The sequence below is a fragment of the Gadus morhua genome, chromosome 22 (genome assembly GCF_902167405.1).
Source record: "Gadus morhua chromosome 22, gadMor3.0, whole genome shotgun sequence".
Classification (NCBI taxonomy): domain Eukaryota; kingdom Metazoa; phylum Chordata; class Actinopteri; order Gadiformes; family Gadidae; genus Gadus; species Gadus morhua.
Window position 1 is genome coordinate 15,815,534 of NC_044069.1, and position 126,743 is coordinate 15,942,276.

Here is a 126,743-nt window from a genome sequence, read left to right on the forward strand (position 1 = left end):
TGTTTACGACTGGTAAGTCTTGCAGCTGTTTACGATTATATTGTTACTGTAGTGTCCCGTTTCACGTATGCAGACCCTACTCCTGTTGAGACGACTCGAGGAAAGCTGCGTTTAGCTAATTTCGGTTATCACATGTTCTCGCCTTTTAAGACTATCGATGTAAATATAACTTTATTTGAGTGGTGTACTTTTTTCAGTTTTTTCCTCAAGTGTACGTATTCAGGTTGCAGCAATCTGTGAAGTGAACTTGATATATGCCGATATGCATGACAATTTATAGAGGCAGGATCATGCGACTGTATTATCTCAATAACCGGTCAATTGCCACCTTTGACTCTGAGCCAACCCGAGCGGCCACGTGCAGTGGACCGGGATAGCCTGGAGATGAACACAAAAAGACGCTCGCCAGAAAAACACATTTGGAGATGTAGAATGAACGCAGTAGGTCTTTGAATCAATTATCTACCATCTCGCGTTCATTTGTTCATATAACAGAAGTAATTGCCCTCTTTTAAGGTATATGGGCCACACAATATGCTCCTGGGCGACAGAGCAATACATCACTGCCACGATTTGTTTCAGTCCCCCAACAAGAAGCCCAATTAAAAACACCGTTTGGGGTTCGCGTTGGGGGACCGCACCTCCCTCAAGGAGCGAGTTGACAGACACGCGCCCCGGCCCCCTCCTCGCGTTTATTTTGTATCTTCTTCACTCATCCCTTTTCTTTTGTTGAGTGACTGTCAACACTCGTCTACGTGCGACACACACACAGGTTGTGTGTGGTTCAGGGCAAACGCCTCCGTTTCACAGAAAAACATGAGAGACAGAGAGAGGGCTCGAACGGTGACAGAGCTCAGATGGATTATCCTCGTACTGTAAATCCGTGCTTGGTTGCGCTGTCAAAAAGTCTCAACGAGGGCGAGTCAAGCAGCAAGGGATCCTCTAATGAGAAGCATCCACTTACCGTCCATCACCCCGCTCTTATCTGCCTTTTCTTCTCTCACTTTATTTGTGTTTTTTTTCCCTTTTCTTCGTCCCCTATTTTTTTCAAATGCTGCATGCTGCTGCCGTCCCATTTTAGCATCACACTTGTAGGCCTATATTTGAAAGCGTGTGAAGTCAAGCGTTTGATATTAAGCTAAATCCAAAAAGGAAACATTACTGTTGACGCAATCTTACCTCCCCTGAAATCCGGGCTTATCTTCGACTTGTGTGCATCCAGACAGAAGGTTATTGTGGCTGCCTTTTAGGAGAAACCTTTGATGATGACATTATATATTATGCATTACACTTTGGATGACATTGGACAGGGGTTGCACAAATCTAATAGGGGCCATTTGAATAACATTGAAATCGAAATGGTCAACATGTGGAGCAATAAAGGCTAACATTTTGCATCATGTTGTAAAAGAACAACATGATGTCCATTGATATAATATGACAGGGGTTGATGGTTCAGGGGTACGGTTGTAGGTCACTGCGCTGGAGTCCACACCCGCTTTAAGAGGGATCACAGAAGGGGTCGACCCATCCTTCAAGCGCCTCGGGCCGGGCCAACTCTGTGGGGAAATAGCCGTGTGTGTGTGTGTGTGTGTGTGTGTGTGTGTGTGTGTGTGTGTGTGTGTGTGTGTGTGTGTGTGTGTGTGTGTGTGTGTGTGTGTGTGTTGGTCCGCGCGGCTCATAGCAACAGCAGGAACGGCAGCGGGTTGTGTAGCGTGTTCCGCGAGGGAGGCTCACCAGTGAGCCAACAGATGGAGGGAGAGCAGCACCGAGGGAGGGAGAGCGAGGAGCACAGAGGGGCGAAGAGGCAGGATGGACGGACGGACGGACGGAAGCAGCCGGCTGCGGCGGGCAGGGAGACAGGGGAGGACTTCCAAGAGAGGGGGGAGGGAGGGGGGGAGGAAGAGGGGGAGAGTCCCGTGGGAGGAAGGAGCAGTTTGAGGAGTGGATGGACAAGGAGATCAGGGATGAAGGAAGAGGAAGTGGAGAGTGAGAGAGGGCGAAATGGAGGGTGAAATGGAGACGCAAGCGTCGGTGGGAGATTGGGAGAGGGGAGGAGTGGCGGAGGAGGAGGGAGATGCATTATGGTACAAGCAACAAGAAAGGAGGGCAAGAGAGCAAGGAGAAAGCTAACGTTTCGCAAAGAAGAAAAAAAAAAAAGACAGGAAGCAAAAGATATTCCCCATTTCCCAAAAGCTCCCTCTATGACGTCTCCAGTGAGGATTTGTTTTGGGATATGTGTTTTGAGTTGTGGGGAACATCAGACTCGTATAGAGGGGAGGCTTTTCAGTTCATGGCAGGAAACAGAAACACACAGAGATACCATGACAGGGAGGTTGGGCCACAAAGGATTAAACGTACGAAGAGGAAGGCAATAGATTTAAAAAAGTGGTAATAAGAGTGTATATCAAGGGAAAGTTAGCCATCTCTTCGTCGTCTAATGGTACTCATCTCCTCCACCCCTTGGTCATTCTCACTAATGACGGGTTCCGGGGAAAACGACACATCATAATGGTGGTTCTGTTGCAGAAATGCGGACGTGCAATGTACAACAAACGCATTACACTAAAGATGCTGTTTCTTTCATACCTGCGCCTACCCTTTCTCACTTTCTCACTTACACACACACACACACACACTCACAGTCACACTCACACACAGCGCGATGTGTGCTTGAGTCACGAACATTGACACATGCACCCGTGCGCGACCCGAGGCGTTCTTAATGTAGTCTGCTAGGCTCGTTAGTCGAGGTAATGTCCGTGCACTCTGCCCGGCAGGGGGGGGGGGGCACCTGGGCATTCTCCACGCCCGCTGAACGGATACAGAGATACAGATATTAGCCCTATCGCTTGTGCACGGACACACACACTATCACACACACACACACGCGTACATTCGTGGCCGTACGTAAACCCCCCTTCCTCAGCGTGCGTGGGTCCTAACAAGCCGTGACTGACGAAGATGGGCTGTGGAACCATGGGGAAGGGTTGAGCAGAACAACGCTGTCACATCACATTAGAGTGTGGTGCCTAATGGCCACACCCTGAGTCTGACAGGATGCAGAGAGAGAGAGAGAGAGAGAGAGATAGAGAGAGATAGAAAGAAAGAGAGAGGGGTAAGTAGAACTGGAAGGGGGAAACAAACTAGCCATCATGCCACATGCTACTCTATTCCAATGTTTGCTGGAGCAGGATGCTCCTGATCGCAGTTTCCTATTCTCTCCTCTTCTTCCTCCTTCAAACATGTATGCCTGCATCTTTAAACACTACAAAAAAGACCAAGACAGTCAATGGGGAACAGTGGAAGACCCTGAACACGGAGCTCCTGCTCCATGTTTGCTTCCTTTCCGCTCACTTTATCTTGGCTATGGGTCTCTTGTTGCTCGCCCTCCCCCTCCCGTACTTTCCTCACTCTGTCTCCTCTCCTCCTCCTCCTCCCTTCTCCTCCCCCTTATCTCTTCTCCTCTACTCTTGTATCCTCCCTTCTCCTCCTCATCTGTTTCTCCCCTTATCCCTTTTTTTTTTTCTGCTGTTCTCCTCTTCTCCTCTCCCTCCCTGCTCCCCTCTTCTCTCATGTGATCCCTTCCCTCTTGTCTCCTCCCTCCTCTCATGTTCTCTCTTTCTCTCCTATATTGCCTCATATAGTCTCCGCTTTTCCTACTCCCCTCCCCTCCTCTTTCCTCTCCTTCCACTATTCTTCCTTACTCCTCTACCTCCCTGCTCCTCCCCTCCTCTCCTTTCTCCACCTCTCCTCCTCCCTCTCCTCAGCCACCTCCCTACTCATCGCCCCTGTTGTCTCCTCCCTTCCCTTCCCTCCTCTCCCTCCTCCCCTTCTCCCCCTTCCTCTCCTCCTCTGGTCTCATCTCCTCTCCCTGCTCCTGTAGTCTCCCTGTCTAGCGTCTTGTTCTGCTTGACAGGGCAGGATATCACTCTCATTTCTGCTTTAATTCAGTCTGATCAAACATGTCGCTCCCAATCAGCGCTATTTGATTAGGAGGTGCCCTGTATTCTAGCCCGGCACGCAGGTAATGGTTGACACATTCATATTCACTCTTATTAGTGTGTGTGTGTGTGTGTGTGTGTGTGTGTGTGTGTGTGTGTGTGTGTGTGTGTGTGTGTGTGTGTGTGTGTGTGTGTGTGTGTGTGTGTGTGTGTGTGTGTGTGTGTGGAGGGAGGTGGGGGAAGCAGATGAGGTGAAGCCCCATCTCGCTCCCATGTCCACCATGAGATTTCAAGTGGTTTGTGTGTGTGTGTGTATGTGTGCGCCTCCCTATCACACTGTCTATTGGAAGTGCTAATGTGTTTCATATATTTATTAACTCTATCAACCACCATAATTCTCACTCACACCTTGGAAGACTTCCTTTTTTCCCCTTGTTTCTCTATTTCTCTTTCTTCCTTCTCCTCCTCTCTTTGTCTGTCTGTCTCTCCCTCCCCACTCTACCTTTATGTCTCCCTCCCTCTCTCTGTGTCTCTCTCTCCCTCCCCCCCCCCCCCTCTCTCTATGTCTTCCTCAATATCTCTCTCTCTCCCCCCTCTCTCTATGTCTTCCTCAATGTGTCTCTCTCTCTCCCCCCTCTCTCTATATCTTCCTCCATGTCTCTCTCTCTCCCCCCTCTCTCTATGTCCTCCTCAATGTCTCTCTCTCTCCTTCTCTCCCAAGGAGAGATGGGCTGCCGGCTGCCCAAGCTGCGTAAGGCAGAGGAGAGGCAGAGCCCCGGAAAGATCTACTCCACGCTCCGCCGGCCTCAGGTGGAGACCAAGGTGGGCGTGGCCTACACCTACCACTTCCTGGACTTCCTGCTGGGGAAAGAAGGTACATGAGTGAAGGCAAAACGCTCCTCTAGATCCAGATATAGCTGCATTTACTGCTCTGTGTTATTTTGTTGTGCCTGTGACCCCATTTTCTGGGCTTTGAACCCCTTTTGCAACCCCAATTTCCTTCATTTGTGTTCATCTGCTCCCCCCCCCCCCCATCCTACACACCTCCCACACACAGCACACACACACTGTTTGAACCCAATCAACATCTGCCCATGAAGCCAATGTCCCGGAGAACGTGTGCGCATTGCACCACTCTTGTCGATTAGTTGTAAGTTGCTTGTGGCTACGAATCATTACACAGTCTGTTCGTATATACGGGACCTTTATGAGACCTCTCCAGCATTCTAAATTATTATTGCTTTTGTTCGTGGCAGACGCAGCGTTGCAGAAAGCACGCTGTAGGAAGCACGCTGCAGAAAGCACGGCCCTCCGACTTGTCACTGGCAACTGCTGAGTAGCGGGGATTTGAAGCTTAAATGGCCCAAGAAACTCCTCCTTAATGGGAACGTACACATGGCTTTTAATCTGCCTTCTGACGCCGTGACAAAGCCTTTTATCCAGTGCATCTGTTAGATTGACGGTAAATCAACAAGGGACATATTTGCAGCACTTGTTCCCGTTCTGCGGCAGACTGAAAAGCCGAGTCTATTAAAGGACATGGGGTTGGGGAATGGGAGAGGAGAGGAGGGGAGCATCCTTGCCTTGTATGATACGGCGGTGGCGGTGACGGCTCCCGGGTTTAAACTGCCTGCTGAACTGTCGAGGTCAGCAACTCTGGGAGAGCAGGGCTGTTTCTCACTGCCGCTATCTGGGGGGAAAGAGGGGGGCTTATAAACCGGAGGTGAAGCCTTGCGTGGCGCCTCTGATGCAGGGGGTTCAAAGCGTGTGATAATTCTCAGGTGTGGTTCTACTGTAGCCTGCGTGCCCTAGCCCCCTCAGCCCCCCTCCTTTCTGCGACTTAACAATGACAATATACCAGAGCTGCCTGTTTTTATATGGTGTTTGGGGATTTATGTGTGTGCGCGGGTGATTGCGACTGTTTATATCTGAGCGCGTGTTTATCTGTGTTAGTGTATGTATACGTGTGATCGAGTATTTGTGTGCATGTTTGTGTGTGTTTGTCTTTGAGCGAGCCTGTGTGCGTGTGTGTGTGTGTGTTTGTGTGTGCGTGTGTGTGTGTGTGTGTGTGTGTGTGTGTGTGTGTGTGTGTGTGTGTGTGTGTGTGGATGGTTTGTGTGTGTGTGTGTATGTGTGTGTGTGTGTGTGTGTGGGTGTTTGGGTGTGTGTTTGAGCGAGGGCATGTGTTTGAGTGTTTGAGAGTGTGTATATGCGTGTGTGGTTGTGAGGGCTGTGCTGTGTGTGTTTTATGTGTGTGGATAAGTGAGCCTGTGTGTGTGTGTGTGTGTGTGTGTGTGTGTGTGTGTGTGTGTGTGTGTGTGTGTGTGTGTGTGTGTGTGTGTGTGTGTGTGTGTGTGTGTGTGTGTGTGTGTGTGTGTGTGCGTGTGTGGGTGTGTGTTTGATGAATGAGTAGGTGCGTAGCTCACAGCTTCTTGAGGCGCTTGATGAGAATCCTCCAGAGACGTGTGGATTCTAAAAATAATTTATCATCCTATTTTCCTATCGAGTGGATGATAAAACAGAACCAAATCCATCCGTCTTTCAGCCTGTCTATCATTCTGTCTGCCTGCCTGCCTGTCTGTCAGCCTCTCTGCGTGTCTGTCCGCCGGTCTGTCCCGCTCACTCTGTGTGTGGTTAGCAGGTGCTAACCGTTTGCTCGAGTTCCGTCTCCTCCGTCTCATCACACGACACTGTAGCAGACAGGACACCTATTGTTTCCGCCAAATGGCAGCTCTCTCCGTTTGGTTCTCTGGGGCCACCAGCCAACCCGGTTATGTTTGGCAGCGCTCAGAGTGTGGACTTGGCAGGACCACAGCCCGATCTGGGGAATTGAACATGATAATGGCAAAGAGGGAGCGCTGATGCTGTGATGGGCGTGCACACACACACACACACACATGCACAAACTTACGCCCACTTACACACAATTACAAAAACATACACTTGCATGTTGAAACATGCAAGCCGAATTTGGTTTACATTCAGGGTTTTGTTTAAAGGTATTAGTAAGGTTTTAGTCTTTGTTTAAAGATTAGAGTTGTATTTTAGGTTACGGGTAGGGGTTGTGTTAGGGTTAAGGTTAGGTTTTATGCTTTGGTTTTAGGGTTAGGTTTAAGGGCTTGGTTTTAGTTTTAGGGTTTGGTTTGAGGGTTAGCTTTTAGGGCTTGGTTTTGGTTTTAGGGTTCGGTTTTAGGGTTAGGTTTAAGGGCTTGGTTGGGTTTTAGGGTTTGGTTTTAGGGACAGAGATCAGGTCCCAGGACAACATTCCCAGTGCGGATCCCATAGTCCCAGGTGGTTTCCAAGGGGCCCCATACCATTTACTCAATAAATTTTATTGATGGTAACTGAAAAATATTACTGAATATTTCAGTATAAAGAGTAACACACTCTTTACTCAGATTAGAGCGTTCCACTACGGGCACACCAAACAACAGACGGTCGGGTGGGAACGAAGGGGGGCGAGAAGGATTTCAGGGCAAGTTGCAGATTGCAGATCAGATGATGGGAGGAGATGATGACGGGTCGGTCAATTGGCAGCAGAGAGAGCTCTGTGGGAGAAGAGCGATTTTTTTTTTAAAAAAATTATTTGCTTTGGACAAATACCTATTCAGCTTAATTTTGTTGGGAACATTTCACTGATTTCATGACATCGGTGAGGACTGGCCTATTGTCCCTGCTAAAAACCATGCCTTCATTACAAATAAATACACACCTACACACATGCTCACGCAAACACAAACAGGTAAGAGCCCACACACATACACACAAATAAAGGCAATTGTATGTCTATGACAAATCTAGTCCTTCATCGAGACTTTGTTTCTCTTCAGCGTGCGCTCAATTTGTCTAAAACACACACCGACACACACCGACAACACACAAAAACTCACAGCAGCACGTGGAAGCGTATATACTTCTCCGTCACCGAGGCTGGTGTTATCTCGAGACAGGCAGGCCGGTTATTTATATGGAAAACTCACACACACCTCTCAAGCTTCTTAAGACTGCAATACACTCTATTTTCAGATAAATACAGTCACTGTGTGGGTGTGTGGATGTGTGTGCGTGTGTGTTTTTGTGTGTGATTTTCAGCGCTTCTCTTTTTTTTACTTTTTCCCATTCTCTTTCTCTCTCTGTTGGTAATGGAGACTGGCCCGGAGAAGTGAAGGATTCCTGCAGGATAGCTCGCAGAGATTGGGAGAGCTCATTCCTGGCAGTAGTGTGTGTATGTGTTTTTTGTGTGTTTCATACGACTCTCTCGAACTTTGTCCGTACATAGCATTGTTTCGTCTCCCTGCTTCTCCTGATCCCTCCCAGACAGTCATGATAAAATAGTTCTGCCTAACCAAACCAACCCCCCCCCCCCCTCTGAACAGCTTGTCTGTTAACCACAGTAACTACCTAAGGGGGGTGGGGGGGGGGGGGGGCTGTTGTGATGGGCCAGTGATGAATCGTCTCTGACTCAGCCGCTGAACTGCTATGGAAAAACAACCCTGTTTTTTTTGGTTTTGGTCTTTAAGAGCTCCGCCAAAGCCCCCCAGCCCCTCAAGCCCCCCAGTCCCCCTCACTCCCCCCATAAGTTATTTCCTGGTGGCTCAGATATGCTGTCTCCAATCGGGTCACGGTGACCCGCTCGTTAGCTGGGGGAGCGCGGGGGTGGTGGGTGCGGTGGTTTGTGGCGGGGTGTGTGTTTGTGTGGGTGGGTTGGTGTGTGTGGATGGAGGGGGGCCCGGGAAGTGTTTAAACGCTGCAGTGTTCTTCGGCCTTCAGGCGCCGTCCAGCCGGTGATTAATCCAAATGTTTGGAGTGCATTCGGCCCGTTGTGTCTGTTGTTCACATATTTTAACGTGAGCAAGTCTATCCGTTGCGACTTTGTCCAACGTTATATTGTATCTGAGATTATTCAGAACTCCACCATTTGCAAAGCACCAGCTTGCTTTGCAAATCATCTTGACCTATGAGTTAAAATGGGAATCAGAAAAAGCCCTTCACTGTGACATTTCTGTCTGTCCCTCCCTGCGTGTGTCACGATGAACCAGTTGGACTAAAGGGAACATGGATAAAGTTCACAAAAAACACCAGAGAATATCCACAGAAAGAGAGAAGTCGGTTTTTTAGTAAGTAAACTGTAAACCAACAATGACACGGATGTCGAGAACGAGTAGATTGCTGCAGCGTTTTTGTGGCGAGTTCTGAGGAGAGATATGATGTGTGTGTGTGTGTGTGTACGTGTGTCAGTGCATCTGTGTGTGTGTGTGTGTGTGTGTGTGTGTGTGTGTGTGTGTGTGTGTGTGTGTGTGTGTGTGTGTGTGTGTGTGTGTGTGTGTGACGGAGGGGGGGCAGCAGTAGCGGCAAACTGAGAGAGAGTGTGGCGTCAAAGGTGTGAGGTGGGCGCGAGAAGGAAGGAGGAAGTTGGGGAACGAGGGAGATGTGTGTGTGAGAGGGCATGTGGGTGTGTGCGCATGTGGATGTATGCGTGTGTGCCTGTGGCTATGTATGTGTGTGTGTGTGTGTGTGTGTGTGTGTGTGTGTGTGTGTGTGTGTGTGTGTGTGTGTGTGTGTGTGTGTGTGTGTGTGTATATCAGAGTTCATGTGTGTGTGTGTGGGTATGTGTGTCTGAGAGTGCATGTGTTTGTGCCTGTGGCTATGTGTGTTTGTGTGTCTGTGGGTATGTTTGTGTGTGTGTGTGTGTGCGTGTGCGCGTGCGTGCGTGCATGCGTGTGTGTGAGTGAAGGTGTGACTGAGGCTGGTCTCAGGAGCAGACGGCGAGGAGCTGAACCCCACTGATGACTTACTGCCTCCCCGCTGAGACCCGGACCCACTCAGCTCATTAAAACGTACATACACCCCTGGTGCTCTGCATTAGTGTGCGTGTTTGTGTGTGTGTGAATGTGTGTGTGTCGGGGCTTTTTACTTAGCAAGCATGTCTCCTTTTATATGTGTGCAGCTCTGTATAAATGTGTGTGTGTGTGTGTGTGTGTGTGTGTGTGTGTGTGTGTGTGTGTGTGTGTGTGTGTGTGTGTGTGTGTGTGTGTGTGTGTGTGTGTGTGTGTGTGTGTGTGTGTGTGTGTGCGTGCATGCATTGCATGTTAGTTTGAACTATGCGTTTTCCTGTGGAGTAGCTACGTGTGTTTAAGTGTCTGTACTTATTATGTGTGCGTGTGTGTGTGTCAAGGGAAATGAGTGAGTGAGTGTGTTGAGGGTGGGCGTTGAAGGGGTGAAGGGGTGGTGTTGTGTGTGTGTATATGGTGTGTGTGGGGGTTGTTTGTCATATAAATTAATCGGTGTGTTTGTGTGTGTACATGTCTGTGTCTGTACATGAATGTGAGTGACTCAGTCTATGGATGTTTTTTTTTTGCATGGATGCATCTGGGTGTGTGTGTGTGTGTGTGTGTGTGTGTGTGTGTGTGTGTGTGTGTGTGTGTGTGTGTGTGTGTGTGTGTGTGTGTGTGTGTGTGTGTGTGTGTGTGTGTGTGTGTGTGTGTATGTGTGTTGGTGTTATTAATGGAAAAAGAACACCATTACACAAATATGGCGCGCTGCTGAAGATTCAGAATCTATTTGTCACCCTGTGTGATGAATCCGCACCATTCCAGTCTGGGTGATGCTCTTAAAGCAGTGAGCAAGCAAACTGAAAATCCATTAGGTTCCTCAGACCGGCGACACTCCAGAAGAATTTCTCCAGCACACGCTCCAGTAGCTTCCGTTGTAAGGGGGTTGGAAATGATAAACAGTTGTAGTAGGACCAAGAGTCTTTATTTTTTTCTCGAAGATCTAATAGTCTTTATGGCATTATGGGTAGCGTACGGTCTGAGAGAAACAACGAGAGAGTGAGAGAGTGAGAGAGGGAGAGAGAGAGAGAGAGAGAGAGAGAGAGAGAGAGAGAGAGAGAGAGAGAGAGAGAGAGAGAGAGAGAGAGAGAGAGAGAGAGAGAGAGAGAGAGAGAGAGAGAGAGAGAGAGCAGACACATGCCAGGCTCTGCAAACACAGTTTCGCACTAGCACCCCCTATGCCTCCTCACTTCCTCAATCTGCTAGAAAATAAAGTGTCTACTCTTTCTGCATCGCCGCCAAGTGTTTCATAAACACATTTCCTTTTTTTGTTCCACGTACAAGAATCTCCGGGGAACAGTATAGAGCAGTTAGAAATTAATTCTTTTTTTTATTCCCCTCAATCATGGATGTCCCGGGGCCCTTTTTATGACTGCGTTATTTTGTTGTTATATTGCATCAGAAGAAAAACATGAAAATCGTGTGACGAAGCCTTTGACATCAACCTCCAAGCCATGCTTTATAATCCTGGCTGTTCTCTAAAGCCAAGGATACAAAATGAACAGAATCCCTCACAGAGCTAACACTTGTAACCGTAACGGGGGGAGTTCACAGCCACCTGAAGTTCACTTTCAGCCCTCCTGCCAGGAACCCTTAGGCCTGGCATTAATGTTGTGAGAGGCTGACTGGCTACTGTCATGGCCGCCGGGTACATTCCCCCACAGTGGGGGAGCTTTGGACTCTGCCAAGTTGATTATTTTATGGCTTTAGAAGGGGATCTCTTCTGCAAACCTCTGCAAGCCATTAGAAGGCTATTTAAATATACGTGAACCTCCAGCCAGTGCCGGGATAAGCCTGCAGGGATGCTGTGTCTTCAAATCCCCACATGCATCACCTAGCAGGATTAGAGCAAATACTCTTCTCTCTCTTATCATCCGGTTCTGTCTTCTAGTATTCTTTCTGTTCCCTTCTCCCGTCTCTCTCGCTTGCTCTCTCTCTCTGTGTTTCCTTTTCTCCTTTATCCATCTCTTTATTTATCCTCTGACTTCTCTCTCTTTTTCTCTCGGTCTCTCTTTCTCCTTCTCTGGCTTCACTCTCTCTTTATCTCTCTCTTCCTTCTCTGCATTTTCCCCCTTCTCTTTCTCCTCTCTCTCTCTCACTGTCTCGCTCTCGCTCTTGCTCTCTCTCTCTCTCTCTCTTTCTCTCGCTCTTGCGCTCTCTCTCTCTCTCTCTCTCTCTCTCTCTCTCTCTCTCTCTCTCTCTCTCTCTCTCTTCTGCCATGTCTCTCTGTTGTTGTCATACTGCAAACACAAACAAAAGGGGGGGGGGATGTACAAATAAACATGAGTACAAACTGTACACACATACCAGTCGGATAGTCACGATTAAACATGCGTGTTGTATACCCAAAACCCATTGACACATCAAAGGCAAGCAACACACTCACACACTCACACACACACACACACACACACACACACACACACACACACACACACACACACACACACACACAGACACACAGACACACAGACACTCACACACACACACACACACAAATTACAGCTTTGTGGTTTGAATTAATGGGGCTATTCAGCAGCTCTGGAAATGAAGAAAGCCTCTGACAATTCAAACGCTGATCACTCTGATCCAGGGTCAAAAGGTTGGCGGCTTAAAACGTGCCCCGCACACACATCATGTGACCCTCTCCGCCGCCTCGGAAGGAAACGGCAAAGTGGGGAGCAGACAGCTGAACAGGCGCTCATCTGGACGTTACTCAGCAGGGCGAGAGTGCTGCCATGTCTATGTCTCGCTCTCTCTCCATCTAAGTCTCTGCCACAAACAAATGAACCCACCCCCCTATCACACACACACACACACACACACACACACACACACACACACACACACACACACACACACACACACACATATATACACTCCACCCCCCCCCCCCCCCACAAACACACACACACACAAACAAACACACACACACACACACACACACACACACACACACACACACACACACACACACACACACACACACACACAGACACACGCTCTTTATACCAAACACGCCAGCCTCCCACCAGCGTCCTGTCTGTGTGGTGAGGCTCCGCCCAGCCCCTCTGCCCTGCAGCCCTTCCCAGGCCGGCCAGCGGAACAACGGCTGCATTTAAAAGTCGGCAGACAGTAAATTAAGTTGCTGTTCCGTTCTACCCCCCTACCCCCACCACCGCCTGCCAGACCCCTAGCCTCAAGCTACCATGTATTGCCCTCCACCCAACCCCATACCCCCCCCCCCCCCCCCCCCCCCAATCATATCTGTACGTGCACTTTGGCTGAATTAGCTTTAATGCCTTCGCCATGTCTTGTTGGGAGTATGAGGGCTAATCACGCCAAGCTAATGATGGCTAATGGCTGTTTATACTCCTGTTTTCTCCCAACGTCTCCAGCTGGTATTATCATGGCTAGACTCTCCTCCCTCAGACAACATATTGGTTTGTGTGTGTTTGTGTCTCTGTGTGTGTGTGTGTGTGTGTGTGTGTGTGTGTGTGTGTGTGTGTGTGTGTGTGTGTGTGTGTGTGTGTGTGTGTGTGTGTGTGTGTGTGTGTGTGTGTGCGTGCGTGCGTGCGTGCGTGTGTGTGTGTGTTGGTGTGTGTGGGTGCACATTCACGGTTTAAAGTAGTTATTATGAAAATAGGAGTTATGGGAGGAATTTCTGTTTGCCATTGTTTGACTGGAGTGTGTGTGTGTCTATTCCTGCATTAGGTTTGTGGATGTTTGTGAGTGTGTGCCGGGGGGGGGGAGGGGGGGGGGGGGGAAGAAGCGTGATCTCGATCTCTGGAACAAATTGAAAATGAGATGGAGAACTCATCACTCTATTTTACTGTGTATGTGTGTGTTTGTTTGTGTTTCTGTCGATGTGTGCGTCTATGTGTGTTTGTTTGTGTTTCTGTCGATGTGTGTGTCTATGTGTGTTGGTTTGTGTGCCGCCATGTGCGAGACAGAGACTAGTTAATTTATGCAGGTTATTTTCTCCTCTCCAGACCCATGCAAATGAGATTGAATGGAAAAGGATGACAACCATTCAGCCACCAACAGACAGCCTCATCTCCCTCTCTCTCTCTCTCTCTCTCTCTCTCTCTCTCTCTCTCTCTCCCTCTCTCTCTCTCTCTCTCTCTCTCTCTCTCTCTCTCTCTCTCTCCCCCCCTCTCTCTCTCTCTCTCTCTCTCTCTCCCCCTCTCTCTCCTCTTCCATCCCTTTTTCCTCTTTTCATTTCCCCGTCTGCTTCTCTTTTTTTCATTTGACCAATTGTTCTCTTCATCTTTTTTCTCTCTCCCTCCCTGTCTCTCTCACCTAGCGCCTCACACAATAACATAATCACACACACACACACACACACACACACACACACACACACACACACACACACACATGCCTGCACGTGTCTATCCAGCCATCCCCAGTGTGCCGCCACATTGACCACAATGCATCTGCTCCCCCCCCCCCCGCCCTCACACACACACACACACACACACACACACACACACACACACACACACACACACACACACACACACACACACACACACACAGCGCCCCGGCTGGAAGCTGCCGTGGCGGTTTGCGTCCACACGATAAGCTCAGATAACCGCGTCTCAGGGCAGAGACGGCCCTCTCCCGGAGCCTGTGTTGTGCCGCGTTGTGTTTTGTGCTCACAGCAGATACCGGGCCTCAGTGTTAGCGATAGCCGCTAATACCCGACCGACACACTCCAAAACTGCACAATGCTACAATGGAAACTGCATTGTCTTCGCGGAGCCTTTTGTCTTTGTGCATTACGTGCGTGTTTTTTATTTGTGTTTTTGTTTTGTGGATGCGGTGGTGGCGAGGCGACGGCGGTGGATTTGCTCGGTGTGGTAGTTTGTGTAATTATGTAAAACACATTTGATAAAAATGAGAGTTTTTGTCCAAGTAAATGCAGGGAGGCCCACGCCTGTGTGCGATCGCGTTGTATTGTGTGAATATATGTGTGGCGCGTATAATTAAAAGTGAATTGTGTGAAAGTGCATGATAAAGGGGATATGCAATATTATCTACTCATGTGATGAGTGTGTTTGTCACAAAATCCAAGTTTGCATTTGATTTCACATTGGCACGTGTTTATGTGTGTGCATGTGTGTGTGTGTGTGTGTGTGTGTGTGTGTGTGTTAGTGTAAGGCTGAATGGGGGGGCTGCGTGCGCGCCTGTTGGTCCCCGAGCGTTTCAAAGTGGGACGGGGTGACAGTGAGGCGGCACGTTAGTCATTGTTTTGGTGTAATTAGTTTCAGATTTAGCGTGAAGATGCCATGTGTTGCGGCTGACTGGCAATTACCACGCGGAAACACGCTCTCCCCCTTTCAGCCCTTTGTCTAGTCCTCAATCCTTCCCCGACTCTGACACGCTATCAACCATTCATGTCCAAATATCCCCATCCATGTGTCTCTCAATGCCTGCTCTCTCTTTCTCTCTCCATCCCTCTCTCTTCCCTTTCCATTCCCAATGGGGATGGACTCCTCTCCACCCCCCCCCCCCCTATCTCTCTCTCTCTTTTATTTATATTCCCCAATGGGCATGGACTCCTCTCCACCCCGTCACTCTCTCTGCTATCTCTCTCTCTCCTTCCCTGGGCCTTCCTATTTTTAACCTTTCTGCTGCTCATTTCCTCCTCCTCTTCCTCCCTAATTTTCTTCCATACATCCCTCATTACCTTCAATTCCATGTGCTCTTTCTCTCCTCCTCCCTCTCCCTCCCTCCCCCCCTCTCCCTCCCCTCCCTCCCCCCCCTCCTCTCCCTCCCTCCCTCCTCCTACCTCTCCCTCCCTCCCCCCCTCTCCCTCATCTCCCTCCCCCCTCTTGTCCCCCCCCCCCCCCCCTCCAGAGGTGGCGGTCTCCTCGGTGCTGTGCCTCTCCTCGGTGCGGGAGCTCCCGGTCCAGGTGCGGGAGCTTTACGCCCAGGGCTTCGTCCTGGTGGCCCTGCACCCCTTCGTCCACCCCTGCGGCCCCCGCCACGCCCGCATCCAGCGCCAGCTCCACCGCGCCGTGTTGCTACGGGAGACGCCCCAGAGGTAAACCTTACCCTCCCTCCCTCCCTCCCCCCACCATCCCCCCCCGAGAGGTAAACCATCCCTTCCACCCCCTCCCCCCGAAGGCACGACCCCCAACCAAAAGTGAAAATACAGTGGACGCAGCAGGGATCGAACCCAGGAACATTTGGTTGGGTGTGGACCAGCCCCTACACTGTGCTGCATCTTATAGGTTTGTGTCGGTACCTGGGAGACGCAGGCATCTGGTTCTGCGTGGGCGACTCTGCACTCAGACTATATCTCGCCACGGTTTCTGGGACATCTGGCGATCTCGACACTGTGAACAGAATGATCATATGTCGCACAAATGGGATCTCATTTACCACTCTCCTGTAACCTCATGCTAGTCTCTCTTCGGTCGGCTCCGTGTTGTGTTCGTTGTCACTTCATCGTCGGCGTCAATGAACCGGAAACTTGTGGCAGGAAAGGGAAATCGACGTGGACCAATCACAGTAGGCCTGTTGGCTGCTTCTTTCTCCCCGTAGTTATATAAAGTGGATCGCGTTATGTTCTACAGCGGTAACTCGGGGACCGACCGTGTTCGAAACAGAACTTTAATTTAGTTCTGGCGAACCTAGCAGTGCTTGCTTCTTGCATCACATCTCAGGCACAGCAGAAATAATAACGCATGCATAATCCATTCAAATCCATTGTACAATTTCATTGTAGGTGTAGAAAGGAAAGGAGAAGGCGAGAAGGGACGGGCTTTATTTAAGCCCGCCGTGGTCGTGATTCTGCTGCGTGCGGCAGGGGAGGAAGATGTGAAGCGTGATTCAACACGTTAAGTCCTCGTCCTGCGATGACATCTCCGCCACGTTTGCCTCCTCTTTCTTTGCCGTGTTGAATTTTAATATCGGCGTCTGTATTTATTATCACCCTTCAACTCGCAGGGAACTGCTCAGTTTCACGTCGTATACATTATGACACACAACCAAATGCACCAACAAATGCGCAGACGCACGCCCACACGCGCACACAGAAGCGCAAGCACACACACACACGCAAGCACACAAATGCAAGCACACACACACACGCAAGCAAGCACACACACACACGTAAGCACCCACACACACGTGCACACAGCAGCACACACACTGCATGTGCTGTGTGGGAGGATCCAAAGATGCACATGAACACCCCAAGAGTTCTCGAGGCTGAAGTAGTTGTCAAAGTTGTATTCTCTGTACACTGTCTTTCGCATCGACGCCATTGTGGAAGTAAAAAATAAAAAAAAATAAACAATTCATCATGAATCGCTCCTCCGTTGCTCCCGTTCAAAAAAAACGGCGCTGGCATCGGGAGCACAGACGGGCGCTGAGCTGCTGCTTTTGATACCAGCGGTGCCCTGCTGCTTCCCGGCACCTGTCGCCGTGGAGACGACTGATTGCATCATCAGCCCTCGCCAGAGGGGCGACGTTAGGCTGAAAAAGCGAGAGGAGAGGATGGGAGAGGGGAGGGGAGGGGAACAGAGGGGAGGAGAGGATGTGAGAGGGGAGAGGAGATGGGAAGAGAAAAGGGGAGGAGAGGAGAGGATGAGGGGGGGGCAGAGGAGAAGATGAGAGGATGAGGGGGGGGCAGAGGAGAAGAGGAGAGGATGAGGGGGGTGTAGAGGATGAGGGGGGAGAAGAGGAGAAGATGAGAGGAGAGGAGAGGATGAGGGGGGAGGAGAGGATGAGGGGGGAGGAGAGGATGAGGGGGGAGGAGAGGATGAGGGGGGAGGAGAGGATGAGGGGGGAGGAGAGGATGAGGGGGGAGGAGAGGAGCGCCCCATCCCTCTCTTTCATGTCTCCTCTTCAGACGTGGCCGCCCCATTCTGTTATCCCTCCTCTTCCTCATCCCACCCTCTATGATCTCCCATCTTCGCAGTCCTCCATGAACAGGAACCCTGCGAACGGAGCAGTCTCTGTCCAGACTCCCCGGTACAGCCACCCCGCTGACGGAGGAAGGGGCTAACCGCTGTCTCCCACATGACCTCGCTCCCCGTCTGAATAGCTCCTTTAATCCCTTGTATGATTGTGTCCTACGGCGCCTTGGTCTATTGTGAGTGGAGTAGACTCTGAATATATTAAATTGGAATTCACATTGCACAATTTGGACACCTCCATCTCCGAACTACACTATAAACCAGGCGCGATTTTGGAATTGTAAGAATTACATATCTTTTGAATCATTCTCTATTAATATTTTGTGTCTATATATTTAATCTAATATTAGGGTTGTGCATTTCTGAGCACCACATGAGTATCATGTGCAAACGGCAGTAGAGTAATCGGCTCTAACTAACTACATGTGCACAACCAGTTTTCACTTGAGTTCTTGACCTTTCTTGTGTCCCTGCCCCCCCCCCCCCCCCCCCCCCCCCCCCCCCCCCCCCTCCCCCCCCGCCCCTCCTCCTCCTCCTCCTCCCATAGCTCAGAGAAGAGCCAGCTGAAGTGGGCGGGGCATCACCTGGAAACAGACGTGTGTGTGTCGGGTCAGCAGGCACCCGACCCAGAAGCGATCCAGAACTACGTGAAGAAGGTGAGATAATGTTAGAAACAAGAGCCAGCCACGCCAGTATGAGGACACCTCATACTCCACGATACAATCTCCCTGCAAGGTCTTAATATGAATGTGAAATTATCAGAATCGGTATTTGTGTTAAAAAAAAACAGAGCCAGCGTGTCATTGGCACGGACTAATGAATAGATGAATGGATGAAGGTGCAAACTTTTTTTTCTTCTCTTGAATCCGACTATTCAACGTGCCCACAATGGGAAATGAAAATGCGCTCTATTGAAGGAGATTTGCATCTGAACAGCCAAGCAGTACAAAGGGAAACGTGATTGGGTGAAAACGCAGAGTGCCAGGGAGTATAATGTGATAGGCTCCGGCAGCCGGGCATGAATAACCAATCAGATGGCAGATAGGAGCCGTGTGCTGCTCCGAGTGACGGGCAGCTGTGTGCCGTGGGTGTGCAGCAGGGAAGTCATTTTTTTTAACATTTGTCTATGAATAAAAATCGAGAGATCTAGCACACCCACTTCCAAACATCCCATTAGCACACAATTATTTATGATTACAACGATTTATGATGACTATATGCTCTGTAAGGTGACCTTGGGTGTCTTGAAAGGCGCCTCTAAATTAAATGTATTATTATTATTATTATTTACAAGATATCGTTAATCTATTCCCAATTTATCTTATTTGGTTTCGAGTGATTTTACGACGAAAATATAGTCCTGGGTTTACTACAAGTTCCAATATGTCAAACCGAATACATTTATAGTATTTATTAGGACATTAAATGGAGGTGCTTTCCTCTTTTTGACCATGAGTCGTTTGTGTCTTTTTACTTTTCTCAATGTGTATGCGTGTGTGGAAGGAGTAGATTGTCAATCGTGGTAGGTAATGGGAAAGAGATGGGTATCATTATTGTTCAATGGTTGTTTGCATGTTGATTTCTCTCTGTCGAGCCTGTCAGCCCAAATATCAACTGGCAATTAACTATGCAGGCTCTGCAGGAAGCGGGCCCACACACACGCACACACACGCACACACGCACACACACGCACGTTGCTAAGATAATGAGGTCCTTTTGTCATTTGAATATTTGATCTTCGCGGATGATTAGGTTGGCTGTTGTTTTGCAGAACAACTCCTCTGCATACATCTGTGTGTGTGTGTGTGTGTGTGTGCGTGTGCGTGTGCGTGTGTGTGTGTGTGTGTGTGTGTGTGTGTGTGTGTGTGTGTGTGTGTGTGTGTGTGTGTGTGTGTGTGTGCGTGTGTGTGTGTGTGAGTGGGAGCGTGCAAATGAAGTATTTCTAATAGCTCCAATGTAAATAAGATTGCAGAACCTTTTAGGTGTAGAGGAGAAATACATCACAAGCAAGACATGTTGGATATATATAGGATATGTGTACTGTTTATGTATGCATGGCGTCCAAATCCATGCTAGCTTATCTTAATGGACAGTATGGTGTAATGACTGGGGTCTTCAAATCCCAGGTAAAGGCACTGGGTGATCCCCAATGTCTGAAGCCTTACCTCCTGTATCTCAATGATCACTTTGAATAAAAGCATCTCCTGTATGACTGCCGGAGCCATTTGTATACGGCAGCGCACAGTGGTTTACTGTGCGCTGCCGTATTACCGTTCTGACGCACGCGGTGGCATGTGGAGGAGGGCGTTGTATTTATAGAGAACCCTGGCACAGGAAGCCAGCTGTTGCTTAGCTCGTAGCCCTTCATAACAGGTATGGTTTGGATGAATGTGAATGATCGTTTTGGAGATTTGAACGGACTGGTGAGCAAATAGATACCTATACATTTGAATCGCTAAACGCGCCGTTTCGCCCCCTCAGATCCAGGACGTCTCCGACCAGGGCGTGACGTTCGTGGGCTTCCTCCAGCAGCCCGGCGGGGGGCCCTGCTTCCTGGGGCCCTGGGACCCCGAGGACCTGTCCTCGCTGCACTCTAGCCCCTCCCCCATCCACCGCCACGCCTTCAGCTCCGGCAGCAGCCCCTCGGACCCCGCCCAGCCGTCCCGGGACGCCTCGGACCCCGAGCGCACGCCGTCGGACCAGGCCGGGACGAGCCCAGAGGACCCTGGGGGCCCGACGGGCGACCCGGACTACGACCCGTCCTGCCCCGTCCCGGGACAGAACTGTAGGCCCGCCCCGGAGGAGGAGCTCCGCGCGGCCGTCCCCCACGACCCCACCCACTCAACGACGATACCTCAAGACCCCCGCCGGGCGCACCCCGACAAGGAGGGCGCCGGGGGGCCGACACACATCTGCGGGGAGGTGCTGAGGGCCTCCAGGGGCCTCTGCCCGCTCGCCTCTGCCGAGTCCCCGGACCCTGGCCCTCCAGGGGACCACTACAGCCCCCCCGGGGCCGGGAGGAGGAGAGCGGAGGGCCGGCTAGCGGACCCCGCGGACACACACCCGGGCTCCCCTCTGCTGGAGCCCGGGGCCCCCGAGGAGAACGGTAACCTGGGTTACCGGGAGGGTCAGGACCACGAGCGCGTGGAGGCCAGCCTCAACAACAACAACCACGTGTGGAACACCAAGAGCTCGGAGGAGAAGGCTGCGGACCCGCTGCCCCCGGTGGGGGCCCACACGCTGGGACGTGAGTACAGGGCCCCGCCTGTGTTTGGTTCAGCCGCCGGTCTGTTCGGTAGCCGACTGCAACCCCCTGAATGGGTAGAGTGCTGGAGACTTCTGGGAAATTATTAAAATGCTAAATTAATTTATGAATGCCAATCCCAGTTTCTGCTCATTCAATTTCCAGCCATCCAGGGGAATTCCCACCTCTGGTTCTGGAGCCAGCCTTGACTCAAGGCCTTTGTAGTTAATTTTTGTGTGTGTGGGTCGGTGTTTCTGTTTGTGCGTTTGTGTGTGTGTTTGTGTGTGTGTGTGTTTATGTGTTTGTGTGTGTGTGTATGTCTCTGTGTGAATGTGTGTGTGTGCGTGTGTGTGTTTGTGAGTGTATGTCTGTGTCTGTGTGTGTGTCTCTGTGTCTCTGTGTGTGTGTGTGTGTGTGTGTCTGTGTCTGTGTCTCTGTGTGTGTGTGTGTGTGTGTGTGTGTGTGTGTGTGTGTGTGTGTGTGTGTGTGTGTGTGTGTGTGTGTGTGTGTGTGTGTGTGTGTGTGTGTGTGTGTGTGTGTGTGTTTGTGAGTGTCTATGTCTGTGTCTGTGTGTGTGTCTCTGTGTGTGTCTCCGTGTATGTGTGTGTGTGTGTGTGTGTGTGTGTGTGTGTGTGTGTGTGTGTGTGTGTGTGTGTGTGTGTGTCTCTCAGGGACCCAGCTCTTTGCGCTGTACAACCACACGGGGGAGCTGGAGAACTCGTCCAGGTTCTACTCCCTCAGGGTGCCACTCTGCATACAGAAGGAGGCGGGGCTAACCACCGAGGTCGACGCCCACTGGCTGGACCACATGACCCAGCACTTCACAAGCGGCGCTCGCCTCATCGACGGCTTCTTCCACCTCGCCGACGACAACGGTGCGCAGTCTGGTGGCATTTGGGGGATTTCCGATAGCAAAAGGGCAGAGCCACAGTGGGCTGTTTCTAGGGAACAACATATTCTGGACTCATAGCCAATCGAATGGCAGCCTCAGTATGTCGAGGTGACGCCATACAATTATTATTTGTTGAATGACATTTGCCTGGCAATGCAAGATTTTAGGCCAATGATATCCTCCTGGAGATTACCTGTGTAATTAGGAAGCTTTCTTGTCTAATAAACATATCTCAGACAGGGATCACATTACGTTTAGGGGATTTAGCAGACGCCTTTATCCAAAGCGTCCATTGTAGAACCAAGGGCCAAGCACTACCAATTGTTAGGTTAACCCATTCCCTGTCTAAAACCAAGATAGCTAGGCTAAGATGCTAGATAATGCTTAGTGCAAGGTCATACAACATACAATAATGGCGTAAGAGGGGGGTAGGGGGGGGGGGGGGGGGCTGTGCAGAGTCTAGGTCAACTCTGAACAAGTGCATCTTGAGTCTTTTGCGGAAGCCTGTGAGCGAGTCTGCGGTCCTGACGTCCACAAGGTGCTCGTTCCACTACTGCGGTGACAAGACATGGAAGAGTCGGGACTTTGATGATCGGCCTTTCCTTGTTCGGCCGGACGCGTGGCGGTACCAGGCGTCCGGCTGAGGCAGAGGAGCACGTTAGAAGATATGCGACAACCAGTTAAGAACAAAAGGGCAATTTTACGATAAGTCTGACACTTGCCCAGGCTGAAAGTATATTTTTCTACACTAGCGGACAATTTGCTGGGCGTTATGAGCTGTAAATCCAGGCTCACGGTGTCAAGTCCCTGTTGATACCCCATGGCATGATGCAGCCTAAGCCAGCAGGGGAAGGGGATCAATTGTCTGAGATTGGAATGGAATTGAACTTTTTCTCCTCCAAAACAAACGCATCCTGTCCATCTCACTCCAACCCCCTCCCCCTGTCCCCCTCCCTCTATCCCCAAGCCTCGCACCTTCACTCAAACACCATCACCGAACCGCTCTCTAACACACACACAAACTCTTATCACGCGCTCTGCCGCCACCTCCCTCACACACTCTATCACACACTCTCTCCCCGTCGCACGCTATCATTACCCCTCGTCCTCACACACTCCATCATCCACACACACACACACACACACACACTCACTCTTATCTCCCTCTCTCCAGACAGCGGGATATCGTCCGTGGACAGTGTGTTCATCTTCCAGAGCCCCGCCGAGGAAAGCACGGCCACCTCCTACGACGCCATCGTGGTGGAACAGTGGACGGTGGTGGATGTGCGTGGTCCCTCGGGAGACTTCAGTACACTTTGGTGTCCTTTAAAGCGCCCCTCTGTCATCAACCACTGAATGATTCATCTGTGCACAACACAAGAGTCACATAAGGGATTGGGGGAGGTAAGGGGTTAATCCTCTGTGCCCTGTCTCCTGCCCAGGGTGTCGTGGTGAGGACGGACTACATCCCCCTGCTCCAATCCCTGGCTCCCTACGGTTGGAGGCTGATGTGTGTGTTGCCAACACCTGTTGTCAGGACAAACAGGTGAAGACCTCTGACCCCCCCCCCCCCCCCCCCCCCCCCTCATCCCTTGCCGACAGTGCAGCACAAGCACATGGGCATTGATTCTGTTCCAGTCCCGGTATGTCTTTTCTGTGGATGTATGTTTACCACAAACACACAAGAGGTATCTCAGAGGACTGAGGGTGTGTTTTGTTCTACCAGTGCCTGTTTAGTGACGTCTTCCATTAGAAGTCTTTCTGACATCTTGGATGTGTTTATCAACTGTGGTGTTGGGGGGGGGGGGTTATTGACAGGGTAGGCTCACAAAGTGCGTGGAAAGCGAGAGATCTGACTAATCACCATCACAACACACGCTGCTCGGGCGGCTTTGAAACGCACCGCCCCCCGGCTGTGAGCAAACGCTTTGTTATTGACGAGAGAGGCTGCTCCTGTCTGCTAAACTTTTCCACGTCGCACACGACAACCTTTGAGTAGAAACGACGGCGGCGACGCCAGCTAGCAAACACCGCCGCTCCGCCGATCGCAACATGACAGCAGCCGGTATGAAATAACTAAGGTGCTGCCCTCATCATCTCCTTCTTCTTCTTCTCCTTCGTCGTCTTTCTCACAGCGACGGCAGTTTGTCAACCAAGCAGATCCTGTTCCTTCAGAGGCCCACGCTGCAGCGCAAGAGGAAAGACTTCAAGGTGGGTGCCCCGGCGGTCTCACCCGGTCCACTCAAACATCTGTCGCCGTCGGCGCCGCCTTTAGGCGAAGCGTCGCGCGGAAGGGGCCATTAAACATCAGTCACGTTGCTAAATGCGGGATGTACAGGAAAACGTACAAAAAAAAGTACTTTCTGCCTTTTTTGCTCCATATCTAATAATAGACAAAGAGTCCATGCCTGCGTGCCCTACCAGGGACCCAGGCATCAAGGAGGTTCTTCTGTCGTATGTCTAGTGAGTTGTGACGAGAGGAAAGAGGAGGAGGAGCCGGTTTGCCAGAGAGAGGAAGCGTGTCCAAACGGAGCCGTTGTCTTTTCAGATGCTGAACCTGCGAGGTCGCAGCAAGGCCAGGAAAAGCTACAGCAGCGAGACGCCCGAGAAGGAGCGGGAGAGCGCCTCCCCCGTCTCAGAGAGCGAGGTGGACGAGCTGCTGGGCAACACCAGAGAGGAGGAGGACGAGGAGGAGGAAGGAGGGTTAATGGTGGAGGAAGAGGAGCGGGAGGAGAAGAGGTGCCAGGGAGCAGGCACCTGGGGAGGTGAGGAGGCGATAATGAAGGAGGCGGAACTCCAAACAGATTCTTCGCCACCGCTGTCAGAGGGAGGAGGCGTTTCCGACGGCAACCAGGAAGAGGAGTGCGCCGAGGTGGATTGGGCCTCGACGGCCAAGCAGGAGAAGAGTGTGAGATGGACGGACGTGTGTCAGAGGGCGGACAGTGGGCTCGAGGAGGAGATGAAGGATAGGATCAAACCCCAACTGAGCGAGAGAGCGCTCTTCTCTGGGGTTTGCTGAAGTAAAACCAAGGGACCCGAGTGGGATTTTAAAATGGTTGAGCCCTTTCAAAAAAAGTATTAATTGGAGTTATGTTCGGTGGATTATATTATCTGTGGCCATTGCCAGTATGATGTTTCTGTAGTGCTGTGGCTAATGTCTTAAATCTGGCCCGCGTAGAGTGTTAGCACATGAGCCTTTATTTGAGGTTGTAGCCCATTAGCTCCCTGTATATGGTAATTACTGTTTCACCGCTTTGGGTCAATGTTGCTCATTTTAAATCCCACTCCTTTGAGGAGTATCTGGTTGCCACACACTAAAGTAAAGCAGGTTTCCTGCCCAAGCCTTAACTTTTCTGTTCTTCAAATCCCTGTCGTTTAACCTTATCTAGGACCGTACAAACATAAGGGAGTAATGATGTCACAGGAATCATATTTTTATATGTGAAGCATATTATTAAGAAAGGAAAAAACACTAAATCAGACGAAATGTGGAAACAGTGGATGTGAGTTTATTGGCGTCGGTGAAGTAATAAATTGATTTCCGGCTAAGGTTAGGTTGGCTGAGTGAACTAGATATAAACCGATTCTTTTTTTGTATCGCCTATTTCCCCGAGCACCTGTGTTATGTGTAAGTGGTGTGATGGTACCATCTTTAAATAGAGGCACAGGTGTCAAATAAATCATCCTTGACGGAAAAAAACCAACCCCTTTTCCTCCCGCCGTTCTGCCTCCATGTTAAAGATCTGGGTAGTGTATTCCGGCGTGCGATGATAATTTGCAGCGATAACTCAAAAATGAGTTCCATCAACATGACCCCCCCGCCGAGCGAGAGCGGAGAACGAGAACATCGCTCCCATCTCGCTGAGGGACGCTCGCTGATCCTGACCAATCAGAGCACTCCTAGAGCTTCCATTACGGTGCACCATGGGAGACTCTGGCGCCCACCTGAAATGAGAACCCATTTCTGTGTACAGGTGCGTGGGTGGGTAAAAGGGGGGGAATGTGTGATTGCGTTCAAACAAGCGTGATGGGAAGAAGAAGAAAAAAATAGGAGGGAATGGGCATTTAACGTGCACATGCGTTTCAGTATACGTGTGAGTGGGGTTGCAAAATGAGGATGGTCGCCAATCATTTTTAAAGTGAGAAATTCATTTTCTCACTCTAAAAATTGGCCTTCCGGCGTAATTGTCTAACAGAATACGTTACTGTCTGACTAAAGAAGACTCAAGCCGGCAGCTTTACCTCCCTGTTAAAATCTTTACTTGCACAAAATATAAATACTCCTCAGTCTTTTAAATCACTGTACCAAAACAGTACACAGGCATCATTATACAACATTATCGGTTTTTTTGATTGCATCAAAAAGAAAAAAACACATTTTGCATAATATCACATTTCTGAGGTATTTAAATAAAGGAGAGATTGAAGATATTTGTCTAACGTAACGGCAGACATGTTGCACAGTGTAAAAGGAAGGGGCCAGGCCGTTTCTAATCCACACTCGAGAGTCCTGTGGGCTCAAAGGCAGGTCCCCTGCTGCACTGCAGGTCAATAAGTGCATCAGTCTTCAGCCAAGCACTGCCTTGCTGGGGTGTTTGTGAGTCTGGTCAGCCTGCAACGCCGTCAACTGAATCCAGAAAAGAAGGCCAACTCCCTGGGTGTTCTCTCCATGTATCAGGGTGCAGCAGCTGCAGGCTTGCTTACTCTGTTCGGACTCTTCACATACAGGCAAGCATATGCTTATATATTTTCATGTATAAATGTTCTTACAGTAGAGGCGTGGCAGTCCTGCAATAATCTGAAGGTGTAAACCCATGTTGTACTGCTGCATCCTTGGCCAGAACATCACGTTCAGGATTTAAATTAAAAATTAAAAAATTAAAATATTGATGTATAGGGCTGTGTCCAGTGGGTTCTCTGCCCAGTGGGATTCTGGGGGTCTGAGTTCTGTGTGTGGGGGGGGGTTTTAGTTCTACCACCACTTCTCAAAGAGGATCCGGTCCTTGGGCAGGCCCAGGTCTATGAGGGACTGGGAGATGGCTTCGATCATTGGCGGGGGTCCGCAGAGGTAGCACAGGGTCCTCTGGGGGTCCACGTGAGCCCGCAGGTCCGCCTCCGTGATCCTCCCACCTGGGGGGGAGAACAGGGGGGGGGGGGGGGGGTGAGTGACGGGGCTGCATGTAGATCGACCGGGACGGACACACTGTCCGCCAACCTGACGGTAACTCAATCAACAACAAAACAAATGTGTGTGCGTGCGTGCACAGCAGGGTGCGCACGCACGGTTAATTCGAGCCATGAAATTGATTTTGCTCCAACGCCTCTTCACAATGACACAACAGCTGCTTTCCATCAGGCTCAAGGGCCCTTTGGCAGGCCGCGAGGCCAGGATAGTGTAGTGGGTGTAGCTGGGGCGTCTGATGCGTTACCCCCCATCTGCTCCTTGATGAAATGTATCCGATTTAATAGCATCTGCCAATAACTAAACAGCCCGAAACTTTTACAGGGGCTCCACGGTGAGGCGTTTAGCCGGCGCCAGTGGCTACCTGCCTTTGCCCCGTCGGTGTCGCTGAGTGCTAAGCAGGGCTGGCCGCCGTCCATCCCTAGATGGGAGTCCAGGTGGCGCTGGCTGAGAGGTGTTAAAGGATTTTTTTTATTCCCGCTTCGATTACCGCCGACCCCGTGTGCCCCGGTGTGTACTCACGGCGGGTGACGGGCAGGATGTCCTGGTCCCGGGCGGGGTCCTGGGAGGGCTCCGTGACGCGCAGGTCACAGGAGAACTGGCCGGGGAACTCTCGGCTCAGCTCCAAGATGGTGTTCTGGGGGGGGGGGGGGGGGGGGCAGGGGAAGATGGATGGCGGTCGGTTCCCCGGTTCATTTGTGCGTTCCCTTGCGTGCTCAATCTAGCGCCGCTATTCAGAGATAACTTGCCTTTGCTCTCACGAGAGCGGCGAGAGAATTTAAATGTTTTTTTTTAAATTGCGTCTCTCTCTTCTCCACGATGGAAACAAAATAAATGACGTCGTTCCACTGTTGAGGCGGAACATTGCATTGATCGGAGATAGTTTGGAATGACTTGTTTTCACACACACACACACACACACACACACACACACAGTGTGCGTACCTTGAACAGCAGCTCCTGCACACTCTTGGCGCTGTAGAGCATGTGGGCGGAGCCCATGCGGTAGTCCCGCCCCCCGGAGGCGTGGTGCTGCCGCGCGAGGTGGGCGGCGTGCAGCAGGACGGAGTAGAGCGGGTTGATGCCCACGCCCCCGGCCACCAGCAGCAGGTCGGCGGGGGGGTCGGTGGGCCGCGGGTCGAAGAAGAAGTTCCCCCCCACCCGCATGGCGACGTGGGCGCCCACCGTGCACTGTGGGGGAAGGGGGGGGGGGGGGGGGGGGGGGGCGAGGAGAGAAGAGTCAGATGAGGAGCGGCAGGCAAACACGTGGGCGGGGGAGAGAGATGAAGAGACAAGGAACACAACGGTGGAAAAGGTTAGAGAACAACAGGCAGTACGAGGAGCCCCGAGGCGGCGCTGGAACACACACTGCGCCTTTTTTCTGCGGAGAAGGTTAGAGTGTGCTCTCCGTGTGAGCCGTCTCTTCTCTTAGGGAGGCGGGCGCAGCCGGGCGACGGCGCTGGATGCAATAAGGGGTGGACAAGCCTTCCTCCGAACCACCGGCACTAGCCTCGGGAGGTCCGCACAGCGAAGAGGCTTTCAAATCCGCGCGTGTGTGCGTCCAAGTTCACAGAAACACACACACACACAATCGGAACGTATGCGAGTGGAACAATGTGAGCTGTGTGCTTAAGCATCCTGGGAATGATTGTGGGCTTCTTGAAGTCCAAAAAAAGCACTGCTTCTGCGTTTTGTAGTCTTACATTTACTCTTCTCCGGTAAAAGGTTCAGCCAATAATCCCCGAAGCACAATGCACCGGGTCTCTTAAGTACTGCACCACGTAGTGGTGCCTAACTGACACACTTCTCCCCGCTAGTCACTAGGTACCATCATCAAACACTTACAGACACAGAGGTTGAGAGGTAGAGGGAAAGAGAAAGGTAGAGAGAGAGAGAGAGAGAGAGAGAGAGAGAGAGAGAGAGAGAGAGAGAGAGAGAGAGAGAGAGAGAGAGAGAGAGAGAGAGAGAGAGAGAGAGAGAGAGAGAGAGAGAGAGAGGAGATAAAGTGAGAGAGGTAAAGCGTGTGAGGTAGAACGAGAGAGCAAGAGAGAGCGGTAGAGCGAGAGGTATAGCATGAGAGGTAAAGCGAAAGAGGGAAAGCGAGAACCCGAGTGAGAAAAAGGTAGAGCGAGAGAGAGATTATAACAACTGTGGTTACAAAGAACACTTGAAACAGCCTTTATGTTTCCAGTGCAAACTATCAGCTATTTAAATACTGAAAAATAAACTTCAAAACGACATTAACGAAAAAACATTTTGTTTCAAGTTACTCCGACCATTCAATACCTCCGAGCACAATTGAGGCAGTGGGGGACATTAATCCGCGCCCAGCTCCTTAAGCAGCAGCAGCACCGCAGGACCCCAGGCGGTTGGCTGACATTACTCCACCTCGCACAGGCTGCCCACGCGGTGACCCCTACATGACCCCCCCGAGCGGTGCTCATCTCAATCACTCACTGCCTCTTTCTCTCACCGCATGTCCTCGTCACCTCTGATGACGGCCGGACCATCATCGGTAACATCTGACCATGTCAAGCGCTCCCCTGCCAACTGCCCCATACACACGCACACGCACACGCACACACACACACACACCAAAACCTTGTACTCTTTATATGCCTTATGTGTCGCATGCACCCACGCATCTTTAGAACACATCAAATTCTACAAAATGATAGCTATGGTGCATTCATAAGAACACGTGACTGGTGATTGATCACTCAGAGATTCAACCTTTATAGTCAGGTTTTTCCTCAGATTTACATAACTCAACCGTTGGTTTTAACAAAAACCAATGTAGTCTCATAACACACAAATTCTTCACCTGAATGTCAGTCCAGACTAATTAATGAGTGTGGTTGGACAATAACATAATTTTCCTTTTACACAAAATCTTATTACATTAAACAATTACCATGTATTTTCCCCCTGTGCCAACGCATTGCAAATAAATCAAACCCCTTTCCATTCCTGCACCAAAGGAGCCATTAGATTCTGTGTGTACGTGAACTTTAGCTCCACAATGAAAAAGGACAGGGAAATCAATGTTCATGGGAATGAACAGGAGACGAGGGCACCAGGCTACAGGTTAAAAAGACAACCAGTAAGCGTTGACCTCAGGGCTGGCCTCACCGCGGTGTGGATCCAGTGGGCTGGGGGGTGCAGGGCCTTTTTGACCGCCAGCTCAATGACCCCCTCCCTCTGGAGCAGGCCCGGGCAGGAGCACATGGAGAAACCCCCCACCTTCTCCACGCCGGGGATGAAGAAGTCCACCCTGCGCAGACACACACACACACAAAACAAACACACACACACACGTTTAGAGGGCCAATTCTTGTTGCCCTGACAACCGATTATAATTTACATGCAAAGTCATGACAAGAGAAGCGGTGCCTTTGGGCACGTTGAACCCTTTTTCAGTTTGCTAAACCCAATTCCAGCTCCAAATAAAGAAAATAACAAATGCTGTCCAGCAACCGTATGGTGATAATAACAACAAACAGCCATTGTTTTTGCTTCTCCCTCCCTTCGACGGCTTGCTGGCGAGTTCATGCCCCGACCAACACAAGCCGTGTCTCAGGGTAACAGCACCAATGAGGGAAGGGCGACATCCTTGACCCTCAGCTTAGAGTGTGTTAGTGTGTGTGTGGGTGGGTGCATGAGTACACAAGTGTGCGTCGGTGTAGGTTGGCTTATCCTAGCAACCCAGCCGACGGCAGGAAGGAAATAGGTTTGTTCCCGTCTCATAACTGGGAAACAACAGCAACCCTACTGTCCCGTCCCGTTGGTCGCTCCTGATGAGCGGCAGAACCGCGCCGGGCTCCGGGGGGGAGCGGGGAGCGGAGCGCGTCGCTCAGCCGGCTGGAGCACAAAGACCCCGCTGTTGCTGACGAGGAGTGACCGCGGGACGGCGGCCCTCTGGGCCGTATTAAATATGGATCCGCCGCGCAAATATGCACAACATATGTGCCGCCCACGCACACTTCATCTAACTGTAGTACAGACACACCACTTCATCTATCACACACACACACACACACACACACACACACACGTGCTCTTCTCCCACCTGGAGACAGACGAGAAAACATGCTTCCATATTTTTGCCTCCGCAGAGAAAAACCCTATTCTTATTTTCTATATAAATAAAATCAAGAATTTCCATCCATTTCCATTCATTATCCCCCGCCGCCGTGGCAACGGGCCGACTCAGTGCCGGGTCCCACCAGCACCGCCCACCTGCAGTATGGCCCGGCGTTCACACCACACTCGCTAGTCATGTTCCACTCTGCTTAAACACATGGCTGCTTGAAGAGCTCAGTGGGTTGGCTCAATGGTTACAGGAGGCCAGTATTGTATGAAATGTAGTGACTTTTCTCCAACTGATTCTATAGATATTTATTTGGCTCATTTGGCTGCTTAAGTGTGCAGTGATATCATACATGTTCTCTCTTTACCCGTTCTCTGTTGGGTATCCACACAAATACCTCTTCTATTGTAGCCTTAAGAAAGTACTAAGAAGCAAGAAATCTAAAAGTTAGAAACACTGCTCAAGGAATTTGCATTACCTTTGGGAAATAACAAAGGGGGAATGGGAGGGGGAATTTAAAAACCTAGATTAGTTTTTAAGGGGCCAAAATCTTAAATAATACTGCCCTCTTGTGGTGGACTTGTAGCATGACCTAAATGAATACATAACAACTAGGTTCCAGTACATTTTGAGTTCAGCTTTGGTTAGAATTTGTCCTTGTTAGCTTGACCCCAGATCCCCACTCACAAATTCTTATGCCTGGTAAAATTGCATTTGTACACTTACAAAATAGAAAAACAATGTTCTAACTGATCACATATTAATCTGTTTGTATTTCTTAAGAACATAAACTATTAATGTTCCTGTCATTATTGTGCTGATTGACAGCATATACCGTCCATGAAAATAAATAATTATAAATCCGGTGTATAAATCCCTCTTGTCAAGGAAATTACATGGGGGGCGTCAGATGATGTTATTAAGTCCTCACCACTGCCCTGCCTTGAAGGTGAAGTCTGGATGGACGGAGATTCTCAGGCGCTTCACGGTGTCAGACTCCTGGATGATGCCGCACACTTGAGCCGGATAAACAGCCTGAAAGTAAATAACCGACCGTAAATTAATATCAAGCATCAATGATACGACAAACCATAAAAACAAAAACAACTTACATTCTGCCTGTAGTCTTTAGAAGTCTTTTCTAGATGGTCCATTTGTCTTTTGGAAGACATTTTTCTAAAATTGGGAAAAAGCAGAGGGTTCAGTTTAAGGCATGACATTCACAAGGTATGATGGCATTAGCCCAAAAGCAATCAAACACACCACTACTACCGAGTCAAATTGACTTTCCCCGCTCGGTCAGCCAGCTCCAAATATCTCCAAGTCAATCACAATAGGAAACCTGGCAAGTTTGACACGTATTGTTGTCTTTTTTTTCCAACCCCAAACGATCCACACGGGTTTCGTTACAGTCTGACGTCTCTCTCTACAATGGCACGGGTGTGTAGCAGACCTCAACAAAGGTGTGTATATTCCAGATGAAGCTCACCTTGTGTTGCTGCAGGAAGACAATGCCCGGCAGCGGAGCCGGCTGGAGCCTCTCCCCGGCGGGAGGAAGTTTCGAGCAGCTGTTCTTAGTATGGACGGGACGCTCATCACGACCCAAGCAGCAACAAACACTAGAAAATCGGATAAACAAGCGAAGACGCGTAAACTAAACCAGTCCACGACGACATTGTGTGTTGTTGACTATCTGACCATTGAGGTGTAAGTTATGTATTGACACATCCGTGGTTAACGGTGGCGAATACGATTCTCCACGTCAAAATTACTTTGACAACCGTTCCTTGACCTTAAAATCACACTTTCAGATAAGATGATGTTCACATTTGGTAGCTGAATTTATCACAATAAAGACTGAAGACTGTCATAGGTTGATGTCGCAGCAATTAGCTTTTAAACATTCATGCTAACAAGTCGTGTCTGACATTATTTGTTTATTAGAGACGTGCCTCTGGTTGTATTCTTACCCTATAAGACGTTATCTCAAACGATATTCATCATTTGTTCTGTTATGACCATGGACATATAACCTTCTTCATGTGGATGGTTACATAGAGCATACCGGTATACTCAACTCTGACCTCCGGAAGCAGATGAGGAAGTCACATGACCCGGCAGGCGAATCTTTTTTTCGTAGGCTGTCGACAAGTCCACCGCAACAGAAGTAAACGAACTCATTCCAACAGTGATAAGTCCGTTCCGTCAATTTTTTTTTTCCAATTTCATGGCAGGCGCGTGTAGCAGATACAATAACTGTATGTTAAACATTACTAGTAATTACTTTGTGTGTGTGTGTGTGTGTGTGTGTGTGTGTGTGTGTGTGTGTGTGTGTGTGTGTGTGTGTGTGTGTGTGTGTGTGTGTGTGTGTGTGTGTGTGTGTGTGTCAGAACAGTCAACAAAGAGTTGACTCCCTGAGGGGACGAGAGATGTGTTGGTCCTAACTTGCAATCTGCCTGCTTAACAGAAACTATTTAATGAAACTATTTTGTCCAAGTTATTACCAAAGTAAACGCATGATGGTCATTTTTAGTAGGCTTCAAGTCGGTTGCACCAGCAGAACGTAAAGCCGATCATAATTTCGGGTGTAAAGTCCGCCTTAACCCTAACTAAAGATGTTGTAAATGTTGGTTGCACCACCATAACTTAAGTTGTAACGTTACTAGTAGTGCGTAAATTGTACCAATAATTTCAAGCCAATCTTTGACAGCCACCAATGTATACAGGAAGTACTGGCAAGTTTCCACCTTATCCGAGTGAAGAAAGACGCGTTAGCAGTAGCACCCAATTGAGAGGGCAAACAAAACTGTCATTTATTCTCTAAAATGTACTTGAGCGGTATAGGCGTGAGGTTAAGCTATTTGATGGCGGATTTTATAATCAATAAATAAATATGCTTTGTATGCTATTCGTTGTGTGTGTCGTGAGTTTTTGTCTGACCTGGCTATGCATTGTATGGAATAGCTCTAGAAATGTTGATTTGTACGTGGGCTCGAGTTGTTTTTATTTGGACCGAGTCACCAATAGGTTTTGAAAGGACCCGGCGGAAAAATATCTCGGAGCCAAACACACTTGCATCGCTGGACTTAGAGCCGAATTTCGATTTGTGTTGTGCTGCAGGTCGTTGTCAAGAAGGCCGGTTATTCTCAGTAATTCCGCCCGGCAAAACCGAAATCGTGCATATAAATCAACATCAACATACTGAAGGAAATGAATCGATACGATCACGGACATCCGTTCCCGGCGCAAACCGCGTTGAAACTCCTCTTCCCATTGCTCAAAACGAATAGTCATCCTTTGTGTTGTAATCTTTTAACGGTCTTTATCGTTGGAATGGAACTTACACCAGCTAGAGGGGAGGTGTAAAATATAAGTTATAACTTAGTGTTACGTTGAAACTATCTGCTTGGTGCAACTGCTATTTTTTTAGTAGTGTAAAGTCGAAAGTTTGGACGTTTTACGTTCAACGTAGCCTAGAGGGACCTTACGTTCTGCTGGTGCAACCATCTCAGATGAATGAAGCGGCAGCCAATTGTAGAAAAAACACCACAGTATGATTCAAATATGACCGATTATATTTATAGTGTGTGTGTGTGTGTGTGTGTGTGTGTGTGTGTGTGTGTGTGTGTGTGTGTGTGTGTGTGTGTGTGTGTGTGTGTGTGTGTGTGTGTGTGTGTGTGTGTGTGTGTGTGTGCGCGCGCAGCCATGACAGTTAAGTGTCGCTGGTGTCATATTTGTGCAAAGGAGGAGTTGGGGAACATCATACCGGATCATCTTGAGGTGAGGATTAGGTATAAGTCAACTGACAGGGAGCGATGCTCCAGTCATAAATGGTTTTGGCACAGGTATCGACACAGGTATTGAATGGTTAAGGTTAGGCTTACAGTTAGGGTGCGTTGTTCGTTGTGTTGATCGGTTCCATCTCTACCAATGACCTGCACTTTTTTTCTACTACAATGCAAATAAAGAGTTGATTGTAAGTTTCCCTTTTACAATAATATGGTTGATTTACTAACATTATATTTCATTTATTTAAACAGCAACTTCTGCCTGAGGGTCACTGCAATTTCATTTGCAAATACACACCCCTGGAGAGGGGTTTCACAGCCTCCTTAAAGCTTCAACTGGCCACCAGAGAGGAGGCAGAGACCTGGTTGGAGGACTTCCAACGGTCATCAAGAGTGACCTTAAGAGTGGACAAAACGTATCCTATGACAGAGGATAAAGTTCGGCGCAACAGCTATCGAGTAAGATTTACAATAGTCATGTTTTTTGTCTTTTTTAATTGTTTAAATAGTCAAGGCTTTAATGAAGCATTTCTATGTTCAAAGGTTGACATGAGATGCCAACTCAAGACAAGGCAGACGGCTTACACCAAAAGAAACACACACTGTCCCGCTGGGCTCTACCTTGTGTTGAAAAAGCACTGCCATAGGGATAACAGGAAGTCCAGGTTGGCTATTGCACATAACAGAATGATAATTTAGAGATGAACATGACATACTGTTTAATCCAGGTTACATGCTCATGTTTCCTTTCCATGTTCTATAGATCTATTGATACTCATATTCAGGAGGGATTATTGTTGCATGTGACCATCAAACATCACCACAACCACCGCCTTGGTGGTTCCGAATCCTTACAGCAGGGGGATGTGGCCAGAGAGACCGTGGAGAAGCTGGTGAAACTTTTTCAGAGTGGGCACTCCCCCTTCTCAGCCCTAAACATCCTGAAATATGACCTCCAGGAGGAGCAGGGGGATTCATGTGTGCATGCCTCTGCAGATAGTTCCATTTGTCCAGACGTCCAATTCTGCTACCGGTCAGTGTCATATTTGCTTATTCAAAAACAATGATCTGGTTAATAGCAGGTAGGAAATGTAGTCATCTCAATGAAAAAATACTCACACTTTTGTGCAAGACATTGACAGCTGTTAATAAGGTTTTGCTATACTATTAAAAAAATATATATATATATATTATATATATATATATATATTATATATATATATATATATATATTTATTGCCTTCACAGATTATACTACTCCATTTTCAAGAAGGAGTATGGAGCTGTATCAGGGGATGCCATGCTTGAAAACCTCCAGGAACGTCTGGAGGTTTACAACAAGGAACAGTGTGAGACACGTGCGTATTTCCCGTCTTGGTCCTTTGCCAATCACATGCCAGGATCTGAAATAAACGTGGGTTTCTGCAAAATAGGCACCCAAGAACAAGCTGGAACAACCGCTCCCCCAACCCCACTAGACGGCTCTGCCTCTGCAGGAGCGTCCTCTCAAAGTGAGTTGGTTGCTGAGTGTCTCAAAGGTCGTCTCAGATCCATGTTTGATGGCCTCATGGACAAGCTTGAAAAGGATCATGAGACCTTCCAAGCCCCAATAGAATCCCTAGTGTCATCCTTTGATAAAATCCATACTGACAGCGGCCTGGTCTCAGCACTGTCTACATTTGGGAAGCTGAGGAGTGCTGCTGTGCGAAACATCAAAATGCAGCCAAGAAAAGGTCTGGAAATGAGCTCACAAAGAGGCGTGCAGCCTACCGGTGATGCTCGCCGTAAGACTCTGCTGGGGGGCAGACGGGTACTCATCACTGGTCGACCTCCAAAAAGAGCCCTGAGGGAATACAAGTATGGGAAGGTTAAAGAGGGGAGTGGTGCACTGCCAAGGAGACCGGCACCACACACCATTGCCCAGTGTGTCTCTGCTGGTGTTTCCCTAGGTGGCCAACACAGCAAAGAATATAATGATTAAGTGTGTTTAGTGCGTCGCGACGTAGGTCGCATTGGTCGCGACGTAGGTCGCTCGTGTGGCTGCTTTCAGTCGCTGTGGTCGCTGGCTGACTTGGTCGCTCAAAATCTATGGGCGGTCGTTTATCAGTTGATTTGCATGTTAAGGTAATTTAACGTTTTTTTTGCGACAGTTGAAGTACCAGAAAGCCTTGCTCTCTGGCGAAAGCTTCCTACAGCTCTTTATTGCAAATATTATTTTTATATTTTTATATTGAGGTAGGCCTACAGTTTAAAATGATGAAATCGTTGGTCTATCAGTGTCAATAAAATATATTAGTTGTAATTTGGGGCGGGTTCAAATAATCTATTTTAGATATCATATAGCCTATTTGTTTTGTTAAATGACAGTAAGCCTAATAAGGTATATTATACACAAAGTGTGCTTTCCAGAGGTATGCAACACTGTTTATTCTTTTTTTAATTTTTATCATCATAATACTCACTCTGACACACACACACACACACACACACACACACACACACACACACACACACACACACACACACACACACAAAAGGTTCATAATAAATAAAATCTGTCATATTTGAATCGTACTGTGTTGTCTTTTCTACAATTGGCTGACTGCTGCTTCATTCATATGTTGTAGCCAAATAACTTGGGCATAATAGTTTCATTAAATAGTTTATATTAAGCAGGCAGAATGCAAGTTAGGACCAACACATCTTTCGTCACCTCAGGGAGTCAACTCTGTTGACTGTTCTCTTAATCGTTGGCCTACTGCTTATTTGCTGGTTGGGGAAAACTTGGAGCCTAATTGTTAGATTGTGGTAAATGTTACTCAACTGCAGTGTAGTCATTACATTTCTCGCTGCTTTCCATTGTTCCCTCTGTGTAATTGTGTGTATTATTATTTAATGGACCCTTACGTCAAAGCTGATCATAATTATGATGTAGGCTATCACTAGATTGTCTAGATTATGGACTGACCTGCACTGCACACAGCTGGGCAAAATGTTTGTATGATTTAGTACGATGGTATGATAATTATACGACGTAATGACGGGCTGCGACGCCTGGCTGGTATCGGCTGGCTGGCTGCGACGACTGGCCAGCCTTGGCTGGCCGCTGTCTGCCGCTGGCCACTGGCCGCTGGCTGCGGCTGGCAGCTGGCTCTGGCAGGCTGACCGACTAGGTCGGTCAGCCGTTGTTATTTATTGGTCAACATGGAAAAAACATGAGGGGTAACTCTGTCGGTTTTTATCGGCCATCATGAAATAAACATAAGTGGTAACACTGTTGTTTTTATCAAATGAAACATGAGGGGTAACACTGTCGATATTTATCAAATAAAGCATGGGGGTAACACTGTTGTTTTTTTATTGGTCGTCATGAATAAAAACATAAGGGGTAATAGGCTACTGTTGTTTTTTAATTGGTCGTCATGAAAAAAAACACAAGGGGTAACACTGTCGTTTTTATCAAATGAAACATGAGGGGTAACACTGTCGTTTTTATCAAATGAAACATAAGGGGTAACACTGTCGTTTTTTATCGGCCGTCATGAAAAAAACATAAGGGGTAACACTGTCGATATTTATCTATTAAAACATAGGGGGTAACACTGTCGTTTTCATCAAATGAAACATGAGGGGTGACACTGACATTTTCCTTTGGTCGTCATGAAAAAAAACATAAGAGGTAACACTGTGGTTTTTTATTGGCCGTCATGAAAAAAAACAGTTTTTTTTTTTTATTGGTCGTAATGAAAAAAAACATAAATGGTAACACTGTTGTCTTTGTCAAATAAAATATAAGGGGTAACACTGTCGTTTTTTATTGGTCGACATGAAATAAACCATAAGGGAAATAATAGAAATGCACAGATACATTTTAATGTAATTTATATCCTTTTTATTGATGATTGATTATTGTGTAATGTCATCGCCTCAGTGGTGCAGTGGAGTGCACCCTGCCTAAACCCACTAGAGACCGTGGCTCAATTTCTGTTGAAGAGACAATTTCTTTCATTTTAAACGTAATGCTATCATGTCTATTGCACTGTCATATATAACCTCAGAAATATTTATAGTACAAATCTCAGTGGGAAGTGGAGAGTGCTGTGAGCTTTCCTCCTGGAGACCGGGGTTCAAGTCCGGTTGATGTCTTCTGTTGGAAGACTCTTATCTCTATTTCATGCGAATTATAAAGTCAAGTATAACCTTTGTGAACACTTTATCCGGTGTCTTGATGGTGCATTGTTAAGGTCGGAGGTTAACGCTCTAAACAGCTCAGGTTCGGATCCCGGCAAAAACGTTGACACGAGTACCACTGTCGTTACTGATAGGTCAACATGGAATAAAAATGAGGGGTAACTGTCGGTATTCATCGGCCGTCATGAAATAAACATAAGGGGTAACACCCTTGTTATTTTATTGGTCGTCGTGAATAAAAACATCAGGGGTAATACTGTTGTTTTTCTTTGGTCGTCATGAAAAAAAACACAAGGGGTAACTGTCGTTTTTATCAAATGAAACATAAGGGGTAACACTGTCGTTTTTATCAAATGAAACATAAGGGGTAACACTGTCGTTTTTATCAAATGAAACATAAGGGGTAACACTGTCGTTTTTATCAAATGAAACATAAGGGGTAACACTGTCGTTTTTTATCGGCCGTCATGAAAAAAACATAACGGGTAACACTGTCGATATTTATCCATTAAAACATAGGGGGTAACACTGTCGTTTTCATCAAATGAAACATGAGGGGTGACACTGTCGTTTTTTTTTGGTTGTCATGAAAAAAAACATAAGGGGTAACACTGTTGTTTTTTATTGGTCGTCATGAAAAAAAACATAAGGGGTAACACTGTTGTTTTTTATTGGTCGTCATGAAAAAAAACATAAGGGGTAACACTGTTGTTTTTTATTGGTCGTCATGAAAAAAAACATAAATGGTAACACTGTTGTCTTTGTCAAATAAAATATAAGGGGTAACACTGTTGTTTTTTATTGGTCGACATGAAATAAACCATAAGGGAAATAATAGAAATGCACAGATACATTTTAACGTCATTTATATCCTTTTTATTGATGATTGATTATTGTGTAATGTCATCGCCTCAGTGGTGCAGTGGAGTGCACCCTGCCTAAACCCACTGGAGACCGTGGCTCAATTTCTGTTGAAGGCACAATATCTTTAATTTTAAACGTAATGCTATCATGTCTATTGCACTGTCATATATAACCTCAGACATATTTATAGTAAAAATCTCAGTGGGAAGTGGAGAGAGCTGTGAGCTTTCCTCCTGGAGACCGGGGTTCAAGTCCGGTTGATGTCTTCTGTTGGAAGACGCTTATGTCTATTTCATGCGTATTATAAAGTCAAGTATAACCTTTGTGAACACTTTATCCGGTGTCTTGATGGTGCATTGTTAAGGTCGGAGGTTAACGCTCTAAACAGCTCAGGTTCGGATCCCGGCAAAAACGTTGACACGAGTACCACTGTCGTTACTGATAGGTCAACATGGAATAAAAATGAGGGGTAACTGTCGGTATTCATCGGCCGTCATGAAATAAACATAAGGGGTAACACCCTTGTTATTTTATTGGTCGTCGTGAATAAAAACATCAGGGGTAATACTGTTGTTTTTCTTTGGTCGTCATGAAAAAAAACACAAGGGGTAACTGTCGTTTTTATCAAATGAAACATAAGGGGTAACACTGTCGTTTTTATCAAATGAAACATAAGGGGTAACACTGTCGTTTTTATCAAATGAAACATAAGGGGTAACACTGTCGTTTTTATCAAATGAAACATAAGGGGTAACACTGTCGTTTTTTATCGGCCGTCATGAAAAAAACATAACGGGTAACACTGTCGATATTTATCCATTAAAACATAGGGGGTAACACTGTCGTTTTCATCAAATGAAACATGAGGGGTGACACTGTCGTTTTTTTTTGGTTGTCATGAAAAAAAACATAAGGGGTAACACTGTTGTTTTTTATTGGTCGTCATGAAAAAAAACATAAGGGGTAACACTGTTGTTTTTTATTGGTCGTCATGAAAAAAAACATAAGGGGTAACACTGTTGTTTTTTATTGGTCGTCATGAAAAAAAACATAAATGGTAACACTGTTGTCTTTGTCAAATAAAATATAAGGGGTAACACTGTTGTTTTTTATTGGTCGACATGAAATAAACCATAAGGGAAATAATAGAAATGCACAGATACATTTTAACGTCATTTATATCCTTTTTATTGATGATTGATTATTGTGTAATGTCATCGCCTCAGTGGTGCAGTGGAGTGCACCCTGCCTAAACCCACTGGAGACCGTGGCTCAATTTCTGTTGAAGGCACAATATCTTTAATTTTAAACGTAATGCTATCATGTCTATTGCACTGTCATATATAACCTCAGACATATTTATAGTAAAAATCTCAGTGGGAAGTGGAGAGAGCTGTGAGCTTTCCTCCTGGAGACCGGGGTTCAAGTCCGGTTGATGTCTTCTGTTGGAAGACGCTTATGTCTATTTCATGCGTATTATAAAGTCAAGTATAACCTTTGTGAACACTTTATCCGGTGTCTTGATGGTGCATTGTTAAGGTCGGAGGTTAACGCTCTAAACAGCTCAGGTTCGGATCCCGGCAAAAACGTTGACACGAGTACCACTGTCGTTACTGATAGGTCAACATGGAATAAAAATGAGGGGTAACTGTCGGTATTCATCGGCCGTCATGAAATAAACATAAGGGGTAACACCCTTGTTATTTTATTGGTCGTCGTGAATAAAAACATCAGGGGTAATACTGTTGTTTTTCTTTGGTCGTCATGAAAAAAAACACAAGGGGTAACTGTCGTTTTTATCAAATGAAACATAAGGGGTAACACTGTCGTTTTTATCAAATGAAACATAAGGGGTAACACTGTCGTTTTTATCAAATGAAACATAAGGGGTAACACTGTCGTTTTTATCAAATGAAACATAAGGGGTAACACTGTCGTTTTTTATCGGCCGTCATGAAAAAAACATAACGGGTAACACTGTCGATATTTATCCATTAAAACATAGGGGGTAACACTGTCGTTTTCATCAAATGAAACATGAGGGGTGACACTGTCGTTTTTTTTTGGTTGTCATGAAAAAAAACATAAGGGGTAACACTGTTGTTTTTTATTGGTCGTCATGAAAAAAAACATAAGGGGTAACACTGTTGTTTTTTATTGGTCGTCATGAAAAAAAACATAAGGGGTAACACTGTTGTTTTTTATTGGTCGTCATGAAAAAAAACATAAATGGTAACACTGTTGTCTTTGTCAAATAAAATATAAGGGGTAACACTGTTGTTTTTTATTGGTCGACATGAAATAAACCATAAGGGAAATAATAGAAATGCACAGATACATTTTAACGTCATTTATATCCTTTTTATTGATGATTGATTATTGTGTAATGTCATCGCCTCAGTGGTGCAGTGGAGTGCACCCTGCCTAAACCCACTGGAGACCGTGGCTCAATTTCTGTTGAAGGCACAATATCTTTAATTTTAAACGTAATGCTATCATGTCTATTGCACTGTCATATATAACCTCAGACATATTTATAGTAAAAATCTCAGTGGGAAGTGGAGAGAGCTGTGAGCTTTCCTCCTGGAGACCGGGGTTCAAGTCCGGTTGATGTCTTCTGTTGGAAGACGCTTATGTCTATTTCATGCGTATTATAAAGTCAAGTATAACCTTTGTGAACACTTTATCCGGTGTCTTGATGGTGCATTGTTAAGGTCGGAGGTTAACGCTCTAAACAGCTCAGGTTCGGATCCCGGCAAAAACGTTGACATGAGTACCACTGTCGTTACTAATTGGTCGACATGGAATAAAAATGAGGGGTAACTGTCGGTTTTTATCGGCCGTCATGAAATAAACATAAGGGGTAACACTGTTGTTATTTTATTGGTCGTCATGAATAAAAACATCAGGGGTAATACTGTTGTTTTTCTTTGGTCGTCATGAAAAAAAACACAAGGGGTAACACTGTCGTTTTTATCAAATGAAACATAAGGGGTAACACTGTCGTTTTCATCAAATGAAACATGAGGGGTGACACTGTCGTTTTTTTTTGGTCGTCATGAAAAAAAACATAAGGGGTAACACTGTTGTTTTTTATTGGTCGTCGTCAGGAAAAAAAACATAAGGGGTAACACTGTTGTTTTTTATTGGTCGTCAGGAAAAAAAACATAAGGGGTAACACTGTTGTTTTTTATTGGTCGTCATGAAAAAAAACATAAATGGTAACACTGTTGGCTTTGTCAAATAAAATATAAGGGGTAACACTGTCGTTTTTTATTGGTCGACATGAAATAAACCATAAGGGAAATAATAGAAATGCACAGATACATTTTAATGTAATTTATATCCTTTTTATTGATGATTAATTATTGTGTAATGTCATCGCCTCAGTGGTGCAGTGGAGTGCACCCTGCCTAAACCCACTGGAGACCGTAGCTCAATTTCTGTTGAACACGCAATATCTTTCATTTTAAACGTAATACTATCATGTCTATTGCACTGTCATATATAACCTCAGAAATATTAAAAATATAAATCTCAGTGGGAAGTGGAGAGAGCTGTGAGCTTTCCTCCTGGAGACGGGGGTTCAAGTCCGGTTGATGTCTTCCGTTGGAAGACTCTTATCTCTATTTCATGTGAATTATAAAGTCAAGTATAACCTTTGTGAAGTATTTATCCGGTGTCTTGATGGTGCATTGTTAAGGTCGGAGGTTAACGCTCTAAACAGCTCAGGTTCGGATCCCGGCAAAAACGTTGACATGAGTACCACTGTCGTTACTGATTGGTCAACATGGAATAACAATGAGGGGTAACTGTCGAACTTTATCGGCCGTCATGAAATAAACATAAGGGGTAACATTGTTGTTATTTTATTGGTCGTCATGAATAAAAACATCAGGGGTAATACTGTTGTTTTTCTTTGGTCGTCATGAAAAAAACCACAAGGGGTAACACTATCGTTTTTATCAAATGAAACGTAAGGGGTAACACTGTCGTTTTTATCAAATGAAACATAAGGGGTAACACTGTCGTTTTTATCAAATGAAACATAAGGGGTAACACTGTCGTTTTTATCCATTAAAACATAGGGGGTAACACTGTCGTTTTCATCAAATGAAACATGAGGGGTGACACTGTCGTTTTTTTTTGGTCGTCATGAAAAAAAACATAAGGGGTAACACTGTTGTTTTTTATTGGTCGTCATGAAAAAAAACATAAGGGGTAACACTGTTGTTTTTTATTGGTGGTCATGAAAAAAAACATAAATGGTAACAGTGTTGTCTTTGTCAAATAAAATATAAGGGGTAAAACTGTCGTTTTTTATTGGTCGACATGAAATAAACCATAAGGGAAATAATAGAAATGCACAGATACATTTTAATGTCATTTATATGCTCTTTATTGATGATTGATTATTGTGTAATGTCATCGCCTCAGTGGAGTGGAGTGCACTCTGCCTAAATCCACTGGAGACCGTGGCTCAATTTCTGTGGAACACACAATATTTTTCATTTTAAACGTAATGCTATCAGGTCTATTGCACTCATATATAACCTCAGACATATTAATATTATAAATCTCAGTGGGAAGTGGAGAGAGCTGTGAGCTTTCCTCCTGGAGTCCGGGGTTCAAGTCCCGTTGATGTCTTCTGTTGGAAGACTCTTATCTCTATTTCAATGCTAATTATAAAGTCAAGTATAACCTTTGTGTTGTCTTTATCCGGTGTCTTGATGGTGCATTGATAAGTTTGGAGGTTAACACTCTAAAGAGCTCAGGTTCGGATCCACGCAAAAACGTCGATAGGGGTACCACTATCGTTATCTATTGGTCAACATGGAAAAAACATGAGGGGTAACTGTCGGTTTTTATCGGCCGTCATGAAATAAACATAAGGGGTAACACTGTCGATATTTATCAAATAAAACATAGGGGGTGACACTGTTGTTTTTCTTTGGTCGTCATGAAAAAAAACATAAGGGGTAACACTGTTGTTTTTCTCAGTCATCATTGGAAAAAAACATAAGGGGTAACACTGTCGTTTTTATCAAAGGAAACGTAAGGGGTAACACTGTTGTTTTTTTATTGGTCTTCATGAATAAAAACATAAGGGGTAATACTATTGTTTTTTATTGGTCGTCATGAAAAAAAACATAAGGGGTAACACTGTTGTCTTTGTCAAATAAAATATAAGGGGTAACACTGTCGTATTTTATTGGTCGTAATGAAAAAAAAAATTGTCTTTCTCAAATAGAATATAAGGGGCAACACTGTTGTTTTTCATCAGTCATCATTGGAAAAAAACATAAGGGGTAACACTGTCGATATTTATCCATTAAAACATAGGGGGTAATACTGTTGTTTTTATCAAATGAAACATAAGGGGTAACACTGTCGTTTTTCTTTGGTCGTCATGAAAAAAAACATAAGGGGTAACACTGTTGTTTTTTTATTGGTCGTCATGAAAAAAAACATAAGGGGTAACACTGTGGTTTTTTATTGGTCGTCATGAAAAAAAACATAAGGGGTAAGACTGTTGTTTTTTATTGGTCGTCATGAAAAAAAACATGATGAGTAACACTGTCGATATTTATCAATTAAATCATAGGGGGTAACACTGTCGTTTTTATCAAATGAAACATGAGGGTTGACATTGTCGTTTTTTTTTGGTCGTCATGAAAAAAAACATAAGGGGTAACACTGTTGTTTTTTATTGGTCGTCATGAAAAAAAACATAAGGGGTAACACTGTTGTTTTTTATTGGTCGTCATGAAAAAAAACATGAATGGTAACACTGTTGTCTTTGTCAAATAAAATATAAGGGGTAAAACTGTCGTTTTTTATTGGTCGACATGAAATAAACCATAAGGGAAATAATAGAAATGCACAGATACATTTTAATGTCATTTATATGCTCTTTATTGATGATTGATTATTGTGTAATGTCATCGCCTCAGTGGAGTGGAGTGCACTCTGCCTAAATCCACTGGAGACCGTGGCTCAATTTCTGTGGAACACACAATATTTTTCATTTTAAACGTAATGCTATCAGGTCTATTGCACTCATATATAACCTCAGACATATTAATATTACAAATCTCAGTGGGAAGTGGAGAAAGCTGTGAGCTTTCCTCCTGGAGTCCGGGGTACAAGTCCCGTTGATGTCATCAGTTGGAAGACTCTTATCTCTATTTCAATGCTAATTATAAAGTCAAGTATAACCTTTGTGTTGTCTTTATCCGGTGTCTTGATGGTGCATTGATAAGTTTGGAGGTTAACACTCTAAACAGCTCAGGTTTGGATCCCCGCAAAAACGTCGATAGGGGTACAACTGTCGTTATCTATTGGTCAACATGGAAAAAACATGAGGGGTAACTCTGTCGGTTTTTATCGGCCGTCATGAAATAAACATAAGGGGTAACACTGTCGATATTTATCAAATAAAACATAGGGGGTGACACTGTTGTTTTTCTTTGGTCGTCATGAAAAAAAACATAAGGGGTAACACTGTTGTTTTTCTCAGTCATCATTGGAAAAAAACATAAGGGGTAACACTGTCGTTTTTATCAAAGGAAACGTAAGGGGTAACACTGTTGTTTTTTTATTGGTCTTCATGAATAAAAACATAAGGGGTAATACTATTGTTTTTTATTGGTCGTCATGAAAAAAAACATAAGGGGTAACACTGTTGTCTTTGTCAAATAAAATATAAGGGGTAACACTGTCGTATTTTATTGGTCGTAATGAAAAAAAAAATTGTCTTTCTCAAATAGAATATAAGGGGCAACACTGTTGTTTTTCATCAGTCATCATTGGAAAAAAACATAAGGGGTAACACTGTCGATATTTATCCATTAAAACATAGAGGGTAATACTGTCATTTTTATCAAATGAAACATAAGGGGTAACACTGTCGTTTTTCATTGGTCGTCATGAAAAAAAACATAAGGGGTAACACTGTTGTTTTTTTATTGGTCGTCATGAATAAAAACATAAGGGGTAACACTGTCGATATTTATCCATTAAAACATACAGATAAATGTTGTTTTTATCAAATGAAACATGAGGGGTGACACTGTCGTTTTTCTTTGGTCGTCATGAAAAAAAAAATAAGGGGGAACACCGTTGTTTTTTATTGGTCGTCATGGAAAAAAACATAAGGGGTAACACTGTTGTTTTTTTATTGGTCGTCATGAAAAAAAACATAAGGGGTAACACTGTTGTTTTTTATTGGTCGTCATGAAAAAAAACATAAGGGGTAACACTGTTGTCTCTGTCAAATAAAATATAAGGGGTAACACTGTCGTATTTTATTGGTCGTAATGAAAAAAAAAATTGTCTTTCTCAAATAGAATATAAGGGGCAACACTGTTGTTTTTCATCAGTCATCATTGGAAAAAAACATAAGGGGTAACACTGTCGATATTTATCCATTAAAACATAGGGGGTAATACTGTCGTTTTTATCAAATGAAACATAAGGGGTAACACTGTCGTTTTTCTTTGGTCGTCATGAAAAAAAACATAAGGGGTAACACTGTTGTTTTTTTATTGGTCGTCATGAATAAAAACATAAGGGGTAACACTGTTGTTTTTTATTGGTCGTCATGAAAAAAAACATATGGGGTAACACTGTTGTTTTTTTATTGGTCGTCATGAATAAAAAAATAAGGGGGAACACCGTTGTTTTTTATTGGTCGTCATGGAAAAAAACATAAGGGGTAACACTGTTGTTTTTTTATTGGTCGTCATGAAAAAAAACATAAGGGGTAACACTGTTGTTTTTTATTGGTCGTCATGAAAAAAAACATAAGGGGTAACACTGTTGTCTCTGTCAAATAAAATATAAGGGGTAACACTGTCGTATTTTATTGGTCGTAATGAAAAAAAAAATTGTCTTTCTCAAATAGAATATAAGGGGCAACACTGTTGTTTTTCATCAGTCATCATTGGAAAAAAACATAAGGGGTAACACTGTCGATATTTATCCATTAAAACATAGGGGGTAATACTGTCGTTTTTATCAAATGAAACATAAGGGGTAACACTGTCGTTTTTCTTTGGTCGTCATGAAAAAAAACATAAGGGGTAACACTGTTGTTTTTTTATTGGTCGTCATGAATAAAAACATAAGGGGTAACACTGTTGTTTTTTATTGGTCGTCATGAAAAAAAACATATGGGGTAACACTGTTGTTTTTTTATTGGTCGTCATGAATAAAAACATATGGGGTAATACTGTTGTTTTTAATTGGTCATCATGAAAAAAACATAAGGGGTAACACTGTCGATATTTATCCATTAAAACATACAGATAAATGTTGTTTTTATCAAATGAAACATGAGGGGTGACACTGTCGTTTTTCTTTGGTCGTCATGAAAAAAAAAAAAAGGGAGAACACCGTTGTTTTTTATTGGTCGTCATGGAAAAAAACATAAGGGGTAACACTGTTGTTTTTTTATTGGTCGTCATGAAAAAAAACATAAGAGGTAACACTGTTGTTTTTTATTGGTCGTCATGAAAAAAAACATAAGGGGTAAGACTGTTGTTTTTTATTGGTCGTCATGAAAAAAAACATGATGAGTAACACTGTCGATATTTATCAATTAAATCATAGGGGGTAACACTGTCGTTTTTATCAAATGAAACATGAGGGTTGACATTGTCGTTTTTCTTTGGTCGTCATGAAAAAAACCATAATGGGTAACACTGTTGTTTTTTATTGGTCGTCAGTGTAACAGTAGTACTTAACATAAAAGCCACAGTGGTGTAAGTGGTACTGATGCTATGGTAGCAATCAAGGGGTTGTGTGATTGAGTCTCTCCACGGACAGAACGATTGTTGCTCTTTTAGTCAAACTTCGGCCTTGGCAAAACGTGCGTATTTATTCATTCCACCTTCCTGAATTGTGCTCCCTCGTCCCAGGAATACATATTGCCTATAATATGGAAAGTGGTTGGATTCTATCATATGCTGTACATCAGAGTATATTACAGTTTTTGTTTTTGGTCTGTTGGCTGCAAAACATTCTGAGTTAGCTTACATACTTGATGATTGGGCCACTTTACACACATATTTTAGATACTATAGATTTGTATAGTCACTGGCCCCCTTTAAATTGTGCATTTATGCTATTACTATAGCCTACTATTATTATTGACACTTTTTTTTAGAAAATTGTAACTTTAATTTCAATTTTCATATTTTGTTCTTTGGTTTATACATTTGAATACTTGACTATCATGATTCGTGACACATTATATATTTATTTTTACTATTTTTTTACGGTATTGGGTCTAGTTTTTATCAAACCAATAGGCTATACAATATAATCAATATAAATATTGTAAACATCATTGTATTACAAAGTTAATTCAAAATTAATTAAATATAGCTGGATAGACCAATAGGCCTATTTATTTATGTATATTATAAAAAGGCCTATTGGTCTATCAATATCTAAGCTATATATTATTGTATGTACGTTTTTATTACACTGACACACGTATATTTATTCTGTTCAATGAGAGGTTAGCTGATAACATAGGCTTTTGGTCATGGTAGCAGCCATGGTGACAATGGCTGGCTGCCACAGGTCGCTCATTCAGACATACCTCTGGTTGGTTGCGACCTATTTGCCGCCAATAGGGTCGCGACGCTTTTATGGTTGCGACCTAGTCGGTCAGCCTGCCAGAGCCTATGGAAAGCCAAGAAGGCCACAATCCGGACCTAGATTGGCGCGGTAAAAGTGCAAAACCGTACGGAAACCGTACGGTTTCCGTACGGATTCCGTACGGATTCCGTACGGTTTCCGTACGGATTCCGTACGGTTTTGCAAGAATTCCGTACGGAATCCGTACGGAATCCGTACGGAATCCGTACGGTTTCCGTACGGTTTCCGTACGGTTTCCGTACGGATTCCGTACGGTTTTGAATGACTAATAGCCGCGGCTATTAGTCATTCACTCCGGCTATTAGTTATTCACTCCGGCTATTAGGTATGCAGAACGAGCCCCTCCCCTTCTTTGCTTGACCACTAAGTTTGAAGGCTGTCTAACCAATCAGTGAAGAGAAAGACCAGACTAAAGTAACGCATTGTCGAAACTAGAGCGGCAGTCAGTGCCTCCATGTTTCGCCGTAACATAAGGCTGTGTTGTCTTTACTAGTTTCACTACAATGTAATGACCACCACTAGCTAGTGGAAAATATATTTGTGTCTAGTACAGTGATATATTTGTATATGTTAGGCTATATATTGAGATGGCAGTGTGCGAAATACCCATCATTATTCGGGGATGCCCTCATCCCCAGATTGTTCGCGATATGCAGTAGCCAGCTCGGCCATAACATTACAATATTTCATGGATGCAAGCAAGCCAAGACAATCGATCTATATCTATAGCCTACATGACAACACGCAGACACACACACGCAGACACACACACACACACACACACACACACACACACACACACACACACACACACACACACACACACACACACACACACACACACACACACACACACACACACACACACACACACACACACACACACACACACACACACATTAAGCACACATTAAGCACACTGGTAAAGCAATAGGAGCCTGCATTGGCTGAAGTTGTTGGGATGCACCTTATTTTATAACAGGGAGGGGCAAAGTTGTGCATTACAATGCAAACACGACAATAATTGGCACCGTTCTTGCGCACTCAGAAGAACATGCAGTAGGACCGATCTTGTGACATTATTTAACCATCCATCTACAGCTAATACGATCAGACAGATACATCATCGATCACATAAAAGCCCACAACAAGCCCAACATCACCACGGCAGGTGCGATCTCTCTCGCACATTCACACAATCACTCCAACTTCTCCAACTCCAAGGCAAGGCTGTTTCACTAAGACCACAAACAACCACAACTAACCAGCCTACATATCCACAATAATGCACAACAATCAGTTCTATACATTGCGTCTATCTTCTGTTTGGTGCACATGGCTAATTTGCATAGTTTGCACCGGACTCTCGGCTCCGCTTGTCAAAAAAATGGAACGTATTTGTGAATAAATGCTTTGAATTCTGAATACTGGACTTGGTGAGCTTGAATAGGCTAAATCTAAGTGACCTTTAGTGAGATGGCCTAAAACGGAATACAAATGAATTATTCTAGGACATATAGGCTTTCAGGATCAATTCAGAGGTTCAACTGTTCGTGATTAATTTTGCTTAGCCAGTGAAAGTGACCAGCTGTAGATTCCGCACTGTTAAAAATACTTCACTACAAGTAGGCTATAAGTCCTCCAAATAATTCAGCAGAATTGCATTACTGCCACACGCATAGGCAGCAGTAGTCATTATGCGCTGAAATGGTCCCTGCCAGTGTTTTTCTATTCTGATGTTTGTGGATGAATCTTTCAGCTACAGCTTTGTTACATTTCCTTGCGATGGTTTGCTGGTTTAACTATACAGCAATAAATCAAATGATGCAAGATGATGTGTCCGTTGCGTGGCTGTCATGTGAGAGCCGTATACGCATTTTAAAAACACCTGTAATCAGCGTGACTATGACTTTCCGAGCGGATCATGGGGGGCTCTTCAATCATTTATTTTTCAGGATTTTCTCCCGTCATCCTCCAGTTTATTGCAAACATCTGGAGATAAGTCGGTTTAATTAAATACTCAAGTGAAATACAAGTGTACCTCCAAATTGCACTTATTGTACAGTACTTCGGTAAGGGCATTTACAATCCATCACTAAAGTTTTAATAGAATATTCTGATTCAGCGGATTTAAAATGTATTTGTATAATCTTCACAAATCTTGCAGCAATGCAATGTTAATATATCATCATGGGAAATGAGTATTCTGATTCAGCACATTTACTATTTATTTGTATAATCTTCACAACTCACAGCAATGAAATGTTAATTTATCATCATGGGAAATAGCATATAAACAAGCTTCATAAAAATTCATTTCTAAGCAGTAGGCCTACTACATATTTCTCAACGTAAGCATCATGACCATAAGCTATCCCAACGTTTCACACCTTTCACACAGTAGGGCAGCATTAGTCATACATGATTAACAACACATCAAATAAACGTTATTGAGGGATAACAGTGAATAAAACATCTGCGTCTTGGGTAAAGATGGGCTATGCTTAATGTGAGGAGCAGAGCCCGATTGGAAGGAAGCCCATTCAGGACGAATTTTACCCGGAGAAGGCAGCTTCCAGGCAGATGAAGATGGGGGGGCTCTACTTCTTATTACCACAACAGGAACAGAACGCAGCCAAGCCAATGAATTCAACCAAGTCACTGAGAAGTCTGTCTTTAACATTTGGAAAATACAGTTCAACCATGTAGGACTTTTCTAATTCCCCATTGTACTTTACAGAGATAGAGCACTTTGTTGCAGTCAGACATTTGTTTTTGTTTACCTTTAACATAGTGAGGCTGGAACACAATAGTTTGACCTGGCTTGGTGGAAAGCCCACTCACCACGTCAAGGTGCAGGTCATGAAAAAAGGTGTGTGTGTGTAATTCCCTATGCAGTGCTGTATTTACAGGTATGCCTAGGTTCACAAATCAAATAGTAAATATTTTTTTACTTCTTATTACCACAACAGGAACAGAACGCAGCCATTCAGCCAAGTCACTGAGAAGTCTGTCTTTAACATTTGGAAAATACAGTTCAACCATGTAGGACTTTTCTAATTCCCCATTGTACTTTACAGAGATAGAGCACTTTGTTGCAGTCAGACATTTGTTTTTGTTTACCTTTAACATAGTGAGGCTGGAACACAATAGTTTGACCTGGCTTGGTGGAAAGCCCACTCACCACGTCAAGGTGCAGGTCATGAAAAAAGGTGTGTGTGTGTAATTCCCTATGCAGTGCTGTATTTACAGGTATGCCTAGGTTCACAAATCAAATAGTAAATATTTTTTTACTTCTTATTACCACAACAGGAACAGAACGCAGCCATTCAGCCAAGTCACTGAGAAGTCTGTCTTTAACATTTGGAAAATACAGTTCAACCATGTAGGACTTTTCTAATTCCCCACTGTACTTTACAGAGATAGAGCACTTTGTTGCAGTCAGACATTTGTTTTTGTTTACCTTTAACATAGTGAGGCTGGAACACAATAGTTTGACCTGGCTTGGTGGAAAGCCCACTCATCACGTCAAGGTGCAGGTCATGAAAAAAGGTGTGTGTGTGTGTGTGTAATTCCCTATGCAGTGCTGTATTTACAGGTATGCCTAGGTTCACAAATCAAATAGTAAATATTTTTTTACTTCTTATTACCACAACAGGAACAGAACGCAGCCATTCAGCCAAGTCACTGAGAAGTCTGTCTTTAACATTTGGAAAATACAGTTCAACCATGTAGGACTTTTCTAATTCCCCACTGTACTTTACAGAGATAGAGCACTTTGTTGCAGTCAGACATTTGTTTTTGTTTACCATTAACATAGTGAGGCTGGAACACAATTTGACCTGGCTTGGTGGAAAGCCCACTCACCACGTCAAGGTGCAGGTCATGAGTGGGAAAATAGGTGTGTGTGTGTGTGTCTGTGGGGGCACTTCAAGCATCCTTCCCTGTGTGTGTGTGTGTGTGGGGGCACTCAAAGCGTCCTTCCACGGGGGGGAACAATTACAATGAGACAGTGTCTCATTGTAATGCCAGAAGAGACACAACCTCACGGATGAGGTCCAGTCCAAGGTCTCCTCTAGGACCAGCAAGAGGGTCAAAGGTGCTGTTTAGCTGCTCCAAAACAGCATCCCCAATGAGGTACTGATTTGAAGGTACGGTGACCCTCTCAGGCCAGTGCACCTCTCCTGCACCAGCACCGCCCTCTCTTGCTGGGTCAAATTGTGTTCCAGCCTCACTATGTTAATGGTAAACAAAAACAAATGTCTGACTGCAACAAAGTGCTCTATCTCTGTAAAGTACAGTGGGGAATTAGAAAAGTCCTACATGGTTGAACTGTATTTTCCAAATGTTAAAGACAGACTTCTCAGTGACTTGGCTGAATGGCTGCGTTCTGTTCCTGTTGTGGTAATAAGAAGTAAAAAAATATTTACTATTTGATTTGTGAACCTAGGCATACCTGTAAATACAGCACTGCATAGGGAATTACACACACACACCTTTTTTCATGACCTGCACCTTGACGTGGTGAGTGGGCTTTCCACCAAGCCAGGTCAAACTATTGTGTTCCAGCCTCACTATGTTAAAGGTAAACAAAAACAAATGTCTGACTGCAACAAAGTGCTCTATCTCTGTAAAGTACAATGGGGAATTAGAAAAGTCCTACATGGTTGAACTGTATTTTCCAAATGTTAAAGACAGACTTCTCAGTGACTTGGTTGAATTCATTGGCTTGGCTGCGTTCTGTTCCTGTTGTGGTAATAAGAAGTAGAGCCCCCCCATCTTCATCTGCCTGGAAGCTGCCTTCTCCGGGTAAAATTCGTCCTGAATGGGCTTCCTTCCAATCGGGCTCTGCTCCTCACATTAAGCATAGCCCATCTTTACCCAAGACGCAGATGTTTTATTCACTGTTATCCCTCAATAACGTTTATTTGATGTGTTGTTAATCATGTATGACTAATGCTGCCCTACTGTGTGAAAGGTGTGAAACGTTGGGATAGCTTATGGTCATGATGCTTACGTTGAGAAATATGTAGTAGGCCTACTGCTTAGAAATGAATTTTTATGAAGCTTGTTTATATGCTATTTCCCATGATGATAAATTAACATTTCATTGCTGTGAGTTGTGAAGATTATACAAATAAATAGTAAATGTGCTGAATCAGAATACTCATTTCCCATGATGATATATTAACATTGCATTGCTGCAAGATTTGTGAAGATTATACAAATACATTTTAAATCCGCTGAATCAGAATATTCTATTAAAACTTTAGTGATGGATTGTAAATGCCCTTACCGAAGTACTGTACAATAAGTGCAATTTGGAGGTACACTTGTATTTCACTTGAGTATTTAATTAAACCGACTTATCTCCAGATGTTTGCAATAAACTGGAGGATGACGGGAGAAAATCCTGAAAAATAAATGATTGAAGAGCCCCCCATGATCCGCTCGGAAAGTCATAGTCACGCTGATTACAGGTGTTTTTAAAATGCGTATACGGCTCTCACATGACAGCCACGCAACGGACACATCATCTTGCATCATTTGATTTATTGCTGTATAGTTAAACCAGCAAACCATCGCAAGGAAATGTAACAAAGCTGTAGCTGAAAGATTCATCCACAAACATCAGAATAGAAAAACACTGGCAGGGACCATTTCAGCGCATAATGACTACTGCTGCCTATGCGTGTGGCAGTAATGCAATTCTGCTGAATTATTTGGAGGACTTATAGCCTACTTGTAGTGAAGTATTTTTAACAGTGCGGAATCTACAGCTGGTCACTTTCACTGGCTAAGCAAAATTAATCACGAACAGTTGAACCTCTGAATTGATCCTGAAAGCCTATATGTCCTAGAATAATTCATTTGTATTCCGTTTTAGGCCATCTCACTAAAGGTCACTTAGATTTAGCCTATTCAAGCTCACCAAGTCCAGTATTCAGAATTCAAAGCATTTATTCACAAATACGTTCCATTTTTTTGACAAGCGGAGCCGAGAGTCCGGTGCAAACTATGCAAATTAGCCATGTGCACCAAACAGAAGATAGACGCAATGTATAGAACTGATTGTTGTGCATTATTGTGGATATGTAGGCTGGTTAGTTGTGGTTGTTTGTGGTCTTAGTGAAACAGCCTTGCCTTGGAGTTGGAGAAGTTGGAGTGATTGTGTGAATGTGCGAGAGAGATCGCACCTGCCGTGGTGATGTTGGGCTTGTTGTGGGCTTTTATGTGATCGATGATGTATCTGTCTGATCGTATTAGCTGTAGATGGATGGTTAAATAATGTCACAAGATCGGTCCTACTGCATGTTCTTCTGAGTGCGCAAGAACGGTGCCAATTATTGTCGTGTTTGCATTGTAATGCACAACTTTGCCCCTCCCTGTTATAAAATAAGGTGCATCCCAACAACTTCAGCCAATGCAGGCTCCTATTGCTTTACCAGTGTGCTTAATGTGTGCTTAATGTGTGTGTGTGTGTGTGTGTGTGTGTGTGTGTGTGTGTGTGTGTGTGTGGGTGTGTGTGTGTGTGTGTGTGTGTGTGTGTGTGTGTGTGTGTGTGTGTGTGTGTGTGTGTGTGTCTGCGTGTGTGTGTCTGCGTGTTGTCATGTAGGCTATAGATATAGATCGATTGTCTTGGCTTGCTTGCATCCATGAAATATTGTAATGTTATGGCCGAGCTGGCTACTGCATATCGCGAACAATCTGGGGATGAGGGCATCCCCGAATAATGATGGGTATTTCGCACACTGCCATCTCAATATATAGCCTAACATATACAAATATATCACTGTACTAGACACAAATATATTTTCCACTAGCTAGTGGTGGTCATTACATTGTAGTGAAACTAGTAAAGACAACACAGCCTTATGTTACGGCGAAACATGGAGGCACTGACTGCCGCTCTAGTTTCGACAATGCGTTACTTTAGTCTGGTCTTTCTCTTCACTGATTGGTTAGACAGCCTTCAAACTTAGTGGTCAAGCAAAGAAGGGGAGGGGCTCGTTCTGCATACCTAATAGCCGGAGTGAATAACTAATAGCCGGAGTGAATGACTAATAGCCGCGGCTATTAGTCATTCAAAACCGTACGGAATCCGTACGGAATCCGTACGGAAACCGTACGGAATCCGTACGGAATCCGTACGGAAACCGTACGGAAACCGTACGGAAACCGTACGGATTCCGTACGGATTCCGTACGGAATTCTTGCAAAACCGTACGGAATCCGTACGGAAACCGTACGGAATCCGTACGGAATCCGTACGGAAACCGTACGGTTTCCGTACGGTTTTGCACTTTTACCGCGCCAATCTAGGTCCGGATTGTGGCCTTCTTGGCTTTCCATAGACGAGCGACCAACACAGCGACCAATGCGACCTACGTCGTGACCAATGCGACCTACGTCGCGACCAATGCGACCAACGTCGCGACCAATGCGACCAACGTCGCGACCAATGCGACCTACGTCGCGACGCATGTCGTTCGTTGGCCACTCAGAGAGATCGGCCCTACTGACAAAAATCCCCCAAACAGCTAGGGCTTGTCTAACCACGATCGAAGCAGGCTATGAAAAATCTCAAAAATAAACTCTACCGAACAGCTAGGACTAATCGAAAGACGATCTAAACAGGCTATGATTATGTGAAAAATAATTCTGAAGGAACGCACTTCACTGTTGGATTGAGTTAGTTTACTTCTGTTGGCGGTAGACTAGCCGACAGCCTGCCCTGCCCCCTGAACGCGAGATGACGTTTCAGCGCCAAATCAAATAAGCAATCGGAGGAGAGCCCATCTAACCAATCAGAGGCGACAAAGACGGTAGGCCCACTTACCCCGACCATCCTACGAAAAAAAGATTCGCAAGCCGGCATAGGTCCATGGCCGGCATCATGGACCTATAAAGAAAGCCAAAATCCCTTCGGTTAATTCAAGCATTCTAGTCATTCAGAGTTGCGCAGAAAATGTGCTTGTTCCGAGAGACATGCCAGTACGGAAGAGGATTAGGGCCACACATGTAAAAAAAAATTAAGTTCTGACTTTAATCTCAGAATTCTGAGAATAAAGTCAGAATTCTGACTTTAATCTCAGAATTCTGACTTTTTTCTCAGAATTCTGAGATTAAAGTCAGAATTCTGACATTAATCTCAGAATTCTGAGAAAAAAGTCAGAATTCTGACTTTAAAGTCAGAACTACGGGTATCTGTAAGGACCAACCTCCGTGGGAGAGACACTTTGCTTTATGCAGTAGGAGGAAACCTATGGAAAGAATAGAATGGCGCGGTAAAAGTGCAAAACCTGTGCGGTTTGGCAAGAATTCCGTACGGTTTTGAATGACTAATAGCCGCGGCTATTAGTCATTCACTCCGGCTATTAGTTATTAACTCCGGCTATTAGTTATTCACTCCGGCTATTAGGTATGCAGAACGAGCCCTCCCTCTTCTTTGCTTGACCACTAAGTTTGAAGGCTGTCTAACCAATCAGTGAAGAGAAATACCAGACTAAAGTAACGCATTGTCGAGACTAGAGCTGCAGTGCCTCCATGTTTCGCCGTAACATAAAGCTGTGTTGTCTTTACTAGTTTCACTACAATGTAATGACCACCACTAGCTAGTGGAAAATACATTTGTGTCTAGTACACTGATATATTTGTATATGTTAGGCTATATATTGAGATGGCAGTGTTCGAAATACCCGTCAATATTCGGGGATGCCCTCATCCCCAGATTGTTCTCGATATGCAGTAGCCAGCTAGGCCATAACATTACAATATTTCATGGATGCAAGCAAGCCAAGACAATCAATCTCTATCTATAGCCTACATGACAACACACAAACACACGCACACACACACAGACACACACACGCACACACACACGTTAAACACACTGGTATAGCAATAGGAGCCTGCATTGGCTAAAGTTGTTGGGATGCACGTTATTTTATAACAGGGAGGGGCAAAGTTGTGCATTACAATGCAAACACGACAATAATTGGCACAGTTCTTGCGCACTCAGAAGAACATGAACTGAATAAATGCCAGGTATATAGCATATCGGAGACAGGCACACAATCAGTGCATTTGCAAATAAGAGCCTGCAGTATGACCGTTCTTGTGACATTATTTAACCATCCATCTACAGCTAATACGATCAGACAGATACATCATTGATCACATATAAGCCAACAACAAGCCCAACATCGCCACGGCAGGTGCGCTCTCTCTCGCACATTCACACAATCACTCCAACTTCTCTAACTCCAAGGCAAAGCTGTTTCACTAAGACCACAAACAACCACAACTAACCAGCCTACATATCCACAACAATGCACAACAATCAGTTCTATACATTGCGTCTATCTTCTGTTTGGCGCACATGGCTAATGTGCATACTTGCACAGGACTGTCGGCTCCGCTTGTCAAAAAAATAGAACGTATTTGTGAATAAATGCTTTGAATTCTGAATACTGGACTTGGTGAGCTTGGTGAGTTGGCTATGGGACGTGCACTTTTACCGCGCCATTCTAGGGCCGGATTGTGGCTTTCTTGGACTTCCATAGGTTTCCTCCTACTGCATAAAGCAAAGTGTCTCTCCCACGGAGGTTGGTCCTTACAGATACCCGTAGTTCTGACTTTAAAGTCAGAATTCTGACTTTTTTCTCAGAATTCTGAGATTAAAGTCAGAATTCTGACTTTTTTCTCAGAATTCTGAGATTAAAGTCAGAATTCTGACTTTTTTCTCAGAATTCTGAGATTAAAGTCAGAATTCTGACTTTAATCTCAGAATTCTGAGATTAATGTCAGAATTCTGACTTTTTATCTCAGAATTCTGAGATTAAAGTCAGAATTCTGACTTTAATCTCAGAATTCTGAGATTAATGTCAGAATTCTGACTTTTTATCTCAGAATTCTGAGATTAATGTCAGAATTCTGAGATTAATGTCAGAATTCTGACTTTATTCTCAGAATTCTGAGATTAAAGTCAGAATTCTGACTTTTTTCTCAGAATTCTGAGAATAAAGTCAGAACTTAATTTTTTTTTACTTGTGTGGCCCTAATCCTCTTCCGTATGCCAGGGATGTTTATGGTTGCATGGGAAGAAACAGAGATATTTAAATGGCTCGGATAAGAACGAATTAATTTGACGACAAAGCAATTAAAATTGGACAACGTATTATGTAATCGTTTTATTCGACAGTCAAACATTCAAAAAGGTGAACATTATATTTACAATCCTTAAAACAGGAAATATAGAATAATATTGTATGGGTGCTCACTGCTCTCTCATTTAATGCCCAATCCAGCATGCTGATATACCCATACATGATTGCTGTATGAATGCTTCATACACACGTTTATGATTAAAACATCAAAAATGTAACTATAGATCTCTGCGCCCTCCTCATATCAGGGGGCCACCAACTGCTCAAAGTGCCACTGTTGCCGGGGGTGACGAATGCAGGGGCGAAGGAAGAGGCCGCTGACCCCCTGTGAAGATCCGTCATCTCTCGTAGCCTCCACGCAGAGTTGGGACTGCATGTGGACTAGCTGTCCGCTCAGCTGTAAGGCAGCGCAGTGTGTTAGATTATACCTCGCACTGAAAAACAAACGTGCTCCTCCCCTCTGTCACCTTATGTCCAGATTTTGAGCATTGATATTCAGGCTATCATATTAATGTACTTTATGTTCCATATGTGTCAATATGGACCCTGAGTAAGTCAATTTTAGACAACTATGGTAAATGGGGTTGCTTTCTAGTCGCTCCGAAAGTGTGATTATTAATTGAAAACATAAGCCCCTGCACTTTATTAATCCAAGATGGGGAAATGATTTATAATCCCAGGACATAAGTAATAAACCAAAACGGAAAAAGAATGTGCAAATCGTGCTAAAGCCCAACAAACAAAAGATATGAGCATTTTGCAAATAAGGACATATTCTCAGTGTCTTTAAGTAATGTGAATGTATTGTAAAAGCCTTTTGTGAATATGACGCCCTTGTGACACCGCCCCCTACCTTCAGGAACCTCCACTGGAGTTGGCCTTGGGTGGGCTGGTGGCTGGGGCAGGGGGCCAGGGTAATCCTCTCCCCCCTGCCGTCAAAACACAGGTCCCCGGCCGCTCCCCATCGCACCTCCCCCTGGGAGTTCAGCTCACAGAGCTGGAACAAGGGATCAGAGTCTGGCCGTGGTCCCACTGTGCTGCTTTCACATCTTTAGTCCGCACCCATCTGTTGGAGTCGGTCTACTCTAGTTTGCCTACGCAGGCCTTCTGCCTGCCCTCCTGGTCAGTACTTCTAACACATCTCATACATACATGACCTCATGATACAGGAAAACATTTGTTTCCCTTTTTTTTTTTTTTAAAGAAGCAGATATAGAACTATAGAATATAGAACTTGCACAGTTACGTAAAAGAAGGGGGAATAAATAAATAATAATGTATACATACATACGTACACACATATAGATGTTCACAGAATCACATATTTCATCTGAACTGTAAGGTGTCCTTAAATGTGCTTTAAGGCTACAATCTGCCCACATCTCCCAAAAGCCCTCATTTATCCAATAACTTTTTGTTTTGGTGAGATCTTTAAAATCGGTTGTCATCATGGTTACCTGTTTGCCTGTGCCACTGCATGGGGCTATGCTCATGGTCCCATTCTGAAGAGTCCTCTCCCCAGGGAGATCTGCACAGGAGCCAGTGCCAACGTTGTACAGCTTTGTAAAGTACAGAGATCACATGTTAGAATACTAATTCATATGGGAAAATAGATAGAGCGAGCATCGGACTATTGATGAGCTATGTACCAGTTTTTTGTGTGTGGGGGTGTTTTGCGTGTAAGTGTGTTTGTGTGTAAGTGTGTGTGTGTTCATGTATGTGTGTATGTAAGTGTGTGTTTGTTTGTGTGTGTGTAAGTGTGTATGTGTGAGTGTGTTCATATGTGTGTGTGTGTATGTGTGTGTAGTGTTTGTGAGTAAGTGTGTGTGTTCATGTATGTGTGTATGCAAGTGTGTTTGTTTGTGTGTGTGTGTAAGTCTGTATGCGTGAGTGTGTTCATATGTGTGTAGTGTTTGTGAGTAAGTGTGTGTGTGTGTGTTCATGTGCGTGCGTGCATTGTGCATGCCTACGTGCATATGTGCGTGTGTATTAAAGTCTCACGTGTGTATGCATGCCTCACCTCTCCAGACAGCCCTGGTCTGTCCTGGGGTATGTAGAGCTGAGGGTAGACCGTAGACAAGAACCAGTGGAAGTCCCTGCAGCCAAGGCTCTCCTTGAGCCTGACCCGCTCCGTGATGTTAGGACTCTCCGACTGCAGGAGGGTTACAAGGTGCATCTCCACGCGTCACATACATTTACTGTTGGGTCCATGCTGAACTTTGTTCAAATGATTTGGGAGGTGAAGGCTGAGAACAATGAAAGCACTCTGCAGCAACTGCAGCGATTCTAAGTGCTAAACCAGGCCCTTTCTGCAGTGCAGACAGAGTGCTTTTTGTGTGTACTGTGTGGAGGATCTGCAGCTGAACCAAGAGAAAAACCGATGAAAGACGGATAAAAAACGTCATTACAAAAATCCGCAAAAGACCCGGGGTTTGAGTCAGGAATCGTCAAATAAAGAATCTTGCGGGTTTAGGAATTTAATAATAAAGAAAGCATGAAAAAACGGTCCCATGCTGCCAAAAACAGAAAACCCAATTAAACCCAAGCACAGGCAGTCCCACAGTGCCACACACTAAATGATACCTGCAGAAATCACTCATTAATTTTCACCGTGCAAACAGACACACAAAGACAAAGACACATACACACACACACACACACACACGTATTCACACACACACAAACACATACACTCACACACAAACACGCACATACATACACACACATACACACACACTCACACACACACACACACCCACCTGACTGATGAAGTGCGCCAGCGGGTCTCTGCGGTAGAAGATCTTCCCGTACGCGTCCATCCAGCTGTCAGCCAGGCGGATCTTGTTCTTCTGCAGTAGCTCGTGGTCGGGGGGCGTGTGGGGTGGGGGGTGGTCCAGGCAGGCCACACGGGAGCAGGGAACCACCTCCAAGGACCCCCCGCACGACCACACCTGCATGCCGACGCATATGTACGTTAAATATGAATGACCGATATTACAAATGTTTTGTAAGTATTTCTTGTTGTGCTCGTGATTGTTGGATGCTATTACTTGACACTTTGGAATGAGTTAGATGCATAACCAGTTACTGATTTGTTTCTGTTCGACTAAAGGTTTTTGAAACAGACAACCCTATAGGCTTCTTGTAGTTGGACAGAGTTTTAGTTATAGTGCTGTTATTATTCATCGCTTTCATCTCTGCGAAATGTGGTGTGTTATAGTTGCACGAAAGGTCTGCTGGGATGCAAGCAAAACATTACAGTTCGGCCCCGTTTGGGTATGGATGTCACACCTAATGCCGCTTTTCCACCGCACATGTAGCTCGACTCGACTCGACACGACACGACACGACTCGACACGGTAGCAGCGCGGGTCCTTTTCCACCGCAAATAGTACCTCCGGGACGTGGGCGGGGTCGGCTGCGCGAAAGGGCCGTGACGTATTTTTGTACGCGACGCAAACAACACCTACGTAACCCACACATGGACAGAACCCACATAACAACAATGGAGAACATCGATGCGATGGTATTCGTGTTCGTATTATTAGCTGGCATGTTGAAGAAGTGGAATATGTTGGCTGCGGAGCTGCTATGGCTGTTACCAGCATGGGTGCCATGTCGCTCTCGTGACCTCGTCACACTCTCTGGCCAATCAGTGGCCGGCCGTCTGCCGACGTCACCTTTTAGCATCGGCTCAGCCGCTTGGAACCTAGAGCGAGGCGGTACTAGAAAAAGCAGCCACTTCAGGTACCAGATACCATGTTTTCGCGGTGGAAACGCAAAAAAGGCGAGCTGAGTCGAGTCGAGTCGAGTCGTGTCGAGCTGGTACCATGCAGTGGAAAAGCGGCATAAGAGTGTTTTGGTGCAGAAGGGCGTAACCGTTTGTCCTGGCACCTGTGCCGTTTGTCAAGCAGCCAAGACATTCCCAGACCGGAATTTGTCCTAAGACAACCATTTGCAAAAGACATCATATTCCGAGAGCAGCATTCCTAGAGGTTATGTGCAGGACAGACTTGTGAAGGACATTCCGTCACTGAGGGCCATTATATGTTTATGATGAAGACTCTCAAAAAAAATGAACACCTCTGGACAGGCACCACTGCTCTGTGGTTTAATTAATCAGTTCATCATTATTTTTAACCTCTGTAAATGTAAATATTTTTCTTAAAAATCAAATATATATATACAAAGCTGTATATATTGTCATCCTGTCTTTACCCTGATTGACAGTTCAATCTGCTCCGCCCCCCTCAGCAGCATGTCCGGGTCATATCCTCCAACACTCAGGAAGAAGTGTCTGTCCACGGCCAGGACTTCACCTCCCAAAACTGGACTGCTATAGAGTCCCAATACAGATTAGATTAGAGTAGATTGGAGATGATGCTTGGAGATGATCTAATAGGTCAAACTAATAAGAAGATAGTATATGTACATTTATTTTCGGCTCTTTAAATTGTTATTGACGCATGTATTTACCTGACCGGTTGAACAACTGAGTCTTTGTCTAAAGCTTGAGGTTGTGGGTATGATTCCCAGTGAAAGTCCAGTCTCCAGTCAAACACTCCCCTAACTGGCCACCGGGTGGCGTTGTACTGGAAGGTGTGCCAGTCTATCAAATCCATAACGGGAGACACGACACGAGTCCTGGAAAGAAGAAGAAGAAGAAGAAACATGACATTAATACTACATGAATAATCATAAACCTAACTGTCTCATCCATTTTGTAATAATTTTTAATTATTCATTTATCAGACATACCTTTTGTTCCCCCTCATCTATCCTGTGATTTGTCATCAAAGTGAGTGAGAGTGTCAGAGTGTTTGTGTGTGTGTGTGTGTGTGTGTGTGTGTGTGTGTGTGTGTGTGTGTGTGTGTGTGTGTGTGTGTGTGTGTGTGTGTGTGTGTGTGTGTGTGTGTGTGTGTGTGTGAGAGTGTGTGTGTGTGTGTAGTGTATGTGTGTCTGGTGTGTTTGAGAGAGAGAGAGCAGGCACTGGGCGCGCATGTGTGTGTGTGTGTGTGTGTGTGTGTGTGTGTGTGTGTGTGTGTGTGTGTGTGTGTGTGTGTGTGTGTGTGTGTGTGTGTGTGAGAGTGTGTGTGTGTGTGTAGTGTATGTGTGTCTTTGGTGTGTTTGAGAGAGAGAGAGCAGGCACTGGGCGCGCATGTGTGTGTGTGTGCGTCTGCGTTGTAGGATCATTCCAAGTTCAACATCAAACTATTACCAAGACAACCGGTAATTGCGCATTCCATGTTGTTTTGAACGAGACCATGTGATGGCGAGGCCATGATGAGATGAGGGGGAATGAAGAAATTCAAAGAGGGGCGGGAGAATGGAAAGAAAAATAAACGACAGAGGGGTCAAACATGTGGCTAAAAGAGTCGAGTGGCTGCAAATTCCATGCAGAGTTCAATCTAATTACTGACTGAGACACGAGACCGTGCAGAGCAGGAAATCATGGGGAGAACTGAGAGTTGGATACACATGCACACACATACACAGACACACACACACACACACACACACACACACACACACACACACACACACACACACACACACACACACACACCTGTGTGTCCCATCCACACTATGAAATGAAATAAAAAATGAATAATATAATGAGAAAAGTAGACAGAGGGGGATGGGGCTGAGAGTGAGAGACATAAAGGGATGGAGAGAGAGTGAGGGACAGAGTGAGAGATAAAGGTCCTACAGGAGACTGTCTGTGTCTGCGGCTTCTGAGTCAAACGCCCTCAATTGCCCCTCACTGCTGACCGAACTTCCCTCAGTTTCTCCCCCCACCCCCTGTCCGGTGTCCCACGTCCCCCCAAGTTTGCACCCCTGGCTGCCTGCTCAGTAGGCCTACCTGTCCTGGGCCACCCTCTCCAGCAGCGGCTCCAGCCAGTCCTCCTGACACTCGCAGTGGGCGTCCATGAACACCAGGACCTCGCCCACGGCCTCGGACGCCCCCAGAGAACGGCACTGTGCAGTGCCCAGATGCCCCGGGCTTTGAACCAAGCGCACCCCGTCCAGGAGCGCTATGTACTCACTCAAATCACTCCCCAGTGGTTCTGTTGTAGAGAGAGAGAGAGAGAGAGAGAGAGAGAGAGAGAGAGAGAGAGAGAGAGAGAGAGAGAGAGAGAGAGAGAGAGAGAGAGAGAGAGAGAGAGAGAGAGGGCAGAGAAGAGGGGGGAGAGCAGGGGAGAGAGAGGAGGAAGAGATTGATGGGGGATGGAGAGAGGGGGATGGGGAGAAAGAGAGGGATGGGATAGACAGAGAGATGTGGGGGAGAGGGGTCGAGAGAGAGAGAGAGAGAGAGAGAGAGAGAGAGAGAGAGAGAGAGAGAGAGAGAGAGAGAGAGAGAGAGAGAGAGAGAGAGAGAGAGAGAGAGAGAGAGAGAGAGAGAGAGAGAGAGAGAGAGATTGAGAGAGGGATAGAGTGAGACAAAGAGGGGGTTGAAATAGGCACGGGTGTGAACATTTGGAGAGAGGCAAGCTTGTCATTCTAAACCCACCATTTTGAAAGTCATCCACCAGCAGAATCTCGCTCAGATACTCCTTGGGCACGGTGTCGAGCACGTTGTGCACGGTCCGTAGCAGGGTGGCCCGAGCCTCTTCCTGGAAACAGATCACCACGCTGGTGGACGGCAGCGACTCGCTGTACTGCTCGCCAACGCACCTGTCAGTCATGCGGGGAAAACATTACGAGTGAATAGTAGCTTATACGAAGTTATAACCGAACATTTAAACTTATTGACTGTTGTTAAATCATTATTTTAGAGTGGATGCTGACCTGTTGATCAGAACAGGCCTATTTGTGTTTCGCTCTTGGGTGCGGGTCACTTACGCAGGATGGCGCGACTCGGGCCAGGTGCGACGCAATGCCATCATCGTTGTTTTCGTCCCTTCATCACCCCCTCTCAGATCATCCAACTGAGGCGTTTTCGTATCTTCCACACTATCGTTCGTCGTGGACGCCGGAACAGTAGGCCTATCCGTATTCTTCCCCCGCATTATCATCTTGTATGGCCCCCTTTTCAGGGGTCTCGGGGTCTTGCTCCCTTGAGCCGAAGATGCGACGAATAAAAGTTCCTCCTCTTGAAGAGAAGTGAGGGGCGAGAGAGCGACATCCCGGTCCGGTGCAGGGTCTCGGGAATCCACAATAACCTCCAGGTCGGGGGTCTCCGGTGCCCGTCCGAACGGGTGGCGTGGAGGGTGTTTATCTTTTGGAAGGGTCGGGTCTGGGGAGGCCAGGTCCAAAAGGCCAAGCGTTACCAGAGCGAGACCGAGCAGCAGAAACCAAAGACACAGAATCTGCCTGCGGATGGCTCTAGTTCTGACCCAGCACCGCATTGTGTCTGCTGCTGCACAATCCAAACGTTCACAGGTGACGCAGGTTTGGAACAAAGTCCGTCCCCATCGCCAGAACAAGTGACCCTAGACGCCAAGTCTAGACACGGCGTTTAACCAAACTTGAATGAAAAAGGAGAGACCAGAGACACATCCGTCAGACGTCAAAGTTTGGTCACAGGTGAGCCGAGTGCGCATCCCTCAGCGGAGAGCAGAGGCTACCTCTTCTCGGCTTTAGTCAATTGCGCGGTGGCTGAAGAAAACCATCTGCACAAGTTAAAGTAGTTCAATGTTATTCGGCTTTTGTTAAACCGCTCCTTCGCTCTCTCTCGCTGTGGTTTCAGGTGGAGCTGGGAGTCTGTGCTCTGGACGCATGGGCTCCCAGTGCGTCATGCGTAAAGGATGCTGCTGATCCTGGGCCAGCTGGCGGCGTCTTTCCCCGTCTCGTGACTGTCTGTCCGAGCAAAGAAACAGGGCTGTCCACTGCGTCCACGGGCACTTCTCCCGTTTTCACATCGTGTTTCGTGTCAGACTCCTCTCTGTTTTCACTCCATTGAGAACGGAGCCTGATGCAGCACCTGGCACTCGTCCGAGTCAAACTCATCAAACTTCTGATTCCATTCGTATGATTTTAATGTTGAACTGTATTTGGCCCAGTCAGTCCAACTCATCTGGTCGTAACAGCCTCTTCTTCTTGTTCCAGTGCATATGGGGAACTGAAGGGGTCTTTGAAGGTGAATCCCCCGAGGCTGTCAGAACGGGGCGGTGTCTGTGATTACCTTTAGTTAGAGACCCGGGGCGCGGGCTGTGTTTATCATTGTAAAAGGATGGTGAATGATGAAAGGGACTGGGATTCGTTATGTGAAGTTGGTAAAGGACGAATACTCACCTCGCTCTCACAATTACCTCCTCGCTCTCACGCGCACGCACGCGCGCGCACACACAAAACACACACACACACACACACACACACACACACACACACACACACACACACACACACACACACACACACACACATACACACACACACACACACACACACACACACACACACACACACACACACACACACACATGCAAAGGCCTACTTAAAAAAAAATAGAAAAGGGGGGTAGACAGAGGGGCATAGCGAGACAGAGACAAGGAAACGAACAGGGGCCGTGTTCGTTTTTTTTTTATTATCCAGGATGGAAAATATGTGTAAAGCAAAGAGTCTGCTGGTCATTCAACGGACGGAGTGGAAGCAGAGGAGCTGCCCTCTAGCGGAGGGTCAGCAGCGGTGTCCCTGGTAACACGTGATAGCATGCCTCCCACCCATTGGAGAGAAAAAAAAGTGACTGTGCCCGGCCACAGAATAAATGGTCTTCCTTTTTATAGCCTGTCTGTTTCACAACATGCGTCCGGGACAGAAGCCACCCGATTGATAGGACGATCACACGATAAAGAGTTAAGCAATACACACGAGTGATTTAGGCACATCGTTTTCCATATTTCTCCATAGCCACTGTGTGTCTTGTGAGACGTCCAGCGGTGGGCATATGTTTGATGACCACGGCCATGTGAATCATTACTGCTGCTCGTGACCGCGTTAGATCAGTTAATTAAATAATCTGTGCTTCTTGTAGTTCTAACATAAGGCCTGGAGAAGAAATGTTCATGTTTTAACAATCAGAACAGGCCTTTTTTTGGGGTATTGAATAAATGTCTCATTGTCTCATTCTCATGTATTTCTCCTTTTATATGGCTTCAAACACCTCTCCCCACGTTGGTTTGTCTTACATTATTTGAGAGGCTAATGTCCCTAGATGTTGATGTTGAAAACAAATGTTTTAACAACGAACATGCATTTTGGCCAAGGTTAGCCCATATCGAGCACAGCTATTTACATTTAGTCCCGAGATGCAAATTCATGCGCGGTCATTATTTAGCGTATTCCCCAACTTCTCGTGACACAGGAACTAGAAAAGACAGATCACATGTTAGACGATGGGCTGCTACAGAGACCATCCATATGATGATTAATCCTTCCGCTATGAGAATGCAATTTGCCATTGCTTAGTCATGGGCCTATAGTCACAAATCACTTGCACGTAACGGCCCCTGCACACCTAGAGCAATGCACCGATGACGAGGCATGAGCGGACCAATTATCCCTTTACTGCCGAAGATATATAAAAACAATTCAAAATCCGGAACTATATCCTACTCATTTCCTATCAATAAACACACCTTGACGAATGTTTTCAAATACGTTTAAAGTTATGAATTACTCACCTATATTTACTGGCCTATAATATGCATTAACAAGTAATAATTATAATAATGCAAGTAATACCGATAACACTAATAATAACAATTATTAGTGGGATTTATACTAATAATAATAACTATTGTTATTGTTATCATTATTATTATTAATAATAATAATAATAATAATGATTCATAGTATTCCAATATTAATATCAGGTCAATTAAATTGTGTTTAAATGATCCAAACATGTATAATGAGTAAACATAGTTACTTAAATGGTTAAATCAAATCATATCTCAAGGTCCAGACCATTTCTTTTTTCCATGGGCTAACAAATGTAGCCTACTTTAATCTAACACATTTTCACAAGGCTCTCTGTTGTCAAATTAATCAACGACCGCCACACATTAAGGTCATTCGAGGTATCTAATACGTTTCCCTGTATCTCATGGAAAATGAAGGAACGGGGAACAAGTTGGGGTAATTTAGAAATCATTAGAAAAAAAATAGATACCCAATACTTGACGTTTCCTCTCGAACGAGAAGTCAGGGTGCCCAGGACGCCCCTAATGCGCGTTCACGCGGCGGTTGCACCACTGTAATGAGGGATGAGATGCTTCTCGTTAGGGGACATCACATGTCCGTGCGCGTAACCGCACTATTAGATTATGAATATCAGGGCACCCGGCCCCTGGCAGAAGTTGGTACACAAGTTCAGTAGAGGAGTAGAGTTATTCGGTAGATACTCAGCGAGGAGGCTTCTGGTGGTGGAAACAACGCTCAACTGAGAGGTCGAAATGGGGGCTTCACCGCACTTTTTAGTGCTGGCACTGATATATCTTCTTCGTCAAGCCGATGGAAAAAAAAGTAAGAATAAACTGTTCTAACTATTCTTGATTACTTACGCTGTCACTTTAAATGTTGAAATGATCATAAGCTATGGACTGTTTAATGGAGGAATGTATCTTAATTGATAACATCCTAGAATGGTTCGTAAAATCCCATAAAAACGGATTAAGAATTTATTCAGACTAATTGATGTAGTTCAAACTCGCATTGATTTTGAATATTAACCGGCCTCTGTGGGTGTAAGGTTTTTCAATATTTTGATGCGAACCAACTTTTGAACAAATATATTAGAGTCCGAGCTCTCTCTCTCTCTCTATCTCTCTCTCTCTCATACCTGAAGCCCGCTGTCATACTGAGCCTCAGTCTCATGAGTCTAATTAGGGAGCTTCTAGAACGGTCCATCACTTCAGCATTGAATAAATAACCCAACACATTTAGGATGTAAGGTTTGGATGTCTTGTATAATGAGTTTATGACCGATAGTTTTTATATCATATTCACCTATTTATATATTCCATTCCTTGTGATATCCCATTCCTGGAGAATAAACTGTAGGCTATATTTAAAAATAGCAGTCTCTAGTCCGTCCTATTGAGAGTTAGAAAAGGGAACAACACACTGTTATAACAAAAATTAAACGAAGGATAAGGAATTTCTCTCTCTCTCTCTCTCTCTCTCTCTCTCTCTCTCTCTCTCTCTCTCTCTCTCTCTCTCTCTCTCTCTCACTCTCTCTCTCTCTCTCTCACTCTCTCTCTCTCTCACTCTCTCTCTCTCTCTCTCTCTCTTATATATATATATATATATATATATATATATATATATATATATATATATATATATATATATATATCTTTATCTATATACATCTATATAGATAAGATAAAACAATATTAACTTTATTTAAAAGGTACACTCTGCTTCACTCTCTAGCAGATAGATCAGGTCAATAATTCTTGACTTCGTCACTCGATCGCACCATCGAAGGTATAATCCCGCCCCAATGACCACTCCCTCTCTCTCACCCCCCCTCTCCCCCCTCTCCCCCTCCCTCTCCCCCTCCCTCCCTCTCTACAGCCTACGCGGACATGTTCCCACACAAGCACTCCTTCCCCATCCCGGGGGACCTTCCAATCCCTAAAGACCTTCCCATCCCTGGGGGTCTTCCTATCCCGGGGGGTCTTCCTATCCCGGGGGGGCTCATCCCGGGTAAGCTTTCCATCCAGAAGTTTCCCATCCCAGGGGGGCTCCCCATTCCGGGGGATCTTCCCATCCCGAAGGACCTTCCCATTCCCGGGGGTCTTCCCATCCCGGGGGGGCTCATCCCGGGGGGGCTTCCCATCCCAGGGGGGCTAATCCCGGGGGACCTTCCCGTCCCAAGTAAGCTTTCGATCCGGAAGTTTCCCATCCCAGGGGGGCTCCCCATTCCGGGAGATCTTCCCATCCCGGGGGGGGTCATCCCGGGGGGTCTTCCCATCCCAGGGGGGCTCATCCCGGGTAAGCTTTCCATCCGGAAGTTTCCCATACCGGGGGGGCTCCCAATCCCGGGGGGGCTCCCCATCCCCGGGGGTTACCCCAGCCCGGGGGACATCCCTGCCCCGGATAAGCTCTCCATCCGAAAGTTTCCCTTCCCGGGGGGTCTCCCCATCCCGGGGGGGCTCCCCATCCCGGGGGGGCTCCCCATCCCCGGGGGTTATCCCAGCCCGGGTAAGCCTCCCCTCCGGAAGCTTCCCACCATCCTGGGGAAGATTCCCTTCCCCATCCCAGGCTGGGACCCAGACACCAACCCATGGGACGAATACCTCTACCCACCGTTCGGACCCAAGCCAAAGGACCTCACCAACCGACGGCGTACGTACCCCATCCAACCCAACCTCCACCTCCTCCCTGTGTTCTTTCTCCTCCTCCTCCCATTCTCTTCCTCCTCCTCCTTCCCCCTCCTCATCTTCCTCTTAATTTTCTCCCTCCTTCTTCTCCCTCCTCCTCCTATTGTTCTTTAATTTGCTTCCTTCTTCTCCTCCTCCTCCTCATCTCCTATTCCTCTCCTCCTCTCCTCCTTCCTCTCCTCCTCTTTCTCTCCTCCTCCTCCCCTCCTCCTCTACCTCTTCTTCTCATCTCCTATTCCTCCTCTCCTCCTCCTCCTCCTCCTCCTCTTCCTCTCCTCTCCTCCTCCTGCTCCTCCTGCTCCTCCTCCTCCTCTCCTCCCACCTCCTCCACCTCCTTTCCTCTTTCTCTTCTCCTCCTCTCCTCCTCCTCTCCTGCTCCTCCTCTCCTCCTCTCCTCCTCTCCTCCTCCTCTCCTTCTCCTCTTCTCCTCCTCTCCTCCTCCTCTCCTTCTCCTCTTCCTCTCCACTCCTCTCCACCTCCTCTCCTCCTCCTCTCCTTCTCCTCTTCTCCTCCTCTCCTCCTCCTCTCCTTCTCCTCTTCTCCTCCTCTCCTCCTCCTCTCCTTCTCCTCTTCCTCTCCACTCCTCTCCACCTCCTCTCCTCCTCCTCCTCCTGCTCCTCCTCCTCTCCTCCTCCTCTCCTCCTCCTCCTCCTCCTCATGACTCCACTCATCTCTATATACAGGACGCTGCGGTGTTCCTCATGTGTCTGTATCCCCTGCAGCCAAGCCCGTGAAGGTGCGCTTGACCAGCGACAGCCCGGCCATCAACGGCTCCAGCATCTCCTTCACGGCCAAGCTGGAGTACCCCCCCTGCCAGAAGGAGGACCCCAACGGAGACTTGGTGTGGGACGAGCACTGTGACGACGGTATGGAGCTGGAAGCCTCAGGTGCTAACCTCCAGAGGCTAGGGGTCTGGGGGTTTAGGGGAGAGGGAGAGGGTGGGTGTGAGGGTTAAGACGTAGTTTGAAAGGTGGTGTTAGGGTTAAGTGTAAGGGTTTCCCGCAGTGGTGGGACTAGGGTTGCGGACTACGAATTAGATCAGATTAGATTGATTTCACATTTTCAATTTGGAAAAATTATTAGCAAGTGTGCTTGGTTGTTATGGGAACACTACTGCCTCTGTAACCTCTGCTTCCTTATCTAACAATATTTATTGTTTTAAACATACTCAATTAAAGAAAATCCATAACCCCAACTGACAAAATAAAGCAAATTTCTAAGAAAATTCGACCTTCCTCAAACGTAATAGTGAACGTAATAAGCCTTTACCTGTTTACCACCCGCCCCCGCCCTGCCTTTACCTCATCTGATTGGACCACTGGACAGCCAATGGTCAGGTGCGCTCTGGACCGGTGGAAGGCTGGACTACCTGGCTGGATGACTACGGCTTTGGCAAGTGTACGGACCTGAAGACATGCAACGTGTTCCCCGACGGGAAGCCCTTCCCTCAGAGCAACGACTGGGGCCGGAAAGGCTACGTCTATGTGTGGCACACCATGGGTGAGTAGGACAGGGGAACCCACACCCACACTTCACACACACCATCAGTGGAGTCGCTAAATGCATTGATGGAACTACGGTGTGCTGCTTGCCATGTGACAGTGTGTAAGTGGATCCCTGTGACATCCTTCAGACACAAGTCTATGGCTGTTGATCCCCCTCTCTCTCTCTCTCTCTCTCTCTCTCTCTCTCCCTCTTTATCTCACTTGCTTTCTCTTTTTATTATTTTATTAACTATATTCCTCTCTCTCCCTTCTCTCCCAATCTTTCCCTTCTGTCCCTCCCTCCCTCTCTATCCCCCCCATCTCTCTCTCTCTCTTTCTCCCCTCTCTCTCTCTCTCTCTCTCTCTCTCTCTCTCTCTCTCTCTCTCTCTCTCTCTCTCTCTCTCTCTCTCTCTCTCTCTCTCTCTCTCTCTCTCCCCCCCATCTCTCTCTCTCTCTCCCAGGCCAGTACCATGAGACGTGTGACGGCACCTCGTCTAGCCTGACACTCAACACCAGTGACTTCCTGCTGGGCACGGAGCTCATGGAGGTGTTGGTGTACAGGAAGCGCGAGCGGAGGAAGTATGTCCCGCTGGCCACCGACAACACTATCTACTTCATCACAGGTGGGCTTGACAGAACATGTACTTTGGGGGGGGGGGGTTCCCTTTTTCCTTCAGATAGAACGACGGAGAGAGATAGAGAGGGATAGAGAGATGGTTCCTTTTGAGAGAGGATGAGAGGAGATATGTCTACCGACTTTGGAACAGGAAACCACAGTCAGAACTTATTTTGTAACTGCCTGAAGCTCAGGTGTCCCTCGTTGCCCTAAAGAGGGGACTGGCCAAAGAAGAGAAGGAATTTAAATCATACTTTTATTGATTGATTGAGAGAGAGCGAGAGAGAGAGAGAGAGAGCGAGAGAGAGAGAGAGAGAGAGAGAGAGAGAGAGAGAGAGCGAGAGAGAGAGAGAGAGAGAGAGAGAGAGAGAGAGAGAGAGAGAGAGAGAGAGAGAGAGAGAGAGAGACAGAGAGAGAGACAGAGAGAGAGAGACATATATACAGACAGACAGACGGACAGACAGAGATAGACAGCGAGCCAGACAGATATATATAGCAAATAATCCTTAAAACGTGATGACTGAAGCCCCCCCCTCATCCACTCTAAACCCCGCCCCCCCGACCCACCAGATAAGATCCCGTTGGCCGTGAACATCTCCCAGAGCGCGGCGGCCAACCTGTCGGCCAACGTGTTCTACCGCGGCCCGGACGTGCTGCTGGACGCCGAGCTGCACGACCCCAGCGGCTACCTGAAGACCGCCAGCGCCGTCGACTACATGTGGGACTTCGGCGACGGCAACCGCCTGGTGACGCACAACCGGCTGGCCACGCACGCCTTCGGCGCCAGCGGCAAGGTCCGCATCAGCCTCATGGTGAAGGCGGCGTTCGAGACGGCGTGCCCGCCGCCCACGCCCCCTCCCCCGCCCACGACAGGTACAGGGGGCGGACGGAGGGACGTATAGGGTCTTCCCCACACGCGCGTACAGTGATGTAGACACGCACATAGCCTCAGGTCCTAGGAGCCGCCCGTAGGCCCCCCTGGAGAGAGACCCCTCAACCTGCTCTGCTCATGAATTATAAAAACAAAACTAGGCTGTAATTTTCTTTGGATAAGAGTGTTGATGGTGTCATATTAATCCAGTCATTTACACTGTAAATTATGGTTTAGTATGAAAGTAAAAAAAATACACCCAAGTCTCCTCATACTTCCAATTTCCGCTATGAGATGAAACCGTGATTATAAAATGAAGTGCAAATGTTTGGCAGTGTATGTCCGTTTATGTCTGTCTAATTTGACTTTCTGTGTGGACCAATCAGAAGCCCCTGGAACCACGGCGACCACCACCAGCAAGATGGCTACCACACAGGGTGAGGGACGGTCCACTGCACACATAACTTAAGACAGCCCGTTGACGGCCGTGTGGTCAGCAGAGCGGTGCCATCTAATCGAATCAAATTAGCTTCAGTCTAATCTCATACAACATAATCGGATCCATGCATGGTGATGAAGGACCTCAGCGTCTTCATTATTTCCTTCTACTTTCCTGTTGTTGTTGATCTCACAGCCTTCAGCAGCACCACAGCCAAGCCTGTTGCCCCCTCCACGACCGGGGTCCCTACCACGGAGTTCCCCCCATGGACGGAGGCGGACCCCACCCTGTGGCCCAACGCCACCGCCCTGCGGAACGCCGAGGTCCGGGCCGGAGACGACAAGTGCTTCCGCTATGTCTACGGATACTTTGGCGGGAACGTCACCGTTATTGGTATGATGGAGAATAATAATAATAATAATACATTCAATTTAGAGGCGCCTTTCAAGACACCCAAGGTCACCTTACAGAGCATATAGTCATCATTCATAACTATGTAAAACAGACTAGGAATAAAAGGAAAGCAGAGGTTAAACATGAAGAATAATAATAATTAATAACACTCAAAGACGCCTAAAGTGAAGGGGGGACCTCACTAACCACCACCAATATGTAGCACCCACTTGGGTGATGCACGAATGGATGAGAGTATAAGGAGTTATACGTGTGTGAGAGGATGTGGGTATTTATGAAGCGTGATCGGGTGTGTTATGTGTGTTCGTGCATGTGTGTGTGTGTGTGTGTGTGCGTGCATCTGTATGTGTGTGTGTGTGCGTGTGGGCATGTTTCTGAGTGTGCATCTGTGTGCGTGTGTCTCTGTGTGTGTCTGCACGTGCATCTGTGTGCGTGTGCTTGCATGCCTGTGTGTATGTGCTGTGCATACGTGTGCCTGTGTGCGTGCTTGATTCTGTGTGTGAACGACAGTGGGCTTGTGTGATGCGGTACGGTCCACGTCAGACACCTTACAGAGCGCTCTCGCTGCCTCAGATCCCCCTCACGGCGTCAGCAGCCTGTGGTTCTCCAGTAACATCCTGGACGTTTCCACGGCAAAGGAGACCGACAACGACATCGGCTTCCTGATCAAATGCTTCGGCAGGTGGGGGAAATCTACTTCACACGAATCCCCTAGTTATTAGTGAGCACCATCCAATTGGGAACATATTGAATCTGTATTATTGCCATGGGGGTGGAGATTTTTCAACCTCACTCACACACGAGTACCAAACCGTTTTAAAGCTTAACAACGCTCAGACCTTACAGTACTACTATGCTTCGCTCTGACAAGATACACGTAAACCCCAGCAGTGAGCTCCATTCAGTTGAACATTGAACCGCATCGAGCCGTCCAGAGTAGCTTGACATGGATCTCTAAACGTGTATGTGGACCACCCCCCCCCCCCCCCCCCCCCCCGCTTCCCCCCAGCATCCCCACCATGGTGTGCACCGTGGTGTCCGACGCCACGTGCAAGGTGGTCAGCGGCATCGTGTGCGACGACGTGCCCCCCTCCCCCACCTGCGAGGTGTACCTGAGGCGGCGTTTCGTTCTGCCCGGGACCTACTGCGTCAACATCACCCTGGGCAACCAGGCCAGCGCCGCCCAGGCCAGCACCTCCGTCACCATCAGCTACGCCCAGGAGGAGGTCCCCGGTGGGTCACGCGAGGGTGGTGTGGAGGGGGGAGGGGGGGGGGGGGGGGGGGGTGTGAAGCGGGCATCACAACGTGTTGAAGTGCTGTGGGGAAGGCGCCATGTTTAGAGGTCGCTGCCTCGGTCGGTCACGTCTCACAAGATGGCGCTCTGTGTGATGTATGTACTGTATATATAACTGCTACTTAATGACATGGGTCTGAGTTCCCTAGACGTCATTTTGGCTCAAAGTCCCCAAGTGTCTTGAGGGTATAAAGTCTGACTGAGAATACATGACACAAACGATTCATTATCATCGTCATTGCATAGCATTTCCTACACGTTAAAAACATGCTAAAAACTGAATAGCAACATGCTAATTGCTGAATCAGGATTATATGCCATCAGGCATGATCAAGGTATGATAATTGGAGATAAGCATTCAACAGGATAACATTTGGGTTGGAGCCTAATCTGTTGCCTAGACCTCTTCAAGGAAAAGGAATCCCAGTCGCATGCATTGTCTTCAGAGCTACTTCAGAGCTGCTTCAGGGGCCGCCACGGATGGGTAATCATCCGTGCATAGTAAAGGGGACCTTTCGCCGTGCCTCACTAGTCTGCACTCTCTATTGAACCTGATCCCTGTCTCCCTCAGTCTCCCCCACGTCTCCTAACGCCAGCAAGGTGGTGGTCACCGCCAGCGTCCTGTTAGCAGCCGCCTTCGCCTTCATCGCCTTCATGGTGTACAAGTGAGTAGGGTGACACACACTTCCATGAGTACACCACCCCCACACACGCGCACTACTGTACCGTTATTGAGATCAGACCACGTACTTTAATGGGTTTAATGGCGCCATAAGGATAATGATAATGGGACAGCACACACATTACCCATTCTTACATCTCTCCATCAAGTCGATGTGCTCACACAACACTGAATGCACTGTGATCACTCTGAAGAGGTACATGCATCTCTTTTTCGAAATACGATGGGGTTGTAGCGAAGTTGTTTGAATCCCGTCCGAAAGGCACTGGGTTCGACTCCCCGATGTCCGAAGTCTGTGCTCAACCTTGAGCAAGAGGGCTAGACTATTAGGGCCAGCTGCCCCAATAGACAGACGCGTCCCAAAGCCTGCTGGATGTGTGGACGAATGAGTCCACTTTATGACAGAGCACTAGGAGGTTAAAACCTCCTCCACCATTCCCCAGGCGATACAAGATGTACCAGCCCGTGGACCGGAGGGCCGCGGGGGGCCACATGGGCCGTCTGAGGCAGACCTTCTTCCCCACCAATGAGGAGCGTTACCACCTGCTGACCGACAGGCACCCCCTGTAGTCCCTCGCCCACTCGCTCCGTGTGTCCTCTGATTCAGCCACAGCCACTCGGGAGCTCTGTGCGTCTCAATGGAGCCACTACGTGTGGCAAGTTAGTTACATAACAGGCACGGAGGTTATCAGATTGGAGGATTGTTTTTTGTATGGATATACTCATTTGACTTCCTTGTTTATATGGTGGATTATTCTGAATGTGGCTTTGAATGTTTGACTATTAGTATTTGAGTGCAGTGTGTGTGAAGCAGCTAAAGATGCATTTAGTTTATCCTACCCTAGATTTGCATTTAGTGGCGATAAAACAAGAGATAGGGATGTTTTGTTGTGAAGTTCATTTATTTCAACCTTGCATATAGAAACATTTTAAGGGGTGAAATGTAGCCACCAGTTGTCCACTGAAGTCACTAAAACAGAGGAAAAGGCAGATTTTCCATTTTTGGCCCAGGTGAGGAGGCCATTTTTAACTATACATAGAGCCATTTTGAATGGCTCTTCACTCACCTGGTGGCGTAACATCACCCCTATCAAGACTATTACCACTTATGTTTAGATTTATCTTTATGAATTATATTGTTAGAAATTGAGTCATTTACTTGAAAAAGCTACAGGAGAACTGAAATGGGTTCCAATAAAATGATTTCCTAACCCCACTTTTGTCTGCCCTCATTGAAGTGCAACCTCTTTCGAGGTACGTCAAACCAAAAAGTTTTTTTTTTTTTTTTTTTGGAAGAAAGTACGATTTTGGCTAATGTCAAAATGTAACCTCAACGGCAATTGACATTTACTAAAGATACTAAATATTCTGTTCACATTATAATCAAGTTTTTCCGTACAAGAAAATATATCTTAATCCAAGTTAAATGACTACTCATGACGCATAGACACAATTTCATATTTTTTTTATTCAGAGGCATTTGACAAGTGTCAAGCTGTGTGAATGGAAAGGTGAAGGGGCACAAGCGTGGTGGTAGAGCAGGAGGTGGATGATATCATGCGGTAATCTGAACACGTCCCTTTCAAATCAACTCCCACACCCATTTCTGTACGTGTTCTGTCCCATACCAACAAACAGGATGTTTCATGTTAACACAGCCAAGGATTTACAAAACAGAACAAATCGCTACCGAAAATTTGCAATTGAAAAGTAGCGTTTTGAGAAAGAAACAGAAAAAAAAAAAGATTGGACTTTGCATCTCAGTCTCACAAACCAGAAACCTATAGGCCCTTATTTATTTTTTTCAAACTTCTTTCTGCTTTCATCTATTGAATGCAAAATCAAAAAAGTGTGATTTGACCATTTCACGAAAAAATAAAGAGAAACAAGCAAGTTCAAATACATGGAAGCCACACCACCGAAAAAAGCAGCAAGAAAACGCCTCATGTTTGAGGATTTCAATCAAAAAGCTAGAAGAGTAAATATATATAACGCATGAATGCTGGAAAATAAGTTTTTTTCTGATCACTTTTTCAATTTCTTCCATTTCTAAAGATTACATGATTTTTTTGTTTTAATACAATTTTTTTTTTCTTTAATATCTTGGGCGGGGGGGGGGGGAGGGGAGCACAGAGCAATAGGAAGTGGTTCCCTAACAAATCTAACAAATAAAAGAATGCCTCTAGTTCAAACATGTCTAAGGAGGTAGATCAAAGCAAAACGGTACGTGGGGGGGTTGAGGGGAGAGCGAATGGGGAGGAGGAGGTGGTGGTTGTCAAGTATCACTTGTGCCCCTCAGTTTAAGCGCGGTGTTGAGTACGCGCACGTCCATGCAAAGAGTAGTGTACTGGGATTAGGTGTTAGGTCGGTGAGGTGTTGGGTGGGTGGGGTGGAGGAGACGAGTGGGTGGAGGAGATGGGTGGGTGGGGTGATGGGGATTGAGGTATCGCTGCGCGCAGGCGCTGGTCGGGGGAGGGTGGAGGAAAGGCGGAAAAGGGGTGTGGTCACAACCCCACCCTTGCGTCCCCTCCGCCCCCCCCTTCCTCTGAGGTAGACGGCGTTCTACTACGGAAGCATGATGCACTGGAGCACTTTTACCACAATAAACATATTTACAGACAAAAAAAAATTATAATCAATGATAAAGGATACTTTACGTATTTAAGATGTTGGATTTTATAATGTTGCCATTCTCTAAACCGATGGTTTCGTTTAGTTCCAAGTCTTTTTGGCTTTTTTTTTAATTTCTCTCTCCCCTCCCCGTGTGAACAACAAATTGACGAGGTCACTTTTTAAATCAAAAAAGTTTCTTGTTTCGGGTAACGCAGACTTTTTTTTGTCAATACATCCTATTTCTATAGCAAAAACAAAAGAAAAAACGAAAATGAATCAAAAAGGCATTAATCAAGTGTGGCTCCCCTCCTACCCTCACTATGGTTAGCGATGCTAATAGAGACGGAGCGGCCCCCGGCTACGACGGCCACCATGAAGACAAACCCAGTGAGGCTGGGCCCCGGCCTGGGTGCTGCCATTCAAAGTAATAAAGAAGGAGATGGTTTTAAAAGTCCTTTGGAGGCAGGCAACCCAAAGGAAGAGAACGCACACAGAGCAGCCCTGCCGAGACGGAGCGGGTGAACAAGGCTTCGGTCACAGCCCTTCCAGTAAGGCGAAAAAGGGACTTTGTCGTTGTTAAAAATGAACGTGTTGTAGCATCAACAATAACGACAACAATCCCAAGAAATTAAACGGCATTGCAATAATGTACGGTTGGCATTATTCGGTCTTTTAAGATGGTATCTGCACATGTTATTTTTTTCGGAAGATGGTGCCTCAGGGGAAGGAAAAAAACAAACTGAGGTTAAACTTTTTCGATGCACCTGCCAGCCGCCACCTGAGGGGGGCGCCAAACTCACACTCCGGGGCTCTATGTACAGAGACTTTATGTACAAGGGCAGAGTCAAACATACACATGTACAATGCCGCCTTTAACACCAGAGTTGAAGGCATGGTCAGTTGGCAGCCGACCAAATTTTAAATTTTCTTAAAAAAATAAAAATGTTCAAGAACTATCAGCTTTTATAAAGTATACAAAATACCACAAAAGGAAAATAAAAAAAGGAATTTTTTTTATCATATATAATCATTTTTCTTTTCTCTTCTGAGGTATAGGTCCTGAGGTAGTTCGGTAAAATGCATATTAAATTGGTTTTCCTGGGCAGCAGCTGTCCGGGCACCAGTCCCCCTCAGTGATGACCCTTAGCGCCGCCCCCTCAACTCTCTAAATATATATTCATCTATGTATAGTTTATCTATAAAATGCATCCGAATTTATAAAATGCCTCCATCGACTCGGAAGGGGGGGGGGCAGCACACCGGCCCCCACACACATCCACCCCTGTGGGGGGGGGGGGGGTTCTTGTCGAGGGACAACGTTAATGCCTCCTTCCCCCCCCCCCCAGGATGTGGCCCCTCCCAGTCTAAACCTAACTTCCGATCCCCCCCCCCCCCCCCCCCTAACCACCCAAAATAAACCTTCATCTTGGTCCTGCTAGGACCTTTTTGATAGCAATGCCTTTTTTTTTTCTCTTTCTTCCTATGGAAAAAATGAACTCAGGAGAGAAGCTTCAAACCAATTAAACACTCCATTTCAAAACTGACAATATGGAAATATGAACTGAAAAAATTGAAACGAACCGACCGACAAAAAAGAAAAAAAAAAAAAAATACTGAACTCTAACTGAACATCTTTGTCATCATGTGAGGTTTTAGAGCACCGCATCTAGGTGTTCAGAAAGGGGATTGTTATTTCTTGATTAGGTTTCTAATGAAAAAAAAAAAGACAAAAAACACTTCAGAAGACACCTATGTGAGGGGGAGGGGGTGAGGGGGTGCGCGTGTGAGAGGGCGGGTGACGGGAGGAGGGCTCCCAGAAGTACATTCTGGGGAGACGCAGAGAGAGAGAGAGAGAGAGAGGGGGGGGGGAGAGAGCGAGAGACAGTGGGAGGGAGAGAGAGAGAGTGAGAGGAGCCATGGGTCTCTCTTCCAAACTTGGGATCTGGTGTTCAAGTCAGTTACTGGATTTAACCCCTCCCCCCCCCCCCCCTTGAAAAACACCCACCGCGCTCGACCTCCTAAGAGGGGATCAAGACAAGCCATCCCCCCCCCACCACAGCCACGTCTCCGAACAGCCCCCCTCATCATCTGCATCTGTCCGTCCGTCATCCAGGCAGAGTCAGTCACCGTTCCCCCAGGGACCTCCGGGGGGTGGGGAGGGAGGGGGCTCCGCTCTACTTGCGGTCGCCCAAGGACCTCCGGGGCTGGGGAGGCTGGGCCCCGGGGCTGGGCTTGGGCTGCTGCTGCCTCCTCACCTGGGCCAGGATCTCCTGGATCTTCCTCTGGGCCAGCTGCGGACGGAGGGAGGGAGGGAGGGAGGGTCAGGGTTACTAAATCACAGCGAGGCCTTCGGTCGGAACACGACGACATGGGCATCAGCTAGCCAGAACAAGCTCAATCGTAGATTGCACGTTGGCCTGGGTAAGCTGCTGTCATTTTCTTCAGCACAAGAGGCGTGATCAATCGACCTAGTTCAAATGACAAATGACTAATTTGTTAAACCTTCCAATAGTGCGCCAGGGGGAAAAGCCAGCTTGGTGATTGGCTCCCGCAAAAAAAACATATCGGAAGCAGGAAGAAATGTATCGCTCTTCTCCAGACCCTTCTGCAGGGCGAACTCAGATCGCCGGCAGAATGGGCGGGGCTACCCCGTCTATGTATCAGTAGCAATCAAGGTAACATTGAACAAGAGAGGTTTTCAACTACACAGTGGATAAATTGCGTCATGGGAAATTCTGCGGGTTTGCCATTTCAATTAAATCCCACGTTACCGGTTGCCCCCGTGTGTACTACTAAACGTTATCAGAAATATTATTTTAAAGTTTAGTCGATGGAGAAATCGGTCAATAATCCAATTGAGAAGACCCCTCCCGAGTACCCAAATTAGCTTTTTCAGGGGAGCTCACGTCCCCTTCAGGCGAGCTCTGCTCTCCCTGGCTCCCCTGTAACCCGCACCCTGATTGAAAGGTTCCGTGAGACAAAAATTAGAACCAGTCCTGAACCTTGGAACACCTTGCAGGATGTGTCACATCATTAAAAGCGCCAGCGTTATATCATGCATTTTATATAATTTATCCGCTACATACTCCCCTCAAAGTAATGATCGCTTTTGGAATGGCTTGTAAAGACCGGTTGCTCCCACACCCAAGTAAAATGGGTCCCCTTTCATATCGAATACAGCAAGAAATGATAAATCGCACACGGCTATGGAAGTCTCACCTGGCTTGAATAGAAGTGTCCGATGATCTTCACGATCACCTGGTCGTTCTCGTCAGGCGTCTGGTCGCGGGGCACCACCACCTCGGCGCTGGTTAGGTTCTGGAGCTCGTTCACCTGGGGGGGGGGGGGGGGGGGGGGGGGGCACAAAACGAAACGGGAGCACACAGCGTCAAGGAAAGGGACGACCCAGAAGAGGCAGCCACCATTTTGTCACCGTCCACTGCAGGGTTCGGACGGGAAACCCCAACGGGAGGGACGAGCGCCGCGCCTACCGTTTTGCCGCCCTTGCCGATAACACGTCCCGCTGCGAAGGAGGGCACCAGGATGTGGGCCTCCAGCTTCACCTCCTCCTTCGGCCCGAAGAAGTTCTCCTCCTTCAGCTTGCCGAAGATGCGACCCTGAGCCTGAGGACGGGTACATAAATGACACATTGATGAAGACGGCCAAAGTCTAACAGCCGGTAACACGTCACAACAACGTGATCCGTGGAGCCCTTTGAGACGACACAAATAACATTCACTCGACTTTTGTCACGGCCAACCGGAGCATAAAACGGTTCCGAAAAAACAAATTGCTGCAAATGCGAAACCTTAAACTGCGCCTCCGGGGGGCCCACGAGGATGACCATCCTCTGCTTGGCGTCCAGGGGGTCCGCCTGTGCGATCTGGAGGAGGAAGAACGCCGTCAGGGCAAAACACAATAAATCAAGACAAGCCGACAATCACACGACCCGTCTGCCTGAACGTCGCCCGTTTTGACAGCGCCTCGCGTCCAGGCCAACGCCACGGCCCCTCACCTTGATGGAGGCGCAGGCGAAGCGCGACAGCTGCTTGATGTGCTGACCCTGTTTGCCGATGATGGCGCCCACCGCTGCGGCCGGGATGAACAGGTGGACCGTCTCGGACTCCTGAGGCCCCTGCTGTGTACGACACACACACACACACACACACACACACTAGAGTCAGGGACACGTGACCACGTAAGCCGATTACACGCCGCCGTGCCAGCCACCGATGCGCGAGCAGCCATTCAGTGCATGGCCGTTGGAGTCTTTTTGGGCCTCAGCCCTCTGCGCTTTGAATCCCTCACCATGTAAGCGCTTCATATCGAGGGAATGCACCCAAAGAAGCCAAGTGAAGGATTTAGGGTTCTCCGAGAATGTGCCGCTAATTTGGGATTGTCAACATTTCAGATCGTTAGGGCCGCCGAGAAATTGCCTTCGGCAGAGTCCTCCATTATGAAAAACCAGCGTCCACCATTCCGGTGGATGCTCCCGCTAAGGGTCCCCAAACCACTGGCTTCGGGAGGATTGCATTTCCCGTAAGCTTTGAATATGGAAATATTTTATTAACATGCACCGCTACAGACAAAAAAAAAGAACATCAAAGCCTGTGAAAAAAAAAATGGGGTTCTGTGCAAACGTTGTGGGAAACCCCTGGTTAGCATCTTCCTGATATACACGTGATTAATCCAAACCAGCCAAGCAGAGGTTACACCCCAGAGCTCAGGGGCGCCTCATCAGAGTCATCCATCCATAGCCTGGCGGTATGCAGCAGGCTGCCCTTCTCCAGGACGGGATCACAAATGTGTGCGAACCCTGCCCCACAACGCCGTAGCGTGCAGCAGCAAGCCGTGCAAAGCACTCTGGGACGAGGCGGTGGGGGGGGGGGGACTTACGAGGGGCGAGCTGCTCGCCGAACACGCGGGGGCCCAATACGGCCCTTCGCCCCCGAAGGGCCCGGTCTACGGGAAGAGAGAATGACATGAAACCGAGCCGCAGAGGAACCAGAACCAGGGACTGGACCTCTGGCGTCTCAGGGCCGTTGTCCGTCACCGTCTTTGTGAGAGAGAGGGAGTGTGCGAGAGTGATACCCGGCGGAGGGGCCGCAGCGGCAGGACTTACTCCGAACGAGGGGGCGTAGCCGGAGTGGGCGCCGGGTGGGGGGGCGCCGCTGCCCATGGACGAGCCCATGCCGGGGGCGCAGCCGGGGAACAGGCCCAGAGCGTTGAGGTTCAGGCCCGGGATCAGGTTGGACTGGAGCTGCGAGAGGGAAGGGAACGAATGTCACACGGAGCAGAATGCAGACCAGTCACGCCGCTTTGCACTACTTGGTAAGGTTGACCATTTGATAATCAAGATGACAAGATACATGATATGAACTGAAATATGAAAATAAAGAATTTGAATCAATAATATAAAAAATGTAATTCGGCCAAAAATCTGCAGTGTGGCGGGTTGCTGCTCACATTATACATTAACACGCAGGGCCAGAGAAGGAGACCACTTAAGACATGGACAAGCCTCACACGTCGTTGATTAAATGTATCACTTTAAATAAATCACATCTCTAAAACCTCTTGCCAAATGACTTCCTTCGTTATAGTGGTTTATGAATAGCGCCAAAGGTCAACCCGATGCCCACAATGTGCCATTCCTGAACACACGTCTGCAGTGCGCCAAGCCTTTCACGGCCAACGCGGTGAGGAGGAAGGGCCGGAGCACGCTCCTCTCTGGACGGACGGCCTCCAGGGCAATCAGTCGCAGCCTGAACACGCCCCCCGTTTCTTCAAGAGTCGACAATTCGTCTGGTTTAAAGCCCTGCGCTTCCGACATATGCCTCCGTCATACTTCTCCGACAGCGGATATGTGCCTCCGTCATGAGCCCCCCCGACACCGGACACAGGCTTCCGACATACGCCCCCCCCCCCCGTCCAACATACGCTCCTCATGTTGGACAAACACGCCTGACCGGTGTTCCTGCTTCCTGTGGGTACACCGGCTTCTGATGTCAGACAACGGAAGGGCCGTTTCGAGTCGGCCCCTTCCGGCCCCCCCCCCCACCCCCCACCTCAGGTTCGCACTCACGTTCATGGCGGCCACGTCGTTCTCGTACGACTCGCGGACCTTCTTCATCACCTCCTCCTCTGCGCGGGCACAGGCCTCGATGGAGCCCTTCACCGTGATGGTACGCTCGGGGTTGTACAGGGTCAGGTCCTGGAGCCTGGCCAGGGGGGACAAGACAGACGTAAGACGGGGGGGGGGGGGGAACCCACACCATGCGACCAATGCACACGTGTGCTGATTGCTGCCTTGGGGATGGATCGCCTCGCGGCATTGTCGCGTTTGACAATGGCCACCAAACAAAAGGGGAAAAAAAGAAGAAATCAAATGACCTGCAATCTAAAATTTAAAACGGCTCAATTCAAGACCGGCTTTTTGATAAAGGCCTATTAGCCAAATTGGCCTTGTTAAAGAGCCAGCGAACCTAAACCCATTTTTTTGTTTGAAACCTGGCAATTTGTTTAATGTGATCGTCAACCTAGTACTCTATGCCATTTAAATCAGCACGGCACTGTTGGAGCTCCGTCTGAGCAGCGGTCGACTGCGCTGTCCAAGAGAATGCAATGTCCACGTCCAAGGGTAGGCCTAGCCCCTGCCATTATAACACGGTATGCGACGCATTTCATATGCAATCTCATTATAATGCTCCTACACAACTACTGTACTAAAAAAGTATCACAAAGCCTGCGCGGGTCGTAACCATGGGGATAATAGGCGCCCCCCCCCCCCCCCTTTCTTAGAATTCTCAGCCCCACACCAATATTATGCATCAATTAATATCCGATTTTTATCTGATCTCAAGTAGTAACAAGCAGTAACAGAGTGTGGCCCATTCAAGTAAATGTGCACAGCAAGTACAGCTTATCTTACGGCGAGATGGTGATCTTCGTTTCTGTGTCTTGTTCGATCTTCTTGAGGTTGCGGCCCTCCTTCCCGATCAATCGACCCACAAAGTTGTTGTGTGCCAGGATTTTAAGTGGGATCTCCTCAGTGCTAGGAAAAGACAAAGGGAAAGTGAGAAAATGGCTCCACGGCATTCCATGGTGTCAAGTCCATCGTTAAGGACCGATGGTTGAATGGCCTTGTTGTAGACGAACAGCCAAGGAATCCTACAGTTACTTTTGTTATGGATAATACACCAAGAGCTCGTCGTCAGCCACCAACGATGGGCTTTTATCGAGTGGATGAGTGACTGTGTGGAGCAACGACCGTTAACATCACAAAACGCCTCACACTGGGAGAGTGTTCGGGTTGGCTGATCAAAAACCATGGCCCGACGGCTTTATGACAAAGCCTTTACTAGTGACTAGAGAGCATCATGGGGGGGGGGGGGGGGGGGGATGAAAGGTGAACTCACAACTTTGTGTCGACGGCCTCCTTGAGCATTATCTCCATGATGGTTTTGCATGCGTTGGAGCAGCCGTCGGGGGTGGAGTGGACCGTGATGGGCTTCTCCGCTGCTCCGGCATTCTCCTTTCTGTGGATGTCGATTCTGGAAGGGGAGAGAAGGGGTCCTCAGTAGTGCTCAGAGGGATCCGGGGTCAGGATGCACCGATTACGTCGGCCGATAATCGCCTTAATGACCACCATCGGCACACACACACACAAACACGGCGCAAGCTGACGTTCATACGTTGAGTAGCATCGAAAAAATACATAAAATAACGTCTAACAAGAACGTTTCCCAGATTTCTTAAAGGGTTGCATTAAAGTTTCATACATTTGCTTCAATGACCATGTGTGTGCCGAGTCATTGTTGGCGTTGGTCTAAAGACAAAAACGGCTCAGTTCTTCATTTGGGTTTCCCTGGCAAAAAAGGGGGAATTAATAACCACAAAAACAAAACGTTCAGTGTCACCCAAATTATTATAATCATCGGTAACGGCCATCAGCCAAATTTATATTCTGAACATCGGAATGGGGCCAGAATTTGCCAACGGGTCCATCCATCCATCCGCCCCCAAGAGCCCTCCCGCCGTACTTTGAGTGCGTCTGCTTGGTGATGTTGCGGATGGTGGCGCCCTCCTTGCCGATGATGGCGCCGACGAACTGCGTGGGCACCAGGATGCGCAGGGGCACGTCCGACTGGAGCCGGGGCCGCGCGCCCATCGACGGCGAGCCGGCGCGGGGGGGGCCCCGGGGCGGGAAGCCTCTCCGGCCGCCCGCGGGAGGGGTGTCCGCCGCCGCCGCCGCCTCGTCCGGGATGTAGGACACCTTGAGGGCGAAGTCCTCCAGCATGAAGCCGTTGAGCTTCTCCATAGCCCTGGGAGACACACGGTGGTGGGGTTACTCAGAGACCCCTGCTTGGGGGTACGGACGGCACGGCCGACTGGGTTCCCGATGGGAAAGAGAATGTCCCAAGGACCGGACTTAGGAGTATGATGTATATTAAACCTGCACAGCTACAGTCGTCAATGGGAAGCAATCATTTGTTTTTTTTTGTACACGCAAGAGCCCGACAAATTTTAAGTCTGTTGAAAATATGACGCAGTAGATTTAAGGCTTTTAACCTGTCATGAAATGCGACAATATGTCCCTCCACCTTACAGTTTCCGTTCATCAATCATTTAACGCGCCGTCAAAAAACTACTTTGCGTTTAACTCAAATTCTAAAATGTGGGCAATCGTCTAATGAGCTCGATGAAAGAGGGAGGCCAAATCTCAAGCCAACAGTCTTGTCGCAAAAGCCTTGGACCCATTACAGACCCGAGCTTGACCACGCCAAACGACACCCAGCCACCATAACCCCATAACCCCATTGCACCGCTACCGCCAGCCCCCGCCACCAGGGGGCAGCGGCGAGCTGCCCGCCTGGCGCTAACGACGAGGGGTGGCTTTGGGGGAGCGACGGATACAGACACGCCAGGGCAGGGAGAGACCTAGGAAGTGGTAAGTTTAATGCACAACAGCCGTATTGTCGAACACGATAGCCATCCAACCCCCACGCCGATGGAACCACAAGAGAGGGAGAGAGAGAGAGAGAGAGGGGGGGGCGGGGGGGGGGGGTGAAGGGAGGGTTGGTGTGTTTGTGCACATGATGTGGAACTCACAGCCTGGCCTGTTCTTTGGCTCCATACCGAACGTTGACCACCGCCGTTTCTGTTTCAGTGTTCACTGTAGGGGTGGAGAGGAGAGCGATGGGTAAATACGTGGACACAATTGTTGGGCAACTTCACTCCTCACCACAACAAGGAAGAATGAGGAATACCATTTTAATTGATGACCGACATGTTTTGTTCCGACCGCCTATTGCCGGAATATGATTGTGAAAGAAAACTACGACCGTGCAGTCAGAGCGGCCGGCCGCCCATAATTACCTTGTTCACAGTTCTCCACGGCGCCATATTGGGCGAGCATGCCGTCCAACACCTGAAAGAAAGAAATAAAATGGTTATTAATAGTTGGGGCCCGGGAATGAACAGGACAGGCGAGCAGAAGCAGAAGTGCTGCCCTTGCATGTGTATACATCCCAGGGAGGGCTGGCAGGGCTCTAATCACATCTGGTCTAATTGCTAATAAAAACAGCTGTCTGCTAGCGTGCCCAGCTACATTTTTTGCGTTACCTCCATTATGAATTTGATAATTTAATCAAAAAGGCAATGCTGGCAAACCACTGACCCGGTCAGATGAAAATAAACGTGGTTACATATTATACCCTCCTATTGTATGCCCTGTATGTAACTTTATTCAGTAGAGCTCATATTTCTTAAACCACATGTTCTCTAAACAAATTAAAAAAAAAGGAAATCCAGCAAGTGAGACTATCCCAATTATCAGAACAGCGAGAGATAGAAGACAAACGAGACCGCCTGACTAAATATGGAAACGTCGGGATCTGAATTCATGGATTCATGATTAAATGCAGACAGACCAGAGGGGGAGCCAGGCCTATGAGTCCAGGATGTGTTCCGAGCACCTCCAACCATGCAGTCAAAAACACTAGACCACACCCCCCAACTGCTCAACCCCCCTTTTCAGCCAACCAGGCCGCCTTCCTGCCCTCCCCCAACGACCCAACGGTGCAACCTCCCGCCATATGCAGCCCCGCTATTGGCTGTGCCGCCATTGACATGCACGCTCCCTAAAGGCAGGAGCAGCAGCGTGGGGGCTGGCTGCTCCGCCAGTCCATCACCGGGGGCCTGACCAATGGGAATCCAGGGCATTCAGGAAAGGGTGGGGTGCATTCCAGGAGGAAGCTGGAGGGTTGGGGGAGGGGAAGGAGTTTATGCTACACATTCTGTGAGTCAGTAGCACATGGAGGCTAAAAGCGTAAAGGAAAAACGCTGTGGCCCACCCACCCACCGTTGCTCGCAAACACCCACCACTTCCCCCAGCTACTCTGCCATTATTCAGCCGTGGGTTCGACACACACACACACACACACACACACACGTATAAATCGTAACACAGCCATAGGCCTTTCCGTCAAAATACTTTGTTCTTGTGTTGAGAATGCTTGGGCTGCCACTCCCTCTGTATGAGAAGGGGGGGGGGGGGAAGTCCCCTCCACAGACGCCTTCTGGGAGAAGGCTCTCTGGCTACATGCTAGCAACATGGGTGGATCCAGCGCGGCGGTCGAGGCGCACGCAGAGGCGAGCCCTCCATTATGAAACACCCAAGCACGTCTGGAGCCATTTGATCAGGGCTGAGCACAAGCATACGACGGATAGCTCCCCGCTTCAGAGTCACTATGGCCTATCACATGGCAAAGCGTGTGTACAATTATTGGTCGTGGCCTACAACTCCACCCAAAAACACAATGGCCTGTCGTAGGCGCAGCCCTCCCACAAATCTCATTAAGACACATCCTGAGTATCCAACCGTATTGCATGCGTACCATTTCCACACACACACACACACACACACACACACACACACACTATTGAAGGATTATATTTTCCAGAGAGATTAGAAACTTCTACAATGGATACATATCTAAAACTAGAAGACATGCATGTTGTGAACTGGGATATTGCCACGCAGACTTTGGGGAATTGAAAGACGCTTTAACGGCAACCCATTTGTTAATAAAAAGAACACTCATCAGGGCACATCCAACCCAAGAGCAATAATTGCAACAGCTTTACATATTGTGAAGCAAATGGGATGGAATTGGAAATGCTCCTTATTTGGTGAAAATTCCAAGATGTGTGGTGAGACAACACAAATTAAAAGCTTAAAGGGCATTTAGGATTCAACAGTCTCCGCCAATAAGGTATCCAAACAAACTGAACTAACATACTATTTAATTAACCAGTTACGTGACATTAAAAGATTACCACCTCCCCTTCATACATTTGCTTCTCGTTTTGAGAGGCGAGAAGATGCTTCATTGAAGGGGTACTTGGTTCAAAGGTGAATTGCCAGCGTGCACGCCCGTTACAACTCACCTCCCATTGCAAGTGTGGCGGGATGTTCCTGACCTGCAGCTTACAGCTCCTGGATAAAGCGAGAGACGGTGAGAGAGAGAGAGCAAGGGAGGAGAGCGGAACAACGATTAAGCCAGAGGATGGGGCAGGGAGAAAGGAAGAAAAGATAAAGCCGGCACCAAAAGCCACCAGCAGCATCCCCAACATAATGACATCCGTGGAGTGAAAATCCATCCATTCATTAATAAACACCAACCAAAGAGAAAGTCAGCCTTGAGCAACGCGGCGAACCTCTGCTTCCCCGCCACCATCTATCCATGTCCAAGCACACCGTACGGGAGCAGTATGAAAAAAGGTCAACTTATTGGAGACGTCTCCCTTGTAGACAGGGGTGGTGCAGAGCAGGTGCACCCAAAAGGCTAGTCACATGGCGGGGTGGGGGGGCTTCTGTTAGTCGCTGGGCACCCTGCGTTTCATGTCATCGCTCGGCGGCCCATTGACACGGTCTGCCCAGACTCGCATGGATCCAATGTACACACTGCATGAGGAGCGAACACGGTCAGGAGGGACGTGAGGAACCAGCAATCTCCGCTGGGGAGGGACCCGAGACGGTGGGGGCTGTTGGAAAGGCACTTGTGCACCTCCACCCAAATGTGGAAGGAGGGAGACGCGCGCCACCACCGGCCGTATCCACGCCCTCTTTGCGATCGGGGTTCTTAGTACGACGACTCGGATGCGAGAGGGGTGTGTGTGTGTGGGGGGGGGGGGGGGAGTGGGATAATAAATAATTAACAAAAACGACGTCCCCATGCACATTCTCTTCCAAGCGCACCCGCAGTCAGAGGAGGTGAGGGCAGGAGACCACCGATTACAGCGGACCCCCTGCTGCGCTCCCATCACCAGCAAAACTCGGGTAGCAGAGCCCACGGCATAAAAACTCTTAATTAATCCCCCTTCTTCACCAGCGGAGATTCCCTATTTCGATACATTCGTTTGTCGACGGTATGGGAGGGATTACAGTTCCGCAGGAACAGGAAGGACATGTCGGGGTGGGGTTGGAGGTCAAAGGGACAACATGACTTTCTTTACTTATAATGGCGTGAGGTGCGTGCAGTTTCGCAAGCACCCACAGATGCGTTATAATGTATGAGGAGGTGAGCATTGCGCGGTGGGGGAAGGGGGCGTGGGGGGGAGGGGAGTGCAAAGTCCTACGCCAGCTGATACAACCTAGAAGACATGGAGGAGGGGGCGGCGGAGGCATTTGTAGCGACCTTCGAACATACAAACCCTGCCCTCCTTAACCCACTTAAGAACCGGCCTTAAAAAAAAAACAGAGCACACACACAAAATACGCCACATTGTCATACGTCAGAAATGAGCCGTTTACAATAATAGAACATTTAACATCCAATGACAAACTGTTGAATATTCAGCCGGAGTCTAGTCAGCGTTGCGATTGTGAAACATGCTTGAACATACATTAGCCCACAGGCCCTACCCCGCACGAGTACGCACTTCAAGAGCAATCTAAAAAACCCTTGCGTATGTATACAACATATTTATATGATTAGGAAACAATCAAATTCCTAATGGATGAATCGTCATGAAAATTTCCAAATCAGCTTCCAAGAGGAATTCCAGACCCTTTCCGGCCTACTGTGCCATTCCCAGCTGATATTTTTTTGGACACACACACCCACACACACACACACACACACACACACACAAACACACACACCTCTGCATTGCGGTTGGAACACCAAGCAAAATGTGCAAATGCACCAAGTACTTCCAGTGGGATTAACCTATAGCTCCATGTAGCGGGGAAGTCAGCCAGGACATGATGTGGAGGTGGGGCGGGGGTTCACATTCCCTGGTCCCAGCCTTTGATTTTGGGGGGGGGGGGGGGGGGGGTGTAGGGAAGGGTAACAAGGGCCCTCTCTGCCCAGTGGGGGTGGGGCCCCGTTACCATGGACACGGACAAGTCCACTGACGGAAACATGTAGAGTGGGGGGTTAAAACCCGAGAGGGGAGGGAACGGCCAGGAGTAACTGGGGGTAGTTGGTCATGTGATGGCCAGGGGGAGGCCGGCCTCCTTATTTACTTTTAAATTCAGTCGGCATTCTACACTGCCTTAATCTATGGAGCTGCACTGTGGCATCGTCTCACACAGAACAGGGTTATATGCAATATATCAATCCCTATGCAACCACCTAAACAGACATGCATATGATATACCCATAACAAGAATTATACAAATGAATCAAAAAATACACACGCCACATTAACTTCCCTTGCGAACACACTGTACGACAAATACCAACATTTTGGGAATTAAATGCACCATCTGTGCTTCAGGCCCAGCCACACCAGTTTCAGTCCTACAGAGGTGCTGAGGGGCTCATCTCCACAACCAGACCTCACTACCCGCCACCCTGGTCAAAATTGGTCCTTGTATTTAAGGCCTACCATCTCCAATCACAAATCGATTGCCTCCCTTTTCTTATTCACTTGTTTAAATTTGCAATGTTACGTGAAACAATTACCCTTTTTCAGGTGGAGACAAGGGACCAGTCACAATTATTTTGCACTCCAGAGTCACTATACAAAATTGCTGCTCTACATGTGGGCCCCACAGTGACCCCAGGATCTGGTAATGACAGCCAGAAGCTCCTTTTTTTTCAACACACAATGACGCTCACATGATCGAGAACAGCTTTATCTAAATAAAATGACTTGAGGGAAAAAAACGTTTTAAAAAACAATTAAAATACAAATAATTATGGTATGCAGAGAACATATCTGAAAACATTAATTTTCAGGAATTTAAAAAAAAAATGCAACAAGAGTTGGTAGAGCCACGCATCATGAACATCTGTAAAAACAGTATTCCAGGTTCTCAAGCCTTTCCGACAAGACAGAGGTGGTGAAAAAGTTTAACGTGTGTAAAATCAGTATGAAAGTCAGCATTCACTAGGTTACGCCTGCTTAGAACAAACATTTATATTTTAAATGTGAATCACATAACTAACAAAACCAGGAAATCAATGGTTGCTTTGAAATGCTGGTCGAGTTGGACACATTGTAACCCCCCAATGTCTATTTACAGATACTTGTACAAAATACAAGGCAATGTTTTCCTTGGATGTTTTGCTGTCTAAATAAGCCCGTTGAAATGGTTACAATTTTTGGAATTGCAACACATTAAACTGTCCTAAGTTAGGAGGGTAAAACCAGCTGTTGACAATTTGGGACATTGTACCATGTGGTTGGAGTATATACTTTTAAGATGCACACTAAACAGGTTGGAGGATGGGCATTACCAATTGTAGGATGGCTAAAAAAAAAAAAGGCTTTCAAATCAAAACGACACTGAAGAAAAGCTTAAAAGGTACACCAATACTGTCAAATATGAATGCCTTCCTCGTCTTTCAGCTCGATGCAACATTCTCATTGCACACTACCTAAGCTTTGTCCATCTCATTGACAGATCCAGCCACAGAGACTGCCTCCTAGAGCACATCCCCTTCCTGCAGAGTTCAAAGGTTAAGACATGGTGATTGGCTGAGCCCCCAGCTGATAGTCAGCAGGCTGGAATGCAAAATGGGGGACTTCATGTACAACAGTAGCATGCTACCAGGACAATGTTTTATATTGTTCATATAAAAACTTAACTCTAAATTTGAACCAAAATAAAATGAAGCTATTGTTGTGAATGATTAGGCCTACTCGTTTTTAATTTAGAGCTAAATATAGTTTTTTGGGGAGTCATTAATTGAGGAAATGGCATGCATAAATAGTTACCAAAAGAATATAAATGTAGTGTGTATTTAGGCAACAACTAAGGCTACTATAAGCCAACTTGTAAATGAGAGCCTTAACGGTGTTTTTTTTCCCTCGAGCAGTTAACTTACGCCTACAGAGTTCCTACGTATGGCCAATTGTCTGCTTAAAAATTGTATCGCCTTTTCCCCAACGATGCGTACGCACAACTATGTCCAAAAATATCGTAACAATTTTTAGAAAGTGAACATGATTTAAATAAAATACGATAAAGGCCAATGCTTAATGTACGCCTACTAAACGGCAGTGTGACGTCTACGTGGACTTAAAATAATGCATTTAAGTAATTATCGAGTCGTAGTCTGATGTTAGTAAGGGCAGCATGGAAGCTTTTAAACGTCTTCTCTCCTGAACTGTGGATTTAGTGAGGCGAAGGGCCCAGGAGTACTTCCATTGCAATGTCGTTTGGGAGTCCATCTCGTGCAATACCACAATGTGTGGAGAGGAGGGCGGAAGCACGGGGCAGGCAAGAGAATGACGGGCAGATCCTTCTCAAATGGACGACTTTACAGGCGTACGCCAAAAGCAACCCGGCACTCAACATACACATTTCCGTCACGTAGCGTTGAGCAAAAAAGACCAAGAGTGTGCATTAGATAGACCGAATGTAATCATTTTTACTGGGGAGGGTCGGGGGGGGGGGGGGAAGGAGTAAGAAGACTAGGCTTGAATTGAACCAATATTTACAATGGTTTGAAGCAGCAGCTCGTAGGCCTAGTAATGGCGAGAGAAGGGAGCTCATGCACACACACACACACACAGACACAGACACAGACACAGACACAGACACACACACACACACACACACACACACACACACACAACGTATTTGACCCCTACACATGAAGGCCTACAAAAAGGAACTGAATGAAATATTTTTTACTTGCGGGGCTAAGTTAGACCAAGCCAACGTACATTTTTACCCGTTTCAGTTGTAGAAGAAAAACGGGCATCTTTAGAAATTGTGTTGTTGGCGAGAACATAAAAGCCATAGGAATTATAAAGACACGATTATAAAACTGGACATACCTTTGACGTTTAGGCACCGAGAACTCCACTTCCAGAACTTTTCCATGAAGTTCTACTTTTCCTATAAAATGAAATAAAAAGCCATTTTAATTCAACTGGTTCAATCCTTCCTGTGTTGTTGCTGGGTTGTTAAAGCTGAATTGAAATTATGCTACAAGATCAGGCCAGTAGACTAGAGTCTGCCCAAATGGAAGACAATATAATTCGTTTAGAGAAATTAACGATACACAACAAAATAAATAGGCTACATGCTATTTAAACCCTACCAACACGAGTGTGGACTTTAGTCGTATTTAGTTCATAAGCATCTAGTTCCTAATATTCTTTCAGGCCAGAATTGTACTTTGCTCAAAACAAACCTGGATACAAAAATACAAATAGTCAGGGTACATTTTGTTGGCCTACATTTGACCAACACAATTAAACCACCTGGTGTGTCAGCATGGGCGGACTAGCGACACCATGTTCTACATTGTAACAAGTTAAGCCATTTCCGAAGGCCCACACTTTGAAACCTTCGTTAGCTTGCAAGTTCAGATCAGAGTGTGGGAAGCAACATTGCACTTCAGTTAACACTTTTAACATTATATTATAGGGTTTCAGCCTTGTAAGCCGACAATGTGCATTCACTTGTTGTACACAACCAACACTGCACACCAATGATCTGAATGACCCAAAAGAGAAGGGGTTTTTTTAACACCTACGTTCGTATCTAAATACATCCCAGCATTTTATCGATTTATAAGATTTGGGGTTCGGTCAAAAGCCTGACACATTAACCTGATTTTAAAGTGTCACTGGCCAAGAAGAAAAATGCTTGGATACACCCCCACCCTACAAGACTACACGCATCCTTCAATGGTGGACAGAAGTAAAACAAGCCCTTCGATTGCAGCACTTCGTGCGCCCTTTAAATGCCACTTTCCAATGCTCACCTGAAAGTATATCAATGGCCTTCATTGCAATCTTTTCGTCCGGGCAATCCACGAAAGCATAACCAGTTTTGAGAAGAAACGCACTGTGCTTGAGATGCCTCTCTCCAAAGATACCTTGCAAGTCCTCCACGCTCGCCTGCTCGCCCAAGTTTCCAATGTATAGCTTATTCATTATGACCGCCGAAAAGGACAATCTTTACACCAATTGAGGCAAATATTTCGCCCGGCTAGGTGTGCAGCGGAGTATCCTAAATCGCCGTTACTATAACGGAGTAGCAGTGGCGTGCTTCCCCGACGTTCAAGCCACAGAGAGATTTAACTGGCGATCTCGTTGCGTTTGCGCTCCCTTGCCGCTCGAACGCGCAAAATAATTGTTTAATTATTAATCTCGAGGGTCCAAACGATTGCAGGTTGGGTAAAAATGAGGAGAAACTACTTTCTGTCTTCCTCCAAATCCCTTGGCTAAGAGACAGAGAATGTCACAAACGGTAAGGCTCGCGCCCGCCTCTGAGTACACCGAAGAAGAAGAAGGGGGAGAAAAAAAATCCTCGGCAATTCCGGCTTTTTTGAATGAGCCACGTGTTCAAACTACAAATCAACCCCACACGTGAGGAATCCAAATTGCTCAATTAAGTGTTTTGGGATTGGGAAAATTGCACAGGAATCTGGGGTGGGGAGAGTAAAGGGGAGTGGAGATAACGGGGAAGAAGAGTGGATTGGTATTGGGAATTCGGGAAAATCTGGCGAGCTATGTGCGTAAAGGGATTCCGTGAGAACCCAGTGTATTTTTTCTACTGGAATCACATTCGTTTGCCTTTCTCTGCAAAGCCCCGATTCTTATTGGTCGGCTGGAAAATAGTAAACGGCGATGCGCCCACGCATACTCGCTGTAGCTATTGCGCACGCGAAGCGCGACTGTGTGGAAGCAAGGGCGTTGCACTGATGGTACAAGAGGACGGGGGTGGTGCCATTCATAAATGATAGTGCATGATTTTGCAAAAAATTATGTCATTATACACACATTTCGTATTAATTTGGCTATGCTATGATGGAGGAAAGTTCTTCCTCAGTTCTCGACCACGCATTGTATGAATTACACGCAGGCCTACATACTATTCAAATGGCGTCCATCTTTCTCCGAAAATTTGGGGTGGGTATCTTAACCCATTTAATGTATACAAAACCCAATCAATCATGAATATGGCCCACATTATCATGAAAACGAGGGGGATGTTGTTGTATATATAAGTCATGGCCATGTTGGCTTCATGCATATGTTGAGCCATTTCCTCTACACCTCCGGCATTGGTCCGCATCTGCGCTGGAGAAGGGAGGGGTCTTCTTCTAAAAAAGGGAAGTTCCCAAAGCGTCATATGTGTAGCCCCATTCAATCAATTGTGTAACACACGTTTTGGGTATTGCACAATCGTTGATAAGACCCTTCATAAATCACAGTTAAAAGGCCGAAAGGTTAGCCATAGGTCACCACATAGAGAGTAATCAGAATGACATTGATTATCAGTTTATCCGCACCTCGATTAGCTGAAGGCCAACTGTCATGGCGTAAACAGCTTTTAAACAACAGAGCCACATTGAAGTCATTTGATGGAAACGGCTGCTTTTAAACATGGTAAACAAAAAAATCCATGGAATTCTGATAAGTGGAGTTTCAGTTTAGAAGGTGCAATTATCAAGTTTATTTATTACCCTGATGTAAAATGCCTGTCAACTCAAAACCCTTATTTCAGAAAAAGCTGATTTCAACAATGTTGTAGAACATGGGATTAAATGTAGGTTAATGTAGGCCATATGCTATGCCAATGTGCCATAGGTTAAAACTACCTATTATATCAATAATGGTCAAGTTATACTCAAATATTGTGTAAAAGAGGGCCTAACTCCTATCTGCTATGGACGCTTTGCATCTTCTTTCCATACATCTTATTTCACATCTAATGTAGGCCTATAGGCCTAAAATAACTAGAGATTGTTACTTTTAGAGGAGTGACAAAGAGAGCTCTTATGATATTTGGTAAAAGCACCCCTTTTCACATATATAATGTTCAGAAATTTGAACACGTGGATGAGAAATACAATTTGGTTAAGCAAGGCCTTCTCTTGTGGCAGAGAAGGGGCCATAGTCATAGTAGGTTACTCATTTGCTGTAAAACAAACACACAGTGGATGTCTATTGGTTGGGTAAACTGGCCAATCACGGCTCAGACTCTTCCTGCAGCTGTTGGCTGGCTTCCGCTGCGTGCTCGCTCATTGGCTCTCTGGCGCTGGGATTCTATATGAATCAGGGCGGGAACTATGCGTTATTCTGCCTGCTTTATCAGTTTGGATTTGGATCAGTCCATTACCATATAAAGGGAAGAGAATTTTAGCATGATGAAAATAGAGAATTGGCTAAGGGTTCAAATGAGGGCTGTATTGTGTTCAGAAATTGATTACAAAAGAACAATACTTGCAAAAAATATGTTTTTTGTAAGATTTCGTTTATATATATTTTTTTAAACAAATATCTTATATATATTTTATTATCTTAGTATTAAATGCATACATATAGGCCTATGCATCTAAGGTTAGGGCTATAACTTTCTGTCTGAAAATGTTTGGTGTACCTAGGCCATAGGCCTATTGATAACTACAATAGCAAAATAATGCAAATATTAAATATACGATTCACGTCCTACCATGACCTATGCGAATTATTAGGAAATAGTTATTTCACAATAACGATCTCCATGGAAAGGGTTATAACGAAAAGCAAAAATGTAGCTCTCTAAAATCCTAATTGTTATCATGATTTTCTGCTACATGTTTGAAATGGGAAATGGATTATTGCTGTGTTAAACAAAAGAACGGATGCATGCGGACCACTTTTAACGTAGGTAGGCTGCAGTCTGTATTGCAGGCAGGAGTGAATGTATCGCTGAGGAATGTACAGAACACCCCCCGCCCCAATGCTCAGCTCTCTGCTATGGACCAATTCCATAGGGAGATAAAGTTTCGGACAACTCTATAAGTAGAATGTAGAATGTATTTTTGCGGTGCAGCCTATAGCCTATGAATTTAAGAGCCATTAACTCAATCGACATGATCCAACGCGATCAAAGCAGGAATGTTTGATGAGGAAGGTGTTAATATCCTTTAGATTACAAGACCTCTGTAGCCAAAGTTTCTCTCGCTTTGGCACCGCTCCAAGGTATAGATAGGCTCCGTCGAAAAGCGCAAGTCTGTCTTATCTATAGGCTATAGCTATGTCGGCTCAGTTGAATCAAGGGATTCGATGATCCGGTGAGATGACTTTATTTGTTGATGTTTTGTTCGTTCGCTCATGTGTATCTGGCGAATCCCCGTGTTAATGTCTTGCCGTTAGTTTCCCTGAGAGCTTGGTCAGGATGTATGGAACATGGCAGCCTGGTGGTGTGCGCCATGTTGAGGACATTTCTCTGAGTCTGGGACTCACAGGGAACTTGGATGTGTGGGTTTCGTTTCCAATGCAACAGTTTATCGTGCAAAAAAGAATGTGTTATGTTTGCATTAAATTGTACTTTTTATACACATTGGTCTTGAATATGGATAACGGTTCACAAGGCTTTTTTTTTCCACATGGTATGTCAGCCCTCATCTCATTAGAAAATGGCGGTTTAATGCCCCCAAAAGCTCATCCCATCTAGTTCTGCTAGGAGAAGTGATCACTGGCCATGAAAGGAAAAGAGCAAGAACATAGCATTTTCATTATTATTTTGATACAATATTAATATAAACTCATGTTTGAAGTAGCCTAATCTATAGCTTATATTTATAGTGTTTTTGTAGTTCAGGGATCCAAAACAAAAACCTTTCTTTAGAATAAATCTTTAGGCCTACTCAGTTAAAACCAATCAAAGAAGCCAATGTGTATTCTGAAAATGGAGGTTATTTTTATACATAAATTCTGAATACATTAAAAGTTAATTTCATTGTTAACTCATCTTATGTTATGTCTTCTAATGGTTTGAATTATACACTTGTGTTATGTTGAAACAATAACTGATTTTCAAAGTTTAAAATAGAATAGGCCCAGATTTCAGTTTGATTACAAGCATTGAACATTTTTCTAATCATCTCAATCTTAAACTTAAACGTTTGTGTTTTTTGGAAATATTGGTTATTAACACCTCACCCCAAAGAACTGGGAAATATGTTTCTGTAACAATTTCTAACTATCAACTCACTTGTTTAGTATTTAGATCAAATCCTGTTGATTTCAGCAGTTATCATCAGAACGAAGGCTCCAGAAGTTTTTTCGTAGATAATCTGAGCTAACCTAGTTCTTGAAATAACATTTAACACCAATAAGGCATGAGCCTCTGGTTAACATTTCTTTTTATTATAGGCCTAAATCACTTAATTAAAATATTATCGGTGGAGTTAACAAAACAGCAAGTGTTTACTGCTCTCTCTTACGGATATGTGAAAGAAAAGGGGATTGGTGTTCTACATGTAGCCTATGAGATAATGAATAACTATCAGCCATTAAACTAGGTGGTCTGGTTATTGGGTTACAGTCATCTAACTAGCTAGGTTGATTGCAGATGGGAATAGGAGCCACAGGTTCAAATTAAAGCTGTGGCTACCTTTGTGTTTGATTATATTATATTAGCTTCTTATTGCTTTACTTTTCCATTCACAATTGGGGGATGTCCGAGAAGCAACCCTGACTGAAATGAGCTCAAGGTGATGACTTCCCTACCATTATAAAGATAACATATGTATCTAACCGTAAGCCCAAGTTAACCATGTGCAATATGTTCTATAGACTGGACCCAAGAGGGTCGTATTGCCATGATCCATTAATTAATATTCTGCACAACTCTAGAGTGCACCTGTTGCCTACAACACTTATAGCGAAAGTTCAAAGCAACACAATGATGTGGAGAAGAGAAAACCTAATTATTCATACATTGCTGCCCTTGTGAAATTCTTAAAAATCCAGATTTAATATTGATTCCAGAGTATTAGGTTATGGTAACATGATAGTTCATAGCATAACCAAGCCCATGGTATTCACCTCTCTTGCCTATGATTCCTCTTGTGTCAGAACAAGCATGAAGGAGTATTCTCAGAGGGATGCCACTAGTCGCCAGGCATCAAGCGGAACTTCAACGCTAGAGCAGATCAGTACTTGTCTTATAATCATTTTGTTTTACCATCATGAGTCTCTTTGGAGTTTGTTAGTTTGTGTTAATCTGAAGTCAATCGACTGAATTTACCCATCCCCTAATATAATAACGGTTTACTGCTGGAAAAGCTAATGTCAAGAGGCTTTTAGATTCATGCAAATGTCTTGTAATCAGTCATTTGAAATGATTCACAGGAGATTTAACTCTAACATAATCTGCTCGGGAGAACAAAATATTGGAATTTGTGAAGATCTTTCTCTCAAAACACCCTGGGTGTCCTGGGAAATAATCATAAAGATATTGATTGAATGCATGCCTATGATTTCACGTTATTATGGTAGTATGTCACCAAATATGCAAATCTGTTCATTATGAATGTGACTAAAAATCTGAAATAAAACCTGATTCAACCAGAGTATGCACGAGTTTGACCCTCATGAGTGTCTGTACTAGGTTCCGAAGTTATTACCCATTACCAACATAACGGACGTTCAATAGAAGAGATTGCGAGAAAAAAAAAAAAAAAAAAAATCTACTGGCAAGAAGTAAACCGAAATCCATTAGTGGGCTTTTATAAACAAATCTTAATGCCAGATTTCACCCATGCAATTGTTCTCAGTGCCAAAAAAAAAGAAAAGAAATCTACTGATGTTCCTGAAGCAATAACAAGTTTGTATAGTGCTTTACAAGCACTATACAAACCATACCAAGAAAATGTTAACTGATGTGATCAACTTCAAATGTAGAAAATAAAACTTTGAATTTTAAATGCATCTTCAAGCTTGTCCGCTCAGCTCACACTCATTCATTCATTGTTTAACACCCCCCCCCCCCATCCCAAGAAAGGCCTGGTTCCAAAATATTAATTCAGAAACATGTTTTTCAATTTGAGTTTTCTATTTTCTTACAAATAAACAGTTAAATATAATGCATACAAAAAACAAGGGAGGTCCTTGAACGTTGACTTAAAATAAAAAAAAGGGAAAAAAGAACCCGTCAAAGCGTACACAGGAAAATTTGTCTTGCCAGCTTCTCAACTTGCATTGTACAGGTAACAAAGCTGCCACCAGACACTGTTTAAAACTGCTGACCAACAAATGTTGACATTTACTAACATTAAGTGAGTTATCGTATGACTTTTCAAAATGCTTAATCCAATATTGATTATTATTAACCATCTCCCAACCAACACAATAGAACAAGAATGATACTATCTAAGAAAACAAACTGCTTCGAAAGAATTAAACCTAACAAATCATCAAATCTTAAAAAACGGCCAGGAAGAACGGGAGTCTGAATGTTGATGAGGCCATTTAATATCGTCCTGTTGAGAGGAAGTAGTGAGAGAAGGAGAGAGAGAGAGAGAGAAAGAACATTAGTACAAGCCTTACGCCAATACATGATATCTAAATATAGTCTGCTGGTATCCATGTCAGCGCTAGTGTTAACAAACCACCATGGGCGCAGAGATGTTGTGCGTCTTCACTTACGAGGGCTGTATGAGCGGGAGCGAGAGCGGGACCTGTATCGGCTGTAGTAGGGAGACGGAGAGCGCCGGCGACTGTTGACACAAAACGCACAACAAAAACGGCCGTTAAACATCCATCCAGCCTACCCCACAATCCATCGCTAGCGTAACCAATAGAGGGGCCGTTCATGTGGAGGGTGCATCTCCTGGTGCTGCAAGCGCTCACCTGCACCTGGAGTCATACTCGTCATATCGGTCGTAGCCTCGGTCGTTTCCTCGATCGTTGCCCCTGTCGTTCCCTCGGTCGTAACCGCGGTCACAGCCTCGGTCGTAGCTTCTGTCGTAGCCGCGGTCTGAGTCCCTCCCCCTGCGGCCCCCACCGCTGTGGCCTCCGCCACTATGGCTTCTGCCTCCGCCTCCGCCGCCACCGCCGCCGCCGCCTTCGCCACCCCCACCACCGCCGCCGCCACTGCCACCACTGCCGCCGCCGTTGCTAAAGGAGCGGGAACACACAAACGCAAGGTTCAACTTCCACACAAAATGGGATCCCTGCTGAAAAAAACCCCGGGGTTTGCAAATGGTCAACGTCAAGACATCTGCAGTGCTTACTGTGTCGGGCGACCCATGTAGATTCCAGGCGTCGGGGTGTGCGCTCGCTTGGTGATGGAATAATCCACGCGGATGCGTCTCCCATCCAGTTCCATACCGTTGGCTCGCTCGATCGCCTAGGGAACACAAGAAGGATGGATTTCTTACTTAATTAGGCATTAATAAAAAAACAAAATACCCAAGTCACATATTACACTGAGGCCACCTCATTTGTAAGGCCCAAGTTGCTACGATGCTGACACCTAGTGTTGTGTGTGAAGAAGCACAAGCATTAACCCAAACTGAGAATGCATCCGCAGTGAATGCAGTGAACACAAACATACCTCTTTGGAATCGTCGATTCTCTCGTAGTAAACGAAGGCGAAGCCGCGGGAGCGTCCGGTCCGCTGGTCGTACACCACATTGACCCCCGCCAGGGGGCCGTAGCGGGAGAACACCTCCCGGAGGTCACGCTCCGTGGTGTACAGGCTCAGGCCAAACACCCCGAGACACGTGTTCGGGTCAGGGTTCGCCTGTTTGGAGGGCACAGAGGAAAGGTCAGTGTCTTCCTGGTTCTCGCCCTTATCAAGACCTGGAATCGAGTCCATAAAAATACATTTCTAGCAACACATGGGTGGATATAACCTATGCATGTGCATTGAGAATATCCCCGCCACCATTTTGAGGTCAGTTAAATCTATTATCATTTAAATAAAAAAAATCTAATATTGTGGCAAGGACAATGAAGGTCCCACATTTTATCACCAGTTTTTATAACCCATTTTCCATGTTTAAAAACAATGCGGGTAAAATACAAATATACAGTGAAAGAAATATGCCGTTTTGAAGACATTGCTTCAAAATAAAAGTTTCTTTAACATGAGAATACATTTCTACCTCCCTGGATATTAGTTTCCAGCCTTGTGAGGAATGTAATTAACGGTACGCATTTGAGAATACCAACGTACCCTAACACCATCGCCATGATTGCTGGATTCTTTTCGTGCGTCATGGCTCTGTTGACACAATCGAAGGGAATTGGTTATTCAAAAGGGGTTATTAAAGATCACATCCAACCATTTCCCCACGACACTGACGCAAGCCCCCTAGAAGAAAAAAAAGTGCTCTATGGAAATAGTCCCAAAACTAATATTTATTTTACCCTGCAGCATATTATGTTATAAACAGTCAACATGTAGCATTACTCAATAGTCAGAATTTTTTTGTGAAATTGTCAGTCGTAGACCAACCGAGAGCACCTCCATAAAAAGACGAACATGCTAGACGGGCGGAGGCAGGTCTACTTTTAACTGCTACATGGGTCCACTCACTCGGCTGCCGGTGTGGTGTCGCCGGCCGGACGTGGGGGAGTGGCTCTGGCTCTTCCTGCGGCGGTACTCCGCGCTGTAGGAGCGGGACCTCTTGGCCCGGTGGGAGGGCGAGCGTGAGCGGCTGTGGCGCCGGTGGCGAGAGTGAGACCTGGGAGAGGTTGGCAGAGGAGAAGGAGGGGATGGCGTTAGGGGCAGTCAGGCAGACAAACAAAGAAGGACTCGATTTAGTTTAATCCCTGTAAATGTGCCAGATGGCAAACTCATTTCAACTATAGTCCTTGGGCCATCCAGTTCATCCAAGCAACATACAATAGAAAATACTTCCTACAAAAGAATTATAGAGAGCAAATCCTAAATGTTCCTTTTTTCCATTTAGTCATTGAATACAGCCACTGCAAATTTTTATAGACATGTTCGCAATGATTCAATTGAGGCTATGCCGTTAACGATCCATCCCCCTCAACCCTACTAGTTCCCATGTGTACATAATTGAAGTAATGGGTTGGTGGATGAAGGTGGCTTACCTGGACTTTGAGCGGGAACGGGACCGAGATTCGGAGCGCTTGGAGGCTCGGGACGGACTCGGGGAGTGAGACCGGCTCTCCGACTTGACCCGAGCAGGACTCCGGGGGTCCGACTTGGATGGGGAGCGTGACTCCTGCTGCCACAGGAGCATATTAACAACTCTCTTATGGAAAAATACAACATGCAACCTCATACGAGAGTACTAACGCTTCACAAAGCGCCTTAAAATGTACACCAATTCTATACTGTGGAGGAAAGGGTTAGTACTCTACTGTGAGCATTTATATTTGCTTTATAATGCAATGGATTTCCCTTTGCTACAAAGTAAAGAAATAATACAGCCAAGTCTATGGATTCCGTGTCCACCTGAGCCATTAAGGGAAAACTAATGTTAACATGCATTGGCTTAGTATAGAAGAAAAAGGGTTTTATGGTAAAGAAAATATATTTGGAACATACATTTCACATTTACTTAACCTAGGGACATATTCATTCTTCCAGACTGGTTAAACGCTACTCCTTTCTCTGAGGATTTCTATTGTTCTTCGTTCTTCGTTTTTTCAGTTTTCTCATTTTCTGATTCCGCGTCAGTTTTCCTCTGTTCCCCAAATTGAAACCAGTTTTCACTTTAGCCTGCAAGCGATCCTATTATCTGAAACCATTCTTCCGTCACATTTTCCCCCTTCACACTTCTATGTTCTGCTCTGTAAATGTTTTCATTTTTCATCATTAGCCTTCGTTAATCTTGAATATTTTCTTCCACATTCTTGGATAAAACTCTTCAAATCCTTCACGATCAATAACCTTAGTGAAAAAAGAACATTTAATAATATTTAGATCAGGTGTTTAAAAAGTGTAAACGTCTGAGTAGCTGAAGAAAAAAAAATGCAGGGCAATGAAAGTAATGCAACAATATAAACTCAGGAGGCAAGGTGTTACGTTAGAGTAGAATATACCCAAAACTGAATGATCGGAGACATTTTGTACGGGTATCAGCAAGGCTCATTCAAACTAGCAACGCTGCCATGAAAGCGCTGTGTCAATAAAGTTATATTTCAGGTCCATCTACGTTGAATGCAACGACTCACCCCCACGGTCAATGATAATACAAAATGGATATCACATTTTGTATTACAATTTAAATACACAAGGAAAATCCTATGAAATCGCCGTCGTAGCAAACAGTAGTGCATATAAAACATAACAGGGTAAATATATGAGTAAGTTAGGCCACACGAGCGCTAAACTACATTCTCTCGCGGTTGGTGTGGTTCCTGGAACAGCGAGGAGGGCAGATTGGGTACAGAGAGAAAGCGCGATACATTGTGATCAAACACTTACCCTCTCCTCATAGTTTCCATCCTCAATATCACTCATCTTACTAATATTGTCACCGTTTAATACAGCAGCGAGTTGTTTGGTTGTTGTGCGGGAGTCAATCGGATGTATTAACCGCGACGCTAGGCAGAACAAGATGGCGATAGGGGGCGGTGCTTAAATGTCCTTACTGCAGAAGACACGTCATGGCGTCGTCAAGCGAGTTTAATTTAGTCCGCCTCCTCATCCCATTCGTGCTCCCCAAGTCCCTAAAGGCCCATAATCAAAGTACTGGTGGTACTAGCCTGTACTGCTAGGATTTCGTAGTGGTCCTGGTCCGAAGGTTATAAATTACAACTAAACTTTGTTAATATATAAATATATATTATAACTAATAAATAAATAAATAAATAAATATTTATATAACTATACATACACACACGCGCGCGCGCACGCACGCACACACACACACACACACACACACACACACACACACACACACACACACACACACACACACACACACACACACACACACACACTGGATTGCTATAAATCTACGACAATCTTTAAAAAAAACTGTTTGGAGAAGAATGAAAGACAAAGAGAGGAATTGGAAAGAGCTTGGCGTGGGGTTTAAATGTTTATGATATAGCTTTATTGTGGAAATTCTTATTAAAATAAGTAATAAGTAATATTTGTTATTGCAACATTTTTAGAAACAGACAGCCTTTTCAGAGACAGCTTTTATCTGGTTTATTTCAATGGCAACATTATACAATTTATCCGGCGTCAAAATATCATTTGATTTCACTGTCAAATGCTCCCTGTTTAATAAAGCAAATTCATGAATGTCAATGTGTACTCAGGCTTGACTGTCTGGAAACTCCCCATTCAGTGAAATTAGTCGGGCACCATTTTATGAAAATTATTATTGCAGAGCCTTAAGACATTTATTTATTCTTAACGGTGTGCTAGGATAGATACATTGTTACATTTGTAGCCAGTAGCTAAGAAAAGACAACTTGCTGGTAAAGGATGCTTCAGTTCCATCACCAACACAGAGGAACTCAAGTCAATGTGGAGTTATAGTTAAGAACAAGAGGTACAACCTTTCGGTATTGCTGATCAACAGTTAAACTATTTCATACGCGTTACTATTTTAAGGAAATTGCTGAAGAGTCACAGTGAAAGATGAGCCCTGAACAAATAGCAACATTTCATTAAGTAAACAGCATTACAGGGCTAAACATTGAGCTAAGGTCTCATTTAATCTACTCCACATTGGAACCCATCCATTCCGAAAGCAGTGGCGTTATGATATGGTTATTATTACATTTGTGTTACAGCCCTCACACTCATAGTCATTCATCTGGGGGGAAACCAACACCCTTCCACATACCTCAAACCATCGCAGCCAGTGTAAAAGTACACTATAAAACCAAACTACTATGGAGTGCAAATAACAATCTTTGGATTATCTCTTTCAGCTCTACTATACGGCAAAAGTTATCCATACAATACGTTTACAAAAAGATAAATCTTCTGTATAATAATTATCTTGTGAACCAGCTCTTCCCAGTGACCGGAGTCTAATTCAGCATTCGGATATACAGTTACGCAGTTATTGCAAATGATGCAAGACAGCAAAAGCATTCTTAGTCATTGCTATGGTGCCACGCCAACTTGTCGAAACTTTCAGTTCCTCCTTATCATTTCAAACACCCCCACCCCCAACCCCTCAACTGTCAAAATGTAATCCACGGGGACAGCAACCAAGTACAGCCAGCTGAACTCATGAAAATGGTTTCTGTTCCTCTCCTGTTGAACCAATACCAATAAATACCAGCGGGAGAAAGAACCCAGGAGTTACAATAACTCCCAGCTAGTCTTCTGAATTACATCCCCCTGAGATGATACCAGCGCCCGGCTTTCACCAAGTTGCCTTCAGTCTCTGAGTTGAGTCCAATCAGTGAACCGGAGCCATGAGGTTGGGGGGTCTGAAGCGATCCCTCGGCCTCCTGGCCACGTACGGCTGAGGGGGACGGGGCGTGTGCTTCCGCGGGGGTCTGCCGGCGGCCCCGAGCTTCAGGGCCTTCTGTAGGGCAACGGGAAGGACCACCTGGTGAACTCCGGCGGCCGACGCCGGATGGGAGGCGTTGGCGGCGGAGGCGTTGGCCACCAGGTCTATTTTGCCCTCCAATTTGACCAGCCGCGTCAAGATGTCGTCCAGCAGCACAGCGATGGTCCTCTTCAGATCCGCTGGTTATCAGACACAGACAAGAGAGACGCATTAACGGACTGACTCACAGGAGAGGACGATCCTGTTCCATAGGTAGATCCTCAAGGCTTCCCGCTTCCCAGTGAAATACATAAGAAAGGGCAGTTTACATATCATTGTGTAGCGTGTGAGCTGTTGACGATTAGCTCTGGCGGCCTCGAATGGCCTGACTCAGGTGGATTATACTCTGGGGCTGGGTAAAGCAAACTCTAACCTTACCAATCAATAATCAGTGCTCACAGTTTAAACCATTCATTACCACACACCCGATTCAAACAGCTGCCCGGGATTAAAAAACGTTTTACTCAACGACCGGTGTCCCGGTGATGGAGGAGCGCCGGGCTGCCGCCTAGTGGGCAAGCGGCCGGGTTCAAGGCTCCAAACACGTTTTGGAGTTTGCCCCTGGTTTATCTTTACTTGGCCAATAACCAATGTCAAAATTCGCCAACCTTTGACCAGTTTTCCAGGACGATAAAAGGCCTCTACATAGTAAAACAAACCCAATAAGAGATCCATTTTTTGTAAATAACTTCCCAGCTCACCGTAGCCGGCCATGGAGGTGCCCTGCGGGCCGCCCGGCACCAGCTGGTTCTCCTCCGTCAGCACTTTGACGTAGCGCCGGCTGAGCTCCAGGATCTCCTGCCGCAGCTCGGCGCTGCTCTGGTGGCGCGGCTGCTGCGCCGTGTAGCGCAGCAGCATGAGGCCCCACGCCAGGCCCAACGCCACCAGCAGCGCGCTCAGCTTCTGGGACATGTTCCTCCTGAGGAGCGCACCGAGCATGGTCCTGGGCCGGAGCCGATTCCCCCACTCGGGGGGGGGGGGGGGGGGTTAGTCTTAGAGATGCACGTTTGTGTCTTTTCTTATGGATGCACGTTTTGGTTTTTCCTCGCTTCAAGATGAACGTTTTCTTTAACAAAGTTTGGGGGGGGGGGGGGGGGGGGGGGTGGCAAGGGTGGATGGAGTGCTTGAGGCTTAGGAGGGAGGTCAGAGGTCAGGTCCAGACGGTAGAGGAGGTCTTAGTGGTAGGAGATTGGCCGGAGGGGCTGCTGAGCTTTGAGTCACCAAAGCATTCTGGGTATTCTAGGCCCTTCTCGGCAGACATTGTTGTCCACCTGGAATTTAGAGAGGGAGAGTAGCACTGTTAGAATGTGTTGTTAGCAAGAACAGCCATACACTCCTGATCTATAAATAGATATTAATTAAGTCAAATGTCACCAGAGAGAAAGCTGAAAAACATGACTGAAATACTTCAGACACTTTGATGGAGGATATCGAAGTAGTGCGGCAGACTATCAATTACCCTCTCTCCATCAAACTGTTTAACCTAGAAACCCGATTACCAGTTGAGAGTGAACGACGCCCACTTTGTAACTGCAGGCAGGTGGAGAAAGGCTGGACTTTCTAATGAGGACAAGGCATAGAGAAGCCCTTTTTCAATCACACTTTCATAATCGCACACTTGCGCGCACACCCACACACACACAGCAAATTATCCTGTACAAACAAAACCACACACACAAGCACATGCACAACCTGAAACTAAATGATCATGTATCACTTTTCCTTAGCGACCACCGACTCTATTCAACACTCTCCTGGGGGGTTGTGCTAGGTAACTATCTATTGAGGTCAGAAAAGGGACGCAGAATGAGAGAAATGAATTATGAAAACGAGAATCCATAGATGTCCATCCATACAGACAATTCAGCCTGACTGACAGCTGTCTTTCCAGAATTAGTAATGTCAACCAGTGCCTGTGGGTTTGGATGGATCTGCGTAAAAACAAAACTTTTAATTTTGCCCTTGCTGGGTTTTAATCAATTTAAAATAATGTTAAAATGACCGAATGCCAGAAAATCATGGCATCCATCAGAATTTCCCTAGCAATGTAACGGTTGAATACCATGCACGGTTTTACTTCTTGCAAACTCATAGGCAAAGGCTTTTTAGTAAAACCATGCAGACCTGATACGTAGGTTAAACATTAACAAGGTACATGTGTCAGCGGATGGTGACTGAGTCCGTTTGTTTAGATAGCAGATAAGCAGAAACAATGCATAATTACTGATCACTCAACTAGACTGTGCACACACACATAAATATCTTTGTGTGATATTTACGCTGAGTCCATTCTAAAACATGGTAAACAGGCAATACAAAGATGACACCCACAAACGGTAACTAATGGAGTGAACTGATTATTTGGATAGTTTACCTCAATAACAGTACGCCCAGCCGGGTGAGTTGGACAGTGTAGCATGTACAGGACAGAAAACAGCTGTCTGATATGCACAAAACGATGCTCGTTGTCTGGCAAACTCGGGCGGTTTTTGCTGCCGTTGTAAGGACAATTTCGGACCGGAGGTAACTTGTACCAAATGGATTCCCCTAAGTCATAACTCAATTTTACATTGTCTTGCACTGCGAATCTATAGATGACGGAGCTGACTTTTACCCCATAGACGTTTTACCCAGGCATGACCCACCCCCCGGCAGGAAGTCGTGGGTTAGAACAGATCCTGTACAGCAAAAGTCAGCAGCAGCTTCTAGCCAAAATTGAGTGTATGCGCCTGTGTGCGTGACTGTCATGGTAGCTGTGGACATGCACGTTGTGCGTCAGCAGCTAGGCATTGTGGGAAATGTAGGTCGATACAAACTCTGTGGTATGGAACGTATGACCTCAGTAGGAGGAGAAACTGCACGGGCACAATATACACTTTAATACATTACGCTGTTATCAAAATGATCAGATACCATTACCAAGTGCTATCATATCCATGGTAATCCATACAAACGACTCAATGCTTTATGTTTAATATCAATACAGGATATGATTGACAAAAGAGGTCAAGTGGTTTATTTTCCAACATCAAAACAAAATATCACTGTGTTTGGATACATTTCTATTATTGTTTTCTCAAAGGAAACCAATTATATTGTATTATAGGCTAATATCACAATTGTTGATTATTTCAAGTTTAGCAAAACAAAACATCAGTCTACAACCCCGACAAGGATAAATCAATCGGAGGATCTCAATAAATGGTTAATCACGTCGACGCTAGAGGGCGGGCTAGGACAATAACCATAGCAACGTGGAGTTTGGTAATAAGTGCTTGCTTGCCAAATAGCTCGGTTTTATGAAGAATGGAGAAGATAAAGATTGATAAGAAAGCGTCGCAATCATTGGATAAATATTTGGAATACAGAAGGTCTGATTCAATTGCAACTTTATCGGACGAACTGTATTCTTTATGAAATCTAAATAGCGAACTTTGCACCTGAATATATGCATAGGCCTATTTGCAGGTATCCTATCTTCTACATTGTATGGCTACCCAGTACCAACCCCTACTCTTTTCTAGGATTGTGGGTGATGAGGATGGAGGTACACTATTCACTCAGGCACAATATGAGCAGTACAAGAAGAGGGTCGTTCCTCAGAGGATGAACAACAGACTCTATGTGAGCTTCGGGGTACCAGGAGAAGGACTAGAGTGCAAGCTGGTCGGACCTGAAACTCAATGCTTCTGCTCCCACAGGTACTACTTCATAGCACATGGCTTTGGGTTAGTGTAGTAATAATATGTTGTTGAATACACACACACACACACACACACACACACACACACACACACACACACATACACACACACACACACACACACACGCACATTGCATACACATGCATACCCCTCACCTTCTTTTCTTTGTGTATTATGGGCTCCAGATACAAGCAGCACAGGACAGACTTTGAAGTGCTTTCGTCGGGGGCCCCTCTAGCCCTGCCTTGCCAGGTTAAGGGTTGCCGGTGTACAGCCTACCAATATGTTGCCCTCAGCGGCTCTCAGCCGGCTCGCTGCAGGTGTAAACACAAGGCAGAGGATCACAGTGAGGCCGGCAGACATTTTTGCAACATGTGTAAGAATTACGTTGTACATGGATTTACGTTACATGGATTTGCCTTTGCTTGACAAATTGATGCAAACTTTACATAATGTACGCTCCTGAAAGAAATGCATATTCCATGCATGGTTTATTATCTATTACTAACTAGTATTTAAGTGTTCAATTATATATGTTGTATGTAATTGTAGATAACTTTGTTTCTTATTTTGACCAACTACTTTTATTCTGTAACATCCTGCTGGATATATTTGTGTATATCTATCATCGATCCATCAATATATAAACGTATATTTTAGTACATTACATTTCAAATACTAGTAATTCTCAAATACTTTCCCTTTCCCAGGCGCTTCCTGTTCTGGGTTCCAGAGCCCCTACACCTGTGGTTGTGGCCAACCCAGCTACGCCCACCACACACTGGTGAACACTATACTACACCCACTGAACACTGGTTACCACCATAAGGCCGTGGTGAACACCACCATCACTGTTATTATGCTTGATACTCTGAGTCTAGCATGTTTACTTAGCTCATCTCCATTAGCAGTTAACAAAGTTATTTCATCTCAAAATGAATCCTCCTCTTCTTAGTAAACAATGCATCATTAGCAGCAATGTCATTATTGCAGGTGCTGTATGTACGATTTATGTACTATTATTGAACTGTTATCGTTAGAAATGGCATAAACACATGTTGGCTATCATTGCACTGAGAGAAAATCCATTTTGAGTTGATTGCGCCTGCCTGTGAGCCAATCTCGATTTTTTACCATGACAGGCTCATTTCTGATCAATCAGGGCTTCTCTTTCTCTTGTTCGGGGAATCCCTCTTGCATGTCAATCACAGGTGTGTGAAATGAAGGACTTCACAATGGTGGAGAAACATTGGGAGGGAGGGATCATCTCTCTCTCTCTTCTCTCTCTCTCTCTCTCTCTCTCTCTCTCTCTCTCTCTCTCTCTCTCTCTCTCTCTCTCTCTCTCTCTCCTACACTCTGCCCAGTGGGTCGAGATCCCCTTGTCTTGAAAGGCTCTTGGTTTGGTCCTGCAGGTGGAGACCAGGCAGCAGAGGCTGGCTGAGGGGAAGCCGGTGGGGAGGGATGTTCCCTACAAGGCCATGGGGGGCCTGACAGGCTTCAGTTCTCTGGCTGATGGTTACCTCCGGCTGGATGCCCACCAGGGTCCAGGTGACAGATTATTAGGACCTCAACATGAATTACAGAATAATCGGATTAAGCTTCCTGTAAGGAAGAGCAAAGTTAATTACAGAGTGACGCCTCAGAGAGTAATTTATTGTGTGTGTGTGTGTGTGTGTTTGTGTGTGTGTGTGTGTGTGTGTGTGTGTGTGTGTGTGTGTGTGTGTGTGTGTGTGTGTGTGTGTGTGTGTGTGTGTGTGTGTGTGTGTGTGTGTGTGTGTGTGTGTGTGTGTGTCTCATCTCCTGGTTATTCCTCCTTTTCCTCCCACAATGTTTTAATTATTGTATAATATTATGTTGCATTAATAATGTAAGTTTTCACTATTAGAAAAACCGTCCGCATCAGAGACGAGGAGGGAAGAAGAGGATGACATGTCGTACTTTGAGAGGCGGTACCAGGAGCGGGTAAGTAGCCCGCCCTTCTCTTAGATTTCAGATAACGTCACTAGAGGGCAGCATAGAGCAAGGGGAGCGAATACTGGACCAAAAAGCACGCACAGTATTTTTATCTAACTCTAACAATCATTCATACACATGAGATATAGGCCTATATATATATTTATTATGTATGTATATATATATATATATATATATATATATATATATATATATATATATATATAATGTATGGGTATTGCCAGGTACAACATCAATTCCGATTCTTTATGTCTTGATTCGATCCAACATCGATTCGATTCGATTCGATAATACAAAAATGACAAAAATACCTAAATATTATTTAGAATTAACCATTTCAAAATAAATTAACCATTTCATTGTGCTTTAATTAGCAAAAAGGGAACACAACGTTGCATAGTATTTGAATACAACATTGTATTGTATTGTTCCTGAGCTAATCTTGCAGCATAAAAGTAACAATCATAATATGAAAAATGAAAAAGTGCATTTAAATTTAGGCATACTCGGTTCTAGATTACAATGACAATTACAATTCTTCTTTATATTTATTTTTTTGGAAATAATTGCTAAAAAATATTTTTACCCAGCCCATATATTATATATTTGTATATATATCTATATATTTTTTTTTTTTCATGCAAGTATTACACACACACACAGCGGGGTCAACCATGCACGGCGACAAGCAGCTGGTCTGAAGCAGGTAGGGTTAGGTGTCTTGCTCAGGGACAGCCCTAGAATCGGCTAGGCGGAAGTGAGGATCAAACTGTCAACCTTCTGGTTGCAGGTCAACAACCGTATCTTCTGAGCTAAGCCAAACTTTATGGCATTTTCCTATTTATGTATTATATGCATTATTTATTACTTTTTTTCATATATTAAACTTTGCTCTTCCTTGCAGGAAGCATAATAAGATTATTGATTTGCTCTTAAACCATGGCTTCAGCTCCTAAAATAATAGTTAATTGAAGCTTGAAAACGGTCAAAAGCTGCACTTTAAATTGATGACTTTGCAATGGGTTTATTGCATATGAAGTTATCCGATTCACTTTGTAAGGCCCAGCAACTCAACCATATGTATCTCAGTAGGCCTCTGCTAGGCCTACTCCATCCAATGCTCTTAAAAAGTACTCAATGGACAGAATGGTCTCTGAGGAACTGTAATTTATTTATCTGTCTTTTGTTTTGCTCTTAACCCTCATCATTCAAAAGGGACAAATCCACATAGATTGCAGTGCACATTGCACCTCACTAGAGAATGCAGCCCCACTGGCATGGAGATGATTTTGCAATGATAGTCAAAGATAGTTTTACCATCGAAAATCTTTGGCATGAAAGTGTTATCAAAGCTATGAGTTCGAAAACAGTCAAAATAGATTCCAAATCAAGCAGGATATCACATATTGCTCAATATTGCCATAGTATAATAGCCTATTTAATAATAGCTGCATGTTGTCGTCTTTATGTTTGAAGAAGCATCAATGTGTGGAAATGAAAATACACATTCTCATACCAAATGTAAACATTTGTGTCTGTTTCAGTTGAAGGCTGACAAAATATCCAAAGGTCTGAGGATCAAAGATGTGCGTCAAACATCTAGAATTACGGTCAGCACGGGACACAAAGATGACCATGGCCCAGCTGACCTCCATTCAAACATCAAGCAGACTAATGGCTGTGGGCATTAACATTTACCATGTCAAACTGGTCACAGCCTTGGAAATAAATTAAGATCAAAACACTTAGCAATACTAATGCTACTTGACCTCAGTGCTGCATTCGACACTGTAGACCATACATTACTTCTGGAAAGGTTAGAAAACTGTGTGGGGCTTTCAGGCACTGTCTTAAATTGGTTCAGGTCCTACCTACAAAATAGGAACTACTTTGTTTCCATTGGCGACTTTGTATCAGAATCAACCAACGTGACATGTGGAGTCCCACAAGGTTCGATCTTAGGACCCTCTTTATTCAATATCTACATGCTCCCACTAGGGCAAATCATGCAAAATAACAATATTCACCATCATTGCTATGCTGATGACACGCAAATCTATGTATCGCTATCACCAAATGACTATTGGCCCATCGATCTGCTGTGCCAGTGCATTGAGCAAGTGAAGGAATGGATGTGCCGAAATTTCCTTCAATTAAATGAGGACAAAACAGAGATAATTGTATTTGGTTCTAAAACGGAAAGGCTTAAAGTAACTCAACACCTTCACTCTCTGTCCCTGAAAACCTCAATCAAAGCCAGAAATCTATTATCTATTATCATGGATTCAGATTTACATTTCGACAGTCACATCAAATCAGTTACAAAATCGGCATATTATCACCTTAAAAATGTAGCAAGACTTAGAGGGCTCATGTCCACCGAAGACTTACAAAAACTTGTACATGCCTTTATCACTAGTAAGCTTGATTACTGCAATGGTCTCCTTACTGGTCTCCCAAAACAAACTCTGAGGAAGCTTCAGCTTGTTCAGAATGCTGCTGCTAGAGTTCTAACAAAGACCAAAAAATTTGATCATATTACACCATTCTGAAATCGTTACATTGGCTTCCTGTAGTTCAGAGAATTGATTTTAAAATCATGTTGCTTACCTATAAATCCCTACATGGTTTAGGCCCAAAATATTTAACTGATATGCTTCCAATACATCAGCCTTTTAGACCACTAAGAAGCTCTGAGACCAATCTGTCAATTATCCCCAGAGTTAACACAAAACATGGGAAAGCAGGATTTAGTTAACAAATAGCTGGAATAAACTCCAAGAGGATTTAAGACTTGCCCCAACTCTGAGCACCTTTAAAACAAGACTGAAGACTTTTATGTTTGCTATAGCTTTCTGCTAAATCTTAAATACATTGCACTTTCTAAAAAAGCTTTGCCTTTATTTTCTATTTTAATACTAAAATGCCTTTTTAACTTTCTATTTTTTGCATATGTTTTTCTTTTATTTACCTATTATTTTATTTTATTGTATGACAATGTTTATATGTGAAGCACTTTGAGTCTGCCTTGTGTATGAAAAGTGCTATATAAATAAAGTTGCCTTGCCTTGCCTTGCCTTGCCTTAGCAGATTCCTTTTTCTGTTTGTCAGCCAAGAGGCATAATATTAGACTGTTCTTTTAGATGTTTAATAATGAGTTCATTCATTGAGAAACCTTGGGGTTAAAACTGCCATATTAACTATTATATTTGTTGAATGAATATCAATATACTAGCTTGTACTAAACATATTAACTAGTCTATTTGCTGAATTGATTTCAATGTACTAGCCTGTACCCATCATATTAAGTAGTCTATTTGCTGAATTAATATTGAATCATAATAACAACAATATATTAGCTTGTCCACATAGTATAAGTCTATTGGCTGAATGGATATCGATTCATAAGAGCCCTTCAACAATTTCCTCCAGCTTGTATTCATCATTCCCGGATCCACTCACATCCCCTCAAGGTTAAATTCATTTCAACTCAATGACTATTCCATCCAATCATAGCCTTCTCTTCCATGGCCATCAACATGTCTACACATATAGCAGACAGCCCACAGACCTTGAAGTGAGACAACAGCCTCCCCGACACCATGGACACCGTGCCCTCCCCATCGCCGATGCTGGCTTGGCGAGGAACGGCCACCCCCCTCCTCATCTCTCCCATAGCCACAACAACTCCAGCTCCACTGTCTCCTCCCTTTGCGATTTTCCAGCTGAATTTAAGAAACAGGAATATGTAGGCATCAAACTTGCATCTGTGTCAATGATAGCATCGCCAGGTCATTCCCACAGGCTGATAACACCAAAGCGGAGGGCGCCCCAGCCCCCTGTACTGATAGTAGTCCTGAGTATTACTGAGACAAAAAAGGGTTCAGCCGTAGACAAAGTATAAAGGACGTTTCGCATAATCTGCTGAACCCAAGGTTGCCTATGTCAAAACATGGCAACTTTTGCATTCCTGCTGTAACCACTAAGAGAGTAAACAAAGGGAAACTTAGACACACTGCTAACCTCACAAATCTCATACATATTTCCTCCAAACCAAAAACAACCTTAAAGCCTATCAACAACACCATCAGGATGGGCCTACTTAATGTTAGGTCTCTTAATAACAAATCATTTTTAATTAATGATTTTATTACCACCTCTAAACTGGATTTTATGTTTTTAACTGAAACATGGCTGGAACAAAATAACAGTGCAACCGTTCTGATAGAGACAGCTCCTCCCAACTATAACTTTTTTGATGCATGTAGATCTGGAAAAAGAGGTGGAGGGGTTGCTGTTATATTTAAAAATGATTTTCAGGGGAAACAGATGTTATTTGGTGATTTTCCATCATTCGAATACCTTTGTGCTGTATTGAAATGCTCCCCCAGAGTTCTCCTATTAATTATTTACAGGCCACCCACATACTCTGCAAATTTTTTCGATGAATTCACAGAATTATTGTCTAGCATCTCCACAGACTTTGACTGTCTAGTTATAACTGGTGACTTCAATTTTCATACTGATGATTTGAATGACAAGTGTGCAAAAAAACTTTTTACCATTTTGGACACATTTGAACTGTCCCAACATGTGAAAGAGACTACTCATTGTAAGGGCCACACTCTAGACCTGGTTATCACAAAGGGCCTCAATGTTTCTGATCTCTCTGTGACTGATCCTTCCTTGTCTGACCACTTTTGTGTTTTCTTTAATATATCTTTTATTCCCCACATACAGAAAAAATCAAATACTGTCAAAAAACGGTATATCAATGAAGAATCGTATGTACTTTTTAGAAAGGCCATCTCCTTACTACCACCTCTCAACCCATGTTCTGCTGATGATCTTGTAGAAAACTTTAATTTGAACAATTTGATGTCATTGCACCTTACAAGGTTAAAACGATTTCTGGAAAGCAAAAGGCACCCTGGAGAAAAGCTGCTTCTGTAACAGCACAGAAAAAAGAATGCAGGAAGGTTGAACGCATCTGGCGTAAAAAAAAAAATTCATATTCACCATGATATCTACAAAGAGAGCCTCCGTGCCTACAATTCAGACTTAAAAAGTGCTAGAGAAACATTTTTCTCTAATATCATTAAATCCAATAATAATAATGCAAAAACCCTATTTGCAACTGTTGACAGACTGACCAACCCCCCAACACAAATTCCACCTGATCTCCATTCCACGCAGAAATGCAATGAGGGTGCAGCTTTTTATACTGATAAAATTGAAGGCATCAGACGCGCCATCAATATCTCCACTTCAAACAAAAATGTTGGACTACCACCCTGTTCAGGCAAAAGTAACGTGGCAGGGATGGCATGCTTTAATGTTATTGACTCTAAAACTCTTGTGGAAACTGTTACACAACTAAAGCCATCCACCTGTTGCCTTGATTCTTTACCTACCAACCTCTTTAAGAATGTTTTTGACTGCCTAGCAATAGGCATATTGCAGATAGTTAACAACTCTCTCCAGTCAGGCAACTTCCCAAAAGCCCTGAAAACTGCAGTTATTAAACCCCTTTTAAAAAAGCGGAGCCTAGATACCTCTATTATTAACAACTACAGACCAATATCAAATCTGCCCTTCATAAGTAAAATCATTTTTTCAGAAAGTTGTCCTCCAGCAACTTAATCACTTCCTGGCATCAACTGGTTGTTATGACACCTTCCAATCAGGATTTCGACCCCTGCACAGCACTGAGACCGCCCTCATTAAAGTTGTAAACGACATCCGTCTAAACACAGACTCTGGCAAAACCTCAATACTAATGCTACTAGACCTCAGTGCTGCATTCGACACTGTAGACCATACAATACTTTTGGACAGGTTAGAAAACTGGGTGGGGCTTTCAGGCACAGTCTTAAATTGGTTCAGATCCTACCTACAAAATAGGAACTACTTGTTTCCGTCGGCGACTTTGTATCAGAATCAACCAACGTGATGTGTGGAGTCCCACAAGGTTCGATCTTAGGACCCTCTTTATTCAACATCTACATGCTCCCACTAGGGCAAATCATGCATAACAACAATATTGACCATCATTGCTATGCTGATGACACGCAAATCTATGTATCGCTATCACCAAATGACTATCGGCCCATAGATCTGCTGTGCCAGTGCATTGAGCAAGTGAAAGACTGGATGTGCCGAAATTTCCTTCAGCTAAATGAGGATAAAACAGAGATAATTGCATTTGGTGCTAAAACGGAAAGGCTTAAAGTAACCCAACACCTTCACTCTCTGTCCCTGAAAACCTCAATCAAAGCCAGAAACCTAGGGGTTATCATGGATTCTGATTTACATTTCGAAAGTCACATCAAATCAGTTACAAAATCTGCATATTATCACCTTAAAAATGTAGCAAGACTTAGAGGGCTCATGTCCACCGAAGACTTACAAAAACTTGTACATGCCTTTATCACTAGTAAGCTTGATTACTGCAATGGTCTCCTTACAGGTCTCCTAAAACAAACTCTAAGGAAGCTTCAGCTTGTTCAGAATGCTGCTGCTAGAGTTTTAACAAAGACCAAAAAATGTGAACATATTACACCAATTCTTAAAGGGCAACTTCACCCATTTCACATAAGCTTTGTATTTTTAGAACCCCCCGCATATTTTTGAATGGTCTAGCATCATTTCCTTATTTTCTGGAGAGACTGGAGAGATCCGTATCGATCTCCAACACTTCCTGTTTTTTATGACGCAATATGACGATTTTTGCGTACAAGAAAATAGGAAGTGTAAGAGGGGATGATTCTCGTACGACTACAACCACTAGTCCCACCCCCCTCTAGGGGGTGGGACCCACTGACGCTACAGACCTATTAGAGCAGTGCCAGTGGGTGGGACTTCACCAGCAGAAACTAACATCCACAGCGTCTGAAGCTAAGATAACAGAGGCTGTTGATAAAACTGAAGTAGGCCTACATTGGCGGAGGGTACTCGATCTGACATAGAAGATAGCTCCATGCAAAAGTTCACCATTTCGAAAGAAATAGACGAGGGCTGCCGTATTTTCCGCACTATACGGCACACCGGATTATCAAGCGCACCTTCAATGAATGGCCTATTTTAGAACTGTTTTCATGTATAGGGCGCACCGGATTATAAGGCGCATAGAATAGAAGATACTGCAGTCAAACGTTTGACTGGGGTTGCGTAAGGGAATGTCAACAAAACAGTCAGATAAAGTCAAACTTTATTAAGCGTTCTGACAACTCCGGTCACTCCCATGGTAACGATGTTCAAACGTTAATGTGCATATTAACAATATCTCATCAATATCAATATCTCTTCACAATAAGCTCACTTTTTCAGTTCATTCCCCGTCTACGAATCCCTCGAATTCTTGTGTGTCCGAATTGAACAGTTGGGCGAGTACGGCATCCAACATGCCCGGATCCCTCTCGTCATTATCCGAGTCAGTGTCGCTGCTGTTGCCTGGCAGTTCAGTGATTATTCCTGCCTTCGTGAAAGCTTAGACCACAGTTGAGACTGTTATATCAGCCCAGGCATCCACGATCCATTGGCAGATAGTGGCGTAAGTCGCCTGGCGCTGTCTCCCCGTCTTGGTGACGTGTGTTCGCCTTATGGCCCCGTCCACACGAAGCCGATTTTTTGGGTGAAACCGCATAAAAAGACGCTTTTGGTGGACACGGGCTACGGCCACGCGTGTAACGTGCTTAACTTGAAGCTTGATCATTGTGTGTCACAAAAATGGTTCAACGCGCCAACGCGCCTGTGGCTGCGCTGGATTTAGGAGTCCGAGGTAGGAAACCCAAATGCCGCCGTGTTTGGGTGCATGATAGAGTTTAGATCGGGTTAGATTAAATAATGTTGGATATAAATAACTATAATCGGGTTAAATAACTTCACATGGTGTGTCTGGTGTGTTTCCAGCATTCGTAGTGTTGATCAGCAGATAGTCCGCCAAGACGTTGAGGTTGCTTAGCAACCAGAGACGCTGTCCATGCAAGTGAATGGAGCGTTCCCTCTTCGTCATAACTATCAAACCAAACATCCTTCACATTCAACGAGCGAACATTATGAAATTAAAATGCACATTTCTCGCTAAAAATGTTTACATAAACGCATTTAATTGCGTAACTATGTTACTATTTCCACCCAGAATAAAGAAAGATGTCGGCCGTATGCTTCTGTGCAAGCGTCACTACTCTAGTGACGTCGGTTCAAGCTCCACTCTGATTTGTTCCATTAGTAGATGGAACAAGGAGGTGTCCGATAGGCGGAGATGATCAGCGGGAGTGGCCGCCAGCGAAGCTGTGCATGGTGGGAGTTGTCTTCAATCCACAAGCGCCAAAAAGTCACTTTCTGCCTTTTCTTCGTCAAGACTGCACCAAAGTAGAATTTTATTTTATTATTCGACTACATATAGGACCCAATTGCAATACATATTCATGCCTCCACCGGTGAAATGCTCCTTTAAATCGTTACATTGGCTTCCTGTAGGTCAGAGAATTGATTTTAAAATCATGTTGCTAACCTATAAATCCCTACATGGTTTAGGCCCAAAATATTTAACTGATATGCTTCCACTACATAAGCCTTCTAGAACACTAAGATCTTCTGAGACCAATCTGTTAATTATCCCCAGAGTAAACACGAAACATGGGAAGGCAGGATTTAGTTACTATGCAACAAATAGCTGGAATAGCTGAAAGTCTTAAATCCCTGAGGATTTAAGACTTGCCCCAACTCTGAGCACCTTCAAAACAAGATTGAAGGCTTTTATGTTTGCTTTAGCTTTCTGCTCCTGAGTTTGTATTTGTATAAGGGTTAGAGTCCTGAGTTTTGTTTGTATTTGTATAAGGGTTAGAGTCCTGAGTTTGTTTGTATTTGTATAAGGGTTAGGCCCCGTTCACACAAAGCCGAAACGGGCGAAACCGTTACGGTTTCGATCTATCCGGTTTCAAAGTATCTCCGTAAAGACGAAGCCAAGCGAAACCGGGTAGATCTGTAGAAACGCTGTAGTACACATTCCAGGCCCATAAGGGGCGCCTCTTCTGGTACAGAAATCCAGAAGAAATGAAATAAGAAGAAGAGGCGAGCATGCGCATAAAGGCTGCCCTTATGCGCATGCTCGCATGTGATTTCTGAGACTCCGCGGGCTTAAGAGCCATTGGCTAGAAGGTCGAGGGGTGGGGCGATGACGTCATGGTTTGCGGTTTCAGTCGGTTTCAGGCGTACACACGAATCCAAAACGAAACCGGGTAGATTTGAAACCACCTCCGAGGGTGGTTTCAGAAGTTTGCGGTTTCGGTCAGCGGATTCGCCGGCTTCGTGTGTACGGAAGGCCGAACCGTACAAGACCTTTGCGGTTTCGCCATGAAATCGGCTTCGTGTGAACGGGGCCTCACGCCTCGTTTCCACATACGTACATTCTCGTATGCGATCCAACCGTCTCCGACCGAAAGTCCATTCATTCCTATGTGATTCTCCGTAATGTCCGTTTTTCCTCCGAGACTCCTCCCCTCCGTAAAATTTCTGTCCGGTATGTCCGTAATATACGTTCAAAAAATTTAACTTTCGCCGTCGTTTTACGGAGATACCGTATGAAAGTTTTTATGTTTTTCACAAAACTTGTAGGCTAAGTACCTTGCAGGCCAAACTCCTCAGCGATCTCTTTCCAAGCCTGTTGGTTTTGTTTTTATCTCTGTATATGATCCTCATGTTCCAAAGTACCGGTCTCCTATCCGCTTATCCGGGGTCGGGTCGCGGGGGGAGCAGCTCAAGCAGGGGGCTCCAGACTTCCCTTTCCCGGGCCACATTGACCAACTCTGACGGGGGGATCCCGAGGCGTTCCCAGGCCAGTGTTGGGATATAATCTCTCCAACTAGTCCTGGGTCTTCCCCGAGGTCTCCTCCCCACTGGACGTGCCTGAAACACCTCCCAAGGAAGGCGCCCAGTGAGCATCCTTACCAGATACCCGAACCACCTCAGCTGACTCCTTTCTAAGTAAAGGAGCAGCGGCTCTAATCCGAGTTAGGGAGACGCCAGCCACCCTTCTGAGAAAACTCATCTCGGCCGCTTGTGCCCGCGATCTCGTCCTTTCGGTCATCACCCAGCCCTCATGACCATAGGTGAGGATAGGAACGAAGATCGACCGGTAGATCGAGAGCTTTGCCTTGCGGCTCAGCTCTTTTCGTCACAACGGTGCGGTAAAGCGAACGCAATACCGCCCCCGCTGCTCCGATTCTCCGGCCAATCTCACGCTCCATAGTACCCTCACTCGCGAACAAGACCCCGAGGTACTTGAACTCCTTCATTTGGGCACTCATTTCCTACCCGGAGTAAACAATCCGCTGATTTCTCCTAACATCTTTTGTCCGTAAATAAATTCATGCCCGTACGTAAAACACTAGCGACTCCTTCCGTAAATTTACGGAAGCACGGACACGAAAAACATACGTATGTGGAAACGAGGCGTCAGAGTCCTGAGTTTAGTTTGTATTTGTATAAGGGATAGAGTCCTGAGTTTGTAGAATAAGGCCTTTGGTCAGGGTTAGAGTCCTAGAATATTGTAATAGCATGTCATCCAAGTGATTTGTTCATCTTTGCTAGTTTGTCAATGTTGATACGTGTACCTTTATTTTACTAAAATGCCTTTTTAACTTTCCCTTTATTTTCTATTTTTACCAGAAAAATACATGATCTGATACCAGAGAGAAAGGTTGCTGGGCTAGAGTCCTAGAAGCTGGGTTAGAGTCCTAGAATATTGTCCTTTAGGTCG

General features: G+C 45.7%; 9 protein-coding genes across 27 annotated transcripts in view; 4 read left to right on the forward strand and 5 right to left on the reverse strand.

Annotated features, from left to right (window-relative positions):
• rftn1a (raftlin, lipid raft linker 1a) overlaps positions 1–25,545 on the forward strand; it is a 25,899-nt gene extending 354 nt beyond the window's left edge. Inside the window, exons 1-11 of one of the 2 annotated variants that reach the window (XM_030346918.1) lie at positions 1–12; positions 4,666–4,818; positions 15,641–15,827; positions 18,257–18,365; positions 20,191–20,956; positions 21,625–21,828; positions 23,020–23,129; positions 23,288–23,391; positions 23,981–24,056; positions 24,239–24,308; positions 24,394–25,545. The exon at positions 1–12 is cut by the window's left edge and continues 354 nt beyond it. In XM_030346918.1, the coding sequence (XP_030202778.1) occupies positions 4,671–4,818; positions 15,641–15,827; positions 18,257–18,365; positions 20,191–20,956; positions 21,625–21,828; positions 23,020–23,129; positions 23,288–23,391; positions 23,981–24,056; positions 24,239–24,308; positions 24,394–24,614 (1,995 nt within the window). In that variant the 5' untranslated portion in view covers positions 1–12; positions 4,666–4,670 and the 3' untranslated portion in view covers positions 24,615–25,545. The remainder of the gene's footprint in view (positions 13–4,665; positions 4,819–15,640; positions 15,828–18,256; positions 18,366–20,190; positions 20,957–21,624; positions 21,829–23,019; positions 23,130–23,287; positions 23,392–23,980; positions 24,057–24,238; positions 24,309–24,393) is intronic. The other variant, XM_030346917.1, reaches the window with a different exon arrangement.
• Positions 25,546–26,088: 543 nt separating this feature from the next.
• Positions 26,089–33,215, reverse strand: oxnad1 (oxidoreductase NAD-binding domain containing 1). 3 transcript variants are annotated; one of them, XM_030346925.1, is made up of 8 exons: positions 33,088–33,215; positions 32,607–32,736; positions 32,230–32,293; positions 32,049–32,152; positions 30,160–30,301; positions 27,973–28,218; positions 27,550–27,664; positions 26,089–26,975 (listed from the first exon to the last, which is right to left on the reverse strand). In XM_030346925.1, exons 2-8 carry the CDS (start codon positions 32,711–32,713, stop codon positions 26,818–26,820), a joined length of 936 nt encoding a protein of 311 aa, XP_030202785.1. In that variant the 5' UTR covers positions 32,714–32,736; positions 33,088–33,215; the 3' UTR covers positions 26,089–26,817. The 3 variants fall into 3 exon arrangements, with proteins under 3 accessions (XP_030202785.1, XP_030202786.1, XP_030202787.1); XM_030346926.1 differs by lacking the exons at positions 32,607–32,736; positions 33,088–33,215 and adding an exon at positions 32,390–32,542; XM_030346927.1 differs by lacking the exons at positions 32,607–32,736; positions 33,088–33,215 and adding an exon at positions 32,381–32,542.
• si:dkey-75a21.2 (uncharacterized) lies at positions 33,204–37,479 on the forward strand. 5 transcript variants are annotated; one of them, XM_030346921.1, is made up of 7 exons: positions 33,204–33,312; positions 34,821–34,897; positions 35,158–35,364; positions 35,449–35,570; positions 35,669–35,938; positions 36,154–36,263; positions 36,339–37,479. In XM_030346921.1, exons 2-7 carry the CDS (start codon positions 34,823–34,825, stop codon positions 36,884–36,886), a joined length of 1,332 nt encoding a protein of 443 aa, XP_030202781.1. In that variant the 5' UTR covers positions 33,204–33,312; positions 34,821–34,822; the 3' UTR covers positions 36,887–37,479. The 5 variants fall into 5 exon arrangements, with proteins under 5 accessions (XP_030202781.1, XP_030202779.1, XP_030202780.1 ...); XM_030346919.1 differs by having other exon boundaries at positions 33,230–33,375; XM_030346920.1 differs by having other exon boundaries at positions 33,230–33,375; positions 36,154–36,254.
• Positions 37,480–59,807: 22,328 nt separating this feature from the next.
• On the reverse strand, positions 59,808–68,123 carry LOC115535221 (polypeptide N-acetylgalactosaminyltransferase 15-like). The gene is made up of 10 exons (XM_030346237.1): positions 66,642–68,123; positions 66,310–66,473; positions 65,662–65,866; positions 64,275–64,442; positions 64,017–64,134; positions 62,558–62,749; positions 61,819–61,950; positions 61,256–61,357; positions 60,652–60,795; positions 59,808–60,195 (listed from the first exon to the last, which is right to left on the reverse strand). Exons 1-10 carry the CDS (start codon positions 67,145–67,147, stop codon positions 60,043–60,045), a joined length of 1,884 nt encoding a protein of 627 aa, XP_030202097.1. The 5' UTR covers positions 67,148–68,123; the 3' UTR covers positions 59,808–60,042.
• A 1,892-nt stretch (positions 68,124–70,015) lies between these two features.
• Positions 70,016–78,925, forward strand: gpnmb (glycoprotein (transmembrane) nmb). 8 transcript variants are annotated; one of them, XM_030347883.1, is made up of 13 exons: positions 70,016–70,265; positions 71,322–71,527; positions 71,681–72,095; positions 72,814–73,017; positions 73,457–73,630; positions 74,077–74,238; positions 74,802–75,104; positions 75,489–75,539; positions 75,737–75,934; positions 76,529–76,637; positions 76,965–77,188; positions 77,821–77,914; positions 78,345–78,925. In XM_030347883.1, the coding sequence occupies exons 1-13, from the start codon at positions 70,196–70,198 to the stop codon at positions 78,499–78,501; spliced, it is 2,367 nt and encodes a 788-aa protein (XP_030203743.1). In that variant the 5' UTR covers positions 70,016–70,195; the 3' UTR covers positions 78,502–78,925. The 8 variants fall into 8 exon arrangements, with proteins under 8 accessions (XP_030203743.1, XP_030203737.1, XP_030203740.1 ...); XM_030347877.1 differs by having other exon boundaries at positions 71,322–72,095; XM_030347880.1 differs by having other exon boundaries at positions 70,017–70,265; positions 71,322–72,095; positions 78,375–78,925.
• Positions 78,926–79,379: 454 nt separating this feature from the next.
• Positions 79,380–98,615, reverse strand: igf2bp3 (insulin-like growth factor 2 mRNA binding protein 3). 2 transcript variants are annotated; one of them, XM_030347252.1, is made up of 16 exons: positions 97,782–98,615; positions 96,847–96,907; positions 91,996–92,044; positions 89,923–89,974; positions 89,656–89,719; positions 88,587–88,868; positions 87,963–88,097; positions 87,476–87,598; positions 86,630–86,765; positions 85,667–85,804; positions 85,441–85,506; positions 84,560–84,682; positions 84,353–84,427; positions 84,036–84,167; positions 83,764–83,877; positions 79,380–82,835 (listed from the first exon to the last, which is right to left on the reverse strand). In XM_030347252.1, the coding sequence occupies exons 1-16, from the start codon at positions 97,951–97,953 to the stop codon at positions 82,719–82,721; spliced, it is 1,839 nt and encodes a 612-aa protein (XP_030203112.1). In that variant the 5' UTR covers positions 97,954–98,615; the 3' UTR covers positions 79,380–82,718. The 2 variants fall into 2 exon arrangements, with proteins under 2 accessions (XP_030203112.1, XP_030203113.1); XM_030347253.1 differs by lacking the exon at positions 85,441–85,506 and having other exon boundaries at positions 97,782–98,610.
• Positions 98,616–103,498: 4,883 nt separating this feature from the next.
• Positions 103,499–108,363, reverse strand: tra2a (transformer 2 alpha homolog). 4 transcript variants are annotated; one of them, XM_030347303.1, is made up of 9 exons: positions 108,206–108,363; positions 106,864–106,997; positions 106,340–106,487; positions 105,977–106,024; positions 105,353–105,541; positions 105,030–105,145; positions 104,647–104,913; positions 104,443–104,513; positions 103,499–104,276 (listed from the first exon to the last, which is right to left on the reverse strand). In XM_030347303.1, the coding sequence occupies exons 1-9, from the start codon at positions 108,239–108,241 to the stop codon at positions 104,266–104,268; spliced, it is 1,020 nt and encodes a 339-aa protein (XP_030203163.1). In that variant the 5' UTR covers positions 108,242–108,363; the 3' UTR covers positions 103,499–104,265. The 4 variants fall into 4 exon arrangements, with proteins under 4 accessions (XP_030203163.1, XP_030203162.1, XP_030203165.1 ...); XM_030347302.1 differs by having other exon boundaries at positions 106,864–107,000; XM_030347305.1 differs by lacking the exon at positions 103,499–104,276 and having other exon boundaries at positions 104,435–104,513.
• Positions 108,364–108,912: 549 nt separating this feature from the next.
• On the reverse strand, positions 108,913–113,048 carry ccdc126 (coiled-coil domain containing 126). The gene is made up of 3 exons (XM_030347597.1): positions 112,678–113,048; positions 111,005–111,574; positions 108,913–110,443 (listed from the first exon to the last, which is right to left on the reverse strand). The coding sequence occupies exons 2-3, from the start codon at positions 111,240–111,242 to the stop codon at positions 110,151–110,153; spliced, it is 531 nt and encodes a 176-aa protein (XP_030203457.1). The 5' UTR covers positions 111,243–111,574; positions 112,678–113,048; the 3' UTR covers positions 108,913–110,150.
• A 487-nt stretch (positions 113,049–113,535) lies between these two features.
• On the forward strand, positions 113,536–117,725 carry fam221a (family with sequence similarity 221 member A). The gene is made up of 7 exons (XM_030347274.1): positions 113,536–113,674; positions 113,828–114,004; positions 114,193–114,383; positions 114,718–114,791; positions 115,420–115,555; positions 115,893–115,969; positions 117,526–117,725. The coding sequence occupies exons 1-7, from the start codon at positions 113,610–113,612 to the stop codon at positions 117,670–117,672; spliced, it is 867 nt and encodes a 288-aa protein (XP_030203134.1). The 5' UTR covers positions 113,536–113,609; the 3' UTR covers positions 117,673–117,725.
• The last annotated feature ends 9,018 nt before the right edge of the window (positions 117,726–126,743 follow it).

Excerpts from the sequence above, each read along its gene's own strand:
- oxnad1 (XM_030346925.1), bottom strand. The coding sequence starts at position 32,713 with ATGAGCGTCCCGTCCATACTAAGAACAGCTGCTCGAAACTTCCTCCCG. Across the intron at positions 32,153-32,229 it reads CTAAAGACTACAGGCAGAAT|GCTGTTTATCCGGCTCAAGT; the intron begins GTAAGTTGTTTT and ends ATTTACTTTCAG. Across the intron at positions 26,976-27,549 it reads CATCCTGCCCGTCACCCGCC|GTGGGAGGATCACGGAGGCG; the intron begins GTGAGTACACAC and ends TCTCCCCCCCAG.
- si:dkey-75a21.2 (XM_030346919.1), top strand. The coding sequence starts at position 33,345 with ATGGCAGGCGCGTGTAGCAGATACAATAACT. Across the intron at positions 34,898-35,157 it reads TCATACCGGATCATCTTGAG|CAACTTCTGCCTGAGGGTCA; the intron begins GTGAGGATTAGG and ends TTATTTAAACAG. Across the intron at positions 35,571-35,668 it reads AGGGATAACAGGAAGTCCAG|ATCTATTGATACTCATATTC; the intron begins GTTGGCTATTGC and ends CATGTTCTATAG.
- LOC115535221 (XM_030346237.1), bottom strand. The coding sequence starts at position 67,147 with ATGCGGTGCTGGGTCAGAACTAGAGCCATCCGCAGGCAGATTCTGTGT. Across the intron at positions 66,474-66,641 it reads CCCGAGTCGCGCCATCCTGC|GTGCGTTGGCGAGCAGTACA; the intron begins GTAAGTGACCCG and ends CATGACTGACAG. Across the intron at positions 61,951-62,557 it reads TGGCGCACTTCATCAGTCAG|TCGGAGAGTCCTAACATCAC; the intron begins GTGGGTGTGTGT and ends ACCCTCCTGCAG.
- gpnmb (XM_030347877.1), top strand. The coding sequence starts at position 70,196 with ATGGGGGCTTCACCGCACTTTTTAGTGCTGGCACTGATATATCTTCTT. Across the intron at positions 70,266-71,321 it reads TCAAGCCGATGGAAAAAAAA|CCTACGCGGACATGTTCCCA; the intron begins GTAAGAATAAAC and ends CCCTCTCTACAG. Across the intron at positions 75,540-75,736 it reads CAAGATGGCTACCACACAGG|CCTTCAGCAGCACCACAGCC; the intron begins GTGAGGGACGGT and ends TTGATCTCACAG.
- igf2bp3 (XM_030347252.1), bottom strand. The coding sequence starts at position 97,953 with ATGAATAAGCTATACATTGGAAACTTGGGCGAGCAGGCGAGCGTGGAG. Across the intron at positions 89,720-89,922 it reads CGTGGAGAACTGTGAACAAG|TGAACACTGAAACAGAAACG; the intron begins GTAATTATGGGC and ends CCACCCCTACAG. Across the intron at positions 84,683-85,440 it reads CGGCGAGCAGCTCGCCCCTC|CAGGGGCCTCAGGAGTCCGA; the intron begins GTAAGTCCCCCC and ends TGTCGTACACAG.
- tra2a (XM_030347302.1), bottom strand. The coding sequence starts at position 108,241 with ATGAGTGATATTGAGGATGGAAACTATGAGGAGAGG. Across the intron at positions 106,488-106,863 it reads CGTTCCCGCTCAAAGTCCAG|GTCTCACTCTCGCCACCGGC; the intron begins GTAAGCCACCTT and ends AACCTCTCCCAG. Across the intron at positions 104,514-104,646 it reads GAGTATGACTCCAGGTGCAG|TCGCCGGCGCTCTCCGTCTC; the intron begins GTGAGCGCTTGC and ends TTGTGTCAACAG.
- ccdc126 (XM_030347597.1), bottom strand. The coding sequence starts at position 111,242 with ATGCTCGGTGCGCTCCTCAGGAGGAACATGTCCCAGAAGCTGAGCGCG. Across the intron at positions 110,444-111,004 it reads CACCTCCATGGCCGGCTACG|CGGATCTGAAGAGGACCATC; the intron begins GTGAGCTGGGAA and ends TCTGATAACCAG.
- fam221a (XM_030347274.1), top strand. The coding sequence starts at position 113,610 with ATGGAGAAGATAAAGATTGATAAGAAAGCGTCGCAATCATTGGATAAA. Across the intron at positions 114,005-114,192 it reads CAATGCTTCTGCTCCCACAG|ATACAAGCAGCACAGGACAG; the intron begins GTACTACTTCAT and ends TATGGGCTCCAG. Across the intron at positions 114,384-114,717 it reads CAGACATTTTTGCAACATGT|GCGCTTCCTGTTCTGGGTTC; the intron begins GTAAGAATTACG and ends TCCCTTTCCCAG.